This window comes from Monodon monoceros, unplaced genomic scaffold, assembly GCF_005190385.1.
Source record: "Monodon monoceros isolate NGI ecotype Baffin Bay Population unplaced genomic scaffold, NGI_Narwhal_1 Super_Scaffold_12, whole genome shotgun sequence".
NCBI lineage: Eukaryota > Metazoa > Chordata > Mammalia > Artiodactyla > Monodontidae > Monodon > Monodon monoceros.
Window position 1 is genome coordinate 161,969,886 of NW_021703768.1, and position 129,571 is coordinate 162,099,456.

General features: G+C 53.6%; 5 protein-coding genes and 1 long non-coding RNA gene across 23 annotated transcripts in view; 2 read left to right on the plus strand and 4 right to left on the minus strand.

Annotated features, from left to right (window-relative positions):
* The window catches only part of HNRNPM (heterogeneous nuclear ribonucleoprotein M), a 39,707-nt gene extending 29,607 nt beyond the window's left edge, over positions 1 to 10,100 (plus strand). For 5 of the 12 annotated variants that reach the window (XM_029216359.1, XM_029216360.1, XM_029216362.1 and 2 more), the window contains 5 exons: positions 961 to 1,059; positions 4,455 to 4,508; positions 6,566 to 7,368; positions 8,029 to 8,080; positions 9,673 to 10,095. In XM_029216359.1, coding sequence (XP_029072192.1) covers positions 961 to 1,059; positions 4,455 to 4,508; positions 6,566 to 7,368; positions 8,029 to 8,080; positions 9,673 to 9,836 — 1,172 coding nt within the window. In that variant the 3' untranslated portion in view covers positions 9,837 to 10,095. Of the gene's footprint in view, positions 1 to 960; positions 1,060 to 4,454; positions 4,509 to 6,565; positions 7,369 to 8,028; positions 8,081 to 9,672 lie in introns of all 12 variants that reach the window. The other 7 variants (XM_029216367.1, XM_029216361.1, XM_029216363.1 and 4 more) reach the window with 3 other exon arrangements.
* Positions 10,101 to 10,806: 706 nt separating this feature from the next.
* Positions 10,807 to 20,004, minus strand: PRAM1 (PML-RARA regulated adaptor molecule 1). Of its 2 annotated transcripts, XM_029218181.1 has the most exons (10): positions 18,760 to 19,999; positions 15,307 to 16,357; positions 15,160 to 15,217; positions 15,007 to 15,083; positions 12,437 to 12,494; positions 12,213 to 12,321; positions 11,901 to 12,063; positions 11,779 to 11,812; positions 11,660 to 11,694; positions 10,812 to 11,519 (listed from the first exon to the last, which is right to left on the minus strand). In XM_029218181.1, exons 1-10 carry the CDS (start codon positions 18,760 to 18,762, stop codon positions 11,482 to 11,484), a joined length of 1,626 nt encoding a protein of 541 aa, XP_029074014.1. In that variant the 5' UTR covers positions 18,763 to 19,999; the 3' UTR covers positions 10,812 to 11,481. The 2 variants fall into 2 exon arrangements, with proteins under 2 accessions (XP_029074013.1, XP_029074014.1); XM_029218180.1 differs by having other exon boundaries at positions 10,807 to 11,694; positions 18,760 to 20,004.
* A 3,011-nt stretch (positions 20,005 to 23,015) lies between these two features.
* Positions 23,016 to 26,650, minus strand: ZNF414 (zinc finger protein 414). 3 transcript variants are annotated; one of them, XM_029218948.1, is made up of 8 exons: positions 26,538 to 26,650; positions 25,521 to 25,830; positions 25,103 to 25,210; positions 24,896 to 25,001; positions 24,021 to 24,358; positions 23,890 to 23,940; positions 23,284 to 23,457; positions 23,016 to 23,190 (listed from the first exon to the last, which is right to left on the minus strand). In XM_029218948.1, the coding sequence occupies exons 1-8, from the start codon at positions 26,538 to 26,540 to the stop codon at positions 23,117 to 23,119; spliced, it is 1,164 nt and encodes a 387-aa protein (XP_029074781.1). In that variant the 5' UTR covers positions 26,541 to 26,650; the 3' UTR covers positions 23,016 to 23,116. The 3 variants fall into 3 exon arrangements, with proteins under 3 accessions (XP_029074781.1, XP_029074782.1, XP_029074780.1); XM_029218949.1 differs by having other exon boundaries at positions 26,272 to 26,650; XM_029218947.1 differs by having other exon boundaries at positions 25,521 to 26,650.
* A 3,874-nt stretch (positions 26,651 to 30,524) lies between these two features.
* Positions 30,525 to 62,750, minus strand: MYO1F (myosin IF). 2 transcript variants are annotated; one of them, XM_029219133.1, is made up of 29 exons: positions 62,475 to 62,615; positions 53,840 to 54,086; positions 53,617 to 53,754; positions 53,127 to 53,216; positions 52,949 to 53,043; positions 52,474 to 52,561; positions 52,258 to 52,347; positions 50,265 to 50,396; positions 49,965 to 50,099; positions 49,593 to 49,725; positions 49,191 to 49,387; positions 48,335 to 48,415; positions 48,140 to 48,226; positions 47,240 to 47,326; positions 46,567 to 46,734; positions 45,322 to 45,407; positions 41,905 to 41,986; positions 40,315 to 40,421; positions 39,759 to 39,857; positions 39,526 to 39,670; positions 35,236 to 35,350; positions 34,973 to 35,142; positions 34,174 to 34,319; positions 33,667 to 33,813; positions 33,361 to 33,509; positions 32,754 to 32,837; positions 31,964 to 32,159; positions 31,717 to 31,886; positions 30,525 to 30,989 (listed from the first exon to the last, which is right to left on the minus strand). In XM_029219133.1, exons 2-29 carry the CDS (start codon positions 53,897 to 53,899, stop codon positions 30,913 to 30,915), a joined length of 3,354 nt encoding a protein of 1,117 aa, XP_029074966.1. In that variant the 5' UTR covers positions 53,900 to 54,086; positions 62,475 to 62,615; the 3' UTR covers positions 30,525 to 30,912. The 2 variants fall into 2 exon arrangements, with proteins under 2 accessions (XP_029074966.1, XP_029074967.1); XM_029219134.1 differs by lacking the exon at positions 53,840 to 54,086 and having other exon boundaries at positions 62,475 to 62,750.
* A 595-nt stretch (positions 62,751 to 63,345) lies between these two features.
* Positions 63,346 to 81,610, plus strand: LOC114893378. 2 transcript variants are annotated; one of them, XR_003792869.1, is made up of 4 exons: positions 63,346 to 63,556; positions 75,192 to 75,401; positions 75,578 to 75,752; positions 80,616 to 81,610. It is a non-coding gene; the product is annotated as an uncharacterized LOC114893378 (long non-coding RNA). The 2 variants fall into 2 exon arrangements; XR_003792868.1 differs by lacking the exon at positions 80,616 to 81,610 and having other exon boundaries at positions 75,578 to 76,997.
* ADAMTS10 (ADAM metallopeptidase with thrombospondin type 1 motif 10) lies at positions 64,429 to 83,462 on the minus strand. Of its 2 annotated transcripts, XM_029219132.1 has the most exons (26): positions 83,172 to 83,459; positions 80,847 to 80,925; positions 79,381 to 79,567; positions 78,796 to 79,142; positions 78,289 to 78,445; positions 77,074 to 77,291; positions 75,521 to 75,604; positions 75,277 to 75,422; positions 74,816 to 74,859; positions 74,562 to 74,667; positions 74,330 to 74,476; positions 73,992 to 74,133; positions 71,024 to 71,131; positions 70,469 to 70,614; positions 70,308 to 70,371; positions 69,476 to 69,578; positions 69,111 to 69,244; positions 68,889 to 69,012; positions 67,801 to 67,881; positions 67,549 to 67,712; positions 67,327 to 67,453; positions 67,102 to 67,231; positions 66,552 to 66,756; positions 66,137 to 66,313; positions 65,884 to 66,043; positions 64,429 to 64,720 (listed from the first exon to the last, which is right to left on the minus strand). In XM_029219132.1, exons 3-26 carry the CDS (start codon positions 79,466 to 79,468, stop codon positions 64,611 to 64,613), a joined length of 3,312 nt encoding a protein of 1,103 aa, XP_029074965.1. In that variant the 5' UTR covers positions 79,469 to 79,567; positions 80,847 to 80,925; positions 83,172 to 83,459; the 3' UTR covers positions 64,429 to 64,610. The 2 variants fall into 2 exon arrangements, with proteins under 2 accessions (XP_029074965.1, XP_029074964.1); XM_029219131.1 differs by having other exon boundaries at positions 64,535 to 64,720; positions 65,884 to 66,313; positions 68,889 to 69,233; positions 83,172 to 83,462.
* Positions 83,463 to 129,571: the final 46,109 nt, after the last annotated feature.

Consider the following 129,571-nt stretch of genomic DNA (forward strand, 5'->3'; position numbering starts at 1 on the left):
CTGGGACTTCCCTGGTGGCGCAGCGGTTAAGAATCCGCCTGCCAGTGCAGGGGACACGGGTTCGAGCCCTGGTCCGGGAAGATCTCACATGCCGCGGAGCAACTAAGCCCGTGCGCCACAACTACTGAGCCCGCGCACCGCAACAGAGTAGCCCCCGCTCGCCGCAACTAGAGAAAGCCCATGCGCAGCAACGAAGACCCAACACAGCCAAAAATAAATAAGTAAATTAATAAATTTGTTTTAAAAAAAGACACTGAAAAACAACAAATACTGCTGCAATCAGCATAGAAAAAAATAATGAAGTTACCAAACCCCATTATGTAGATGAAACCACTCCAGTTGTCAGTAGAGAAGTCATGTTGTTTGCACACAGGTGTCTTTCTCTGTTCTCATGGTTGTGCTTGTGATTGGAACATGGGTTTTTGCATTGGAGTTAGGTTCCAGCCTTTGCCTCACTCCTTACCAGGCATGTGACCTTGGTCAAGATGCTGTCATTTGAGCCTCAGTTTCTTTGTAAAGGGGCAGTGGTGATGGAGGGTAATGTAGGTGTGCAGTCTGGTTGTGAGGATTCCATGAAATAATAGCACATATAAAGCCCTGGGCAGGGCAGGGCATGTGGGAAGTGCCCCAGAGGTGGTACCTGCTGCTGCTGTAACATAGGCAGGCTCTCCTGCAGCCTACCCACACCAGTTACTGCAGTACTGGGTGCTTGGTGTATCCATTGTGTGACTGTGTGTAAGCTGGAAATTAGTCCTAATGGACTAAAGGTGGGTTGTTTTCAGGGATTCATTTGAGGTGACTTCCTTTTTTAAGGAATAAAGGATGAACGATGGTTTCCTATAGAAAAACTAAAACATGCTGACTTGCTGGTAGCTGTTGTGTGTTTATAGTTTTTTGTTTTTAATGTCTAAAACATAATGGTATTCTTGGAAAGGCCTAGGGTAATATTTTTTTCCACAGAGATGGAGCGTGGCATGGGTGGAGGATTTGAGAGAGACTTTGCCAGAAATGAAATGGGAATGTCTCGAAGCTTTGGAGAGCCCCTTGGCAGAGGAATGGGTAAGAAGGCCCCATGGGCCCCTATGTGGGCGGGGTCAACCCCCCGGGGGTGCAGGCTCACCCTGATGTCGGGAGGTTCTTAGGCAAAGTCAGCTATTTTTCCTTAGGCTTTAAAAAAAATTGTATGTTTTCTAGGTCTAGATACGAACTTTTGGTCCTTGAATTTTTTTATTGGTATCAACAGCACCATTTTTCTTTAGTCTTTTCAGATGGCTGCTTTTTTCACACTGGTATAAGGTGTTTTCTTGCTGTGGAGTTAAAAACTGCTGTGTTTACATGACGTTGTGGCTCTGTAGTCACCGTAGAGATCTTCAAGGCCCTGCTCAGTGGGGGTGTGAGTCTCCTTAGTCCAGGGGCCTCTGGTGTTCCAGTTAACAAAGGATGACGGTGTGCTTGCTGATGCAGTTGAAAGAGATCTTGAAGTTTCCTAATGTTGGAAGGCCTGGAGTATTGGGTCTGTCTAAATGTAGTTTTGGTTAGTTTGCAAAGCAGTTTCTTCTTTACTTTTCCATGGATGTCTTCCCCTGTTTGGAGTTTAGACGTTTCTGAGAATCTGTCAGCCTGATTCTTAATTAGTTTGGAACAAGGAGATTGTCTATTCCTGGGCTCTGAAGTTTGTTTCTCTCAAAGGAGATTTAGAGCATGGATAACTCTCTCCCCAACACCCCCTCCCCCGTCTTCATCAGCTTCTCACCCTGTGCAGATAGGCGGCTACTAGGTGATAACCTCAAAGAGTGTTCAGCCTGTCTTTATGGGACACCTTGGGCTAGCTGTGAGGATTTTAAGCTTTTTTACGTCTAGTTTGTATGAGCTGAGCTGTATTTATCTCCAGGAATCCTATCTTCTTTGTTTCCTTCATGGAAACCAGGAATTATTAGGAACTGTTTCTCTCAGAGTAGACTGTTGGCTTTTGTTTCATTTGTCCCCCTGACCATGGTTAGGATAATTAAGTGATTTTTGTTGCATCAAAACTAGCTTTGCTTTCTTCTTTAAAAGGACAAAAAAAGAGGAAAAAAAAAAGTAGCTGGTACTGAAGATTTACTTTTTCTGTACTTACTTGATATGACTGTAGCTTTATTCTAGATTGTTCCAGAGCTTTAGAATTTGGGGGTGAGTTCATAATCTGTATGTGACTAGGTCAGTTAAAAGTTTCTTGTTGCCATGACTGGCTTTGTTTTTTGTGTCTTGAAATGGTAGGGTATTAAAAATTTATTGTCATTTGGCTGCAAATACTAATTTGTGGATGGATACCTGTGGTGAGAAGAACAAAATGGCACATGACTTTCCTCCCGCAGGCACTTTGTGCTGCTCTTGAGCCTTCAGTCCTTTGCTGCTCTGGGTCCTCTCACCTCACCCTCACCTCTGTGATGAGGCTTGTCAGCCTTGTCCCAGATCCTGTGGAGGCACAAGAGGTAGACTGGTGAGGTTATTTCATGTGGCAACAGGAAACACGTCCTGTCCTGACCTGAATATAGGAAGGTCATCTGCAGGCCTGTCTCCTGCTACTTTGGCACCTTCTTTCTGATTGAGACCATGGTCTGTTTGTCCTGAGGCTTCCCAGAGTGACCATGGGCAAGAGCAAGGAGCTTTTGTTCTCCTGCTACTTATGATCAGACTCAAGTTAGTGAAATGGTCTTTGTACCAAGTAAAATCTTTAAGTCAGGTTTTCAGAGTAGTTGCCTGGATTGTTTTTTTTTCAGATTCAGTTCTTGATCTGTTTTTTCTGTATTATTTACTTGACAGTTGGATCATTTTGGTGTGCTACTTTTGTAGTGCTCTCCCTATTCAGTATCCCTTCTTTCCTATCAAGGCAATAGTTCTTTGTGCAAACAACTGTACTTGGTGCTCCAGGGCTATAGATAGATATGTGATCCTTAACTTTGAAGGATGTGGTGTAGCTGAGGAGACGGTGCTCAGAGTGGCTTGGGGCAGCACCAGAGATCAGCACGTAGAAGTGGCCTAGTTGAGGGAGCCAGTGGAGATGTTGATTCCCGGGCTCTCGGCAGCTATGTGAGCACCACACAAAGGCGATCATTTTCTGTGTTAAGATTTGAAAAAGCACTGCTCTAGATGCTTGATAGAAGTGTTTTGCTCAGAGAACACAGGATCCAGGCAGGGGTGTAAGAAGACCATGCAGGAGATGCAGTTCACGCTGGAGGGGCTGGACTTCAGCATAGGTAGAAGTGGGGTACTGGCCCACAGAGAGGGCGGACAGCGTCAGGTGCAGAGGCTTGGAGATGTCAGTCTATTTGGGGTGGGAAGAACAGAACAGATTATAAAGTTTTAAGTCAGAGCAGGGGGCCCTGTGAACACCCATGAAAATAATTTGGCCTTTCTCTTCAAATCGGTGGTCGGCTGATTGTGAAGTCTCTTGCCAGGGAATGGTTTGATCCAAGTGCTGTTTTAGGAACTAGAACCTAGGCCTGGGCATGCTGAGTGGGCTCCCAGGCATCATGGAAGAATAAGCCCCGGTCTTGCTTCCTGGCTGGAGGTCTGTTTTCTTGGTGTACTTTCCCACCCCCTTCCTTTAGCGGGTAGTTGTAATACTTGAAACAGCTGCAGGGCTAGGGTTTAATCTCTCACGGTCATGGTCAAAATATGATATGTGCTCTGTGGCTGTTGTCCGTGTTGCTCAGCACACTTCAGGACCAGAGAGGGGGTGGGTACAAGTTTTATATAATGAAAGACCCAGAAGAAACTTAAAAGCTAACACTAATGATAGCATTAGACAAACTTAATAGAGGTTTGAATGAACGGCCAGCAAGCAAGCAGCAGTATTGCTGTTTTGGAAAGCTGAGTGTGTTGGGGTTTTGTTTACCTGAGGCTTTGTCTGTCACTTGGTTACCATCACATTTAGCTCCTTCCAGGCAGGGCTTGTAGGCTCAGTTTGCTGCAGTCTTCCCTTGCCTGGCTCGTTGATTAGGTCATATTTCCAGCACTGCATGCGGTTGCTGCTGGTTTTCTGGGGTTGGGCTCTAAGTGTAGCTACAGCGGTAGTTTGTTGAAGGGTAACTGTGAGGTGCTGATTGGATCTGGGTGGGTGAGTGCACGCTTCAGTCTGTGAGTACTGAGTGTCTGGACCAGCTTTAGAAAACTGTGCTACTGGCCCCATTCTTGCTCTAACCTTCCAAGTTCAGCTCGTGGGTGCAGTACCAGAGGCCCTGCCAACTGGGCCTCAGACTCTGGAGCTACATGGGACTCTAGCATCATGACCCAGCATCGAGGACCCTTACAGTTTTCCAGTAAAATGACCTTGTCTGTGTGTATATTTCTCAACCCCTTCCCCTTTCCTTTTTTATTTTTTAATTAGTAGTAGTCCTGCTCTGGAATCTGTAATAAATTTCTATTACCATAGAGGAATTTGGCTAATTTTTTTTTCTTCCTGATTTCCTTAGAAATCCTAAGTAATGCACTGAAGAGAGGAGAGATCATTGCAAAGCAGGGAGGAGGTAGGAAACGCTTAGTTTTGATGTTTTGATTTTTAGAATAGGCCTGTGTTACCGGGGATAGTAGTGTAGTGGTGAAAGCATGGGCTCTAAAATAGACTGCCTGGGGTGGGGAACCAGCTCTGGCTCCTCCTAGCTGTGTGACATTTGGCAAGTTACTGAACTTCTCTGTTTTTCGTACTGTAAAATGGGGATATAATGGTACCTACCTCATAGGGTTGTTCTGTAGAGTAAATGAGTTAATGCATAAAAGAGGACCTACGTATGTGCTACGTACACGTTAGCCATTGTCAAAATGTCCGTGTAATCTGGGGGCTTTCTTGTTTCTAGTACTGTAAAATTGTAAATTGCCAAAAGTAAATATTTCACCTGATTATAAAAGTGTACACCACCTAATCATAGCATATGTTTCCTATGTACATGTGTACTCACAAAAATTCAGAACATTATGAAGAAAGTAAATACCTGAAATCTCACTGCCCTGCGATGAATGCTGTAAATATTTTGGAATATATTCTCCCATTAATACACTTTTTTTTAAGGGGTACCTAAAACTAAATGTACTTTAATTCAGTCTGATTTTTTTTTTTTTTTTTTCTCATGGCTCTGAGCATCTTGGCATTTCCTTGGTAACTCCACTTGCTGGATTTATTTCTGTGGTGGGCTGATTCTAGAACTCCATGTGGGTACCGTTTCTTCCTAGTTCTCTGCTGCTATTGGCATCTGGAGTGTCACCCTCATTTTTGGTACTTTTGGGTATGCTACCCACCCTCTCTAGGTCTCTTAACATTTTTTATAGTTGCTGAGATATTTCTGCTGTGAAAGCTTAATATTCTTAAAATTGTGTTTATGTTTTGCCACTTGGTGCACTGTTATTCAGCCAAGGAAACAGTCACCGAGAAGTGGCATGACTCGTGCAAGGTCACAGCTTTGGTCAGTTAGAGAATCAAAGAAACGGCTGAATTTCCTCTTCTGGAATTTGCATCTTGGCCTGGGCTGCTTGATTCAGGAATGGGCTGGCTGAGGGCTCAGCTGCCCATTTTTCAGAGGCAGGTGGTGATGGTTGTGAAGCTTGAGTGAGGGGGACTCTCGGGCTCTGCATGTGGAAAAACTTGGTGGCCAGTGGCCTTGGTGGTGGAGCCAGACCCTCCTTCTCCAGAATTGTAAGCATCACAGGGTCGGCTGTGCACTGCTGACCTGCCAGCATGTGTCCAGCTGAACCATGACAGTGAGGGACTGATCCCAGGCCTGTTACTAAATCTACTCTGCAGTGCCATCAGATTTTTTTCCTCCAAAGCTAGCAAAGTTATACACGGCAAAGTCGGTTGGCGGTTTCCGTGACAGAGTAAGGTTCCCTAGAAGTGGCTGGCTGTGTTCATTTGTACATGAGGATCTGTATTGGTGTTGGTGTTTGTTTTCTTTATCTCTGCCTGATTACATGGCTGTGTAATAACTTACTTATGCCGTGGAGGTGCTAAGGAAATGCAGCCAGACTGGTTACCAGCAGGGCATTGTAGAGGGACAAGTTGGGAGAGGATAGAGGTTGTGAGCAATTTTAATTGTCCCCATTATAATCCATGTAATCCATTATGTCGGGTGACCATCTGAGTGTGGGGTTGCTGTCCCTCCCGGCCCCCCCCCCCCCGCCGCCCCCCAGAGCCTTTATCAATGTCTGGTGGTGGGGAAACTGCAGAGTTCTCAAGGAGTTGATGCCCGTTGCTCACAAAGCTTGTCACAAGTATTAGCACTTTCAAAGTAATGTGGAGAACATTGTTGATCAAAGTTCTCGGGGTGGGTTTTTTCCCTCTTTAAATTTTATTATGGAAATTAACTGTGGCACAGAAGTAGGAAGAATGATGTACTCACTACCCAGCTTTAACAGTTGTCAACATTTGCAGGATATCTAATGATAACTTATTGTGGGACTTAAAATTTCTGAACCGTGGTTGAGCTTGTGAAGTGCCCAGGCCTCTGCACCCAGGGAACCCTCCTGGCATGGTGTGCACACAGATCCTCAAGTACCTGACATATGTCTGACACATTTCATGTCTCTGTTTTAGGTGGAGGTGGAGGCAGTGTCCCTGGAATTGAGAGGATGGGCCCCGGCATTGACCGCATTGGGGGTGCCGGCATGGAGCGCATGGGTGCAGGCCTGGGCCACGGCATGGATCGTGTGGGCTCTGAGATTGAGCGCATGGGCCTGGTCATGGACCGCATGGGCTCAGTCGAGCGCATGGGCTCTGGCATCGAGCGCATGGGCCCACTGGGCCTCGACCACATGGCCTCCAGCATCGAGCGCATGGGCCAGACCATGGAGCGCATCGGCTCTGGTGTGGAGCGCATGGGTGCCGGCATGGGCTTTGGCCTGGAGCGTATGGCCGCACCCATTGACCGTGTGGGCCAGACCATCGAGCGCATGGGCTCTGGCGTGGAGCGAATGGGCCCTGCCATCGAGCGCATGGGCCTGAGCATGGAGCGCATGGTGCCCGCAGGCATGGGGGCAGGCCTGGAGCGCATGGGCCCTGTGATGGATCGCATGGCCACCGGCCTGGAGCGCATGGGCGCCAACAACCTGGAGCGCATGGGCCTGGAGCGTATGGGCGCCAACAGTCTCGAGCGCATGGGCCTGGAGCGCATGGGCGCCAACAGCCTGGAGCGCATGGGTCCCGCCATGGGCCCGGCCCTGGGCGCTGGCATTGAGCGCATGGGCCTGGCCATGGGTGGTGGTGGCGGTGCCAGCTTTGACCGTGCCATCGAGATGGAGCGTGGCAACTTTGGAGGAAGCTTCGCAGGTTCCTTTGGTGGAGCCGGAGGCCATGCTCCTGGGGTGGCCAGGAAGGCCTGCCAGATATTTGTGAGAAATGTAAGTGGCTCTTCAGGAACTTCTCAGGGGTTGTATGCACAAGGGAGGAGGGGGCAGGAAGCCAGCAGGACTGAGTGGTAACAGGTCGAAGTCAGAGGGAGAGCTGAGTAGCGTGCAAGGGCCCTTTGCCACTTTCCCCGAAGTTTGGTGTTGGGAGAATGAGGAGGGAATGTGAGAGCTCGTGAATACTCGTGCAGCAGAAATAGTGGGTTTTGTGAAATCCTAAGCTTCTCTGACTACTGGATGGAAAAGCCAGTGATCTGAAGAACTTGAGTTTCTTGAACTCTCAGCTTGATGAGCTGCTAAATGACATGGCACGACAGTTCGGGGGTTGGGGGGAAAGGCTGTATCTGAATTATCTTTACCAGATTGACCACCTTTAGCTACTATTCAGTGGTTCTGTGGGCTGCTCACCACAGGCAGCTGTGTGTTCTGCTCTGTGCATGGTGCTCCCACAGACAGATGCAGACAGGAGGGAATGAACTTGCTGTGCTAGTTTAGAACCTCACGCAGACAGACTCTTTGTTCTCTGCTGATCATCTCAGTGTGAAGGTCAGCCAGTTTCTCTGTGTGATAAGTTTTAAAGGCACTCTGAGACAATTGATGTTTGTGCATTAGGATTTGGTTGAATCACTCACCAGTCTCCTTTTTCTCCCTCAGCTCCCATTTGATTTTACATGGAAGATGCTAAAAGACAAGTTCAACGAATGTGGTAAGTATTTGAGAGGCTTTCTAGGTGCTTCCTTGTGTTGTGGCTTGTTGGTGCTGCATTGGAGTCATGCAGCGAGGCTTCCATCCTCGTCTTCACAGACACCTTCCGTGACTGGAGGATGGATGGGACTTGCCATTTTTCTGCCTGTGCAAATATTCAAGCAGGTTGTTGAGTTTCCTTTTATGTGTCAGATACTTTTTCACCTGTGTTCTCATTTCATCTTTGTTTTTCTCTTTTTTTCCCCCTTCCGGTTTTTGAAAGGAGGTAGTGTTGACCCCATTTTACAGAGTCAGGCCAAATCATGTTCCCAAGGTCACATGGCTTCTAAGTGACAAAGCTAAATAAAATAAATACATCTGAGACAAGGTTGTTTTCCACAATAGCACTATTGGTTTGCGCCTCAGAGAGCACTCGCCCAGCAGGTCCCTTGGGTGAGGTTTCACAGGCTCTGGGCACACAGTAGCTTGTGTGCGATGAAGCTAAGGGTCTCTGATAGAGGTTTCCTGGCACACCAGGCAGCCATTCTGGAAGGGTCACTTTGTGGCCAAAAAGAAGTTGTCTCTGGTTGAGGCCCTGCCCCTCACGCCTACCACCTCTTTTCTTTTAACTATGTCAAGTTGGGAGCCCCAGCCCTAAGCCAGAGGTCTGGGTAGCTCCCTGGATCAAGGCTTCCTCAGTGTTTTCTCATTTCCTTTTGCTGCAGTGACTCAGATTTCACCACTGTTGCTGCTTCTCCTGGTTCTTCTCTCGGGTCAACTGTTGAGCCATAGCCTGCCTTCTTGCCCTGTTCTTGTCCTCTTTCCACTCCTTAGTTCCCAAGTTGTAGTGGATATTCTGAAAAGTCAAATTGGATCACTTCCCCCTGCCACAGATGCCCAGAGGTGTCCCTCTGCTGTAAAGAGAAAGCCCAAACTACAATCCCCTGTACGACTTAATGTCACCCTAAGCTGTTTTAGACCTTTCCCGTGAGAAGCCCTCCAGGGTGTTGACCTCTTAAGCAGAGTTGATGGCCCTAGAATCGTGAGTGCCAGCACCGGTTACACTGTGTGTTCTTGGCCCTGTGTTTCTGTGGCTCTTCCCTTGTAGATTGTTTCCATGGTGCTTGACACATACCTGGATGCTTAACCGGAGCTTGAATGAATATTTGTAACCTGTTTGCCAGTTATTACAAAGCTTGTATTTGGACAATACAGAAGTGTCCATGGTATTGGCATTGGCCTTGTAAATGCGGTGGAGCAGTGTATTAAATAAGTGAAGCCTCTGTAAAATTTGCCTATAAAGCTGGCTTCACACAGCGTCTTTTTATAACTCTTGAGAGTAAAAGTGTGCATTTGAAGCCGCCAGGAATGCTCATGGTGGGTCAGATTGTTGTCCCGTTGGCAGAAGAATGGCAATGTGGCTGAGGGCCATAGTAGCTGGGTTCCAGCCGCTGGGTTCTGAGCATTCATGCGCCAGGTGCGAGGGCTACCCCTCCCTTTTGACTCTGTCAACCGAAATCCAACAGGTGATCTGGACTGAGTGGAGCCCAGACTGAGGCTGAGCTCTGGGTTTGCCTGATGAGTTGTGGTCTCTTCTTCCCTCCCTGTGCCCAGGCCACGTGCTGTATGCCGACATCAAGATGGAGAATGGGAAGTCCAAGGGGTGCGGTGTGGTTAAGTTTGAGTCGCCAGAGGTGGCTGAGAGAGCCTGCCGGATGATGAATGGGATGAAGCTGAGTGGCCGAGAGATTGATGTTCGAATCGATAGAAATGCTTAAGCAGTTGCCTTTTTTAAACATCGATACCAGACCTCTGAATTTGTATTTTTTCTTGTTAACCATTTTAATTTGTTGGCTGGATGTATAAAGATGTTTAAAAAATTCAGTTGCTTTTTGGGGTAATTTGAATTACTTTTTTAATGACTGGGATTCCATTTGACTGTTTGCATTGAGATTGCAATGTGCGCAATTTTTTTTGTAGTTGTGGCATCTTGTTGACATCGAATATGACTTTGATAATAAATACCAGTTCCTGAAAGCTGCTTGCTTTTGTGTGTGTGTTGTGGGGTAACTGCCCGAGTTTGGGGGAGCTAGAGCTGCTCAGTCTCCTTTCTACCCTTGGAGCTGTGGACCCTTGAGGTGGGAGGCCACTGGCCCCAGCCACTTCAGAAAAATTTTGTGGAAACGGAATCCTGAGTGGACCTCAATCCCCCAGGGCTGGTTAATGGTGCATTTGGCTGTCGGAGCCATCCTGTCTCCCCTGGTGCAGTTCTGTAGGGCACAGATGCTGCATCAGGCTCGTTTCCAGTTAGACTTTTGTCTCAGTCTGCTCTGGCTACTGTAACAAACATTTGTTTCTCACAGTTCTGGAGGCTGGGAAGTCCAAGATCAAAGCGCTGGGAGATTCAGTGCCTGGTGAGGGCCCGGTCCTAGTTCGTGGATGACACCTTCTAGCTGTAACCTCACATGGCAGAAGGGGCCAGGGAACTTTCTCAGACCTCTTTTATTTTTTTTTTAAAAAAGTAATTTTTTAGCTTTATTTGTTTGGCTGCGCCGCACGGCTTGTGGGACCTTAGTTCTTCCCCCACCAGGGATTGAACCTGGGCCCTCAGCAGTGAAAGTGCGTGCAGAGTCCTAACCACTGGCCTGCCAGGGAACACTCTCAGACCTCTTTTGTAGGGGCACAAATCCCATTCATGAGGGCTCTGCTGCCATGACCTAATCCCCTCCCCAAAGGCCCCACCTCCTAGTACCCTCACGTTGAGGGTTAGGTTTTCAACGCAGGAATTGTTTTTGGCAGCAAGGACACAAATGTTCAGTCCATAGCAGCTTTTCTTTGCTAAAACAGACCAAGTAGGGTGAGAGTTTCTGAGCATATTTTGTCCTGTCAGAGGTTTAGGCTGAACTTGATACCTGGACTCTTATCAGAACTGGGTCACATTCCCCCCAAGATGTGATCTCATACGTAAGTCCACTTGGGCTGTGTAGCCTGTGAGAAGCTGCCGCTGCTGCTTGTCACGTTGGATGTGGAGGGTCTTCACTCTGGCTGGTGGCTGACACGGGGTACCATCACGGGGACTCCCACCTCTAAGTCTAGCAACGTGCCAGCTCCCTTGCTACCTTCTCCTGCCCTACTTTTCTCCTTTCTGGCCTATATCCTTGAGGGGTGCGACCTTGGAGAAGGGGGGTGACCCCACAGATTCTCCCAGGTGTCTGATCATGGCTCCACTGTGTGGTGCCCATCAGGAGGGAAAGACAAGACAAGAAGCAGGAATTGCTTTAAAAGAGGGGCTTTATGTGGTCTGTGTCCGTGGTCAGACAGGAGCCTGGGCAGTTCTGTGACGGCCAAACTGGGATCCAGGGCTCCTTCGGTTAAGAGGTGGCTGGATTGGTGGGTTGTCCTGGGTCCCCACCCCTGTAGGCCTTATCGTCCCCCGGGGAATGGTTGGTTATCCAGAGGATCTGCCGAGGAGGGGTGACTTCCAGTGACCCTTGCCCCATAAGCAGGTAGCCAGCAGCCCCTGGTGGAGTGGGATGGGACCTTACCCCCTCCCAAGACACTGTAGTCCCTTCCAGTCCACCCGGAGCATCCACATACATACCCCAGGAACCGACGTCGTCATACACCTCTGTTTCCCTGGTTGAGAGCACAGTTAAGGTCAGTAAGGGTCACCCCACCCCTCCCCCCTAAATCCCCCACCCCATCAGGGCCAGCACTCACAGGGGCAGTAGAGCTGTTCTGGGTACGTAGCCATCTGCGAGGAGAGAGCGGGGGTGGGTGAGTTCTCCACCCTCCCTGGTGTTTGGCATCTTCCCAGGGCTGCCCCTGCTGGGCTCACTCACACTTGCCCTTGGTGTCCCGGCACAGCATCTCCTCCTTGCTGGTGAACTCGATCACCTCCAGGATCTCCCCACGCCGAACCGCCAGGTGCTTGCCACCCCCGCGACGGGTCTTGGCGTTGGGGTCAATCATCATCCTTGTCTGAATCACAATCTCCCCCTCAAACTGGGGAGGAAGACATCAGAGCTTTTGGTCATGCTGCCACCCCGAGGACCCCTGCCTGGCTTCTTTCTGAGGATGGAATTTGTGGGGCTTTGGTCAACTGGGGCTGAGCGCAGCCCTCCCAGGACTCTTGCTTTGCTTGGGGTTCACACCTTGAACTTCTTCCGGAACTCCCGCTCAGCTTTCTCTGCCTTCCGGATCTGCTTCAGAGACTTCAGGTCCGTGGGCGGCAACTGCTGTGGCTGGGGGCCCTTCTCCTTCCTGAGCCCCCGGGGAGTTGGGTGCTCATGAGCAAGACGTGCTTCCCAGGGACCCCCTTTTACCGTCCTCCCAGAGCTCAGCCCCACCCTGTCCCACTCCCTTTGCCCTCTGGTACCTGGGCTCTTGGTCTTGTGGTGGCCTCCTGGGGGGTTGCTGGGTAGACAGCACTTCATCTGGGACAGTCAGAATGCTGAGTTAGGGCAGGGACCATTGGTTCGGCCTCTGAATCTGGCGGCCTGCTCTTTCCCTTGTCAGTTCTCAGGACCTTGGTCCCCTCCGCACCCAGGCCTTTCTCATGAGTTGTGAGTTCTAGTGGATTGCCTTTCATTTTCTTAACTCCTGTCGCAGGACAGGCGTGGCAGAAACCGTTACCACTCATTTCAGCTGTCTTGACTGTCATCCCAAGTTGCTTGCCGAGGAGGACCTAAGGGTTCAGAGAGGTAACGCAGCCTGCCCCAGGTCACCCAGCTGTTAAATGGTAGAGGCAGGATTTCTCTGTAGGCTTTTGAGGCCATTTCACGCCTGCCTTGTAGAGCAGGTGGGGTTCTGGGAATTGTGATGAGGTTTGGGTCAAAAAGTAAGGCGAAGAAAAATATTTCCTGGAAGCAAAGAAGTCTGCCTCTGAGAAGGGGCTGTTGGGCTGGGGCTCTTGCCTGGTTGATGATGAGACTGGACTGTGAGGGGTCTCCCAGGTGAGGACTGACTACCCCGCAAATAACCAGCTTTCCAGGTATGAGCCCTGCTGGCCTAGGGTGTGGCTTACAGTGAGAGCCTTGTGAACACAAGGGGAGTGAAGGATTCAGAACCTGAAGCCCCTAGCTTTTTGCAGTCCTCTCTGAATGACTTGAAGTGCTGCTCTGGACATTTCTAGGCCAGCAGACCCTTCCATCAAGCTGCCCGAGGGGCATCTGCATGGTGCCCTTCCACCCCTTCAGACACTGAGTTTGCCTCCAGCCTCAGCTGGGTGGTGCTCGGGTAACGGTGCCACCCAGAGGCTGCCCAGGCCGGAGATGGTCACCCGGCTGGGAGCAGTCTTGACTTCACCCCAGGGCCCCTACAGACCTGCCGCAGCCAGAAAGTGCAGCCCTGGGCACGGCAGTGCGGGGCAGACCCTGGTGCCCTGTGTCCCCAGCTTTCTGGCAGTGTGATCCTGAGCACGCTACCCTCAGCTCCTGAGAAAGAGCTGGGCCCGGCCCCTCCAGAGGAGCCCCGGAGCCCCCAGCTGTGCAGGGAGCCTCTAGTGGAGCCGCCACTGCTCTGAGTGAGGCAGAGAGTGGGAGGGGGGAGCCCAGAGTCCTTCCAACTGGGGACAGACTTGAGAAGGGCAGAGCTGCCTTTGGGACAATCACTGAGCCCCACTCAGTGTCTCGAGAACGGGGGAGATCTGGGGAAGCATGTGGTATATCGGCTCAGAACCTTGAAGAATGACTGGCGGTTGTCCAGTGCCTGGGACGGTGAGCAGAGGGAGGGAAGTGCCTGGTCTACTTGGGGTTGGGGAAGGGGAAGCGGTGGGCCACGCCTGCGGAGCTGCTGGAAGTGGATGGCCAGAGGAGCTCCCTCCCCACGTCCACATCCCCAAGAGAGGCCCCCCCAGACCCAAGCCACAGAGCTTAACTGGAGCGGAAGCAGGAGGGGCCCTGTCAGGAAGCTCTGTGCTAACAGGGGTGTTGCAAGCAGCCCCTGGGGAAAGCCCAGGAGAAGCAGAAGGGGCTGGGGAAGGAGTAACAGCTGTATAGGCAGCAGACTTTGGAGGGTGGGCTGGTGAGGAGGGAGCGGTAGCTGGGGATCCCAAAGGCACCTCTGATGAAACGTTCCCCTGCAGGAGACCCTTCCAAAGACAGGACAGGGAAGCAGCCTGGGAGCCTAGGGTCTGGGCTCCTGTGTATCGGCTGTGCGGCCTGGGGCAGGTCACTTCTTGCCGCAAGCTTGTCCTCAAGCTTGCACTCCTGTAAGATGGGCAGGACACTGCCTCGGGGGTGGTGGGCTGCGCACATTCGGTGAAGTGCTGGCGCGGGAGCCTTGGTGTTTTCACGTGGGGTTGGTGAATGCATCATCCCCGAGCTGGGCCTGCTTGGCCCTCATCCTGCTCTCCAGGAGCAGAGGTGTGGAAGGGAGAGAAGCGTCCTTGGAAACCCAGAGCACAGAGAGAGAGTTGCCTGGGACTGCAGACCTGGAGGGTCGGCCACACCCTGTCTCCAGCCCCTGCCTCTGAGTTCAGGCCCAAGTCCTGCCTGGACATCCCTCAGGCACCTCCAACACCATGGGTCCCTTACTCAGGTGCAGGCTCAACATTTGGGCCTCAACCCTGTCATGAGCTCGCTCTCGTCCCTGGTGATGCACCACCAAGTCCTCTTGCTGCTTTGTACCTGATCCTTCCACTGCTCTCCATGTCTTCTGCCACCACCCTGGCCCACACCCCTGCCCTGGCCACACCCTGGTCAGGCTGCTGGCCTCTGGGCCGCCCTTACTCACATTGTTCCACCCACCAGGAGCTGGCGTGACCTTTCTGAAAGGCCCCTCCTCCTCTCTGCTTCCTCCCCTGGCGCTGCTTTCAATCCATCAGGGATATGGATTGCCACTTGGCGTCACGCTAGCAACATGGCAGAACACACCCTTGTGACAAATGTTCCCCAGGTGCCTTGGCAGACTGGTCTGGCTGAGGGCCTGGCCCCGTCACCAACAAACCTCTGCCCTTGGGGCTGGGTCTGGAGTCGTCTGTGGGCTCCATGTCCTCGTACAGCTCGTAGGCCTCATCTGGGTCCCTGTGGGGATACCTGAGGTGAGGGCCTCTTTCGGTCCCGTGACTCACGCCTGTACCCCCTGACTCCCTACACTCACTGTGGGGTGTCTTCAGGCTGTCGAGCCAGGAAGCCGGCAGAAGAGCTCCTCGGCAGAGCTGTGGAGAGATGAGAACAGGAGGGAGGGAGGCGGGCACTGCCAGGGAGCCTCCACACCCTCCTTTCTGCCTGGGCCGCCCTCACCCACCTGTGCTTGCTGCCAAGGTCCTTCGAAATCTCTGGACGTCCCTGGGGCCTGGGGGCAGTGGGGGCTTGGCTGGAGGGGCGCCCAGGCTGCTGACTGGGGGGAGAGGCCTCCGCCGGGGTGGGTGGCCAGGTTTGAGGCCCAGCCTCGAGCCTCCACCGCGAGCGAGGGCTCCAGATCTCTGCTGCCTGGCTCCAAACCCTGGGCTGAGTGGGAACCTAGGGCTGGAGCCTGCAACGGCAGTGGGCAGTGAGCTCTCTGAACGGGAGCCAGGGAGTGGAGGCTTTCTAGGGAGGTCACCGAGGAACTCAGCCTGCGGGCGCTTCCTGGGCAGAGATCTGGGCTTGGGCTGCGAGGACTTGCAGGGTGGCCCCCGCCACTCGGGCTGCAGAAACTCCTTGGGGAGCAGGCTGCACTCGGGCCCCGAGGACGTCCTGGGGAGGTCACCACACTCGGGCCGCGGGGGCTTCTCGGGGAGGTCACTCAGCGGAGGCTGTGGCATCTTTCCGGGGACTGTACTGAAGTTGGGCTGTGAGGAGTGAGGCTGGGGCTCACTGGACTCGGGCTTTGAAGGGGGCATTGGGGGGACCTCAGTGGACTCGGGCTGCGGCAGGGACTTCTCAGGGAGACCACTGACCCCAAGCTGCAGGGGCTTCTCGGGAACGGTACTGAACTTGGGCTGGGGGGGCTTCAGGGTGGCCTCATTGGACTCAGGCTGCTGGGACTTCCTGGGGAATGCACCGAACTTGGGCCCTGTGGGGGGCCTTGGGGCGTGGCTGAGCTCGGGCTGCAGGGGCTTCCTGGGGAATGGAGTGGCCTTGAGCTGTGGGACCTTCTTGGAGAGTTCACTGAACTCAAGTTTGCAGGGCTTCTTGGGCAGATCAGTGAACTCGGGCTGGGGGTGCTTCTTGGGATGTTCGCCTAGCTCAGGCTGTGGAAACTTTTTGAGGAGTTTGTTGAACTCGGGCTTTGGGGATATTTGGGGGAGTTTGCCGGTCTCGGGCTGAGAGGCCTGGAACTTTGCTTGAAGGCTCCGAAAGTCCTGATGACTCCCCTAGGGGACACGGAGTCAGGCAGGGACTCAGACACATGCGGGTGGTGGAGAGACGGACGTGGGACAAGCGGACATGGTCACGGACACGCACCCCCTTCCCCTGGCTCCTGTTCAGTTAGCTCCTCTCCCCCACCTTCTGCCCTTGGCTGCCATCTCTGTTGGCCATAGACTCCCACGTTTTTCTGTCTCCAGCCTCCCGGCGGGTTGCAGGCTCTCCTAAACTACCACACCCTCTGACCTCGCCACTCAGGACCAGGATGCACACCCAGCCTCACCCCACTCTGGACCCGAGCTCCTGGGGCCCCTGGGGCCTGCTGCTCCCATAGCCCGCCCCGCCCCCTCAGTCAGGGGAGCATCCTCGAGCCCCCCCCCCCCCCACGCCCCCAGGCCCTTCTTTTCTCATTTCAAAATACATCCGGAATCCAGCCACTTCTCACCGCGTGCACCACTGTCCTGGCCCGGAGGAGCCCAACCGGGGAAGGCAGTATCCCCTGTTGCCTGGATCATTTAATAGGCTCCTCCTTGGTCTCCTGCCCGCCCCCGACCCCCGACCCCGCGTCCCCATCCCTGGTCAATCCCCTCACAACAGCCGGAGGAGGCCAGTTAACCCAGAGTCGGTTTGTGCACCTCTGCTCAAAATCTGGCCGTGTTACTTCATTTCCCCACAGTAGAAGCTAAAGATCTCACGAGGGACTTCCCTGGCGGTCCAGTGGCCAAGACTCCGCACTCCCAACGCAGGGGGCCCGGGTTCGATCCCTGGTCAGGGAACTAGATCCCGCGTGCCACAACTAACGATTCCGCATGCTGCAACCAAGACCCAGTGCAGCCAAATAAATTAAAAAAAAAAAAAAATCTCACGAAGGCCCTGAACGGTAGATTCGACCTCTCCTACCCAGTCACCTCCTTGGCCTCCCCTTCTCCCATCTCCTGCCCTCTGCCTGGGACACTCTCCCCACTGCATGGCTCTCCTTCTCCTCTTCCAGGTGTCTGCTCCCATATTCCTTATTAGAGAGGACTTCCTCCCAGACCACCCTAATTAAAAAAAGAAGATTGGATTCCCCCTTCCCAGGATTCTCTATCCTCCCCAACCTGCCTGATGTTTCTCTTAGTTAGTACCTGACATCTTGTATCATTCTATTTATTTTACTTAATACTTTTTTTGTGGGGGGGGCGGCGGTGGCCATGCCTCGCGGCATGTGGGATATTAGTTCTCCGACCAGGGATTGAACCCACGCCCCCTGCATTGGAAGTGCAGAGTCTTAACCACTGGACCGCAGGGGAGGTTCCAATACTTGTTTTTTAAATGTGTTTTGACTATTTGTGGGATTTTTTTGTTTTGTTTTGGTCTCTCTCCTCCTCCTTTCCCCAGCCCCTGTGGACTGTCAGCGCCCCAAGGGCAGCAGCTTGTCTTGTGCATTGCTGTCCTCCCAGTGCCTGGCCTGTGCTAAGATGCTCAGTAATTCTTCGTTGAAATAAAGAACGTACAGGACACAGAGACAGGCATATGGGCGGCCTGACCATCAAGTTCTCACACAGACTCACGTGGAGAGACACTAAGAGACCTAGAGGCAAACCTGAGGGCAGGGCCCCACAGTCCCAGACACCCCGACTGATGGTCAGGGATGCCCACCAGGCCCGGCAGGCAGGCTCCCGAGCGTGGGCACGCGCACCAGCCCTGGCACAGGAAGTCCGTCCCAGGTATGGTCTTGACCAGCCCCACATCCTTGGCCACGGACACAGGAGATGCACAAGTAGGCCAGGCCTGCTCTGACCGACAAGTCACCCCAGAGGTGGCCCTGCCACACCTCCCAGACCTGGCTTCACCTGGGGTCGAGGAGACCGGGGAGGGGAAGGGTACGACCTCGGGGACTTTGCCCCCGCCTGTGCCTCACTCTGCCCTGATCCAGAGAACAAGGAAAGGTGCCGGGGCCTGAGACGCCTCTGTGGAAGCCCCCCTAACTGGTGGGTTGGGGCAAGGCTCCCACGTGACCCAGGGGGCCAGAGAAGCCGGGGTCAACAGGTCAGGCCTTGGGGCGCTGCTGGGGTGGGGGTGGGCAGCGTGTGCGTGACCCGCTTTGTCGCCCCCAGGAAGGCCCTGCCCCTCACCCTGGCTGCCTGTTACCGGGTTGCTATTCATGGCGGGGGGGTCGTCTGGGCAGTGCCACCCGTCCCCCTTCTAGTCGCAGCCTCAGCCTCTGCTACAGGCCCCTCGGGAGCCTGAGCTGTCCCAGAGGTGGGTCCTGGCTGCCTCCTACCTCTGGGCGTTTGTGTCGGTCACAACCCTGAAAACCTGCCTGCCCCTCTGCCGCCCCGCTCTTGGAATGTGCCTTCCAGTTTCCACCCGTGGCATCCCTTGCCTCCGGCCAGTGGGGGGCTCTCCCAGGGCTTGGGGGCTCACTCACCATGGCTGCAGGCGGGTGACGGGCCACAGGGCAAGTGGGACCTGAGCCAGGGCTGCTGCCTTCAGGAAGTGACTGTAGCTTCTGCTCCACGGGCCCCACGGGGTGGGGTCTACTGGCCAGGCGGGAGGGCAGAGGAGGAAGGGGAGGAGGGGGGACAGCCCCAGCCTGTCTTCAGGTCCTGCTGGGAGCTTCTTGAATTCCTGTCCTGCGCTGCGCTTTGTGCATTTCTCAGCAGACACCCAACGGTCACTCGTTTCTCGACTCTGCTGGCCTCCTCTCTCCCACCCCATGCCCTGCTGTGTGCTGACCTCCGCACTCCAGGAAGGACTCATGCCAGGCCCTGAGGACTTCCTGCCGACAGAGGCAGGCCAAGGCCAACTCCTCCCAGGGCCTCTGCGGGAGGGGAGTGGTAGTTCTCAGCGGGAAAGGGGCACGGCCAGTTCCAGGCCGTGAGACCCCAGGAGTCGAGCGAGCCTGACGGGTGAGGCCCTCCTGCTGGCTCTCGTTGCCTCAGTCCGCCTTCCTCATTTCAACACTTCCCTGTAGCCTGATTTCCAGCTCTGAGCAGGACTTAGGACTTCCCTGTTACAGGGGCAACTGTAACAAGGGCCGAGGGCCCAGGTGGGATGGCACGTTTGGTGGTGGTGGGTGGGTGGGGAATGTCCAAGGCTCCCAGAGGACAAGAGAAGGAGGAAAATGGGGACAGCTGGGAGGCCAGCAGAGAGGGGGTGAAGGTGGTAGGCAAGATTAGAGCTGTGAGGGTGCAGGGTGCGAGGCCAGACAAGGGAGACCCTGATGGCAGGGCTCGGTCCCCAGGAAGTCAGTGACCTCGGGCTCATAGAGAAAGGGAGAAAACACCCAGTGGGAGAGTGCAGAGCCCCGATTCTCAGTTCAGCTATGCCACCGGCATCCTTTGAGTTCACAGAAAGACAGAAGCTCCTGGAGATTTTGACTTAATTGGTCTGGGGTGTGGCCTGAGCCTGGGGATTTCTTACACACCCTCAGGGGGATTCTAGTGTGCAGCTGAGGAGTACTGGTGCCCACAAGTCACCCTGAGACCCCGAGAAAGTGTGGGTTGTGCCTCGGGTCTGAGGTGGGGCCTCAGATTCTGAAACATCCCAGGTGATGCCCATACTGCTGGTCCAAGGATCACAGCAAGAGTAACAGAGATGTACTGAAGTCTCCAGAAAGATCCACATGAGACAGGGACGGAGGCTGGGCATTGCATTCCCAGCAGGAGCCCTTCACTTGCCTCTGCCATGAAGGCCACAGACTGCAGTCGGCAATGACTCCGCCTGTGTCTGCTCTTAAGAGCACAGCTTGGGGATTCTGGAGCCTCTGTGCCCGTGCATCCCTGTCCTTGAACGGACAGACATGCACGCTGGGTCACATTTCCGGATGTTGGTCCGCCTCCGAGTAGGAGGCTGGGGATGATGAAGGGGTCTGGGTCCTCGAGCGGCTCAGCCTGTTCAACGTGAGCCTGCAGTCTCAGGCCAACCTGCCCCCTCTGGGGCGGCTGTGTAAGGTGGGTGCCTGCTTGGACGCGCCGGCCCCTCATTCATTCTCCCTTCAGACCGACACTCTGGGGCGCCCTCTGCTGGGCGGAGCCGGGGCCCTAAGAGGACTCAGCTTTCAGGCATCCTGGAGTTGGGGTGCGGTGGAGGGACCCTCTGTGGGGCTCCCAGCTTGGTTGGCCAGAGGGAGGTCAGGGGCTGCAGGAGCCCAGAAGGGACAGTGGGAACAGTAAGACTTCCCAGGCGAGCAGACAAAGGTTGGATGGGAGTTGGGAGGGGGTGAAGGTAGGGGTCAGTTTTCAGAGTGACCCAACTCCCTAGGCCTCAGGGCAATTTCAGCTTGCTCCAGAGGGCAGCGAGGGGCCCAGGGGGGACTCTGGACCCACTGTACCCATGGGAGGGGCTGTTGCATCTTTGTGGGTGACGCGGTTGGGGGGGGGCGGCACCTACCTGGACCAAGATACCTGGGTCTCTCTGGGAAGGTCCTGACAGACTGCGAAGTGGCACTGCCTAGATTCGGGGGTGCCTGAATGAGGAGCTTGATGGGGAAAACTCCAGGGGCTGGGGGACCCTGGTACGCTGGAGATGGGACACCAAGCCCTGAAGATGCAGGAAGGGATGGGCCTAGAGCCATATTCCCAAGGGTGTCTAGGGGCCTTGTGAGTGCAGGAAAAGGTGTGCCCTTTGGGCCTTGCTGCCTGGGTTTTCTCATCAGTGGTAACTGCCCCGCTTCTGGGGTGGTGCAGAATCGGTGACTTGGAACCGGGCCCGGCTAGAGTCAGGGCTCAGTCAGCTTACCCTCCTAGCCTCACCTCTATCTGTAAAGTGGGCCCCTGGACCCACCTCCTCCCCAGGTTCCTGAGAGGGTCCCAGGCAGCCGGCCACAGGCTTGGTGGTTGGAGTGATGTCAACCACCTGCGAACATTTCCCAAGCCCCCTCCCTCGCTCCCCATCCCTCTTTTGAATCCTCACAAGAACTCCAAAGGATGAGCATTCATGACACTCATTTTAAGGAGTAAGAAACTGAGATGCAGAGAGATTGTCTTTCCCAGGATCACCCAGCTGTGGTTCCAAGGCTTCTGGCTGAGAAGGGGGAGGGGAGCTCACAGGGGGCCTGAGCCCCAGGGTTCCCTGACGGCCCATCTGGCCCTACAGCAGGTGCTCAGTGACAGCCGCTTCTGTGGGGGCCTGGAGGTGCTAGCAGAGTGGGCGCCTGGCCTGAGCCACCTGCGACTCAGCTGCAACCCCATCAAGGACACTGGAGCCCTAAAGCTCCTTGTGAGGCTGAGGGCAATGGGGCAGGCAGGCGGGCAGGCCGGCTCCTGGGTCCAGGTGGAACAGGTCCAAAGGGTGCCCAGATCTCCCTGTTGCCCTTCCCAGGAGAAGCTGAAGGGCCTTCAGAACTTGGAGCTGTTCAGCTTCGAGGAGTCACAGCAGCTGCACTAACGGAGCAGGATTTTGAGTCGTTACCCGAGCTTGGCTACCTGGATGGCTTCGATGCTGGGGACCCTGCTCAACTCTGAGGCTGAGGCCAACATGCTGGGGGACGAAGATTCTGAGGAGGACTAGGGGGAGGATGGTAAGGGGGGCGAGGGGAAGATGGGAGGCTGGTGAGTGAGGGGTGTGAGGCCTGGGGACTCCACCCAGGGGGTGACTAATGTCTTGCTGGCCGCAGATAAAGGACAACTCTGATGACTTGGAAGATGGAGGAGATATGGAATGAAACAGGGTGGGGTGGGGCTGGGGACCTGGTCCTTGGGTTCTTGCTCACAGGATGTCTATGTTCCCCAGGAGGAAGAGGAGAGAGATGCTGAGTGTGGTCCTGAGAAGAGGAGGTGGAGAGGTTCAAGATGGGGCCTTGTGGGCTACTAGGAGAACAGGATCTTCATCCAGAGAGCTGAAGGGAGCTGTGGGGAGCGGTGGGGGTACTAGGCAGGGGAGGAGCACGATCGGAAGAGTTCCCTGTTTCCAGAGGTGTTCAGACTGGGGGGAAGGGCGGGGGGGTGGTTGCCTCCGGTGCTCCAGACGGGGGGGGGGGGGGGGGGGCAGGCGGGATTGAAGCTTGGGCTGGAAGGGAGCAAGATGCAGGAAGTAAAGCCAGCCCGAGGGGTGGCTGCCAGCAATGCGTGGGACTTCCATACCCTGGAGGCTTGACCCTCAGGGTTCTGGTGACAGCAGTGTGGGACCAGATTTTGAACTCTGCCCCCAGCCTGACTTCCCAGGAAAGAAAGGAAGAAGAGGACCTATATGGGGGAGAGGTGAGAAGGGAGGAAGCCCAGGCTCTCCAGGGCTGGCCTTGACCCACCCTCCTCCTCAGAGCTGGGGCAGGGGGAGGAGGGGAAGTGGGCAGCCGAAGACAGTGAGGAGGATGAGCATGAGGCCTGAGCTCCCGCCTGCCAGAGTGCCCAGCCCTGGGGGCCCTGGCACCTCCCTTCTACTGCTGGGACTGCCCCACCACCCTGTCACCTCCCTGAGAGTCAGTGCTGGCCTCAGGACCTGGGGGGCTCCAGCTGGGCGGGCGCTCCTGACTCCCGGAAGTTTTTAAATAAAACTGGAAAACTTCCGTCTCGTACGGTTTCTGGAAGTGGTGGGACAGGAAAGAGGACCACCTACAGCTGTCCCACTGCTGAGGTTGACAGGGGAGGTGGGACACAGGTGGGCTGTGAGGGGGAGGCCTGCCCCCTTCCGAGGTGGGAGCGCCCCAGGACTGCACTGGAGGGGCATGGGACCCAGACACAGCACAGGCTGGCTCATCTGCCTCCTTTATTGTCCCGCCACCCCGCCCATCGAGGCCCCCCTAAAATTACAAAACTACCCACAGCCCACCCGCAACGCGGCGTGGTTCAGAGCGGCGAGAAAACCGGACACTCCCCCTCTGACAGCAGCGGCGACACCTTGGGTGCCAGCGGGGCCGGGTCTGGGTGGAGCAGAGGAGGGGGCGCCTGAGCCTCAGCCCCGCCCCTCGCCTCAGGGCCCCCGCCCTCCCCACCCGCGCGCTCCCGGGCCTTACCCGCCGGCGCGTCGGGGCGCGGCTGCCCGGGCGCCGGGGCCGCAGGGGCGATGGGGCGGTGGTCCTCCAGGTGTAGGGTCATGGCGGGCCGCGAGGCCGTGGAGAAGGCGCACTGCATGCACGAGTAGCGGCCGCGCGTGTGCTCCCACACGATGCGGCTCGGGGCCGCGTGCCCTGCAGGCAGGCGGGACCCCGTCAGCCCCGGGCCCTGGGCAAGGGCGAGGACCGGGGCGAGGGCGGGTCGTACCTTTCTCCCCGCCTCCCCCTCAGCTCCCAGGCGCCGGGGCTCTGGAACGGCTGATCCGTTTCTCCCGGGCGTTTCCCCATGTATTTGGGGGGCACCAAACTTGACTTATCTGCGTTCCCCTCTCCCATCCTCTGAACCAACGTAGGGGGAAGGACTCGGGAACCGGGTGAGAGTTTTACACGGAAACGCCGGCGCAGATAAAGAGCAGGGGCCGTAATTTTTTAAGGCAAAATCCTGTATTTCGGGGATGACATTTCTGGCCACCTGGGAAGGGGGTGGGCACCGCTGCCTCCCAGTATCCCCTATGCCCCGCAGGGGAGAAATCCCCTCCACCCTCCCCGGTGATCACCTGCACGCACCTGAGGGCGTATCGGAGCCGCCCTGGGGTCTTCGCGGGCTGCCGCCGGCACCTGCGGTAAATGGGCGGGTCAAGGTCAGAAGTTAGAGGGAGCCCAGCCCACCCTTCAGGCGTCCCTGCCCCCACACTCACCTTGGCTCTTTTTCCACACTGCGGCGCTGGAAGCGGGCGGCCCGGGAGCGGCGGCCAGAAAGGGGCGCGGGCGTGGGGGGCTTAGGCCAAAAGGCGCGGGGTTCAAGTACGGCAGGAAGGGCCCGGTGGGGGCAGGGGTCGTAAACGGCTCGAGCAGCGGGAACTGTAGCCCAGGCGCCAACGCAGGGTCGGACTCCGGGGGGCGCTCGGGCGCTGGTGGCTCCTTGTCGAGGGCGGGGGGTGCCGGCGGGGCTGGGCTCTGCGCATGCTCGGCGCAAACATGCAGGTGCTTGAAGAGGGAGCGGTGCGTGCGGAAGCGCAGGAGGCAGTTCTCACACCTGGGGGCGGCACAGGGCTGGGCTGGGTCTCCTGCGGGACAAGGGAGGGGCCTATCCGTAGTAACCTGCGGAGCCGCCGCTCGAGGGTGGTAAGGGAGCCCGGGCCCAAACAACAGATCCCCCATCTGCGGGGGAGGAGTCTGCCCTAAGCGTCCCCCTACTGTGGTCGCGACCCTTCCGGACCCCTCCAGGTCGGAGCCCTGGGAAGATGAGGAAGGAAGTCTCAATTGTGACTTAGGTGATCCCTTTTCCTCTTGGGAGGTAGAGGGCTGGGCGGAGCCGCGCCAAGAATGCCGCCCCCAAAACCCCTTCCGAGCCCCGCCCTCGGGGTCCCTGGAACTTGCTCTAGCGACCAGTGTCTCTTCTGGGCAGGTTAAGGGCAAGGCTTGCCCTAGTTCATGCCCACTTCCCCGACCCAACCCCATGGACTAGGAAGGGAGAAAAGCCCGGACCCCCAGTAGTGGCTGTCAAATCAGTGGTGGGGGGTGCTGCCTGGTCACCGAGCGCCAGCAGACGTGGGGGTGGACGGGGTCTCACTTGAAGTAGCGATTGGGTTTGTAGTGCAGCTTGCCGTGTGCCACCAGTTCCTGCATGTTAGGGAAAGTCTCGGTGCAGCTCAGGGCGGAACAGCGGAAGAGCTTGCCTGGCAGGGCAGGGATGGACAGAGGAGTGGAGAGGGGTGGCCAGTCGGCTCTGCCTGCCTCCCGCCCTAACCTGCCTCCCCACCACCTACCCTGGCCCTACCTTCCAGGGACTGTGTGGGTGGGCAGTGGGTACGCAGATGCTGTGCCAGGTCTCGAACGCTGGGGAAACTGAGGCAGCAGCCAGGGCTGGAGCAGGGTATCTGCTTCCCTGCAGGACGCACAGAAGCGAGGGGAGGGGTGTGTCACCATCTCTTCTCCATCCACGCTGTCCAGGGCCCTACCCCCAGAGGCATGTATGGGGTTGCAATTACCCTATGGTCTCTTACTGGGGCCTTCACCCTCTGCCTCCCCCAACAGAGGGTTGGGGCTGAGTTGGCCTGGCTCACAGCCTGGCATACACCTGGGGCTCAGTAAGTGGTGATTCCCTCTAGACGGGCCCCAAGTCTGGAGATACTCTGTATTCTTCACTTCTATCGTTCCAGGCCTGTGATCCCCCAGAAGGCCCCATCATGGGTCACCTGGTGGTGGGCGTCGTCTGGGAGGCCGCAGGTCCTCACTGGTTCCGGAGACAGTGCTGGTCAGGCCAAGGCCGGGTCCAGGGCCAGCATGGCCACTGTCTGGGGCTGGGGAGGCACCCTGCTGGGTCCCTCCAAGCCCTCCACGTTCCCACACTGGGGGTGTGGCTGCCTGGTCAGAGCCTGGCTCCTCCCCCATGGAAGAGGAAGTGGCTACAGCAGCCACAACTGGGGACACCTCCTTGTCGGTCTCACTGGAGCTGGGCTCTGCAGTGCCCGGCATGTCCGGGCTGGGACCCGAGGTTTCCTCCTCCTGGTGGAAGGAAGAGGTGGGGAGAACCCCTCTGGGCCCAGGGTCTGCCTGGGCCAGCCAGGGGAACTCCACCCCGCCAAGACCACTGGGCATTCCTGAAGCAGCAAATGCCCCGGAGACGTCACCCAGTCAGCCCCCATCCTAAGGAGTGGCAGGGGGTGAGGGTGGATTGAGCTCCTGCCTCCTGTGTCCCCATCCTCTGGGAGGGAGCTTGGAGGTGTTCCAAATGTAGAAGGGGGTACCTTTTTAAGAATCATCTATATGAAAGAAGCATGCCTTTGACCCTAACTCGGAAAGGTGGGAGGCCCCCTACAAGGCAGGGGCGTGGCCCATAGGGAGTGGGCGGGGCAAAGGCGGGGATCTGAACCGGGCGCGGATAGGAAGATGCTGGAGGGGCCAAAAGTGGCCGAGGGGGTTGTTCGAGGACGGAGATATATCTACCAGCTGGGCTCGAGCTGTGCAGGCGAACTGGAAGTGCTGGGGCCCCGGCCGTATGAAGATCTGGGGCGGTGCCCGAGCCCTGTGGGCGTGGCCCAGTCGAAACCAGGCCCAGAAGTAGGGGGTAGGGTGCTCCCCGAGTGACAGCCAGCGGCGGGCGAGTGCCCGGATGTGGGGGCGGGGTCGGCCGGAGGCTATGTGCGCTACAGGGCCGCTCCCCGCCAGTCCCCGCTGGTTCGCCGCGTCCGCGTCCCCGGCGCCGCGCTCACCATCCTCGACCTGGTTCGGCTTCTTGTTCCCGCGGCTCCGGCGGCTCCAGCTAAGGCTGCGGTGACTCCTTGCGTGGCCGCAGGCTCGCGCTCACGCCGGCGCCATTTTTCGCCTCCCAGGTCTCGCGAGAACGGAGGAGGGAACCTGTGCACAGTGCTCCGCGAGGAGGCGGGGCCTGAGATCCGGGATTGTCCTGGACGGCGGAGCGTGCGCCGTGGTGGATTTGCAAGCCGAGGGCAGTCGTAGGGTGCAAAGAATCTGCAGGCAGAGATCTAGGATTAAAATCTCCCCGGGCCTCTGTGTTCTCCTCTGCAAAATGAGCATCTTCATCCTCTCCAGTCCCGTCACCATACCTCGAAAGGGGATAAACAGCGGTTCTCTTTTTTGAAGAGGTCGTGTTTAGACGGCCTCCTCTTTGGAGGGAAATCGGCAGTGGCCGTCAAAATTTTCAATGCACTTAGTTCTGACGTTGGAACAGGTCTGCTGAGATAGCCAAGGGCGGGAAGCAAGCCAACTGTCCGTCCTCGGGACACCCGGAACGGGTGTAGCCTAAGGATGGAGAGGTGCGTGTTTTCAGGAGGATGGATGGAGAGCCTTGGGTATACCGGCGTGGAATGAATCGCCTATCCAACCTACGTTTCTTTTCTTTTCTTTTTTTTTTTTTTTTTATAATACAGCCTCACTAAGTGTCACTACATCTCAGAAAGTCACTCTAGAATTTAACACTACTGTTTTTTGTTGTTTGTTTTTATTTATTTATTTATTTTTGGCTGTGTTGGGTCTTCATTGCTGCGCGTCAACCTACGTTTCTTGAGTGCCTACTCTGTGCTAGGCGCTGGGGACCCAGAGATGAACAGGACAGACCAACATCCCCACTCCCAGAGTCCGCTCACGGTTTAAAATGGGGAAACAGACAATGAATCAACACATGCAGCAAACGATCTTACGTTATATTAAGTGCTACAAAGGAAAAACAAAACAAAACCCCAGAAGGGTGTGATGGTGATGGGTCAGGAAAGTTGCTCTGTGAGGTGACTTCTTTTTTTTTTGCGATACGCGGGCCTCTCACCGTTGTGGCCTCTCCCGTTGCAGAGCACAGGCTCCGGACGCGCAGGCTCAGCAGCCATGGCTCACGGGCCCAACCGCTCCAAAGCATGTGGGATCCTCCCGGACCGGGGCACGAACCCGTGTCCCCTGCATCGGCAGGCGGACTCCCAACCACTGCGCCACCAGGGAAGCCCTGTGAGGTGACTTCTGAGCTGTCACCTGATGGTCAGGAAGGAGTGAGCCAATGGAAGGTCAGGAGGCCACAGCACTCTGGGAAGAATGGATAGCTGGTGCAAGTGGCCTGAGTTGGGGAGGGACAATCTTGTCTTTTTCAAGAAACAATGAGGTGATCAGCTCACTGCTGGAGCAGAGTGGAGGCAGGGAGTGGAGGTCAGAAAGTGGACATGGTGCAAGAAAGGTCATGCAGGGACCTTGTGAACCATGGAAAGAGAGGCATGTGATCTCTATTCTAACCTTGAATCTTTAGCAGGGGGAGGTACACCATCTGATCGCCAGTTGTCGTTTGGAGGATGGGTCATTGTGGGGACGGTAAAGTGGGTCTTTGATCTCAGATCTCTATAATACATTATTTAACCGTTCAGGAAGTATTTCTTGAGTTCTAGGCAAGTTTAAGCTTTACATACGGTGTATTTCCATCTATATATACATAAGATGTACCTATCTGCTTTTATACGCTAAGAATACCACTGGAAGGAGATGGACATTAACAAATTGGGGGGGACAGGAATTTTCGAGTGAGGGGAAGACAGATTTTTCACACTCTTGGGCTGTTTGAATTTTTTTTTTGGCCGCACCATGCAGCTTGTGCATTGCGGCCAAAAAAATCCCTTGTGTCTTCGTTCCCCGACCAGGGATCGAACCCGGGCCCACCACAGTGAAAGCGCGGAGTCCTAACCACTGGACAGCCAGGGAATTCCCATGGGCTGTTTGAATTTTAAAAAACTGTTTTCTTTTGATTATCATTAATACAGTTAAAACTCATTAACTGTATTAAAAACTCCTTAATTAAAAAAACATCATTTTGATACAGGGTGGAGTTGTGTGTGTGTGTGTGTGTGTGTGTGTGTGCAGGGGAGGTTGGTGCAATCTGGGGAAGGGTGGGGCGAGGTCCCAGAAAGGACAGGGAACCAAGAAAGAGAGAGGAGGGGCTCAACTTAAGAAATTTTGTAAAAGAGTCAACAGGATGTTGCTGAGTGGGGGGGACCAAGCTGACTGAGGTTTGCAGTCCGAAGATGCTATAACCTAGATGTGAGATGCTGTCTGTTAGAAGATGTCAAACCCACTCCCTTCTTCATCCCCAGTGCCTCACCCAAACCTCATCCATCAGTCTTGCCCGGAAGGCCCCACTTCCTGCAAACAGGGTGCCTGCTGTGGCAGTGGGGCCACAGGGCTGTACCCCAAAGTGCCAGGAAGGGGGGCAGCCTGCATGATGAATTCTAGGGCAGAGAAGGGAGACAGAGGCCCTCATTCCCCTTCAGCGCCAGGAAATGCCCAGCTGATGAGGTTGTGGCTCACACAGTCCTCCCCAACTCTGTCCCCCAATCTAAGTCTTGCAGAGAGACACTCACAGTGGTGACTGGGCAGTGGAGGGGCAAAAATCAGAGATGCAGAGAACCAGGGACATTCAAGGGACTGGTTAAATGCTTTTGTATAGTGATTGGCTAATAAAAGGCTGTTGAGACCCAGTTGCAAAATTGGGATTTTTTTTCCCCAGCCACGCTCAGCTTCCCAGGTAGGTGTAGATTCTACAGAAGGCTCTGCTGACCAGTCTTTCTTTGATACCTCATTTCCCATCCCCCAGGTGGGTAGGTGTCCTCTGCCTGGAGTCCTCCCATCACAGCATAGATCACTCTGTGTGGTATTTGCCATCAAGATCTGCTGACCCAGGGCTTCCCTGGTGGCGCAGTGGTTAAGAATCCGCCTGTCAATGCAGGGGACATGGGTTCCCAGCCCTGGTCGGGGAAGGTCCCACATGCCGCGGAGCAACTAAGCCCGTGCGCCACAAATACTGCAGCTCGCGTGCCTAGAGCCCGTGCTCTGCAACAAGAGAAGCCACCGCAACGAGAAGCCCGCGCACCGCAACAAATAGTAGCCCCTGCTCACCACAGCTAGAGAAAGCCCGCGCACGGCAACAAAGACCCAACGCAGCCAAAAAAATATATGTAAATAAATAAATTAAAAAAAAAAAAGGTCTGCTGACCCTTTCCATCCTTCTTGGCTCCTCCAGCAATGTCCACACTCTCTCTGCATCTCCCTCCCCTGCTCCAAGCCCTGTCCCTTCTCTGGCACAGTCCTGACCCCACCCATCTGGCTCCATCTCTCCCAGACTGACTGCTCTTTGTGGGGCTGAGCACAGAGCGGTTGTTCATTTGGAAAGGTCTGAAAGGCTCAGACTCCGGCACTGGTTTGGAGACAGCTGCGGGAACCAAGAGTCAGCTGGAGGGGACTGGTAGCTAGGCTGACCCCCTCTTCACCATGACAATAAGTGCAGAAGGCCAGGGCCCTCGCATGTCAGAACTGGTCCTGACGCCAGGTGAGTGAGGGCTAAGAAAACACAGACATGGGGTGGGGGTCAGGGTTCAGGGGTGATTCAGGGTGAATTATGGGGGGCCATGTGGGACCTGCCTCCCTTGTCAGGGTCCAGTAGGGTCCCAGTTTGTTTGGCAGGGGGTGCAGAGTCAAAGCTGACAGGACCCACTGGAACATTTGCTGCAGGAAAGCTAGCATGCAGCTTCTGGAAGCTAGCAGGTGAGACAAACTCAAGCTTTGTGAGGGGCAGAAGCATATCTGAGTTCACGACTTGGCTCTGTGCAATCTTGGGTGAGCCTCCATTTTTCCATCTGTAAAATGGGATATTCACTGCTACCACCCCACAGGGTTGTGAGAAGGTAGTCCTTGTTGGGGCTCAGTAAGTTAACTCATGTTTTCACTCGGCAAACATTTATTGCCTCAGTGGTGAGAAAAGGAGGGAAGTCAAGCTTGTCAAGGTCCCCCTGACTGTGCCCGGCACTTTGCCTGCAGGACACAACTCATTTCCTACTCACAAGGCAGCTGGGAGGTAGGTTCTGCTGTTAGCCCTGTTTGACACAGGAGGAAACAGGTGTGCCTTGGGGGAAGCCAGGGCCCGGGGGTGGCTTAAGTGGTGATCCCTAGACCCAGGACCTGTGCTAGGCTGGGCTGGAGGCCACAGGACTGGACCTTCTGGCCAATGCAGCCAAGGGAAATGAGACCCGCATTGCAGAGCCTGGCTCCTGGCAGGATCCAGGCAGGCAGGTGGGATGGCAGGATCCCAGGTCCCTGTCCTGCTCAGATCTTCTCCACGTAGTTTCCTGGGAAAAGGCCCTCCTGGCCATGCAGCCGGCCTTTCCACCAGCCTGAGGAATCTGTGGGAGAGAAGAGAGAGTGAGGCTGAGCCCAGCCCGCTCTGGAGAAAGCCTTTCATGCTGGCTCTGTGTCTGTCTTTCTGTCATTCGTCTGCACTGGCCTGGCATAAGGCAGAAGCTGAAAAGAGAAGACAGAAGGGCAATTCCCCAGCGGTCCAGTGGTTAGGACTCTGCGGTCTAACTGCCGAGGGCCCGGTTTTGATCCCTGGTCCGGGAACTGACATCCCATGAGCTGAGCGGTGCGGCAAAGAAAAGAAAAAACATGTCTTTTAGGGGACTTCCAAAAAAAAAGAGAAGACAGAAGGAAGGGAGGGAGCAACGCGTGGGTTTTCCTTGCCACTGGCTCACACTCTGACATTTTCTAGACCATTCACTTGTACTTGTCCCTCATCCATCTCCTCCTATAGGTCCCTCCCCATAATCCCCTTGGTGGAACCAGGAATGACCCCTAAGGGTTCCCCTACCCACCTGCAGAGGGTGCTGTTGAGTCCCAGGCTCCTCTAGGGGCAACCCGGGGGCAAGGTAGGAGGTCTGGAGGCCTGGGCCATCCAGACATGGCCCATTTCCTACTCACAAAGTAGGTTCTGCTATTAGTCCTAGTGCTTGACAGGTGAGAAGAATGAGGCTGGGGTACAGGGTGCGATACAAGTGAGGCCAGGCTCCCAGGGTGGCTTAGGAGGTGACCTCCAGGCCCTGGCTCCTCCCATTTCTGCCCTGGCACACACACCTTCCATGAGGATCTCGATGACCTCGTTCACGTTGAAGCTCAGCTCGTCCACATCTTGGCCCACGTACTGGTACAGTGCCCGGCACCTTGGGCCATGTGTCCGTGGCTGGGGCTTAGGTCGGCCCACACCGGGCACAGGTCTCTGCCCTATGCTGCGCTTCCTCTGCATGCTGTGGGCACATGGAGGCACTCGTCATAGCCCCAGACACTCCCCCACCTCCTGGGGCTGCCCTCCCACACCACCTACCCAGCCATGCCCTGGTCAGGAACATTGAGGAATTCTGTGTTGTGCTCCGAGGGGGGCCGTGCCCGTTGGCGTCTGCTGGCCCCCAAGGCTGAGGATGGAGGGCCCTGTGGTGGCTTCTGGGAGCCCCGTCTGGATGTGAACTCCAGGGGTAGGGGGCCCCCTCTGGCAGAGGGAGGCACCCCATTGCGATCCAGGCCTGCAATGAGATGGGGGCATTTGTCAGGGTGATGCTAGGAGGATTTGGGGGGGACTTGGCTCCAAGTTCCCTGTCTGAGGGAAGAGGCAGCTACTCTTAACCCAGTATGGTAAGGAATGGCCTGGAGAGAGAGACCCTGGGGCTAGGAGGCCCTAGAGGGAGACTCTGAAGGGGTAAGATTTTCCCCTACCCTCTTCTGTAGGAGGGCTTTTGTGGGTGGGTCTTGGAGGATGAATAAGAGCTCAAGTGGAGCAGGAATCTGGGAGACAGGCAGAGCAAACAGCCCAAGCAAAGGCCTGGAGGTAAGAACAAATTTGGTAAGTTGGCAAAATAAGATGTAGCTTGCATGACAGGAGTGTAAGGTGGGAGGAGAGAAGAGGTCAGTGGTTAGCTGGGTTAGGATTCTGAAGGGCTCTGAATACCAAACTAAGCTTTGGCTTTATTCTTTGGGAGATGGGGAGCTATGGAGAGTTCTGGACAGAAAAGAAGAGCATGGTCATCTCTGCTTGTTAGATCCTGTCGACAAGAGGTCTGGCTTAGGCCTTGGAGCCCACAAGAGGCAAGGAAGACACTTAGTGGGGGGTGTCTCTTCACCTCTAGGGGGCCCGGGAGCTGCCCGGGTAGGGGCCTGGGCCGACCTTCTGGGTTTTCCCTGGGCCATTCCCTTCCGTGTAGGCTCTGAAAGGGAAAGGGGAAAAGATGTAGGGATTTGAGTGATGACCAGACAAGGTTCTTGGCCCCGCCCACAAGTCCAATCCACTCTGTGGCTCCGCCCCGGTCCCCGCTCCCCCGGCTCACCGGCTCTCCCATCAGGAGGGAGCCCCTTAGTTACTGGAACACTGGTTCCGCCCAATAATTGGCTCCGCCCCTCCGGGAACCTATCCCTCATTGGCTCCTGGGTCCACCCACTCCAAGGCTCTCCCCATTCATAGCCGGCTCAAGGGTGGACTCCCTGGCCTCGCCCCTTCCATGTTTCTCGCCCACTCATTGGTCACCTCGCGAGCCCTGCCCTCTTCACGGCCGCGTTCTCTCTTTAGGTCTCTCAAGTCCCGCCCCTCCATGGCCTTCACCCACCCTTGGCCTGCGCCACTGGCTCCGCCCCCACAGCCTTGATTGGTCCCTATGGATGGTCCCGCCCCTAGGGGCCCGCCTCTTCCTGAGCGCCTCTTAGTCTCCGTCTCCCGGTTCGGCGTAGACTCACTGGAGCTTTTGGGCAGTCCATCACCCACGCTGACCGAGAGGGTCCGACTGCTAGCCTTGAGCATCGCCACGTCGCCGGAGCCACGGGAGAAAGTGACGCTGCGGGTGCCACCTCCGCCCCAGCCCTCCTTCTTCACCCGGAACTGTAGTCTGTGAGGAGAGGAGGAAGCTGTGGGGGTCCCCACCTCCCCCCGGACCCGGGGTGGGAGGGGGCGAGGCACGGGCGCATTTCGGCCGGTCCGCGAGGCGGAGGAGGAAGCACTGTGCCCAGCCCGAGGATGGTGCAGGAGGTGAGTGAGGGTCGTACGTGTCGCTGAAGGTGAGGGGCAGGGGCCTCCGCACCGCCTCCTCGAAGCGCTTGCACAGGAGGCTGACGAACTCGGTCTTGAAGACGCTCTCCAGAAAGCTGTCGGCCGCGTCTTCTTGGAGGATGAAGAAGTCGTCCTGCCTCGTGCTGGGGGAGGCGCGGGAGGAAGGGCAGGTGAGAGTGACAGGTGAGGCTGGCAGAAGGACTGACATTTGAGATGCGACAGGGTAGGGTCAGGGGTCAGGTAAGGGGCAAGTGAGGGGTTACACAGGTTGGGGGAAACGGGAGAGGTGGCAAGGAGCTGGAAAAGGTGGTAAGGGTCAGGTGAGGGGACAGGTGCTGTTGGCAAATAAGGATCATGAATGCGAGGGCAGGTGAAGGTGACAGGTAGGACCAAGTGAAGGTTGCAGGTACAGCAGCAGGTAAGACGTTCAGGGTGACAGATGGGGTAACAAGAGGGCAGCTGAGAATGAAGGGGGCTGGCAGGGGTGCCTGTGGGAGCCCCACCTGAGGGAAACTCCCCGTAAGGCCTGGATCTCCAGCTTCTTCTTCAGGACCTCACGCACCTGGCCCTTCTCAGGTCCCTTCTTCACCTTCTCCCGCCCGATCACATACACACACTTGGGCGTCAGGATCAAGTCCCTCTTGATGGCCTATGAGGATGCAAAACCAGAGAGACTGGTGGCAGGAGCCCCGGGCATCGGCAGCCTGGCCCCAGGGGATCAACCCCAGGCAGAGAGGTAGCGCTGGCAGGTCAGGTGAAGGACAGGTCAGGTGAGGGTCCCTCCATGTGAAGCTACATGAGTGGTTACTTTATATAAGAAACAGGAGGTTAAGTAAGGGTATATTGGCTAGAAAGGGGTTTCTGGGCAGTGAACAGGTACAGGGTAGGTGAAGGTATGCCTGCTGGACATGGGCGCCCAGGACCGATGAGAGTTTACCTGTGCACAGGTGTATTTGAGCCAAGTGAAGGTGTGTCTAACTGAGAGGTCTGTCTAGACTGGGTGAGAATGTACCACCTAATGGATAGGTATGTCCAGGATAAGTGAAGGTGAATCTGTGGTCAGGGCTTCTGAACAAGGTGAGTGTGTAATTATGGACAGATGTGTCTGGCCAGGTGAAGATGTATCTGATGGACAGGTGTGTCTGGGCTACACGAGGGCGTATTTGATGGACAGCTGTATCTACATTAGTTGAGCCTACATCTGTGGGCAGGTGTGTCTGGGCCAGGGGAGGGTGTACCTCTGGTGGGGGGTGGCCAGGCTGGGGTCAGGGTCCCAGATGTGGCCGCCTGCTAGTGCCTCACCTTGAAGCGGCGGTCGTACTTGTTGACCGAGTCAGCAAAGTCCACTCGCTCCCTCTTGCCCAGGAACTGACGCAGCTCCGGCCGCTCCTCCAGCCCCAGGTAGTCCCCAACGAAGTTCCTATTGATGCTGTTCCGTCTCCGCTCCTTCTTGTTCAGCAGGATGTTGGAAGCTGTGGCGACACAGGGTGAGGGGCAGAGATCACAGCCTGGCTCCTCCAGGCCCCTCTGTCCTCAGCCCCAGCCTCCCACCCGCAGCCTCTCACCTTCCTCCCGCATCTCCTCGTACTTCCGGACTGCCACGTGGCGCCGCCAGGCCTTCTGGATGGTGCGGGCAAAGCCATCGAACTTGCGCTCTCGCATCTCCTCCAGAAGGAAGAGCTGGGCAAGAAGGAGGGCCGGTGGGTCCTGGCATCTCCCCGGGGAACACAGTCTCCAGTTTCCCCTGAGCCCACCCCACCCACGTGCTCTTGCTGACAGGCACCCGCACACATGCTCTTACACTGTGGGCAAAAAATTTTGTCTTTCTCCAAATGACCGGCCCCAGGGTCCCAATATGGGGCACAATCTTCTGCATTAAATTATAACTGCAGGTTTGTCTTGCTGGGTTCACATCCCAGCTCTGCCACTTACTAGCTGTGTGGTCTTACCGGAAATGGTATAACATCATGGTTTCTCGTGCTAATTAAGCTATGGCATGTCATCCATGTGAGGTACACTTCAGTTTCAGAGATGTTAGAAATGCAAACCAGTGTGCATCTTGGAAAACCAACAAAGTACTGCAGATGTGAAAATCTGATGGATAGGACTGGGATGTGACCGGCTACCACATGGTTGTGCAGTATACAACCTGCACACCCATCCATGGCAGGCCTGGAAAGGAAGCTTTCATAGAAAGCAGAGAAAAGGCTTTTGAATTTTTTTTTCTTTTTTGCGGCACGCGGGCCTCTCACTGTTGTGGCCTCTCCCGTTGCGGAGCACAGGCTCCGGACGCGCAGGCTCAGCGGCCATGGCTCACGGGCCCAGCCACTCCGCGGCATGTAGGATCTTTCCGGACCGGGGCACGAACCCGTGTCCCCTGCATCGGCAGGCAGACTCTCAACCACTGCGCCACCAGGGAAGCCCAAGGCTTTTGAATTTTAAGAGTCTCCACCCACAGGGGACTTAGAGAATAAACTATATTAGAGTAAGTCATCTGGAATAATAACTGGTGACTATATCAGGGAAAGAAACCTACTGGATATGAAAATATTACAAATCTACAGTAATAAAAACAATGGGGTGCTGGTCAAAGAATAGAACAACTAGTTGGACCAGGATGGATGACGGGGAAATGTCATAATTCAAATGGAAATTTAGTGACAGAAGGGACAGCATTGTCAATCAGTGAAAGTGGGAAAAGTATTGAAAATGAAGTCGGGCTTTATTTAGAAAAATAATTGACATTTCACCCAGAGGGTTTTCTCAAATACACAAATATCACATCACTGCTGAAAGCATGGCTGCCACTTTGCTGACCGAGGTGGCTGATGTCTCCCAGAAACCCCAGGCTTCCCTGCCAGGACTAAAAGAATTCTCACTTTAAAAATATATACCTTGAAGGACTTTTAAAGCTGTGGGTGTTTAATAACTGTTCATAAAAAGTGGAGAAAAAAAAAAAGTGGAGAGTTCTCACCAGGAAAAAAAAAACAACATCTCAGATTCACAGGTTGCCGGGAGTTGACTAGCATTTACATCTTCTTTTGATTCTCAGACCAATACTCTGTGGGTCCATGGGTATGTGTGCAAAGCACGTTCAAGTAATGCCTTGTATAGGGTGTCTGGAGGGCAGGTAAATGCATTCTGGGGTTTGCCGAGGGAAGGGCAGTTACGAGTAAAGGGAGACCAGCCATGCAGAACTGGGGGTGGGCCAGTCAACCAGGACAAGTGTCCTCCAACCTTGGGATTTCTGCCCAGTGAAGAGGATGTGTTTTCAGTTTGGGAAATGAATCTTCCTGTCTCCAGAGTTTTAACGGCATCTCCTTTACACTGGGACAGGCAGGGATGGGCGTGCCCCAAATCTGAGCTTGGCCCTGGTGTACTGGGTTGAATAGCGTTCTCCCAAAACTCCTATCCACTCAGTGGGAACTTATGATTGTGACCTCATCTGGAAAGAGGGTCTTTGCAGATGTAATCAAGATAACATGAGGTTATACTGGAGTAGGGTGAGCCCTAAAACCAGTCTGATTGGTGTCCTTATAAGAAGAGGGAAATTTGGACCCAGACACACAGAGGAGAAGGCCATGTGATGCCAGAGGCAGAGACTATACACTAAGGATGTAGAGGTGATACGTCTACACACCAAGGAATGCCAAGGATTGCTGGCAATCACCAGACGTTAGGGAAAGGCGAAGAAGGATCCTTTCCTGGAAACTTCAGAGGGAGCATGGCCCTGCTCTTGGTTTTGGATTTCTAGCCTCCAGAAATGTGAGAAATTAAATTTCTGTTGGGTTAAGCCATCCAGGTCCTTTGTTATAGTAGCCCTGGGAAACTAATACACCTGGGATGATGGGCCATGAAGGCCGATAGGTGTGTAAAACATTCAAGGTATTTTGAGTCCACGTTTAGAAGAAACAAAACCCAAATCTAACATAAGTGCATTTTTAGTTGAGAAAGGCTCCAACTGCATTAAGTAATTTAATTCTTTGATCAATTTTTGATCTAGCACAGTTAAATTGTTTCTGTTTTACTAAAATTATTCTCATCAGGATCAGGTTTTTTTTCCTGTGCAAAATTTCAGTCTTTTTCCTTATAAAACTTGCCCAGCAAGCTTTTACCTTTGTGAATTTCATTATTTCCAGCTGGTTCACCTTCTCCACCTCAAAATGTGCAGACTGCAATTTTGGTCAAAATTTGATTTTACCTTCTATCGTCTTAGGCAGCGCTAGCTTTATTTTGTCTGGTTTTTTTCAGTGTCAATTTTTATCTTTTCCTTTCAGAGTCAGATATTGCAATCCGCCAGTAACCAGCAAGATGGATTCTCTTTCTCTCTCTTTCGCTCCCATTTTCCTTTTTTTTTTTTTTTTCCCTTCTGCTCCCTCTTTCCTTTCTTTCTTATCTATTACCACTTAAATTCTTCCAGGTGCAGTTTTAGCCTTGGACAATTTTGGTTTGTGCTGAGTTTCTACTGCTAACAATATCTACATTGTATGCTTTGATTCCAGACTTTTTATTTCTCGGAGCAAAGTGCCTCCATAGGGAAAAGCTCTAGGAGGTAGATGCAGACACGTTTGGGGGATGAAGAATCTGGACCTCCCAAGATAGATTATTTTTGTAGCTATGAAATCTCTAGAGGCTCCACCCCACTGTGTTATGTTTTTGCTTTGATGAGAGAATAGTTACTTGTAAGTTACAGTAACATCAAGGGAATCATGCAGACAATCTCCTGGTTGTCTTCATAAAGTCCCTGAGATGCTATAGAGCAGGTGCCATGATTATGCAGGTGATGGGCACCCAGCTGGGCCTGGCCCACGTCCCCAGCATACCTTTCCCTGGTGCTACAGCTTGTCCTGGGCTGGGGAACCTAAGATTCCCTTGGGAGTCTGGTGAACCAGTACAGCTCATTGAGATGACCATTTCCCTGTGTGCTTTCCAATCCGTGCACTAAAGCAGGGGGCCAGATGGGCCCTTAGGGGATTCCTAGCCTTGTTTTTTCGTTATTCTTGTCATTGTTGCTTTTTAAAAAACTTCCCCCACCAGCTTTATTGAGATATAACTGACATATAACACCGTGTAAGTTTAAAGTGTACATGAGTTAATTTGATGCACATATATGTTGCAAAATGATTACCACCTAGGTTAGCTAACCCCTCTGTTCTGCCACATAATTACCATGTCTTTCTTGTGGTGAGAACATTGAAGATCTACTCTCTTAGCAAATTTCAGGTATATAATACAGTACTGTCAACCGTAATCACTGCACTGTACATTAGCTCCCCAGAACTTCTTTGTCATTGCTGCTTTGTTTGTTTCCTTTTGCCCCTGGAAGCAGAGGTGGCATAATGTCAGTGGTGCTTCTAGCCTTTTCATAAAAGGCTAAGAGCTGGGAATTCCCTGACGGTCCAGTAGTTAGGACTCCATGCTTCCACTGCAGGGGGCACGGGTTCAATCCCTGGGGGGGGGGGAACTGAGATCCTGCAAGCTGTATGGAACGGCCAAAACATATATATAGAAAAAGACATATTCTGGATAAGCTGTGAGTTCTTATCTCCTCCAAGGGGATGTCAGCACAGGCGGCCATGTGTTTCTTCATCTGCTTCCTGGCCACCATGGACCGTTCAGCTAATTTAGTTCTTTTTGAGCACCTACTACATGCCAGGCACCATGCCTCGGACTTTCTGTTTTGTCTAATCCTCGTCCTGATCCTGCGGTGTGGCTATGACTCTTCCCACTTTCCAAATGGAGAAACTGAGGCTTGGAGGGGAGAGGAAGCATGCCCACAGTCGCACAGTGGCCTGAAGAGCAGGACCATGCAGGTGATGCTGGTGTCTGTCTGTCTGTCTCTCACACACACTTACGGACTCAGGGTTCTTGACGAAGACCTTGGTGCTCCCCATCTGGTACTGGTCTGGCTCCATGTTGACCGCCCGCAGCAAGTGCTGGACCCCCTGACGCTCGTCCCCACGCCAGTGCGGCCACGTCTCCGGGGTCAGAATAGCATATCTGGAGGGGGAGAGCAGGGGAGGGTTTGAGCAGCTAGCAGGGCGGCTGGGTGTTGGGGCCAGGGTGTGTGTGGTGGAGGGCGCCTCACCTCTGCAGGAACTTGGCAAACTGGCGGCGGTAGGCGAAGCCTGCCCGGCGCACCCTGATGTTCTCCTTTAGGCCCAGATACTCCACCTGGTGCTTGACCCTGGAGGGAGGGCAGCCTGAGTCCCCTGGTGGTCCTGGGAGTTGGGGGGGGGTGTCTGGATTCGTGCTGGAGGCAGTTTAGGGGGTGAGTTCTGAGGTCTAGGGAGGGAGGTTCACTGCTGGACACAGGGGCCTGCTTGAGAGTTAGTTTTGTGCATTGGGGGAGCCTCGGTTCTGGGGGATCTGTGTTCGGGGGTCACTTTCAGTTTCAGGGGGTGGCACCTGGGGTTTGGGGAATGAGGAGGACTGTGTTAGTCCCTGGGGCATCCTACAGACAGTCTGGGGTCCTCCCTTGGGGTCTTGATCAGTGTTAGGTATAACCCTGGGGCCCTGAGGGGTTTTGCACTGGTCCTAGGGGTCGGCTTGGGTGAGCCCTTTGATGGGTCCCACGACCCTGGGGGGGTTGTGGAGGGAGGGTCAGCTGGTGTGGACTGGCCCAGGTGGGGTGGGGGTGTCACCTGTTCTCCTCCCAATCACGGGGCCTCTTGGTCTCGTTGGGCTTGATGCAGCGGATGTAGTGGGGGGTGCACCTCTTCAGCGTGGATACCAGGTCGTTGGCTTGTTTCTAAGGGAGCGGGGAGAAAGTGGGGGTGGGGAGCACAGATGGGACCCTCTGGCCCCTCTCTCTTCCCACCCTGAATACAAGAGACAGGACACACTGGCTGGGTGTGTGGCACCTCACGGACCACGGGCTCAGGTGTCCCTGGTCCATTCCATATGTGACTCTGTTAGCACATATCACATGGGGTTGATATCGTGCGTCTACCTGGCCCTCAAACCGAAAACCAGGAGCTCACATGTCTGCCATATTCACCACTTAGCCTGGCACACAATAAGTGCTCAGTGAACTTTTTTTAAAAATTAATTAATTATTTTTGTCTGCGTTGGGTCTTCGTTGCTGCATGCGGGCTTGCTCTAGTTGTGGCGAGCGGGGGCTACTCTTCGTTGCGGTGCACGGGCTTCTCCTTGCGGTGGCTTCTCTTGTTGAATGTTTGTTGATGGAGTAACTGAGCACGCGGGAGCATGTTGCCCAGAAATTTCTGCTCGTCCTTTGGGGCACAGTACTTTGGAAGCAGAGAATCACGTGTGTGTGTCTGAGAGGCTAGGGTTGTGCATTTTAGTCCCTCAGGGGAGACTAGAAAGGAAATCATTCCAGGTGGGAGGATCGGGGGAGCGGCAGGAGAGACCCCGGTGTGTGATCACAGCTCTGGGCCAGTGACTGCGCCTCTCTGAGCCTTGGCCTGCCATCTGCCAGATGGGACGAAGTCCCACGTCTGTAAAATGTCTTGTGTTTGCTGCCAGCACTGATAAGTGCCCCATATATGGTTATTGAAATATTATTAGGATGGGACACCCATGTTCATAGCAGCACTATTCACAATAGCCAAAAGGTGAAAACAGCCCAAGTGTCCATCAGTGGAGGAATGGGTAAGAAAAAACAGTATATCCGTAAATGGAGTATTATTCAGCCTTAAACAGGAAGGAAATTCTGACACATGCTTGAACCTTGAAGATATGCTCAGTGAAATAAACCAGTCGCAAAAGGATCAATGCTGTCTGATTCTATTTATAGCAGGTCCCTAGAAGGGTCAAATCCACAGAGACAGGAACTAGATGGTGGGGGCCAGGGGCTGGGGGAGGGGATGGGGAGTGAGTGTTTCATGGGGACGGAGTTTCAGTTTGGGAAGATGAGAAAGTTCTGGAGATGGATGGTGAGGATGGTGGCACGAATGCAAACGTACTTAATGCTGCTGAGACGTATACTTAAAAATGGTTAAAATGGTAAATTTTATGTATATTTTACCACAATGAAGAAAAAAGTGACATGACCAAAATACCAAAAAAACAAAAAACATTAGGATGATGGTTCACTTCTGGATTTAGGGAGTTAGGAGGACATTAAGGAAGCTGGTCCAAGCTCCTTAACCCCAGAGCTGGAAGAAGGCCCTGGTGAACAGAGGGTGCCGGAGGGAGGGGCAGAGGCCCTGGGATGGGGGAGGGATTGACATCGGAATGAGGGAAATGGACCCATCCCTCCCCATGCCCACCTTGATCTTGGAGCCGGCTGTACTGGGGCGGCCCTTCTTTTCTACATCCAGCTTCTCGGGAAAGAGCATCCGGAGGAAGGCCCTGGGCAGGGATAGAGGGTAGGTCGGAGGTGCAGCTGGAATTTGGGTGCTCTCCCAGAGGTGGGCTGTCTAGGTGCCTGGGACCCAGAGGACATGCTGTACAGTATGGTTCTTCCTTAATGCTAGGGGGTGTGATGGTGAGAATCAGAAAGTTGGTTTTGTCCTTCTGGTTCCTTGATTTATTTGTACTGTTACTTTTTCCTCCATGACCATGTATGACTTGGGTAGCAAGTAAAATAGAACAAAGTTAAGCTAAGTGATGCAGCATCTCGGGCAACAGGGGCAGGTCCCCTGGGAGGAACCGTCTTACAGGCACAGGCTTGCACGTGTGTGCCAAGAAATATGGACAAGGATCTTGTTGCTGTAGCTGTTTGTGATAGCCATAGATGGGCACAACCTAAGTGTCCATCAACGGGATCAGTTAAATTCACTCTGGTGAAACCGAGCAGGACCCTGTGGGGCCTTCCTGGAGACAGAATCCCCCACCTTGTCCCCTGCCTCTTGTTTGTAGAAAAGCTTTAGCCTCCCAGGCCTTCTCTGAGTTCCAAAGAGCAAATTTAATCAGGAAAGTGAGAAAATGCAGAAACAAAGGAAAGCAGCCAAGCAAGACAAAACAATAATAGTTCAGCCATAAAACAAAATTAAGGACTTTTAGTTCCTCCTCGAGGGCCATAGATAATATCCTGAGCCATATCCTTCAGTTGTTTTGCAGATATTAAAACCCCCATCAGGTAGAAGAAGCTAACTGTATGCTGACCACCAGTGCATAGACCCCAGATTGGCTGGAACCAGAAGGTTGATGATGGAGATTCCAGAAACATCACTCTGTTACCTCACCATCAGCCAATCAGAAAATTGTGCACGACCTGATCACACACCCTGTGACCCTCTCCCTCATGCTGTCTTTAAAGACCCTTCCCTGAAAGCTATCAGGGAGTTTGGGTCTCTTGAGTATGAGCTGCCTATTCTCCTTGCTTGGCCCTGCAATAAACGCTGTACTTTCCTTCACCACCACGCAGTGTCAGGGGGTTGGCTTTGCTGCGCATTGAGCGAGGGGCCCGAGTTCAGTTTGGTAACATTGTTACATTCATAGCTTCTTCCTCCTTCTCAGTGAGATCTTCCCTAACCACCATAACCCAGAAGAAGTGGACTGCTTAATAAATGCAGAGTATGTGTTTAGGGTGATGAAATGTTTCTGAACCTAATAGTGGTGATTGTTATACAGCATTGTGAATGTACTTAATACTTAATGCCACTGAGCTGTATACTTTAAAACGGGTAGAAAGGTAAATTTTATATTTTGTGTATTTTATCACAATTAAAAGAAAGCAAAAAATAAAAAAAGAATGAAGGATGCCCTCCTCACTGTCTACCCCTTACCAACTTAGTTTTTCTTCACACTCGTCCCAGTGGTTCTCACACCTCAGTGGGCACCAGAATCACCAGGAAAGCTTGTTGAAACACAGATAGCTGGGCCTCGCCCCTGGGGGTTCTCATTCACAGGTCTGGGCTGGGGGCCAGTAATTTCTAACAATAATTTCTGGTGATGCTGAGGGTGCTGGTCCGGGGACCCCACTTTGTGAACCACAGCTCTAACTCTGTGCTTTACAATGTGGCAGCCATGGGTCACACGTGGTTCCTGAAGCCCTTACAACGTGGCCTGTCCAAATTGAGACATGCTGTGAGTGTTGAAACACACACTGGATTTCAAAGAGTATGCAGTATGGAAAAAGAGAATGTAAGTATTTCATCAATAATTTTTTAGTACTGATTGCATATTAAAATGCTACTTTGGGTATACTGAGCTAAAGAAAACATTAAAAAAATTTCATCTGTTTTACTTGTTCACCTTTTTACTTTCTTAAAAAAATTCTTTCACCGTTTAATATTCCACAATTAGCTCTATGGTAAATCTCTTACTACAATTCTGTTTTTTAAAAAGAACAAACCCTAGACGAAATCTGACCAGCAGATGTGTTTTGTTAGGTACACATAGCTTTCTTTTTTTCTTTCTTTTTTTTGTAAGATACACAAAACAACATACAATTTACTATTTAAATCATTTAAAAATGTACTATTCACTGGTATTAGGTACATTTACATTGTTGTGCAACACCTTTTTACTTTTTAAGTGTGCTTACCAGAAAGTTTAAAACTACACGGGTGGCAGGAATGGGGATTGACTGCAATTTGGCATGAAGGATCTTTTGGGGGTGATGCACGGTGTCCCAAACTGGATTGTGGTGATGGTTGTACAGCTCTGAACATTTATTAAAAACCATTTCTTAAAATGGATGCATTTAATGGTATGTAACTTATACCTGAATCAGGCCATTTAAAAATAACTACGTGTGTGGCTTCAGTTCTATTGGATGTGGAATAATATTGGACAGCATTGCTCTAAATCAATGGTTCCCAAACTCTAATGTACACGTGACTCCTGGGGTCTTGCCAAAATGCAGGCTTTGATTCAGTCCGTCTGAGGTGGAACCTGAGACTCTATGTTTGTAATCAGCTCAGAGGATGCTGACGTTATTGGTCTAGTAACCACACTTTCAGCACTATACGAACCACTGTCTTAGAACTTTCACTCATGCTATATTCTATTTGCCGTTTTTTTTTTTTTTTTTTTTGGTGGTACGCGGGCCTCTCACTGTTGTGGCCTCTCCCGTTGCGGAGCACAGGCTCCGGACGCGCAGGCTCAGCGGCCATGGCTCACGGGCCCAGCCGCTCCGCGGCATGTGGGATCTTCCCGGGCCGGGGCACGAACCCGTGTCCCCTGCATCGGCAGGCGGACTCTCAACCACTGCGCCACCAGGGAAGCCCTCTATTTGCCTTTCTTTTCCTCTAGTTCAATGTCTGTCTCGCCACTTGGCTGTCAGCTTGATGAGAGCAGCTGTGTTCTCTGACCTGTTCAGTCCTCTACCCCCAAAAGTTCAAATGATGCCTGGTACACAGCAGCACTTGAATAAAATTTTGAGGTATAAAAAGATGGAACCCGGTATGCTGCTGTGATCAGGGAGATGGATCCATACATATTAATACAGAAAAGTGCATAGTGAGATGTGTTTTCACTGCGTAAAAAGGGAAGCTGTCCACACCAGCACAGATGCTTGGGTTTGCAGAGGGCAGCGTTGGAAGGGCCATAAGGAACTGCTGCTAGGGCTCCCCCTGTGGACCTCGGGCTACTGTTTAATCAGAACCAGTCATTAGAAACACAGCCACCCCCTGCAAAGTTTATGGCGTGATGGGAGCTCTGGGGAAGACGGGGTGGTCTCTGGGCCTCCCTCATCCCCACAAGATGTTGCCCAGAGGCTCCCGCCTGGGACCACTCACTGCTCACTGGTCTGCATCAGCTCTATGAGGTCGGAGAAGAGGACATCACGGTTCCTCTCACAGAAGCCGTTGACATCATAGGATACCTGGAGGAAGGCGGCGTGGCGGGAGTGAGGGACTTAGGCAGAGGGTCGGGGGGGCGTCCTGTGGGGGCCTGCTCTGGGGTGAGAGGACTGGGTGGTGTCTACAGTTCAAAATAGGGGGTCGGGGGCAGCATGGACCTGGGGGCCCTGGAGGTCTGATGTTCAAGGTGGGGTTGGAGGGTTAGGGCTACAGTCTCGGTCAGAGGTGAGGGAAGATGGGGGTTACAGTCCAGATTAGGGGGCGGGGGCTGCAGGCTGGATCCGAGGGATGGGGAGGTGACAGTTAGAGCTCAGACTGGGGGGTGAGGGGCTGCAATCTTGGCAGGGGTGGGCCCCGGGGTTCCACGACTGAATTTGGTGTCAAAAGGTCAGATTGAGCATCTGTATTGGGGTTGGTTGGGGGGCAGGGGGCTGGGGGACTGTGTCAGGAGGGTTACAGCACTGGCTGGGGGTTGGTGGTGGTGGGGGCTTTGGCCAGGCTTGTGGGCTGGGTCTGCCATCCCCAAGGGTGGGGGGCCCTGCATAGTTCCTGTCTGGGCTACTTCCTGCTGAGGGAAAATGGGAGCTCCAGCCCATTTTAGGGATTGGTGGGCTGCAGTATGGCCAGGGGACCCCTGAGGTTCTTTGCTGCCCATGTTAAGGTCAATGGGAGAGTCTTCAGTCTTGTAAGCTGGGGAGGGGGACCATGGCCAGGGTCGGAGGCCAGTGGATTTCTAAAGCCTTGGCTAGGGGTCTGTGTGTAGGGGGCTCCAGCCTATCGTGCAGGCGGTGGTTGGCAACGTGGCCCTGGGGACTCCAAGTTGAGATCAGAAGGAGGGGGGCTGTGTCCTGGGTCAGGGGGATAATGGGGCTTACAGCTCAGATTGGGTCTGCTGCTTAATTTGGGGTCGATGTGGGGGGAGTTTGTGTCCTGTAAGGGGTGGGGGCTGTCCTGTTAGCTGCGAGAGCTGTGGGCTTGATCAGGGGCCAGTGGGTTCCACAGCCCCGGCTGAAGGGCCATGGGTTGGGGTGACAGGCCAGTTCTTGGGGGTCAGTGGGAGGGGGTCTGTGTTTCTGGCCAGTCGGGGGAGGGCTGGAGAAGGGGGTCGGTGGAGCTCTTCAGCCCTGGCTGGGGGTCTGGGCGGAATCCCCCTGGGGTCCATGGGGCGGAGGTGGGGCGCACCTTGCCCGCGTAGTGGTGGATGACGAAGCCGGCACTCCAGCTGTTGAAGTGCTCGTGGGTGCCCACGGCCGCCTGCAGCTTCTGGAGCAGCGTCTGGTCGGCGCCGCCGCCCGTGGCGTGCATGGTGGCGCACACGTCATCCAGGACGCTCATGATGCCCGGTGGGTTCTGCGGGAGCGGGGCGTCAGGTCGGGTGGGCGGGGTGGGCGGGGCAGGGATCAGCCTGGCCCGGCCCTGCCCCATCTCGCTCATTGCGGAGGGAGAGGAGAGGCTTCCAAATACAAGAGCAAAAAGGTGCTGGTGGGGGGCCCAGATGTATGGGGGCTGCTGTGGAAGCTCGCTGGTGCAGGATAGGGTGGGGGACCCCATAAGGGATCCATGCCTATATCCCTTCCCCAGACTGAGATGGTGGGGGGACCCGTCAGCTTTGACCCCTCTATCCCCAGCAGCCTGCCTGGGGGGATGTTTGTTGAGTGAATAAGTGAAAGGTGAGCAGGTAAGCAGAGTGAATGGGCAAGGTGGCCGACAGGTATCGTCAGTGGGGCTCCATCTGCCCAAGGGGGAGCATGGGTGAGAAGGGCCTACGGGGGCTGGAACTGCCCCGGCTCTCCCAGCTCTCCCAAGCCCAGCTCCGGGGCCCAGTGAGAACCCCCAGATCTGCCCTGGCCCTCACCAGCTTGTTTTCGATGAGGTCACAGACGATTTTGTTATTGAAGTACTGGATGGGGGTCCAGCGGATGCCCTCCTGTACGTACTCCTCCTGGTGGCGGCAAAGGGGGAAGGGATGGGACCAGGTGTCTGCGCAAAGGTGCTTGTGTTTCTAGAATTTGAGCTTCATGAGGATGGGTGAAGGAGGTGTGACAGATGTTCCCCCCACCCCCCATATAACTCCTCTTCCCATCTCATCACTTAGGACTGTCTCTGATAACAAAGCCCATTCCCCCGTGTGGGGCAGGTCGGAAGTTTCCCCAGGGGTCCAAGAATTGAGCCCCAGTTGCGTGAAGTGTGACCTTCTCATGAATACATCCTATTTAGCTCTTTAAAAAAAAGTCCCTTTCTGGGGACTTCCTTGGCGGTCCAGTGGTTAAGACTCTGCGCTTCCACTTCAGGGGGCATGGGTTTCATCCCTGGTCTGGGAACTAAAATCCCACATGGAGTGGCCAAAAAAAAAAAAAAAAAAAAATCCCTTTCTCACTTCCTCAGTCACGTCCTGGTATTTGCCCTGAAACCTAGTCTCAGGCTCTGCTTCTATGGGGCGTGTTGAAGGAAAACAGCAGGGATTTTTGTCTGTCCTGTTCATGGAGGTCTCCCTAGCACTGCACACAGTGCCTGGTACACAGCAGGTGCTCAATAAATAATTGAGGTGTGAAGGTGTGAACAAAGAAGCTATTCCCTAGCCCTTGTCAAACCTTCAGAGGCAGAAAACCTCTCCTGAAGGAAGGAGCTTGGACAGGTCAGCAGAGACAGATGCCAGTGTGGGGCTGGGGTGTCCCCTGGTTGCTTGGCAACCTTCATGGTCCTGCCCCCACCCCCAGTGTCCCCTGCTCCTGGCCACTTGGATGCCCTTGCCCACCTGTTCAGCCTTCAGGGTGAGTTCGATAAAGATCTGCTGTAGCTTCTCGTTGACGAAGTTGATGCAGAACTGCTCAAAGCCGTTTTTCTGCCAAGACAGGGAAAGAATGCTTCCCTAAGTGGGCTGATACTGGAGGCTCCGGGGCCACTGGGCCACCCTAGAGTGGCCGTGGGCCGGTGGCAGTGTCATACGTACCTGGAAGATCTCAAAGCCATAGATGTCAAGCACACCGATACTGTACTCCTCCTGGGGCTTCTGCATGGCACGGTTAATGGCCTGTGATGCGGTGGGGACACTAGGTGAGTGGCCTGCCACTCTCTTGAAATGCTCTTCGCCGTGTTCACAGGCTGGGTACCCTCCCACCAGTTTCTCTCCTGCCTTCCCCACCTCTGTGCATACCCATACCCCCATCGGTCATTCCTATGAGAAATCCAGGTGTTAGAACAACCGGGTTCCTGCCTTGGGAGCTGGCTCTGCCCCTTAACCACTCTGCACCTCTACTTTCTCATCTTTAAAATGGGTAATAGTAGCAACTCTCTTAGAGGTCTATTTTCTAAGAATTAAATAAACTGATGCATGGAAAACAGAACCATAGCGGACACGCATTAGGTGATATGGAATATTGGCTACTGCAGTCACTATTCTTGACCTTGACACGTCCCATTCTCATCCACCCCCGTCTAGTCCATCACTTTGTCCTCCTGACAGCCCCCCCCACCTCGTGGCTCTCAAATGCACCCACCCCTGTCCATCCCAACAGCCCCCATCTCGAGAGTCCAGGCCTGGACGTTTCCAATAGACCCCTCCTTCCTGGGCTCCATGCCACAGCCAGGAAGCCCCTAAATCTCCCATCAGATCACCTCCTGCCCTGTTTGATGCCTCCTACGGCTGGGCATTGGTGAGGTCATGCCCACCAACTGGTCATGACAGTCCAGACGCCACCCCCCCCCCCCCCCCCCCCCCCCCCCCCCGCCCCGCCGCCGCTGGGCTGGTCCAAGCCCAGGGCCTGGTGCTGTCCCCGAGCTCCTCTCCCACCCCCAGCCCCACGTGCCTCTACGAGGAAGTCGAAGAGACGGGAGTAGAGCCCCTTGGCCAGAGCGTCCCGAGTGTAGGCCGCCTGCTCCACGTTCAAGGTCACGTCAATGGACTCGCTGCGCCCGCCCCAGCGGCTGTCCATCTTGCGGCTGGTCAGCTTCTCCTGCAGCCGCCCGCTGTCAATGCCCAGGAGGTAGGCGGGGAAGGCCAAGACTGCCAGGTGATGGGGCGGGTGGGGGGAAGGGAGCAGTCAGTTGGGCTCTTGGGTTTCGTGTGAGCGCCCCCATCTCTCCCCATTTTGCCCAGGGACACCGATCTTGTCCTCATGGGATCTTACCCCCAGGGGGCCACCCAGGGAGGAAGCAGGTCACACATGCATACACGCCTCCACCCCGCCCTCCACAGCACCCACACTCACGGTCTGCGCTCTCCACCCGGGCATAATTCCCATCTTCGCAGAAGCTGATGTTTCCCAAGTGCAAGATTCCCGCCACAAGCTGCAGGACCAGCTGCTGGACGTTGGGCGGGATCCCGATGACCTGCATGGCGCTCTGGGGGCACAACAGGGGCAGAGCCTGTGCCACAAATCCCGACCTCCAGCCTGCCCCCTGGCTTAGGTTTTGGGGGCCATGGCACAGACTTGGGGAGTCAGGACACCTGGGCCTCTGTCCTGGCTCTTTCACTCATTGGCTCTGTAACCTTGGGCAAGTTCCTTCCCCTCTCTGGGCCTTGGTTTCCCAATTTGTAACACGGGAAGTTTCCCGGGGCTGGAGGGGCAGCTGGCGCTCACCAGAGTCTCACTGAAGTCGCTCCGGTCATCGGTGCCGTCGACCTTGTAGGTGTCTGCTTGGTTGAGGTAGTAATAGTAGTCGGGGGTCATGAGTCCCAGGTTCTGCCGCTGCTCCTGAGAAGCCCCTTCCAGCAGCTGGAGGGCAAACGATCCTCATGCATGTGGTGATGGACCGGCACAGCCCTTGTAATCCCCGAGGCTCACTGTCATGGGCTTCCAAATGCTGACCCTCCCACTGTCTCCCCCCGGGCTCCAGGTGGGGCTCCCTCTGCCCCAGCCCCACGGCCCCCTTCCGTGCACCTGGTAGTAGATGTGGAAGTTCCTCTCGTTTTCATTCTGCATGACCACTCGGGATTTCTCCAGCAAGAAGTTGGAGATCTTGCCCCCATCTGGCTCCCCACCGCGGCTGAACTGGATCTCAAAGTACTTGCCCTGAACCCGAGAGAGCCACATCAGCCCTCCCAGGGTCCCAAGGCTGCAGGTGAGGAAGGATTGGGGATCGGTCTTATGAGCCTGGCCTCTTTGTAGCTCTTCGCCACGTGACCTCAAGTTGCTTTCCTCTCCTCACCTCCCACTTATTGTTCTTTTCACCAGCTCTTCCCTCCAGCCTTTGCTTAAGCTGTGTCCTGGGCCAGGAATGCCTTTTCCTCCCTCTCTGATGATTCAAGCCCTCACTTGGGGCATTTAGCCCTGTGCCTGGCACAGAGAAGTATCACAGTTTATTGACAGCTCCCCAGTCCCTTCACCATAACACAGAGGCCTCCATGTCTCTGTGGAATGCTACTGGTTCCAGTGATCCTGGGTGTATCCCATATGTTGTCCCTGAGCCCAGAGCAAGGGACCCACACCATCTTTGGTCTCTGACACCATCTGGGCTCCACTCTGGCTGGAGGTTGGAAGGCAGACAAGCCCCTTATTTCTCCTTTCTGCCACCTACATCCAATTACAATACAAATGACATCATCATATTACACAAACACCTATAATGTATGACAAATACTTATTCTATTGTATAATAAAACTATATAAAATAAAATAGAATTACATATTTTTGAGATTCATTCATGTTTTGGTGTGCATTAGTAGTTTGAAAACACAGACTGTGTGATTCCATTTATACGGAGTTCTAGAACTGCTGAAACTAATCCACGGTGAAAAAAGAAAATATCAGAGTGGTTGCTTCTGGGGTAAAGTAGGAGTAGAGATCAACTAGAAAGAGACAAGAGGGAATTTTCTGGAGAGATGGTGATGTTCTGTATATCAGTAGGGGTGTGGGTTGCACAGGTGTATGCATTTGTCCAAACTCAGTGAATGGTCCCCTTTAGATTTATATATTTTGCTGTTACTTTAAAAGAAATAAAAGAGAACTGCAAAATTATATTGGACTATAATTAATGATCTACATGCTGAAGTGTTTGGGGGGAAAAGTATGATGTCTACAGCTTAGTTTGCAGTGCATCAAAAAAAAAAGGATGAATGGAGATACGATTAAGCAAGTATAGTAAACTATTAGTGGTAGAATCTAGGAGATGGGCATACAGGCGTCCACTGTAGTATTCATTCAACTTTTCCATGTATATGAAAAATTTTACAATAAAATGTTGGGGAAGATACTTCAAATATAATTATATTATAAAATATATTAGAAAATAAAAATAGAGCTAATAACTATAACTAATAATATTTAGGGAAATTAAAAAATATCATTAGTGTCGTAATTCATTAATCCAGTTCCGTGTTCAGGCATTTACTGAAATTACTGAGGTCTATGAGATGGATATTAACATCATCCCCATCCCAGCAGAGGAGTCCCACAAGGTTACATTGTTTTTCTTTGTCCAAGCCACTCTTCTAAGCCGTGACAGAAACTGATGACAAATCCAAATCCGTTTACCTACTCTGTCCTCCATTAGGCTCAGCATGGACCTGACACAAAGAAGGACTCCAAGAACCATATGATGAAAGAAAGAATGAATGAGGGAATAAATGGGACCTGAAATGTGAATAGGAACAGACGTAGCCTGGTTGCAGCCGGGGGAGGAGTGTTCTTGAACACTACACAGACATGTCATGGCCTCCACAGATATGCTGATGGGGGACTCTTTTTCAGATGAACCATGAACAGGAAATGAGTCTCCCAGTAAGGAGCAGTATTTCCTGTATTCTTGAGAGTACAGGTGGGAGAGAGAGAGAGAGAGAGAGAGAGAGAGAGAGAGAGAGAGAGAGAGAGAGAGAGAGGTCAGTGAGTCAGTGTGGAGGGAGCATCTGCTCCAAGCAGGCTGCAGAGACTCACAAAGCGACTGGAATTATTGTTGCGCACAGTCTTGGCATTGCCAAAGGCTTCCAGCAGTGGGTTTGATTGCAGGATGATGTCCTTCACATGCTGGGGAAAGAAGCAGGTGGGGTGGGAAGAGGTCAGACTGACAGGGGGTGTGGGAGCTCAGGGTGGGGGGGATGAAATACCGTGCAGAGTGGGGAAGACTCAGCCCTTCTTTCTGTTTCGCCTTACCTGGACCTTCTCGCCTCCGCCCGACACCTTGGAGATGTAGCCCATGATGTATTTAGCTGCCACCGTCTTCCCAGCTCCACTCTCTCCACTGGGGATGGGTGAGGGAAGGAGTTATGAGTGACCAGGGGTGGGGGAATCGCTCTTTCAACTGTCTGATCAATCATTCATCCATTCACTGAATGAATGGCACCTACTGTTACCAGGCAGTAGTCCAGGCACTGGGGATACAATAGTGAACAAGGCAGATCCAAGTGTCTGTCTTCCTGACATTTAGATGGGACACATGGGCGATAACAGAATGAATACATAAAATATATCATGGGTCAGATGGTGACAAGAAAAGTAAAGCAGGGCCAGAGGTGGAGAGGGGCAACAAGGCTCTGTTTGGATCAGGAGTTCCAAGTACCCCTCCCTGGGGTGATGATGCTGTTTTAGCGGGACCCGGGCATGAGGGTCTGGGACCCCCACTCCGTACCTGATGATGACACACTGGTTCTCACAGTCAATGAGCATGTTCCGGTACATGTTGTCTGTGAGGGCATAGATGTGCGGGGGATTCTCGTACTGGGCCTGGCGGGGGAGGTCTGGGCTCAGCCTAGGGCTAGGGCCCCGGGGGTCCTGGGGCTGTGCCTCCCACCCAGCCCCAGCCTCACCGCGCCCTGGTAGAGGTCGATCTCACGGTCAGTGAAGTAGGGCATCTGCTTGAAGGGGTTTACAGAGATGAGCACGGAGCCGATGTAGGTCTGGTTGGGGGAGGGTTAAGGGCCATGCAGTGTCCCGGCAGGCTTTGTCCTTCAAATGCACCCTGGGTCTCTTAGGAAAAAACTGATCTGGATCCAGAATGGGGAGAATAGAATATGCTGTGGCTGAGCTACCCCTGGGGCAGAGGGAGCAGTGAGGGCCAGGGCCACCCCCAACTGGGGCCCTGCTGTCACTCCGCTGTCCCCTGTCCTAACACCCAGCGCTCTTACTGCCCATCCCCCCACCCCATTCCTGTGCTCAGTTATGGGTGTCCCTTCCATGCTTCAGTCCCTCTGCCATCCTTCTCTGCTCTCATCCGCACACCATCTCTCCATCCACTGGTCAGTCATCCTCCTGTCCCTCTGTCTTTCGTCTGCCCACCCCGCCCGCGGCCCAGGGTACAAAGATGTAGTCGTCCATGAAGCGCTTGCGGAGGTTGCCCACGATGGCGTCCTCGGTGATCTGGGGCAGCAACACCATGTCGTCCACACCACTCTGCTTCACGTTGTGGCTCTGCCAGTGGAAACGCTCCTTGCTGCCCTGGGGGTGGGGGCCGCGGGGTGGCGGTGAGCCGCTGCAGGGGGCGTGGCGGGGGATGGTGCCTCAGCACCCGCTCCTGGCTCACCTCCATCAGCAGCTTCTGATGCTGTCCCCTTCCCCACCGCCTCCCTTCCTTCTTCTGCATCTCCGGGACACCAGGAGAGGGAGGCAAGGTCTAGTCCCAAAGGAGGAGGCCAGACAGAATGACAGCTCGGATACATCCCTCAACCCTCTCTTTTGGTCCCGCCATGCCTCCACTTAGTATCCCGTTGCCATAGAGGAGACAGTGATGCCTGGCCCAGCAGGGCAGAGTGTGCTTGGGACTCTGGTGGCTGTGGGAGGAGAGGAGGGTATCAGAGAAGGCTTGATGGCGGAGTCCCCACCCTGCTTCTCACGTCCCCAGCCCCGCTCTCCCTGCCTTGGCCCAGGCTGAGTCCCTGACTTCTCCGTGGCATTTGACCCGCTGCCACCCCTTCCACCTGGAGATGGACTCCTTCCTCCCATTCCCATCCTCCTCCCTCGGGGTCATCCTAGCCCATCCCTCTGAGATTCTCTCAGCCGCCATGTGTCTGTGATCTCTGCCTCTGTGCCTGGCTGGGACTCTGGTCCTCAGCTCGCACAGCCTTCCCACCACCCCTGCCGTGGGCTTCTCCATCCTCAGAGAGTCAGCTCCTGCACCTTCCCAGGCTCCCACTTTGCCTTCTCATTTCCTCCCTCAGCTTTTCATCAGATGACACCTTCCTTAGGCCCCAACGAGGAGACTCAGACACAGGCGCTCCTCAAAACCCTTCCTCCAGGAAGCCTGCCAGGAATGCTCTCTCCTTTCAGCCCAAATGAACTCATCCAGTGCCTAAAACACTCAAGCACACTGGCTCTCTCAGGCCCCCTCTGCCTCCGTTCAATATACCCCTGTCATGGAGGAGTCCAGCACACAGAGTGATGGTGGCTTGGAGCTCTCCTGTCTGGTGAACTCATGCTCAGACAAGATGTCCCTCCTCTGGGAAGCCCCTTACCCGCCCCAGACCTGGAGCTCCTGGAGGGCAGGGATTGGGACTGAGTCCTTGCTAGTCCCAGCAGGGAGGACCTATCGAACAAACAAGGGACAAGGGCAAAGAAAGAAACCCAGCTTCAGAGGAAAAACCCCCAAGAGCAAAGATGCTGGGAACCAAAGTCAACTCTTCAAAGATGACCAGGGTTTGCCAGGCAGATTCTGGGGAATGGAGATGGTGCGCTGGGCCCATCTGGGAAGGAATTCAGGCAGGGATCGAGCAGGAGGGTCAGCATGGGCAACTGTAGGGCAGAGGTGGATGAGAAGCCAGTCTCACCTGGGGGCACTGGGGAGCCACAGAAAGTTCCTGAGCAGGGGAGGTGCTTGCTCAAATTCTGGACATGCTGACAACCCTGGGGGCATTCGTGGAAGAATACCCACAGACACTAAATGAGCCCAGTCTTTGGTGTGGAGTAGATCTGGGTTCTAATCCTGGCTGTGTGACCTAACAGTGCACAGAGCTTCAGTAGCCTCATCTGGAAAATGTGAGCAGCAGCCTCACTTCCCAGGGTTAATGTGAGGGATTAACTGCTTTGGGGAAAAAAGTGGGGTAGGAGGATGATCCCCGGGCAGGGGGACACTTGACAGAATTAACATTCACCAAGCATCTACAACATGCCTGTTGCTGGAGGCAGATGTCACCAGTATTACTGGCAATCCTCACAGCAGTTCAGTGTGGTGTAGGCTAGGAGGGAGACTGGGACTTGAGAAGTATTTGACCCTTGACCAAGGATGAAGCTAAACTGTTTCCAAGGATGTGGGATTCGAATCTGGGTCCATCTGACAGCAAAGGCCAGGTTCTTGCACCCACGCTCATGAGTGGCTGCAACCCAAGGGGTGTTTGGGGTGGGATGTGAAAGCCGAGAAAGTTTTTTTTTTTTTTTTTTTTTTTTTGCGGTACACGGGCCTCTCACTGTTGTGGCCTCTCCCGTTGCGGAGCACAGGCTCCGGACGCGCAGGCTCAGCGGCCATGGCTCACGGGCCCAGCCGCTCTGCGGCATGTGGGATCTTCCCGGACCGGGGCACGAGCCCGTGTCCCCTGCATCGGCAGGTGGACTCTCAACCACTGCGCCACCAGGGAAGCCCCGAGAAAGGTTTTGATCAAGAGCAGGGAGAAAGGGTTCACCAGGCAGAGTGAACTGCCTGGGCAAATGTGCAGAGGTGTGACCGAAGCAGGAAGAGAATTCAGAGGAGGGGGGTGGGCAGGGCTCAAACCCCTGAGACTGCTTCCAGCCTGAATATTGACAGTGAGGTTTTCATATGACAAATACCATCTCATTTCTCTGTCTATGGCTTCCCATCATTGCCACCTCCATGCATCCACTCTACAAAGAATTCCTGAGCACCTACTTTGTGCCAGTAACTTAGGACTTTGGGAGGAACTCTTTCAGTTCCTCACCGTGTTGCCTCTAAGCCTTTGCACAGGCTGAGCCCTCTGCCCAGAACACCCTTCCTGCCTGGCTAATGCCAACCCATGCCTTAAGCCTTGGCTCAGGTGACGCCTCCTCCGAGAAGACCTCCCTGACTCCAGTACAGGTCAGGTGCTCCCTCGGAACCCCCCAGCCCCCAGGCATCCCTCACCATAGCCCCATCCACGTTCTGGACGTCATGCAGAGTAGCTGGGCTGTACTGATCCTGGGGGCACTTTAAGAATTGTAGGGGACTTCCCTGGTGGTCCAGCGGTTAGGACTCCACGCTCCCACTGCATGGGGCACGGGTTCAATCCCTGGTTGGGGAACTAAGATCCCTCATGCTGCAAGGCGCGGACGAAGCAAAAAGCAAAAAGAATCGTGGGAGCATATTTGGTTGTTCCAGGGATGGGGACATGGCTGGCATTTAAGGGGGCCATAGGTCCCCTTAAATTTGCACATGTACCTAATTACACTATTTTACAAATACATAATCGTCCTGCCCTCAGCTCCCCACCCCAACCCAGCAGAAGTTCATGTAAGTGACAAACCCGTTTATAATCATTGGAACCGAGAACCAAAACCTATTTTATGTATGAACAGAAAACCTATGTATTTTTTGCATGGTTGATACCCACTGCATTTTACAGGAAAGTGGCTGTTGCGTAGCAAGGGAGGATTTAGTTCTGTTCAGATTTCACTAAGAAATGTCCAGCGTTCGGAAGCTCATGCTGCTAGTGAGGTTAACGTGTCCTGCTTGTGGCGGGGGGGCTGTCTCGCTCACTGAGACACACCTGTGTCCAGGTGTGAGCACCTGGCCACTCCAGTGGACGTTCTTGGGCCACTGGCCTGAGCACTTTCATCTTTCCATGCACATTTTATTCTAAATAACTTTCTCCTCGCCTTGCAGGGGGCCACATTAAATGTTTTCGGAAGATGGAAGTCTGTGTGTTTCACTATTCCATTTCAGCATTTCAAGGGCAACTGCCAGGATGCTTGTTATAAGAAGGGGATGCTGGATGTGATGCTCTGAGAACCCCAGGATGCAGTGGGAAGGGTGGGGTGGTGGGAAGACAAGGTTGTGAGAGCAGGAGGACAGAGGTGTTGGCAAGTGTGCCCAGGGCAGAGGCTGAGGTTGGAGGAAGCCAGGACCTGGGGAGGCCTGGAGGTGACAGGGGCTGGTTGGGAGAAGCAGGGAACTGTTGACCGGACCCCCAGCTGCTGAAGAACTTCCACGCTCACTGGAGACTCAGAGGGACCCCATGGAGAGCGTTGTTGACCTCAGGGTCAGAAGTTGGATCTAGAGGTCAGGGAGAGGGGACTGCTTTTGGGGAAGAGGGAAAGAGACTTCGGGGAGAGGAGGGGTCAGGGGAGTTTATTTCCTGTTTTCAAGATGGGGAGGCTCTCCAGTGTGTTGGTGAGAAGAACCCATGGAATTCGAAATTCAGGGGTGAAGTGGTATCATTCACGGACCTGGTGGGGTTGCTCTTTCCCTGAGTTGGTGTGGGGAGGTTGGGTAGGGGTGTGTAGGGGGAACTGGAAGTGGATTCTCTCTCTGGACACCTCAAGGGGTGGGGCTTGGGTGGTAACCATGGTAACCGAGAACAATACATAACAATAGTTCACACCCCACTGGCACTTATTCTGTGCCAGACTCTGGTTTAAGCTTTTTTCAGTGAATTACCTCACTGCATCCTCTGGGCACATGCCAAGGTCAGTACTCTAATTAGGTCCATTTTGTGGAAGAGAAAACTATGGCCCAGAGAGGTTAGGTGTCCTCTGCAAGGTCACACAGCAGGAAGGGAAGCCGGGTCTATGTCGGGGCTGGGGGGTGGCCGGGGTTGGTTCTTCAGGTCATATGAGGACAAGGAGAAGACAAGATTGGTCCTGTCCACGGTTTCCCCTTTGGGGTCACCCCAGTCCCCATGCTCTTGGGACCCTCAGGCTCACCTGAGACTCAAGACCACTTCCTTTCTCTGAGGTCAGAAGCCCCGAGGCTGGCTGTGTCTGGCTGGCTCTCCTGACCCCGAGGACTTGGTTCCTCTTCCTGTCCCTTCCTCCTTCCCCCACCCAGCTGAGTGGGCCTCTGCCTCTAGTGGTCCCTGTTATCTCTCCCTCTGTGTCCCGCCCCAGGCACCCGGGACCCCCAGATCCATCCTAGCTCTATGTGATCACAAAAACCACGGGGTTGTTTGTGGCAGAGGGAGAGGTTTTCCTCAAGAGGGTACAGTGTGAGGGAGGAGAGTCAACAATTTTGGCAAGGGATGGATTGGGTGTGAGGCCTGGCTTAACAGTCGGCTCTGTTGACCCCAGGGAGGCCACTTCATTTCTCCAAGCCTCAGTTGCTCCATCTGTAAAATGGATTCCATAATAAATCTCCTCTGTGGGTTTGCTAGGGGAAGTAAATGAGCCAGTGCTGAGAAAAGATGCACTGGGGTGCCTCAGGAAATGGCAGCCGGTGGCCCCAAGAGCATTTAATAGAAGTGATCAGTGGCTTGACAGGATAGAGGAGCTGGTCGATGTAGACTCGTTGAATGAAGTATCATTGGGATGAGACTGCCCCCTGCCCTGTGTCATGGGTGTCCATCTCTCTGTGACCCCCAGGTCTCCAACCGTCAAGTTGAAGCTGTTTGTTCCTTCCTTGGAGGGTGAGGGTACCACAAAGAGGTTGTGGTCATAGTTGACCACAAGCCAAGGATGACTCAACTGGCTGGGGTTCTTGTGAAAGATAGTCAGGGGTCAGAGGTGGCTGGGATGGGACTGGGGATGTAGATTCTAACTTCAGCTCTTCAGAGAGGCTCCCCGCAACCCACGGCAGAGGGTAGGGAGGGGTGGAGCTTCCCTGGTGCCAAAGGAGGGAGGGCCAAGGTGATGGCTCCTGTAGGGCTGGGGCATTGGGGCCCTCTAGTGAACACACTTCCTGAGCCCCTACTGTGCATGGAAGTGGGTGGGGACCAGGCCTAGACTCTGCCCTTGAGTAGTTCAGAAGCGAGTTGCCCAGAGGAGACAGTGATCCTAATCAGACGGTGCTAAGGAGAGCTGAGGCAATCAGAGAAGGCTTCCTGCAGGAGGCGGGCTTTGCAACATGAATGTCCCAGACCATGTCAGTGGTGGCAGCAGGAGCCATGGGCCAGGAAGGCCTTGGGTGTGTGTGGGACACCAGGATCCTAGTTTCTTTGGAATAGAGAGTCCAGGTCCAAATGAGGCAGGGGTGGGCAGCCTGGAGAGTATGGGGGTCAGCCCACACCCCCAGGTGGCCTCTTACCTGGCAGGAGGAGGAGGAGGAGGAGGAGGAGGAGGTTGTAGTTCAAGGTGGCTGTTAAAAGTGTGACCCCTGGGGATCACTCAGTTGAAATCCTCTGCTATTTTGGGTTGTACGGCAGCTCGCCTAACCTCTCTGCCTCTGTTTTCTCATCGGGCAAATGGGAATATTGAGGGCCATGGACCTCACGGGGCAGTTGTGCAGATTCAACAAGGCCAAGCTTGTCAAGAAGAAACACTAGCTTCCCTCCATCGCTAGCAGCAGCAGCAGCGGTAGCCTTAAGCTGGCCGATCCCACAGGCACGGGGCACGGGGTCAGGAGGAAGGGCTGGATGAGGGTTTTGCAATTTGCCCTAACTGCTCTGGCCTCCCTGCTCCTGGGTGGTGATGAGCAAAGCCCCAGACTGGAGAAAACAACGAAACAGCCACTTCCTTCCTCGCCGGGGTCCTGTGCACTGTGGCTGCCAGCCAGCAGAGAGGCAGAGGCGAAGCTGCTCTCCACCCCTGGCCACGCCCTGGCCCCCCGGTGTGCCACTGGAGCCTCGGTCCTACTCAGTGGCGTTCTGGGGCTACACCCTGTGTCTCCATACCATGCAAACAACATTCTCATCTCTAAAGGTTCTCAGGTCTCCCCCTCCCTTGGGAGGGGTGTCTCAGTTTTCTTTTGGCCTAAACAGAGGCCGTTCTCCAACATGTGGGGACCCTTGTCCTTCTAGAGTCTTTCTTCCTAACTCTCTCTTGACCTCCCAGCCTTTTCCGTCCATCCCCATGGCCGCCGCCCCTCGGTCAAGCAGCGCATCACTGGTCTCCCTGCTTTATTTCTGTACTTTCAGAACAACCACGATTACCCTCAGGTCACCACCATTATCAACCGAGGGCAACAGATTGCTGCCTTTACCTGCCCCCCAACCAAAGCCAAACAGAAACTGCTGACAACCTCGATGCCAGCACCACCAGCTAACATCAGACAGAGAAACACTGACGGATTCCACCACCTGTTTCCCTGTCATCACTCACCACCATTACCACTTATTATCACCAGCACCAACAACCCACAATAACCAACCACCATTGACAATAACAACCGCGATCGCAATACTAGCCATCAACAACCACACATGACCCATTAAAGCAGCAGTCAACCATACCCCTTTCCAAAACCAGTGATGCACCACCACTAGTCCCAAGACCGTCACCCAAAATCAGCAATGAACAACCAACAGCAAACAAACATTATCGTGACCAGCTAACTTCAAATGATGACCAACTGCCATCGTTCCACAGATCAACCCTCCAGCTGAAAACAACCAACCACCAACCACCAACATTCAACACTCGCTGGCACCAAAAACAACCATTACTATCACCAGCCCACCCACAAGAACCGTGGTCACCGCCAACTTGGGACAACTGACAGCGATGACCACCATCACAACCAATGGCACCAACAACCCAACTCCTCTACAGTAACCAAGAATGAGGCACATCCATCCACCACCACCGCTAACCCCCACCATGAATGAGCGTCACCCACAGCGGCAGTTACCGTGTATTGAGCACATATTATGTGCTCTTTAAAGCACTTTACGAACATTGTTTCACTGAATCTTTCGACACTCTTCCTGGCACCCATTACACCTCCAGGAAGATGTCAGCACCCCTAGACAGAGATATTGGCCTCATGGATGGATTCCACTTTTTTTTTTTTTTCCTCTGTGGTCCTCTTGCATGAGTTTCTCCCTTCCCAGACACGGTTGGCCAAGCAAATCATTGACTAAGCATTTCACACAGCTTCCTCAAGAGGGGCTGCTTTTCTCTCAAGTAGCAAATCATTTCCTGTGTTCTTTTGATCAAGGAGTCTACCTGGGTTGGCTCTGTCTGGGAAGAGTTTCCACCCCAAGCCCAGAGCTCTAGCTGGTGGTTTGCTTGTGAATTAATCAAAGGGGTCCTTGGACAGTGACGCCCAATTTATCACTGACTTTCTGAAATAAGACGTTATCTCTCAGGCTAAGGCAATCCTTGCCTCCATCTTGTTTAGCTTCTGCCGCAACTGCCAGAAACACTACAGTTGTCACCACCAGCTCTGTGACTGTCCCAGCCACCCACCCTCATTAACAGAATGACAAAAAATGAAAGCTGAAGTGGTTTGCAGAGGCACGGAGTCATGGAGTGACATAGCCAGCCCAGGCTCCCTCTTGATGTGTGTGACATGATGCTACTGCATCTAGACCCAGGACCATGACAGTCTCCCCAACCCTGTCACCACAGTCATCATCAGACCTCAGTCTCCCCAGGTGGCAATGCTTCTGGCTGCAGTGTTTTTCCCTGCCACCCTCCCGGAGAAGGGTACCGGTGGTGGTACGGACATGCTGCATCTCACCAACTCCTGCTTCTGTGATTGCTACAGCCAGACCACCCCGTCGCCCACAGCAGCATGCTGTCACGCCACCATCACTGCAACCCACCGCCCATTTGACCCATCTGACACAGCTTCCCCTCCCAGCTGTGGACGCAGAGGGGCTGAACCCCAAACCCTCTGAACGTTCCAGTGGAGAGATTACCCCAGACACCTTCCACATCTTGACAAACTTCCAAATATGACATATGTGGGAACTGAGACTCACAGAGGGGAAGTGACTTGCCCAAGGCCACACAGGAAGGTGAGGCACCAAACCCGGCTGGGAACTGGGTTCCCTAAGCCCCAGGAAAGGGATCTGTCCCTGTCCCTGCAGGCACTGTGTGATCCCTTAGGACCACCTTCTGTCCTCCGGTTACTGCTCCGTCCTTTGGTGCCCCATCCTCATTCTGGCATCCTGTCCACCAGCCGATGGGAGTTTGGTCCCCTGTGAGGGATGCTGGCAGCACCTGAGCTGCACAGAGGGACCCCAAAGGGTCTGCTGTGCCCATTCTCATCATCCCACTTTCTGATGGTGGCCTCTAGGTGCCTCCACCTGGCTGGTGCCGCCACCCCTGCACTTGAGGGCCCACCCTGAAGGACTTACCATGGTGGGGGCTGGTGTCTGGGTCCCTGGGGGATGTCTGAATGGGTCGTGGCAGGGATGCAGGCTCAGGGGGCTCCAGGGGGCGGCTTGGGCATGGCCCTGTTCCTGCTGCTTCAGCGGACTCCCAGACCTAGTTCCTCTTATGACAGCCACCTTCTCACTTCCTTTGGCGGGAGGGGCCGCGACTAGAGGGGAGGGAAGCTGGGCCTGGGGGGCGGGGAGAGAGCCCAGGCAGGGCCGAGGGAGCTGGTTGTTTGGGGCTCTGAGCCTGAAGGGAGAGGTTAAGGATGGATGACAGCCGCTGTCAGACCCCAGAAAGCCGCTTCTCCAACTCCTCTGGGACGCGGCTGCAGCAAACTGCACTGCAGGTCAGCTGGCTGCAGGACTGACTGCTCCTTCCTGGGCTTCGAAACCACTTCAGATGTATGTCTCCTCTGGGCATCCCCGAGCAAACTCCCACCTCCAGAGCCGCTTCGGCTGGTCCTTCCTCCAGAAGGGACCTCGGGAGCCAGGTGTGTCTGTGTCAAGGGGAGGGCAGCGGGAGTGGGGGGTACCAAGAACTGAGAGCACCTGGAAGGTCCCAGACTTCGGATGTCACACCTGGAATTAATGACCCCCAGCTCTGTTACTTCCGGATCTCCCCATTTTGTCATCGTAGAACGGCGGCACCTGGCACACGTGGGATCCAAGTGTCGGCCCATCTCCGGATCTTTGGGAGACCAGCAGGAAATGGCAGTTCCTAGAGGCTGTCATCTGATACACATCGAGGAGATGGCGGGGGCAGAAGCCGACCCTGGGTGAGCCTGGCAGGGAGGGCTGTGACCAGGGGTATCCCTGGGCTCCCGGCAGCACACCACACCCTGCCTAGAGGCTGGCACGCCTCGGCGCCCCCCAGTGGCCACATCTGGGGAGAAGCCCGTTTCTCCCTGGACCTCCTGCGCAAGTTTGCTCAACCGACTGGCTTGGCTTCCGCAAACCTCAGCAATGCTTCCAGCCACTAGGAGTGAAGAGTCTGGAGGACCCCCACCTCGTTGAGGGCGTCAGGGGAGGCTTCTGGGAGGAGGCGATGTTTGTGCTGAGAGGTGAGTTGGAGTTAACTAGGTGAACAGGGAAGGGGAGGGTACACCTGGCAGAGGAAATAGCTCTAGCAAAGGTCCCAAGATGGGAAGATGGTAGGGAGATTGAGGGACTTCCGGGAGTCCAGCGTGACTGGAGCCTGCAGAGTGACAGGGAGTGCGGTGGCTGCAAAAGCAGGCGCCACGTTGTGTTGCTTTGAGCGCCTCCGTGAGAAGCTGTATTTTTGACCTAAAATCACTGGTTTCTAGTCTGTGTTGGAACAAGTCCCCTTTGGCCTGTTGGGGCCGACCTGCGGGGGGCTGTGGTCGTTTGCAGGGTGGGGGTAGGGGACAGCTGAATGTGACCCAGTCTCACTGACACACACCCCCACCCACGCACGGAAATCTGCACAAGACAGAACTTTATTGATGTAGGGCTTCCTGGCGAGGGGTGTGTGGGCCCCAGGGCAGGGCCTGTAGCACCATGATGGGGGTGGCCTGGATGACATGGTCCCCCTGGGGCAGGCAGGGCACAGGATAGGGTGGATCTTCCCAGCTCTGCCTCCCCCTGTAGCTGGTCTGGTTAGGTGGAGGGTGTCAGGGAGGTCGTGCTAATCCCCTCCCCCGTGGCGGACATAGATTCCCCCCCCCAGCTCAGAGTGGAGGGTTAGGGCAGTGCTGGGGCGGGGGGCAGGGCACCGGCTGACCCCCTCCCCACCCCCACTCTTCACAGTACATATTCCGATCAAAGGCGGGGGTTGTGCTGGGGGTCTCCCTAAGGGTGGGTGGCAAGAGCATTAGGGCGAACAGTTGTTCCCACCTCAAACCCACCCTGGAGGGGGTCTCATTCTGAACTGGGAGATGGGAAAAGGAGGGGCCGTGGGCGTGGCCAGCCCCTCTCCATCCCCCTCAGCCAGGAGCCCCGCAAGAGTTCCCAATAAATAACTTCCGGCTCCGTCTCACCCTTCACTCCCAGCTCCTGCCCCCCTCGGGCTCCTTCAGGCTGGCCAGCTGCAGGCCTGGTCGCCCCACCCCCATCCCCAGCCGGCCCCCAGCCTTGGCTCCGAGGACCGTGCGCCCTCTAGCGGCCTTGACAGGTTTTGCAGCACATTTGGCGGAAGTAGGCTCGGCTGCAGAACTGAAATTTCAGCACCAGGGGGCAGTAGGCGACCTTGTTCACATCCTTGCACTCTGGAGGGGGCGGGAGAAGAGTAGGTGAGGGGAATCAGGTCTCAGCACCCCTTCTGGCAGCGGCGCGACCGCAGGCTGCACAGCGCTTCCTAGCTCCTCTGTGCCTCGGTTTCCTCACCTCTCAAAGGGGGCTTATACCAGTAACTATGTCATTAGGTTGTTTTGAGGATGTTGGGAGGGAAGTGCAGGTCTGGGGCTTGGACACCGTGCTACACCACGAGAAAAGTGTTCCTTTTCCAATGATCTGTTTGGAGCTGTAATCCTTGCTCGTTTCCCTTTGTAACAGACTGAGGACCTTGAGCTCCAGAGCAGTCACTCCTCTCAGGGTATTTGTGTAGTTTGTGTTCAGGGTAATTGACAGTCTGTTCATGACAATGGACCAGGGTTCCCAGTTAGCAGTTAATGATGTATGACAGGGCCCGGTGCTAATAAAGGGCTTCACGTGGATTATTTTAGTCCCTCTCCCTAACACGGCACTCCCTCAAGTCGATATAGTAAACGCCTCTTGATAGATGAGAATACGAAGGCACAGAGGTGGAAGGTGAATCCAGGCAGTTTGGTTCCGGTGCCCTCAGTAAGTAACCTATTGCTCTCTATGAAACATAAATTTACTTAGGTAGAAAAAAATGGGTATATTTAAAGCAGTGGTTCTCAAGGAGATGCGATTTTGCCTCCCAGGGGACATTTGGTGATGTCTGGAGACATTTTTCAGTTTTCACCGCGGGGAGGAGGGATACTATTGGCATGCAGCAGGTAGCGGTCGGGGATGCTGAACCCCCGACAATGCATAGGGCAGCCCCTGTGACAAGGAATCATCTGGCCCCAAACATGAATAGTGCCTGAGGTTGAGAAACTGATTTAAAGAAAAATATCGGGCAGATAATGTTATACATGGAGATGATCAAGGTGAAGGTCATGCAGGTGGCTGGAGGAATGACCTGAGTTTGGGCCCCCAGAAAAATCAGGTGCCTACAACGCCTGGCACACAGTGGCACCTAAGACATGTTGGCAGGCAGGGAATGGTGAAAGATGGTCTGGAGAAGACAGAGAAAGGCATTTCCGTGGTTGCAGAAGCTCTAGGGCCAATGGTCTGGAGCCCCAGCTCTCCTATCTATGGCTTCCTCTGGACAGGACCCTCCTGGTTCCCTCCCCGCCTCACATACCTTCCAGGCCGTCGCCGGGGGGCGCGCTGTCACACTTGGCCTCGCACTGCTGCGTGGCGGGGGGCCGCAGGGCGTCCGCGCACTCGCGTGAGGGCTGCCCTGTGTGGCTGGAGCAGCGCACCGGGCGCTGTTGCTGCCCGAAGCCGCACTGCGCGGAGCACTGTGGGGAGTCGCGGATGAGCCGCAGCCCAGCGCGGCCACCCACCCTGCCACCCGTGCCCTGGTTCCCGCCCTGCAGGGCGCGCCCGCCTACCTCACCCCACTCTCCCGCCACCCAGCGGGCCGGCGGGCAGCGGCGCAGGTTGCAGCGCATGGTCGCCGGCGGCTTGGCCGCGGGCGGGCAGTGCGTGGGGGGCAGTGTGGCGCGGTGATCTGCGCTCTTACAAAGGACGACACGGTGGCGGAGGCCCGGCCCGCAGCTGGGGGTGCACTGCAGTTGGAGGGGGCGTTTCATGCTCAGTGGGCGCCTCCCTCCCCGCTCACACAAGGAGTAGGAAGGATGCTGGTCCGCTGGGAGGTGAGGACGGTACAGCTAACTTTGGACCAGTCACGGTGTGGGGGGGGGGCTCACTAGGGCTCGCGGGAGTGGGGAGGCGCCTCAGTGTGCACCCGACATGGGCAACCCAGGCCCCTCCCTGCTCTGCACAGGGCGGGAAGGGGCGGCTGACCTCCGACCAGTCGAGGGCGGCCCACTCTGGAGGGCAGGCCGGACCGTGGCAGGCCTCCAGCACCGGTGGGCGCGGCTGCGGGCAAGCGCTGTCGTCCAGCGCCTTTTCCTCTGCGGCCGAAACGCGGCGCTGGCACACGACGGAGCGGCTGCGCACGCCCGCATCACAGCTGCGGCTGCAGCGCGACCAGTTCCCTACGACCCAGCTGTGGGGGGAGGGTTAGTCTGAGACAGGACGCCGGGCAGGCCACCCTGAGCTTGGGGCACGAGCAGATCCTCCTCCTTGCCAACAATTAACATCGTTGTGGAAGGTGGCACCGGGATGCCTGTTGCTCCCGTGCCCCACACCTCGAACTCAGAACAACTTTATTCTGCACCCACATTGGGGGCTGGGAGGCACATCATCCCAAGGGGAGTTCACCTGGACCTGGCCAGGGAGCACCATTGCTCTGACTTTGACCTCACCTTAGGGAGCACCCACTCCTCTGATCCCAGTAGCACCGTCACTCCAGTGCTTGCCATCCCGACCCTGCACCATGGCAGGCACTCACTCGGGTGGGCAGGGCTCTGTGTTGCAGGCGCGCTGCCTCTTGGGTAGCTTGCTGTGGGCGCTGCAGTGGTGCGGAGCCACGGCTGAGCTGTCCAGCTGATTGCGGCACTCCACAGCCTGCACCTGGCTGCCTGGGGGCGGGCGAGAGGTCTGCTCAGCCCTGCCCGACCCAGAAGGTCAGTCTGGTGACCAGGACCTGCCCCACCCCGTCCCACCCCGGCCTCACCGCCTGCACACTGGGCCGAGCACTTGGTCCAGGGCGCGTAGTGCCAGGAGTACGGAGGCAGTGCATCTCGGGTGATGGGTGCATTGAAGCGGTAGCGGAGGACCGGCAGCTCAGTCCGGGCCAGCACCTGGGGTTGTAGGCGGGGATCAAATGGAAATCAAGTTCGAGGCCCCACAAGGACGCTAATGCCCTCCTGCACCTTGCTCCCAGCCCTGCTGTTACCATGATGATGAGAGATGCGTTAATGGGTCCCAGGGCTTCTAGGCTCTGGGTCTGATCCGGCCCTTGTCGCAGCTGAAAGGTGGTCCCGGCCAGGGGCAGGCGGTGGGGCTGGGGGGTCCCAGGCAGCCCCTCCAGCAGCAGGGACTCCTGGTCCCCCTTCAGGGCTGGGGGACAGCATAGGGGTCAGAACCCCAGCCACACTGACGCCGCCCCTGCTGACCCCCCGTCCTCATCCTCCCACCTCTGGCTCACCCAGGTGACTGAGGGAGAGGTTCAGGTCCTGGATGAAAATGTGGACGGAGCCTTTGGGGATCCAGACGACTTCCTCGTACCCTGGACAGTGGAGCTCAGATGTCACCCACTTGGCCCTTCCCTGCACCTGCCTGTCTCCCCCATTCCTGGTCCCTGATGATAACAACTAACCATTACCGTGCTAAGCACGCACAGAGACATGCCACCTCATCCGCAGCTCTGACCCTGTGAAGTTAGATGTGTCATCACACCCACTTTACAGATGACAAAACTGAGGCGCAGAGAGACAAAACAAATTGCTCAGGTTCCACAGCTAGGAAGTGGCTGGCCTGGGATTTGAACCCACACTTTCTCACCTCTCAAACCATCAAAGTGGTCCGACCCTCCCCCCACCCCCCAACAAGCAGCAGGGCTGGGCTTGGGCAGAGGGAAGGGGGCACCACGGGGCCCTGACCCACACAGGGTGACTTGGCGGTTTTAGCAGTCAGAGTCAGGTTTGCAGTGAGCTCCATCACTTACGACCTGGATGATCTTGGGCCCCTGTGAACCCTCTGTCCCTGCCCACCTGTGTCCCCCCTAGTTTATCTGTACCCCAAGACTGTCTCCTGAACTCCACACTTGGCCCTCAGTGTGTGTTTGGTCCCTTAAGCCCACCTCCCCTCTCCCACCTCACAGGGGTCTCTTCCCTTCAGCCCAAGGTTGGGAGGCATTCAAGTTCACCACACCCTGCAGCTATCCCCACCCCTAGTAAGCTCTGTGCTTTAGCACAGAGGGTCCCTCAGCCTCCTTGGAGGGTCAGGCGCCTGCCCCCTCAAGACCCGGTTTGAGGCCCTCAGGATGGGGCAGGGGAGATTTAGGCCTCCACCCCCTTGGACACTTTAATTGCCGAGCTTTAGGCACCAAGAACCCAAGCCAGTCCCTGACCCTGACCTGGGGCATCACGTCTGGGACCTTTTGGGGTCCCTTACACCCCAGTGGGCCCTCGGCTCTGAGGAGTTGCTGATCTTGGCTACTGTGGTGGGGCGAGCCCCGCCCCCAGCCACCAAGTGGGGAGTGTGAAAGGGAAGCTGGGGAGGGGGGTCTCTCACCGGCTCCAGGCCAGGCTGGGCTGAAGACCCCCTCGATGGTTTCGCAGGCGCTGCCATCACCCCCACACACTCTGCACTTGTCTTCCCGCAGGTCAGAGCCCAGGACCCGGTCACAGCCCACGTGCTGGGGAGGGCAGTGGTGTGCGTGGGGGAATTCAGGGAGCCGCCCCCCTCCACCTCCGGCCCCCTCTCCCCTCCCCTCTCGCAGGGAGTCCCCTCCACCTTGCACTCGCCGCTGACACAAATGTCCACTGTGTCTGGGCGGCAGGGCGTCCCGTCCACCACAGCCGCCGCCCTCTCCGTGTAGAAGTTGAAGCCTTCTGCTAGGCACGTGAGCGAGCAGGCCTTCACGCCCCCTGGGGGGCACGGCCCCATCAGACTGAGGGCCAGACCCCAGACCCAACAAGGACAGGCAGGTTGGGCAGAGGGAGCGGGGCCTCCCGGTGTTCAGTCTAGGCGCTGCTGAGCCACATCCCGGGCACTCTGGCTCCTTGGGTGAGGGGAGGGCTCAGGGCAGACCCCATGATATGGTCTCCACCTGCGGCTGTCCCGTTACTGCCCCAAGGCCTTCTGAGTCCCCTGCTCACCTCCTCGGTACGTTTTCCACGTGTAGAATTTTCCACGGAAGGGGACACTGTCAAATTCAGAGCACTGCATTTCCCTGAAGTCCTGGGAGCCTGGGGGACAGTCCTGGGGCACAAAAAGGGAAAAGTAGGGAGGCCAGGTGTTGGGGGGGGATGCAGTTAGGGCAGAGGCCTGGGGACGGAGAACTAATGCTCTGAGCAGGGGTGGGTTGGAGGAGTGAGGCTGGAGGCAAGGAGGCCAGGGAGGAGGCCGGGGAGGGGGGGCGGTGTCTGAGATGGGAGGAGGTGACTCATTAGAGTTTGGGGGCAAGCTGAGGCTAACACCTGGGTTTCTGCTCTCAGACTATGGGGCCTTGAGAGAGCTGGCTTAGAAAGGAGCAAAGCCCACTCTTCGCGAGTGTGGGGGATGTGTGGACGGAAGTGTTGGACAGGAGACTGTGGTCTTTGGTCAGAAGGCAGTGCAAAAAGGGGACGAAAACTTGGCCACTGGATTTTGGGGCAGGGAGCTCGGGTCAGCTTTGGGGTAGGAGCAGGGCTTTTGGGGGGAAATTGGGCAGTAAAGGGAGGAACGCGTGTAGTTGGAGAGGGTTGTCAGGGGCCAAGCAGTTATTTCCAGGTGGGAGACGCATCTACTGCAAAAGTGTGAAGAGTTGGAAGGAGACAGGGCCCAGCGCTGGTGTAGGGAGGTCCGGGAAAGGAGGGGGTGGCCGCTGCAGGTTTCCAGAGGAGACGGTGGCCAGCTGGCCCAGGCTCGTTGGAAGCTGATGCATGCCTTTCTTTTCCCGCGTGTAAGAGGGGCCAACGGTACCCGGCTTGGGATCCTGGGGGGACTCACATCGGTGTTGCAGGAACGGTGCCTCCGTCTCTCGCCCAGGCAGTACTTGCCCCCGATCGTCGGCCTGGAAATGGGGGTGGACGGCAAAGAAATGCGGCAGGGGGAGTAGGGGGCGAGGACCGCCCGCCCCGCTCCCCCGGCATTGGGGCCTGGGGGCTGACCTGGGGCTGTCGCAGTGACGGCTGGAGGAGGACACGCCGCCGCCGCACGTCCGGCTGCAGTCGCCCCACGGGGTCCACGGGCCCCAGGCGCCGTCCACGCCCTCCGGCCGCGACCCAAAGGGGACGCAGACCCGCTTGTAGCACCACTGCGGGTGGGATGATGGGGAGGGGTGAGTCGGGCTTTGCGGACTCTCTGCGGCTTGGCGCTCAATCCTATCCCCACCCCAGCCCCCCAGCCGGAAGTCTGAGCCCTCCTGAGGTGGAGCGAAAGCGGGAGCCGGTGGGGGACGGAGGTGGGGTCTGAAGACCGGGATTCTGTCCGGTAATATGGGGGCGCGGCTAGGGAGAGACACTGTTCAAAGAAGGGGCGTGGCCTAAACTTAGGGTCCGGAACGGGTGGTGAAGCTAGTGTTGGGACGAGCGCGCAGGGCACGGCTTGAAAGCGAGTGTGGCCTCAGGCCAGGGGTGGGGCTTACAAGCAGTAGGCGTGGCCAAAGCCGATGGAGGGGTCTGGGGGTGGTGGGGGGTGTGTGGAGGCTCTTGGCCTGCGCTCACCCCCTTGTCGATGGTGTGCGTCTGGCACAGCGTGCCCTCGGCGGCCGGGATGCTGTTGGTGATGCACCGGTTGCTCTTGCTCAGACACCACAACTCGCTGCAGACCTCCTGCGGGCCAAGGCGCCCGCTCAGCCTCGCCCCCCTCCCACCTGCCTTGGGAGGACCGAGGCGACCCGCTCACTGCCGGCGGACAGTGGGGCCCCAGCGTTCCTTTCCTGGGTCTCTTTTTGCAACCCCTTGTGGGGGCATGGGCTGGGACCTCTCCTCTCCCTGTAAGCAGCACTTATAAAGCATCTGGGAGTGCTGCAAACTCCCTTAGGCACCACAATCCCCATTTTACTATGAGAAAACCAAGGCTCAGCCAGGTAAGGTCACTCGCTAGAAGTCACACAGCTCCTAAGGGTTAGTCTGGATCCTAACCTAAAACTTAGATCGCAGCGTCTATGATCTAATCCCTCTACAGTTCAACCCGTGGCACCTCCCAAGTTTCTAGGAGAAACCTTGGGACCTGCTGAGAAATGAAGAGGAAGGATTTTTAGAATGGGCAAAGCAGCCCACCCAAGAGCAGTGGTTGAAAAATCAGGCCTGATGACGGCTCAGGTCAAGGGCCCTGTCTCTAATTCTTTTTCCAGCTGGTAGTTCTCATTGTTTCCCCCACCTAAACTGGGGAGGCTCCCAAAGCTTTTAATCTATGGAGGGTTGAGAGGGGATAAGGGCAGGCTGGGTTTATGTGGAAAGTTCCTCTAGTTCTCCCAGTGAAAAATCAGCCCATCTTCCTCCTGAGTCTTACATGGGCTGGCCCAGACCCTGGCATCAGGTCATGTCCCTGGCAGGAGGCTGGACCAGTCCCAGGGAGTCACTCAGAGCCTTTAGGTTCAGGTTAATTAATACCCCTGGACAAGCCCCACTGGGTTCAGGTGTGGCCAAATTTGACCCTCTAGCCTACATCCCGCTCCATATCCCAGGGTCTTTCCTCTGAGAAGTGAAGATCCTTCTGTCCCCTTTTTACAATCACATGTAATCTTCTCTTAGAACCTGATCCTTCCAAACTTTGAAGATTTGGGATTGGACTGAGCAATGGCTGTAAGAAGGAACTTTCCTGTGTTAGCCTCTGAGAGACACCTGCACACACATGAGAAGTTTGGAGGGTTGTTCTCAAACCTGCTCCCTCAGAAGATACTTCTCATCTAAAAACTCAGCCTGGTTTGCTGGCTTCACTTGGCTTATGTTCTCCTGCCCATGTGTAAAAATATCACAGGCCCTGATCCCACTTCTGACACCTCTTAAAGAGAACTGCCTAATCCAGTCCTGCTCTTGCTCCTCTCCACAAGGAGGTGCCATGGTATATATGAATGAGTCCTGGGCCACTCATGGAGACTTCAACTCCACCAGTGACTTGCAACACATTTCCCCTCTCTGGGCCTCATCTGTTAAGATGGGCCTTGTCTACATATGGCTGAGGGGCATGTAACAGAGTAGATATGAAAGGGCTTGCATAAACACCCTGTTATTGAGTAATAAGACCACAACTATCTCTGGACCAGGCACCAGGCCCAGCTCTTTACACATATTAACTGGTTTACATGTAGTCAATAATTTACCCCTTTGCCAGGAGGGCCAGGAAGATGTTCCTCGGAAAAATAAAAGGAAGAATCAATTCAACATACAGCCAGCAGTGGTCCATGCTTGATAATCTGGCACTTTCTCCACTTACCCACCCCTTTATAACATTTAGATTCACGGAGAAACCTAGATTCCAATCCCAGCTCTGTCATGTTCTCAAATGGTGACTTTGGGCAAGGCATCCTCCTTATGCCTCAGTCCCTTCTTCTGCAATGTGGGGGCAATAGGGTTGTCAGGAGTTTAACTGAGATGATACATATCACATGCTTGGCATACAGTGAGCATTCAATAAATGTCAGCCATCGTTGTCATCGTTAGGATACCTGGGACACAGCAGATGCTCAAGAGTACCTTCTGAATTCTTTAGGAATTCATTAGAGGGAGCTGTAGTTAGTTACCAGCCAAGTTGGGTGGGGTGGGGTGCTCAGAGTGGACTAAACATGAATTGATCCAGGGTTTGTCTCCTTGTCTTGCGCTGGAATAAAGTGAGGGCATTTTAACAGCTGCCTGCTCCCTGTTTTGAGTTAACATGGCCTTAGCTTGGACAAGTCATTCAAGCTGATCTTTTCGAGTCTTGAGGGTGTGGAGAACTGGGACTGCGTCTGGGCTACCAAGGCTGAGGCTGTGAGGAGTTAGGGGGTGTGTTCAGGGAATTGGCGGAGGTAGGCAACGGAGGGGCAGACCCCAGATGAGCCGGTGGTCCCCGGTGGCCGAAGAGGGTCACCAGCTTCCTCGGGGGAGCTGGGAGTGGCATCCCCAGCTCACTTCTCTACGGGTGGATGGGGCTTTGGGAGCTGAGTATAATCCTCAAGCAAGAGTGGGGAGTGATCAGGAGGCTCAGAGCTTGTCCAGCTAAGGATTGGGGCCAAGAGATCTTGTGAACCAGTCAGTGGGGGAAGGAGGGAATGGAGACAGGGTATCCCTAGAAGGATCTCTCCAGTTTTTTGCCAAGTGGGGAAGATGGTTCATCCCCAGGGAAGCTATTTCCACCAAATCTGGATGTTTCGTTAAAAATGGCCCAGTTAGGGACCTTGACTTCAGTCCTGCTGCAGCAGCAGGTGGACCCCCAGGCTCTCCCCAGCTCAGTCCCCAAAACAGGGGTCTGGAGAACCAGGAGAGCCCATTCTTGTTCCCGAGCATTGTGACTGTGTGTGACACTCGTATAACCCCATGCACCTCTGTCCTCCCGTCCCCCACTGAGGCCCACTTCCCTTCCCAGCTCTCCCACCCCCACTGCCTGTGTGTGGGGTGCCCACATGGAGTTTCCCACCCCCGGTGGCCCCCCCACCCTGGTGGTGGTGGCCGCCTCCCCTCCCAGGAAGGAAAGCAGGAAGGCTCTCTCTACCCCGTATTTACACTGACGCGATTTGACTCCATGCTGGAAGCGGCATTGCTCATCTGCATCATAGACCTGGCCGGGGGCCACTGTTGGGTACACGAAGTCCTGTCTAGGCGGCCGGTTGTTCAGGCAGAGCCCCAGGCCCAAGCTGTGGCGAGAAGAAAGCAGCTGTCACGCCGGAGGGCTGCAGGCCAAGAGCTCAGAGGCCCCAGCCAGGTGGGGGTCCCGGGGAGCAGCCCTGTGAGCACATGACCCTTCTCAGAAGCAGCCCTGATTTCCAGAGGTCCTCCCCTCCCCCAACGAGAGTGTGTGTCCCTGGGTGGGACAGGCAGGTAGGTCCTCACTCCAGAAAGCTGGTGATGTAGTCACGGCTGCAGGAGGACCACACAAACGGGTTGGTCTTCATGGTGATGTGTGCGGCCATGAGTTTGGCCGGGTCCTGGCCACGGGCCCCGCAGCTGTTCCCCACGCCGTCGTGGTTCATGCCAAACCTGGGGAGAGGAGCGGCGGCTCTGCCGGGTGTCGAGGGACCTGCCAGGCTCCTCCCGCCCGTCCCCTCCCGTGTCCCCGCCTCACGTGTGTCCGATCTCGTGGGCAATGGTGAATGCTGTGGCCAGGCCGATGTCTTCGTTGATGCTACAACTTCTCTCTCGCTCACACATCCCGCCCACGGGGGCCAGGCCTGGGAAATGGGCGTGTGGGGCTGCAGCTGGGGGCTCGGGGCTGCGTCTTCGACCCTGTCCACTCTGCCAGGTCCCCACCCCCACCAGGGCCAGTGTCACCCAGCCCACTGCCTTCGGATGTGCCTGAAACCTAGGGGACCCGGGTACCTAGTGTGCCGCAGGGTTTGTTCTTGTAGATGCAGATGTCATAGCTGTGAAAGGAGAGGGGGGCCGTGAGGGAGCTGGGCTGACTCCCTAAGCCCCGCTGCTACCATCCTGCCTGTCTCTGGTGGCTGAGTCCTGCCTGGGAAGCGTTCCCTGCCTTGGAACTGAAGCCTCATGCTCTTGCCCCAGCTGGCCTTGGAGATGCTGGGGTGCATGAATGACCGACTGAATGAATGACAGAGTGAGTGAAGGATGCGTCAGTGTCCGAACAGCCCCACACCCGCCTCCCCACATTCTCAGGCTCCCCAGCAGGCCCTCCCCGTCCCTGGCTCCCCAAGGGGGTGGCTGCACAGTCTCGGCCTCTTCCATCTCTCAGCAGAAGTGATCCCTGCTTAGACCTGGACAGTCCCCTGGGCAACTCGTCCCCCGGCTCAAGTCCTAGTGGAGCCGTCCCTGCCCCTCACCGCGTGATGAGCACCGCTGTGTCATGGTTGGCCACGCCGTTCTCTGGAATGGCATTGCCATGGCCGCTACGGTTCACGATGGATTTCTGCCACTTACAGAAGCTGTCCAGGGACTTCCCAGCATGGTGGGTGATCTCCAGGGTGGGCTGAGGGTGGACAGAGAGAGGTACATGGGTACTAGCCACCCAGGGGAAGGTGGGCAGCGCTGGCGTGCAGGGGAAGGTGGGCCCCCCCCACCCCGCACCTGGTCCTCCGTGAGCAGGATAAGGCGTGTTACCAGGATATTAACGATGTTTCCCAGACTCGAGTCCTGGAAAAGTTTGGCAACCTGACCTCCAAGAAACAAGAGAGACCGAGTCTTAAGAGGGGCCCAGAGTAGAAGACAAAAAGTGAGACGATGACAACAGCGTGCTTCAATCTAGTACCTCCTGTGTGCTGGGGCTCAGGCTAAGCCTGCTGCGTAGATCTTCACAGGAGTACGTATTATCATTCCCATTTTACAGATAAGCAAACTGATGCTCAGCTGGTTAGGATGCGCAGCTGGCAGGCGCTGGAAGTGGGATTCAAGTCTGGCTAAGCCTGCCTGCCAGTGCGTTTCTTTCCAACTCACCCCTACCCTGCTCAGCTTGTCTGTCTACTTGTCCTCCTTCCTCCCAGCCCACCTGCCGGCTGCCTCTGCCCAGAGATGGCCTAAAGGATGTGCACATCTGGCCTCATTCCATACTGTCTGAAGGTACCAATTTGAGCATCACCACCGGAAGGTGGAAGTGTGGGGGCAGGAAGCTCTGGAGACAGTGGTCAGAGGCGAGGAGGAAGTGCCCAGGGGTGAGTGGGCACAGATGATGGAGGCCACTCTGTGCAATGACCTTGGAGCCCTGAGCCATCACGGTCCCATGTGGAAACCCCCAGAAACCCTGGCAGGTTTTAGGGAACTTTGGAAGCCCAAGGGAGGAAGGCGGGTCCTGGGCAGAAAGCAGGGGTATCAGATATGAAGTTATGTCAACATAACGGGCCAACTGTCTGCGCTAAACTTCTTGTCTTCCCTTTTTGCTTTAGTGGAACAACATCATCACTCGTCAAGCCCCCACTATGTGCCAAGTGCTCTAGCTGGCTTCTCTCTCACTATCTCTTACCCTTTTGTGATAGATACTAGTATAGCCCCATTTTACAGAGGCAGAAACTGAGGCTCAGAGAGGTCCACCGTCTTGATCAAGATCTAGGATGGGTGCTGACTCTGAGCGTGGGTCAGCCAGGTCAGCCTGTATGAATTTATAGGTAGGCACTTGGGCGAGCCCTGCATGAAGACAGATGCGCACCAACGTGTGTACTGCTAACCTGGGCAAGTACCTGCAAGTCACCCATTTATTTTTTTATACAGCAAATAATTGCAGGGCACCTTACTGTGTGCTAGGTGCTGTGTTAAGCTTTAGCAATTCACTGCATCCACCTTAGCCTTATGAAGTCAGTACTATTATTATACCCATTTTACAGATGGATAAACCAAGGCAGAGAGGTAAAGTAACTTGCCCAAGGGCACACAGTTCAAAAGCGGCATAGCTGAGATTTCAGGCCAGGCTGGTTTGCTCCCGAGTCCATGCTTCTAGCCACCGTGCTAGGCTGCTTCTCCTCCTTCCTGGCCACAAAAAGCCCTCCTTTCTCACTTACCCTGTCCCCTCTCCATTCTCTTTCACTGGCCTCAGGCCAGGGATGGGGGGGATGGTGACACCCCTTTTCCTAACCTCTGGAGCGAGCTCTATGTTCTTGGGGCTCCATGCCCAGGGAGGGGGAGGCACTTACAATGTTCATGATGGCCAGCACATACTGTTCCACGTCTCGGCGCCCGTGGTAGGCCACCATCATCTTGTCAGCCACCACCAGGGTCTCCACATAGCGCTCTCGGCTGACCGAGCGCTTCAGGCCTGGCTGGCCGCGCTCTGTTTCATTCCCGAGGGGCCAGGCAGGTGGCGGTTTCAGGGTGCGCAGCCACCAAGGCCGCCCCTTCCACGGTTTCTCATCTGGATGGACAATTTCTGGTCATTCTGCTGCTTGCTCTGATGGTCCAACTCCCTGTCTCATGATTCATCTGGCTGTCAAATAGCTCATTCTTTTGCTGCTGGTTCTACAATGATGTGGCTGTCTCACTGCCAAACTGGTTGGTTGAACAGCCGCCCAGCATCCCATGACAATCAACATGACCGTGCAACTTCCCGACAATTCCACTGCTCAAATGGATGTGTGTAGCAGCCTGCCTCACTGCCAGAACTGTGTGCTTGTACGGCTCCCTGGCCTTCTGACTGTGCAACTTTTTACTCACCCTGCTGCCAACTGACTGGCTGTAAAACAATCCACCTGCCTGACGGTCTTATTGCTTGGCTGTCCCAGTGACTGTCCAATTGTGACACCATCCACTTTTCTGTTTCGACAACCCACTGCGGTTGTGTGTCTGCCACGGTGTGCTACTCTGGGACTCTCGGATTATGCAACTAATTCAATGTTCCAGTGGCTCTGCCTTTCCACTGGACAGAGATCATTTTTTTTAGCTGTACGATTGTCCTGGGGAATCTTCTGTTGTCTAGCTAGTTTCCTTACTTTCCCATTCCCTAAATGTCTGATGTTACAACTGTCCTCCTGCAAGTCGGGTTGCAAATCTGATACTCCGAATGGTGGCTAAGGTCTCCTGGTGTTTTCCTTGTGCAACTGCCCCAATATTGGTTACCACCGTCCCGCTGCTTAACTGTCTGATCAGACAATAATCCTAGAGGTGGATGGTTTTACACCTGAGCACCTGCCTGGCTGTCCAGCTGCCCGTCTCACTCACTGTTGGGCCATCGGACTACGGCAGTGATGGATGCGCTGTTCCATTGTCTACTGCCCTGCTGACTGTCTGCACTGCTCCCTGAGGTAGCTGCCTGCTGACCTTCTGGATGGAGGGACACTGCCATCTACCTCTGCCTCAAGGCAAAGATGTTGTGCACCCCCTTTGCCCAGCCCCAGAGAGAAAGATGTATGTACCTCTCACTCCACAGGCTGTGTCCAGGTGGGGGTGACGCAGGGAGGAACGCTTGTACACCACGTGGGGACCACTCTCCTCTGGGCCCCGGTGCCCCTTGGGCCCTCCTTGCAGGGGCTCGATTAAGTATTCTTCTTCATCTGCCACAATCAGGCCATGCTGGGGGTTGGGAAGTGGGACAGAGGGCTCGGGTCAGGTTCTGGTTCCCAGGACCCCTGGGACCCTATCTCTGTCTTTATGATTTAATGCCTTCCATTTTACTGGGTTTATGTTACTGTTCCTTTTCCAGTTTCTTCGACGTTCAGCTCATTAATTTTTAGCCTGACCTAAGGCTACACATTTTCTTCTACGTACTGCTTTAGCTGCATCTTAAAATAGCTAATCCTTTCGATTAGCTCGAAATGTTTAAAAAACTTCCACTGTGATTCCTTCTCTGACCTATATAAGTGTTTTTCTTAACTCCCAAACTCGTGGGCATTTCCCCCTACTGCCCAGAACCCTCCACTCACCAGGCCCCCACAGGTGCTGATGGCCACATGGGAGCTGCTGGCCTGGCCCTGCAGGTGGCCGGCGTAGAGGCAGTGGGGCCGGGCGGCCCTCTGCCAGGCCAGGCCCTCTCGAGTCCAGTACTCCACGGAGACATGCCCCGCCAGGAGGCGAGGGCTGCGGGTCAGGTTCAGCAGGAAGTGGGTGCTCGGTGCAGCCACCTTGTAGAAAAGGCGGGACTCTGCTTGGGGCCCTGTGCCCCGACGCTGCCTCCTGGGGGTTGGGGGTGAGAAGGCCAGCAGTGCCCCGTTGTGGTCCACTCGGGTGGGGAAGGCGATCTCATAGCTCTCCAGACTGGACAGGAACTCATCTGTGGGTGAGGGTCAAAGGCTTGGGGATGGGCCCTGGGAAGGACCCCTGTGTCCTGCCTGCTTGGCTGCAGGGTAAACGATGCTGGCTTCAGTGAATCCTGAATCCAGGTCACCTGCTCCAAGACTCTGGTCTCATTGACCCCAGGGCCTACCCCACCACGACCACCGTCCCAGCTGCACTGACCCCTCCTCAGTTCCTTGCTCGGTCCCCCACCACTACCCCCGAGTCACCCCTACCTTGAGACCGGAAGGCGTGCGTGACCTCGAACGTGAGGCCCAGCCCCAGGGCGAGGGCCCAGCGGAGGATCTGGCAGGCAGGAGCCATAGAGGCCACGTGTCCACATGTCTCTCCCCAGCCCCGGCTGCCAGCAGCCCCCACAGCGCTGCCTTCCCTGTTCACAGCCTGGGCAGCATCACCGGGATCCTGGGATGGGAGAGCTGGGTCAGTGGGGTCTGGTCCTGCTGCCGGGCAGAGCCAGTGCCAAGGTCCCCCACCAGGCAGACAAAGACACCTGCAGCCAGCCCTTCACTCCCAGCCTCAGGGATGCCCATGGCATTCCCCCCTCCACGCTCCTGGTTTGAAGACTCTGAATGCATTTCCTTACTCAGTAGCCTCTCTGTCCCCCCCTCCCCCTGCTTCCCCACTATCCTCCGTATGCTCTTAGGACAGGCAGGGACCTTGACTCCATGAGCACTTACTATGTGCCAGCTACTGGCCAAGCATGTTCATGCCATCTCATTTCATTTCTGCAATAACCCAGGGGATTCGTTCATCGGGTGGCGACTGTGTGTAATATGGATACAGTCCCTCTCCTCCCACTCCCCCCCCCCACCCCGTGGGGCTCAGTCTCACAGGAATGACAGATGACAGACAAGTAAACGAAAAGACATGTAATTCAGATCAGGACACGTTCTTCATGAGAAATAAACAGGAGGCTTGGAAGCAGAGGTGGGAAGGATGAGAAGTGAAGAGGCAGGAGACAGTGCAGTGGTCCAGGCAGAGGAACAGCAGGGGCAAAGGCCCAGGGGCAGGCAGGAGCTTGGTGTGGACCCAGGACCACACTTGAAGGCTGGTCAGCGTGAATTTTCAACCCATATTAAACCCGAGGCCAGTGCTTGGAGCACCCCTTCCCCCGGGGGCCCTGCCTTCAGATTCTGTGTCACGGGTAGCACCACTCACCCCACCAGCGGAGCTGCAACCCCCTGCATCGTGGTCTCTGTTCCTGTGACCTCTCCTCCACCCAACATTTCCAGCCCGGCCCCTAGTCCTGCTTCCTCTCATTTCTCCTCGAAGCTCCAGGCCTGCCGGGCAGGTCTGTTTCTCCAGCATCTGCCCCAGGCCAGCCTGCCACAGACACCACTCTGGGCCACCACCCTGTGCCAAACCCTCCACCCCCCTCCTGTCTCCGCCCTCCTTCTCCTACTCTGTGCAATTTCCCCCTTAATCACATACTGTCTTGTTTTCTTTGCAGCCTGGCCAAGTCTGAGAGTCGATCCCCAAACAGGGCAGTTCAGCTCCTGAGAGATGGAGCCAGGTTTCCTCCAAGATGCTGACTTAGAAGCTGACACCCCGCCCCCCTCCCCGGCCACTTCTGATTGGACCCCTCCAGCTATGGGGAGCTCATTCCCACTCTATGACTGTGGTGCTCATTTCAGATGGGCTGATGCTTGGGTTTCTCTCTTTTTTTTTTTTTTTTTTTTACCTTTTGGGGTCTTCAGTTGGTGGCGCGGTGTCGAACCTGTGTGTGAGTCTCTCTGGGCCTCAGTGCCTCTTCTGGGAGCCTGGACAGGGTGGGAGGGGGCAGTGAGGAGAGCAGAGCTGGGTCTGGAGTTCAGGGGTCACTGAGGACACCCTGCCCTTCTCCCCAGCCCTGGTGATCCTCCTTTTCGCTTTCATCCTCCCTCTGTTCCTAGTTCCCCACCCCCACCTCCCTCCTCCCAACTTCTGTCCCCTCCCATCCCCATCCCCTCCCCTATTCCATCCTTGACTAGCTCTGGGATCAAAGCCCCTTCTGTGTGCGTGGGGGGGGGTCCCTCGAGCCCCCTCCTGCCGTAACACCCCTCCCCATGCCGAGGCGGCAGCATTCTCATTGCAAGTGAGGCTGGAGCCCCCCAGCCCCCCAATCCTGCCCCTTTCCTCCTTCCCATGCTGCCAGGCCTGGTGCAGAAGCTCAGTGGCTCTGTGGCTCTCTGAGTCCTCACCTCGGTCCTCTGAAGCTGGGCCCCTCCCCCCTACAACCTCTCCCATGCCTCTGGTGCTTCTAGCTCAAGTGGGGTGTGGAGAGGGCAGAAGGACCCAGCACAGGTGGTGGGTGAGGTGCAGGATAGGAGGAGTCTGGGGGGGGACGTACAGGTACAGGTGTCTGCCAGGGTGAGGCCAGGGGGAGAGAATCTGGAACAGTGGTACAGCCCACAGTGGTGCTGGGAGGTATGACCTGCTCTGGGCATTGGGGGGACCACGAACAGATTGGTGGCTCTGGCGGGGGGGGAAGAGAAGGCTTGGGGGTGGGTAGAGGATTACTGGGCCTGAGCCTGGGGGTGGGGGGCCACAGGATGTCAGCTGGGGGTCTCCCCTGGGATGTGTGCGGGTGACTACACATCCATGACTGTGCATGGCTGTAACTGTGTATATGTGACTTTGTGTGTGGTGTGTGCCCACGTGACTGTGTGTGTCTGCCCATGTGACCCTGTGTGTGACCGTAAGAGTGTGTTTGTGTGTGTGTACCCAGGCCTGGCCATCCCCTCCAGCCCCTCCCTCCTACAAGGCAGGAGGGAGATGGCCAACGTGGGGGAGGGTGCCAGCCCGCTGGAGGTGGGGGAGGAAATACCGGCGGAAACAGCCTCTGGAAACAGAGGCTCCATCCCATCTCCGGGATCCTGCAGGGATCTGCCACTCTACACCCAGATGTCCAGGGCCGGGCTGGGGGACAGGGCCGCGGAGCCTCCCTGCGGAGGCCAAGGCCGAGACTGCCCAGGCAGAGGCCCGGCCAGTCCAGGCTCTGCACATCTGGCTGGGCAGGCAGGAGAGGCGGCAGCCCCTGCCCGGAGAGCAGACAAAGGCCCGGCCTGCAGGAGGAGGGGGCCCGGCACCCGGCGGGTCTGCAACCAGCCGCTAATTAAAGGCCCTGAGCTGATGGCTGGAGACACTCGGAGACAGACGGTTGTGGCCCCGATGACCAACTCAGGGGAAATGGGCGGCGCCACTCCCACACCCAGACACACAAACACACATTGGCAACGACGTGCACGCACACACACTTGAGGGTGACCACACCTGTGAGGCTGGGGACCAACTACCAGACACCGCAGACCCACAAAGGACCCCCCAACACTCAGTACACACTCACACCCTGAGACAACATCCGAGACACACAACTACACATTCCCCAGACCTATGTGCATACATACACACACAACCCAGAGTTACACACCCAGGCTTACGTGCACAGACACGTACACACTCATTTCCACACTCACAGCAGACCAGGAACAAATTCACGAAGTCCTCCAAACCTTGAGACCCACCAGATGCACGTTCACACAGGCATTTACACACTCATGAAACTCAGACACACACGGAGACACACCGGCAGATGTTTGGAGAGACACACTCATCCAGACATTTACACCCAGGAGATGCTGACCTACGTGCACACACTGGCTTACACTCACACTTCCGCAGACACATAACACCCAAATCACACATCACACACAAATTCAAACATAGCCAGGCACTTATATTTTCATACAGCCACACACGCGCAGACACACGGCATTTATACAGACGTGGATGTCCACACACACACACACACACACACACACACACACGGAGCAAACAAACGCAGACAGGCGCTCCCAGGAACTCAGGGGCGCGTTGTGTGTCGCACACGCTTAGGGACATCGCACACCGCCACAACCCCCATGGCCCGACGTTCATCGTCCGGCGGCCCACGGCCATCCCCGGGCGACGACGCGGACACACAAAGTCCCCCTTAGTCCCGCACCCCCGCCCCGCCCCGCGCCGTTACCCGCGGCCGGCCGCCCGCCCGGGCCTCCGCCTGCAGTCCCCGCCGCCGTCTCGCCGGCCCACGCGCAGGAAGGGAGGGAGCGAGCGCGGCGGCGTGGCCGGGGGAGGGGGCGCGGGGACGGCACTTCCTGAGCAGCCTGCCAGGGTTATAAAAAACCCCCAAACCGCGCGCCGCCAAGACCCCGCCCGCCGCCGCCGCCGCCGGTGCAGGGCCGCGGGCTGGACCCGAGCCAGGGACCCGGGAGCTCGGGCGGCCCCGCCCGGACAGGCGCCCAGTCGTGGGGGCGGGGGAGGGATGGAAGATGGGGGTGAAATACGGTGGGGGCGGGGATAATGGGCGGGGGCGGGGGGGGGGCGGGGAGAAAGAGGGGGAGGGGTGGGGGGAGGGGAGAAAGACTAGGGTAGGGGGCTAGAGAGGGAGGGAGAATTGGGTAAGGGTAAGGGAAATGGAGGAAGAGGAGAAGGGGGTGGTTGGGGGAGGGGGAAGTTGGAAGGGAAAGAGGCGGGGCAAGGAGGAGGAGGCAAAGTGAGGGGGGCGGTAAGGGGCAGGAATGGGGCCAGAGGGGGATGGGGGAAGAGGGTGGGGGAGGGGAGGGCCCACTCCCTCGCCGGCATCCACAGCGTCCACAACAGCTGTTATTTATTGAAGGCGAGTCCTCGCTCAAACAAGCATTTATTGGGCGCCTCCCGTGTGCCAGGCACAGTGCCAGGGGAGGCTGAATACATCTCAACTCGCCCCCGCCCTCCCAGCGCTCCCCTCTGGGAGTTTGACCAGGACGGAGCCAGGGCTTGGCCTGGCTGGTCCCATTTCACAGAATAGGAAACTGAGGCCAGAGAGGGGGCGAGTGAACGCTCCGTGAGAGGGGGTGGCCCTGTGGGTTTTGGTTACCCCTGGAGCAATGCTCATTAGATGTGGAGCTAAGGCATGAGTAGGGGTGACCTGCACAGTCAGGGCCGGGATGGGATTTGAACCCCACGTGGCCGGCTGCCCCCCAGGCCTCTGGGTGCCTGTCTAGGGCCTGGTGCTCCGGGAGGGGCAGGGCGGTGACCCGCAGACCGCAGGATTCCAGGCATTTTCCAGGCCTGGCCCCCAGGGAGCTAGGCAGAGGCTGGCCTGGCCTTGCCCTTGGCCTTCTCATCTTCCTCATCCCTTGGTGGGGTGGGGGGGGGGGGGGCGTAGTAGCCTTTACAGGGCCAAGCGGGGAGGGGTTCAGCCAACAGCAAACATTTGTTTTCTTTGCCTTGAACTTGGAATGACATGTCAGGGCTCCTGCATACAGAGTCCTCCTGGAGCTCCCACCAGGTTACAGCTCCACCTCCACCCCATCCTCTCCCCAGGCCAGGCCAGAGGGGCAGCCCATTCTCATTTGCTACCCACTTTCCACCCCCCCAGGGCGAAGCAAGTCTAAGTAAGCCCTCTGCCTCTGCCAGCCTGTCCCTCTGTTCCTGGCATGGGCCTGTTGGGAGCCCACCCTGAGCTGCCTTCTGTTTACTTCTTTCTCCATCGGAGGGGTGGCTGCCTTTGCATTCTCAGTTTGCCCTGATGCTAAAACCTCCTCCTTTCAGCCCAGTGTCTGCTCCAGCCACAGGTCCTTAGTCTGGTGATGGGTGGCCACCAGACGGCACTGAGAATTTCAGGGCTGCTTTGAACAAGGAGCTCCCAGCTTCTGCCACTTACTAGCTGTAAAACCTCCTATAATCGTCTGGGAAACTGGCTCTTTGCATCCATTCCCCCTCCCTGACGTGCCACAACCCCAGATGTCCCTTGGGTGCTCCCTTTCCCCGCTAGGTGTGGTCTGGGTGTAGGGCATGTAACTTGGCCCTAAGCCACACCCACATCCCATCTCCTGGCCTCCTGGACTGATTGGAGGATGGGCACATAACCAACCCGCAATGAGCTGTGTCAGGGCTTTTGCAAGGAATCCTGGGAAACAGACTTTTGCATCTTGAGTAGCATTTGAAGCTGAGTCCCCATCTTAGACAACAGGGAGAGACCTCTAATAAGACTGAAGCCAACAGACTTGTGGTTGCCAATGGGGAGGGAAGGATTGGGAGTTTGGGATTAGCAGAGGCAAACTATTATATATAGGATGGATAAACAACAAGGTCCTACTGTATAGCACAGGGAACTATATTCAATATCCTGTGATAAACCATAATGGGAAAGAATATGAGAAAGTATATATATATGTATAACTGAATCACTTTGCTGTACAGCAGAAATTAACACAACATCGTAAATCAAGTATACTTCAATTAAAAAAAAAAAAGATGAAGCCACCCAGGTGGAGGAGGGCAATGACCCCAAGGCCATCATTTCAGCCCTGAGCCAGCTGTTCCTGAAGCCCATAGCTGGGCTTTCATTCATGCAATCTTTATTAAACACTGTTTTGTGCCAGGTGCTGGTGCAGGTACTGGAGACACAGCCAGGAACAATGACAATCTCCATTCCCCAGAGGTAATTGACCTGCCTCAGGGCCTTTGCACTTGCTGTTTGCTGTGCCTGGAATGCCAACTGCATCTCATTCTTCAAGTCTAGTCTCAAACATAGCCCCCTCAGTGAGTCCTGCCCAGCCACCCCCCCCCCCCCAGTTCAAGATTACCCCCCCCCCAACACACATACCTCCTCTCCCATTTCCTGACTTATTTTACTCTCAGCGTGAGTCACCACCTGACTTACTCTGTGGAATACTTGTGTTTGTTGATTCTGTCTTTCTGACGGGAACGTCAGCTTTGAGGATGGAGTCTTCATCTGTGAGGTCCACAGCAGTATCCTTAGTGCCTAGAACAGGGTCTGGCACAGAGCTGGTGTCAGTATTGAATAAACAGGGAGCTGTCAAGAGGCTCCCTGTGGAGGTGGCATCGACATCCTGGTTTGAATGTTAAAGAAGGAGGAAGTGGGGGGGGGGGCGTAGTGAGGGCATTCTAGGAGAAGGGCACAGCAAGTGCAAAGGCTGTTATGGCCAATACATTATCTTTTGACTTAAACCAGCTTGGACTGATTTAAAAGTTTTTTTTTTTTTTTTGTAATTTGCTACCTTTAGAACCCAGAGTGATGTAATGAGTTGTGCCTGGAGGGATGCAGTACTCCAGGGCTGCCACAGGAGGGTGCAGCAGAATCTCATTCTTGCCCTTGGACTGTAGGAACTGGGAAAAGAAGAGAGACATAATAATAATAATAATGACCACGATGCTGAAGCACTTGCTTTCAGGCCCGTTTTAACTTCACATCAGTCCTATGAAGTGGGCACCATTATCATAGCCATTTCCCAAATGGGAAAACTGAGGCACAGAGAGGCTCAGTAACTTGATCAAGATTGCCCAGCAAGGAGTAGCAGAACCAGAATAGAACAACCAAGATAAAAGTCACAGGTTATCTGACCACCTAGGGGGGAGGCAGCTGAGCTTCGAGGTGGAAGATCTCCCAGAGTGGGAGAGAATCCCTGAGGTGCCCTGGGATCATTGTGTTGCGTGGTGATCCCTTTCTCAGGTCCTGGAGCCCCCATCTGTAGCCCACCTGCCAGGTATTTTTCCCAGCCAGGGAGTTGGTATCCTCTTAAATGCTGAGACAAATCGCACCTGCTCAAGGTCAGGTGAAACTGACAGAAAGGCCATCCTCTTCTAGTTGGGGGTCAGGAAAAGCTTTCTGTAGGAAGGTTAGGAGAAGCAAGGAAGAGAGTTTCAGGCTGAGGACACATCACGGGCAGAGACCTGGAGTGGGAGAGGGAAGGGCGTGTGGTCAGCTTCCTTTCAGAGAAAGACAAATACTCTATGACCTCACTTTTTTTTTTTTTTTTTGTGGTACGCGGGCCTCTCACTGCTGTGGCCTCTCCCATTGCGGAGCACAGGCTCCGGACGCACAGGCTCAGCGGCCATGGCTCACGGTCCAGCCGCGCGGCATGTGGGATCCTCCCGGACTGGGGCACGAACCCGTGTCCCCCGCATCGGCAGGCGGACTCTCAACCACTGCGCCACCATGGAAGCCCCATCTATGACCTCACTTTAACGTGGATTCGAAGTGGAATGGTGGTTGCCAGGGCCTGGGGGGTAGGGGAAAGGGGGGATGTTGGTCAAAGGGGGCAAACTTCCAGTTAGAAGATGAATGAGTCCTGGGGATGTAATGGACAGCATCGTGATTACAGTACTGTATTGTATAGTTGAAAGTTGCTAAGATTGTCAATGTTCTCACCACAGGAAAGAAACGGTAATTATGTGTCATGATGGAGGTGTTAGCTGATGATATGTAATTGTGTCACGTTATCACAGTTGTACACCTTAAACTTACACAATGTTATACGTCAGTTATATATCTCAACAAAGCAGGGGAACAAAAAGCAACTCAAAACCCCCAAAGTCTGCCTAGCAAAGGTGACATAAACCTCCTGCCTTCCCCCTCGTTTCCAATGAGACCTGGAGGTTCCCCGCTCCCACTGCCTCCCCAACTGCCCCTCCCCCTCATCACAGCACACACAGATCCCCTGCCCCTCCTCCCCGGTTTGGGGCCAGCTGTTGCAGACATCACCCCTGATCTCAGAGTGATGATCTGAGCGCTGGCCTCAGTTTCCCCTCTGCTGCTGGGACAGACAAGGCTCAGCTGTCCCCCTCTGCCACCCCGAGAACCCGTGGCAGGCGATTTTCTTCAAGCCCAGCACTTTGTGACTTTGACGTAAACTTCGAATGCGGTTGCCTTTCTTGTCCTGCCCTGCCTGGGTCTCGGTGCTGCTCCTGGCTTATCCACATGAGTGGGCGTCGTGGGGCTACTTAGAACAGGACCTGGCACCCGGTAAGCACATAATAAACAGGATGGTGATGATGTTGGTGATGCCTCTGATTGCCCACATCATTTTCAGCCTGATGGGTGATTGGTCCAGGGATTCTCACCCTTAGCACTACTGACATTTTGGGCTGGAGAGTTCTTGCTGGTGGGGGATAGGGGGATATCCTATGCATTATAGGATGTTTGGCAGCATCTCTGGCCTCCACCCGGCAGGTACCAGTAACACCCTCCAATTCTGAGGACCAAAGTCATCTCCAGACCCTGGCCAGTGTCCCCTGGGTTGGGAGGCAGAATCGGTTGGGTGAGAACCACTGATCTGAGCCTAGGTTTTTTTCTGTCTATACCAGATCCACTAGGATGAGCCGTGTCCCTCCCAGCCCCGGGTTGTTAATTCTTTTCAGTATCCTGACTTTAGACACATGAAAGCCTTTTTCTTTTTCTTTTTCTTTTTTATGCTGAGACAGCCTCTCTCTAAGAGACAGTGGAAGCTGACGCACTGGCTGTTACTTAAATGAAGGAAGATCCTTGGTAACTGGAAAACCCCCATCATCAGACAAGCATCAGTGAGCACTTAAAATCCTGCCCCACTGGCTTTCCCAGTGACAGCCATTAGCAGACAGGGACCCGGAGTCTCAGAAAGGCTAGTACATAGTGCGTGACAGTGTGAGTGTCTGAGTGGCTGCGCTGGCCTTCCTGCTCGAGCTGGACAGACACCCCCAGAACCATGTGTTTGACCATCCCCTGGCCTGTGTGTCCACCATCCAGCCAGGCTGGACACCTACAGCCTCTGTCTCGCGGTGAAACCCCCTGGCTTGGCCATCGGTGGGAGTCTGGCCTCTTCCAGGCCTGAGTTGGAGGCCACACATTTTCATCCACCGATTGGTACATAACCTTGTGTGGTGTGTGTTGCTGTTGAAAGATCCCTTACTTAATATACACTGTTGATTCGTTTCCACTGAATTCATGGCCAGCAGCTTTATAACTCCTGTCTGAATCGACCCCATCTGGGACTGTGCACCCCGGGCGCCCTGCGTGGCCACGAGAGTCCCACCAGCATTGATTCCGCGGTTACCCATACACGTCAGTGAGGGAGCAAATTTGCGGTTGTGGGATCTGCGAATCCTGAGGACAGACTGTGTACTGTTTCAGGTGGTAACGAGTGCTGAGAAGAGACTCCTGGATTGGGGGGATGAAGAGGGAAGATAGGGGTATGTTAGTTTCCTAGGGCTGCCCTAACTAAACGGAAGTTTATTCTCTCACAGCTCGGGAGGCTGGACGTCCAAAGTCAAGGTGTCAGCAGGGCTGTGCTCTTCCTGAAGCGTCCAGGGAAAAATCCTTCCTTGCGCCTCCCTAGCTTCTGCTGGTTGCCTGTGACCCTGCGAGTTCCTTGGTTTGCAGATGCATCTGCCTCCCTTGTCACATGGCTTTCTTCCCTGTGTACATGTACCCAATTCCCCCCCCCGCCCTTTATGATGGATTTAGGGCCCAGTATGGCCTCATGTTAACTTGATGACATCAAGACCCTGTTTCCAAAGAAGATCACATTCACAGGTTCTGGGTGGATGTGAATTTGGTGGGGGGAACCCTATCCAACCTAGTCCATGGGGCTGTTTTAGCGTGGAGACATCACGGGTGACCTCCTGGAGGAGGTGACATTTGAACGCGACCCGATGGAAGTGCGGGAGATCTGGGGGGAAGAGGCAGAGGGAAGAGCCGGTACAAAGGCCCCGAGGTTGGGCTGTGCTTGACTTGTTCTGGTATCATTCAGAGGCCCACGTGGCTGGAGCAGAGTGAGCGAGGGGGACAGAGGAACAGGGGTGAGGGCAGGGAGGGGATGGGGGCAGGTCGTGCAGGGCCTTGTGGGCCTTGGGGAGGACTTGGGCTTTTACCCCAAGGGAGATGGGAGCCCTGGAGGGCTGTGGGCAGAGGAGGGGCAGGAGACTCCAGAAAAGGACAAAATAGCACAAGAGCAGGCCAGGTCTTGGGTTCCATATCTTACAGAATCCCCGCCATCATCCAGTGATGGACTCATTTGCTGGCCCCATTTTCCAGATGAGATCTGGTGAGTTTGATTCACTGCCCCAGGATCGCGCAGCTGCTAACTGTTCCCTGATCGATCATGTTTGATCCATGGTTCGAATTCTCACCCGTCTGTCCTCCTGGTGTCAGGAATAATAGATGAAGGTGTTCATTAAAGTCTAACTCCTGTCACGAAATTGGGTCATTTGTAGACACGTGGATGGACCTAGAGACTGTCATACAGAGCGAAGTAAGTCAGAAAGAGAAAAACAAATACTGTATATTAACGCATATATGTAGAATCTAGAAAAATGGCACACATGAACCGGTTTACAAGGCAGAAATAGAGACACAGATGTAGAGAACAAACGTATGGACACCAATGGGGGAAGGGGGGTGGTGGATGAATTGGGAGATGGGGATTGACACGTATACACTAATATGTATAAAGTAGATAACCTATGAGAACCTGCGGTATAGCACAGGGAACTCCACTTCGCTACACAGTAGAAACTAACAACATTGAAGAAAAACTATACCCCAATTTAAAAAAAAGTCACTGCTAATCTGATAAACAAACAACAAACAAACAAAGTCTAACTCCCGTCATTGGTCTTTATAATGTGGCCGCGTGGCATTCAGTTGGCTGACAATACCTGTGATGCCTCTGTTAGAGCCTTGTGGATGGGTACAGTGGCCCGCGCCATGGCCACATGGTGGTAGCAAGAGCGGGAGACATGGCTCTGGGGGAATCTGAGGTCTTGGGTGCAGGAATGGGGGTTTGATCAGAGAGCCAGGAGCTTGAGCAAGGAGCAAGGTGGTGGCAGTGAGGGCTGAGCCCCCTTCCCGTGCTTTGGGGATGTTTCTGGTCTCTAACCGAGGGTGGCATGCAGGGCTTTTGTCCTCCACATCCCTTCCGTCCAGGTTCAGTCGAAATGACTTACTCCCTCTGTAGCTTGATGGCCCCCCTTACCCCTCTGGGCTGTCACAGTGGGCATTTAATTGGGGCCTTGGATGCCCAGAGCATGTTCCGTGGAACCAGAGCCAAGTGTGGGGATTAAGTAGAGCTAAATGGGGCCGTTCCGTGCGGGTCTTCTCAGAGCCTTTCATGTGCTCAGAGCTTTCCAGAACTTATGTGCCCCCCTTGACATTTTTTCCCCTCCGAAGCATTTTTTAGGGGTCTAGGGGGGTCCTGGAATACATAAAGGAAACAGTGCCTTAAACCAAAGGGGAAACTTGGATGGTGGAATTTCAGGCAGAGACTTCTGGCCGAGCATCAAAGATTTCCTGCTTTTCCCCTTCCTCTTCTTCCCAGAACCTGGGCACTGAGAACAAGGCTGGCGTCCCATGGCCCTCTCTGGGGTGGCCCAGTGGGGTTGCAAACTCTGGGCAACCCAGCCAAATTAGGGAGCTCAGGATGAGGCTGGATGGGGTCAGTCCAGGCGGGACTGAGGGGCTGGGCTTGTGGGGCTGACCGGGCTCCTGGGGGCGTGGAGACACAGGATTCCTGAACCCGGATAATGTCTCTTGATGTCTGAGGGTTCTCGAGGTGGGCGTGTCTTCTGGGAAGGCCAGAGAATCCCCTGGGATGAAGCCCAGAGATTAGCTCAGGAGAGAAACATCTGATTCCCCGCGGACCCCTGAGTCCAGGGTCACAGTGGGAGGCCGCAGATTGGCCCCTCTCTTCCTAAAGTAAACACGTACTGCTGGCCAGGCCCCCTCGGTCCAGCTGCCAGACCTCTGCCCAGCCTCCTTCGGCGGCCCCTCCAGCATGTCAGCCCCTGGCCTTTCACCCTCTACCTCCTTCTGCCCACCCGCTCTGGCCTCTCCCAGCATCTCTGGCTGTGGGGACCCCAGGGACTCGGTCACTCCAGGCCTTGCCCCTGTGTGTCCCTGATGGGCACGGTCTAGAATGGCACAGGGAAGTGGAGGCAGATGCAAAGCTGGCTGCCCCCGGGCTGTTATTATTACTGTTGTTGTTGTTACTGCCAATGAGACAGGGATGCGGGGACATAGTTGAGAACGCAGAGAGAATGCATCATCTCTGGGACATCTTGACCTTGGGGCCCTTGACAGGGGTCCGAGGGTCCGCCCCCTACCTCTGTCTCTGCCTCCCCTACCTCTGGCTTCTCAAGCTGTGCCTGCAGTTGCTGTGGGGAGGAGCTTCTCTAGCTCTACTAAGGATGGTTTCCTGCCTCAGCTTCCTGAACCGAGACTAGCTTAGCTATTCCCACCTGGTCTCGGGTCCCAGGACAAGCCCCCTACCTTGCTACCTTGCACTGATTCTCCACGGGGGAGCGTGTCTGCGAGTCTGCAAGGCAGGGCTGGTGGATTAGGGGAGACAGAGAGGGGTGGAGACAGTGCCCCCAGTGGAGGGCATCCCATGTATAAAAGTGTGTGAGGGTGGGTTAGAGGGAAGGCCAGGGACCCAGGCCGGCTGGAGCAGAGGGCTGAGATGTTTAGGTTCAATGAAGTAGTAAGAGGGAGCTATGCAGGCTCTTTTAAAATGTTTAAACTTATGGTAAAATAACATAACATAAAATTTACCACTATTTTTAAGTGTGCAATTCAGTGGTGTTAATGTACATTCTCAGTGTTGAGCAACCATCACCTCCATCCATCTCTGGAACTTTCTCATCTTCCCAAACTGAAACTCTGTCCCCATGAAACACTCACTCCCCATCCCCTCCCCCAGCCCCTGGCGCCCAACATCCCACTTTCTATCTTTGTGAATTGGACTCCTCTAGGGATCTCATGTAAATGGGGCCATACGATATTTGTCCTTTCATGTCTGGGTTCTTCCACTTTACATGTTTTTCAAGGTTCATCCATGATGGAGTATGTGTCAGAATTTCATTCTCTTTGGAGGCTGAATAATATTCCATTATATGGATGGACCACATTTTATTTATTGGGTCATCTGTTGATGGACACTTGGGTTGTTTCCAACTTGTGGCTACTGTGAATAAAGCTGCTATGAACACTCATGTACAGATACTTGTTTGAGTTCCTGCCTTACATTCCTTTGGGTATATACCTGGGAGTAGAATTGCTGGGTCCTATGGTAACTCTCAGTTTAATTTTTTGAAGAAACGCCAAACTGTTTTCCACTTTACATTCCCACCAGTAACACAAGAGGGTTTCAATTTCTCCACATTCTCACCAATACTTGTTATTTTCTGTTTTGTTTTGTTTTTGTTTTTAATTGCCATCCTAGGGCTTCCCTGGTGGCGCAGTGGTTAAGAATCCGCCTGCCAATGCAGGGGACGCGGGTTTATGCCCTGGTCAGGGAAGATCCCACATGCCACGGAGCAACTAAGTCCGTGCGCCACAACTACTGAGCCCGTGCTCTAGAGCCCGCGAGCCACAACTACTGAGCCCGCGAGCTGCAACTACTGAAGCCTGCACGCCTAGAGCCCATGCTCCGCAGCAAGAGAAGCCACTGCAACAAGAAGCCTGCGCACCACAACGAAGAGTAGCCCCTGCTCGCCGCAGCTAGAGAAAGCCTGCACAGCAACGAAGACCCAATGCAGCCAAAAATAAAAATAAATAAAATAAATAAATTTATAAAAAAAATAAATTGCCGTCCTAGTAGATGTGAAGTAGTATCCCACTGTGGTTTTGATTTGCATTTCCCTAATGACTAATGCTATTACACATCTTTTCATGCACTTATTGGCCATTTGTATACCTTCTTTGGAGAAATGTTTGTTCAAGTTCTTTGACCAGTTTTGAACTTTTATTGTTCTTGCCAAGTTGTAAGAGTTCATTATATATTCTGGATATTAATCCCTTTTCAGGTATATGATTTGCAAATATTTTCTCACATTCTGTAGGTTGTCTTTTTGCTTTATTAATAGTGTTTTTAAAAAATTTATTTATTTTATTTTTGGCTGCGTTGGGTCTTCGTTGCTGTGCGCGGGCTTTCTCTAGTTGTGGCACGCGGGGGCTACTCTTCGTTGAGGTGCGAGGACTCCTCGTTGCGGTGGCTTCTCTTGTTGCAGAGCACAGGCTTCAGTAGTTGTGGCTCGCGGGCTCTAGAGCGCAGGCTCAGTAGTTGTGGCACACGGGCTTAGTTGCTCTGTGGCATGTTGGATCTTCCCGGACCAGGGCTCGAACCCGTATCCCCTGCATTGGCAGGCGGATTCTTAACCACTGCGCCACCAGGGAAGCCCTAATAGTGTTTTTTGATGCAAAAAAGTTCTCAGTTTTGATGAAGTTCAATGAATCTATTTTGCCTTTTGTTGCCTGCGCTTTTAATGTCATATACATGAAATTGTTGCCAAATTCAACATCATGAAGATTTCTCAAACTTTTATGAAGATTTCCCCTAATGTTTTCTTCTAAAAGTTTTATAGTTTTAACTCTTTTTTTTTTTTTTTGCGGTACACGGGCCTCACACTGTTGTGGCCTCTCCCGTTGCGGAGCACAGGCTCCGGACGCGCAGGCTCAGCGGCCATGGCTCACAGGCCCAGCCGCTCCGCGGCATGTGGGATCCTCCCGGGCCGGGGCACGAACCCGTGTCCCCTTCATCGGCAGGCGGACTCTCAACCACTGCGCCAGCAGGGAAGCCCCTAACTCTTAAATTTAGGTCTTTAAATCCCACGGAAGCTTCTTGAACGGGGAAAGTTCAGGGAAGTCCTGCCAAACAGTATCTTGAGACTTCAGAGCACAGGTCACGTGGGAACCAGACTGGGGGTTCGGCCAACCACAAGGCACAGTGTGAGTCAGATATGGATCCCAGGTCGTATTAATAGAAATATGTCATGGAGAACTTAGGAGGTGATGTTACTGCAGATCAAAGTCAAGAGATGCCTGGGTGGGTGGGGGGAACTGGGTGTGGTTGACATGTTGGCAGCCTGTGAAACCACAAGCAGGATGGCCCAGCTAGCGGGGGGTGAGGAGTTAAGGGCGGAGACAGAGCAGGAGCCATCAGAGCTGGAGATAGGGGAGGCAGGCTGGAGAGGTTGCGTAAGAGAGAGCTGTGATTCTCAAGCAGGAGAGAGTGCTCCCCAGCATCCAAGGGACTCAGCAACAAGAAGCGCAAGGAGAATGAACAGGGCGTCGTTGGGGAGCTAGCCATTTGCCTGATACTCAACCAGCCAAAGGAGCAGTGTCCCATCAGGGAGAGAGTTCGAGGCTGGATGAGAGGATGGGAAGGAGGAAGTGGATCTGCAGAGTATAGACAGCCTTTCCTTTTCTATTCAGCTATTATTTTTACCGCATAGTGTGTCTTTTCTACTGGCTCCTTCCCCGCTCTCATGAAAAAAATAAGGTATAATTTACATACGGTAAAATCCAATTTTAGCATACAATTCAGATTCTTGGCAAATGCATACAGCTATGCACCCGCCACGCCAATCAAGATACGGAATATGCCCCCATCCCCAGCCTCTGGCAAGCACTGATCTGTTCTCCGTTGCTACAGTTTGCCTTTTCCAGAATATTGTACACGTGGCATCATATAATATGTAGCCTTTTGTGACTGGCTTCTTTCACTAAGCATAATGTTTTCGATGTTCATGTGTAGTATGTATCAGTATTTTAATTATTTGTACGGTTGAATAATATTCCATTGTATGTATATATGTATATATATATGTATGTATTTTTTTTAAAATCTATTCATCCACTGATGGGGATTGCGATGTTTCTGCCTTCGGCTATTGTGAATAATGCTGCAATGGACATTCCTGGGCAAATATTTGCTTTAATACCTGTGTTCAATTCTTTTTGGTATAATTTCCGGGTCATATGGAAACTCTATGTTTAACATTTTGAGGAACCGCCAAACTGTTTTCCAAGCGGCTGAACCATTTTACATTCCCCATGGCATTGTATGAGGGTTACGATGTCTCCACAGTCTTGCCAACGCTTGTATTTATTCGACTTTTTGATTCTAGCCATCCTGCTGGGTGTGAAGTGATACATCACTGTGGTTTTGATTTGCAATTCCTTAATGACTAGCGACATTGAGCATCTATTCATGTTGGCTGTTTGTTTATTTTCTTTGGAGAAATGTCTGTTCAGGTCATTTGCCCATTTTCAAGCTGAGGGACGTGCTTAAAACAAATATGCTGGCTCTTCCTTTGGCCACTCCGAACCAGCCCTCACCAAATTCCCACTCCTGTGTCTTCCCCATGGCCCCATCTCCATCCCTGACTCTCCTCCAGCACCCAGGGGACCAACAGCCCATCTCGACCTATGAAAGCTTCCTCATATTCCCCTTACACTTGCAGGACTAAGAAAGACCCTCAGGGACCCTTCCTCAGCACAGGTCTGCACCAGGGGTGCCTTGCTGGGCCCACTTTAATAGAAAAATGACCTGTAGCTTCTGTGGGAAGACAAATTTTCTCAACATTATAAAAATTTTCATACATACAGAAAAACGGAAAGAATTGTACACTGGCCTGCCCACCCTTAGATTTGACAATTAACATCATGCTATATTTGCTTTATCAGATATGCCTCCCTCCCTTCCCCTCTCTCTCCATCCATCAATCCACATTAGTTTTAGGATGCGGCCATCAGCACCCGTTACCCCGAAACACTTCAGCATGGACATCACTACCTAAGAGTTCAATATCTTATGTTTCTTTGCTATTGGGGAAGTGGGTGAAACAGGCAAGAAACAGACAAGTCTTTTGTGTACATCCCCTGACTTTGGAGCGGTGCAGACACCCGTGTAATCCAACCTTGATCAAGATATAGAACATTAACGTCATCCCCAGAAAGTGGAAGGTAGGCAGTTTTAAGTTATCTGCCTTGCTAGATATTAAAATACCCTTCATCACCAGCCCCCCAAACAGGGTCATACAAACTTCCTATTTCCCTCCTACAGATAGATGTTTCGATCCCAACCCTGAATCATATATCTCATTCCAATCCCCTGTTGATAGACATTCAGGTTAGCTCATGCTTTCTAGAAACTTGTCCATGATGGGGGGATGGGGCGGGAAGAGGCACAGCAAGAAAGGGATTCTCAGGACGATGGAGAATCTCTGAGGCTAAGGGGGAAGAGTCAGTGGAGAGGAAGAAGGGAAGGCTGAGGAGCAAGGTCCTTGATGGCAAAACTTGTTCCAGCCTCAGGGCCTTTGCACCTGCAGGATCCCTTGCCTGGTGTGCTCTCCCCTGGCTTTTTGAACTGTGAACTCCACCGTCCTTCAGATCTGAGCTCAAATGCCACCTCCTCAGAGAAGACGACATCCCAGCTACAATCACTTGTCTTTTCTCGCGCTGTTCCCTGTTTATTTCTTTGGTGGCCCTTACCTCAATCTGTCATTATGATTTTTGTCTCTTCCTTGCCCATCGAGCTCCCCTCTCTCCCCTAGAGTATTAGCTTCAATAGGGCAGAGACTATGGTTGCTTCTTCGTCCCCGTATCCCCAACACTGGGTCTAAACACAATAAGAATTCAACACGTGTTCATTCAAGGAATGAATGGCTCCAGGGGTTGGGGCGTGGGGACCAGTGGAGGCATCTAGGCGCTCCGTACAAGGTCTCTAAAAAGTCAGAGGTAGGTTTAGGGGTCCCTGATCTGAGCCCAGCAGGCTGGCGCTCCTCTGGTTTAGACCAGGTTCTCTAGATGGATCTGCAAGCTCAGCTCTGCACCACGCCCGCTACTTCTGCCCAGATGGATGGTCAGGAAGGGCAGTCGAGGGCTTGACTTGCTTCAAAGCCCCCTCTGACCCCGCAGGATCCAGTGAGGCTCAGGGGTGCGTATTGTGCGTGGGGAGGCGGCGGCGACTCGGGGTCCACACCTCCCCTTCTTCCTGGGCAGCATCTTGCAGGCCGAGGCCCAAGGGAACCTGAGCTGGTGGGCAAGGCCCGCGCGCCCTTCCGGCTGCGCCAGGTCCTGCACTCGGGGTGGCTAGGTGCTCTCAGACTGCACCGGAACGCGGACGGATGCCTGCACTCTGCGCAGGCCGTGGGGCGCGATGCGTGCAGGGCAGGACGCGGGGCAGGTGCGGGCGTGGCCTGGGAGGGTCCGGGAGCGGCTGAAGGGACCATGATAGCTAGGTCGAGCCGGGCATCTTCGCCAGCCGGTGCGTGGCCAAGAGCATCGCACCCTGAAGCTGTAGGTGACTGGGCGGGGCCAGAGGGCGGGGCCTAGGCTGGAGTGGGGAGGGGCCATTGGGGGTGAGGGGGCCACAGTTCGCTCCTCTTGGAGGCTGGAGGGGTGGGGGTGGGACTGGCTGGGGTGGGGACCTGGAAGGAGCCCTAGGAGGCGAGGTCTTCAAGGTGGAAGGTCTTCTTGCAAAGCCTCAGTGATGCCTTGGTGCTGACTGTGCACCTGTCCTGGAAGGCGACGCTGTACTTGAGGCCGGGAGGGGGCAGGGCTTGGGCTGAGGGAGGAGCCTGAGGGGACCCCGGGGTCCAAGGAGGATGGGAGGCAAAGAGGGGGCGGGCGATAGGGAAGGCTGTGCTCTTCTGCAGCCTGCCCTGTGCCACGGTGGGCGGCTACCTGCCTCAGACCTGGAAGCTGGAGAAGCACGGGGAGCCGGGCTCAGATGAGGGCCTGGGTTGATGGGAGAAGGGACCTAAAGACAGTGGGGTCTCAGCAGCCTGCACTACGTGCCCTAGGGGCGCCAGGGTGAGGGTGCTATGGGGACACGGCTATTGAGAAGGCACAGAAGATGGGAAGGGGGGTTGTGTGGCCGCGCCCTTGGCCACACCAGCAGCTCTCCTGGGTCTTCCCTCCCCAGGGCGAGGCGCTGGACCTGGCCACCATCAGCCCGGATCCCAGGTGGGTGGCCCGGAGCCGCTCACGCACGGTTGCCCTGGTAAACAGCAGCCTGATGCCCTAGGAGGCTGAGCTCAAGTTCTCCAGGGTGCAGACCGAGGGCTCTTCCCTGCCTGGGGTGTTGGGGCGAGGGGCTTGAGGAGGTGAGCGCTGGGGGCCAGGAGTCTGGGGGCTGAGGGTGGGCCTGAGTGAGGGGGTGTGCTTGTGGGAAAGCCAGCTGTGGGTGCACCTGGCGGTAAGCAGCATGCATTTACGAATGTGTTAGCCATTGTGTGCGTTTGCGGCTGTGCACAGGAATGTGTTTAGGGAAAAGAAGCGCAGTGACTAGGAAGCCTGGGAATTCAACTGTCTGGGTTCGAGTCCAGCTTCTAAGGACTGTGGGCCTTGGGTACGTGGCCCAATTTCTCCCTGTCTCCATGTCCTCTTTCATCGGGGATTATTCACTCTGCAAATACTTGCCGAACACCCACTGTGCGCTGGGCACTATTCTAGGCACTTCAGGCACAGCAGTGAACAACACAGACACAAATCCCTGCTCTGGTGGGTCGTGCTGACAATAGAGATGAGGAAATAAAAGTATGCAATATGCTCGATGGTGTTAAGTGCTGTGTATGTGCATGTGGGGAGGGGGGTGACATTTGTGGGTAAAGAATGGAAGGAGGCGAGGCGAGAGCTGTGCAGTGCTTCAGTGGGGAGAGCCTCTTTGGCAAAGGGAGGAGCACATGCAAAGGCCCTGGGGCAGGAATTTACTTGGGGAGTTCACGTGACCGGAACAGAATGAGCGAGGGGAAGAGAGAGAAGAGGTCAGGGCAGGGAGGGGATGGGCCAGGTCTTGCAAGGCTCTATGGGCAAGGATGGGGGTGGCTTGCATTTTCACCCTGGGAGGGTGTTGAAGCAATTCCCCTGCCTCCTATGGGAATGGGGATAGCATCGACCCCAAGGAGTTGTTATAAGAATTACATGAATTACTATGTGTAAAGTGATAGTACCCTGTCTGATGCATACTGCCCATGCGTGAAATATTGGGCTATTATTATATGTGGCGGACATGTGTGTCTCGGGATGTGTCCATGCTGCAGCTGAGCAGTGGCTCTTAGTGAGTTTGTTGTTGTGAAAGAATCTCTCTAAAGCTATTAAAAAAACCCTGCTGGGTGTTTGAAAGCCCTGCTGGGGTTACTGCTCCCTGGCTGGGACAGGCTCTTTTGTATAACAGCTGTTTTCCAGATGTCAGCTGGGGTTACTCAGGCCTCGGAGCTTTGGCGCCTGCCTCACTCCCACGACCTGCGGGAAGCCCAGCGCCCTCCCCGAGATGTCTGTAAATTCCCAGGGCCTGTGTTCTCATGCTTGCTTCTTGGCCTGAGTTCCTGCCCGCTGAACCCTCGCTCTTACCCACCTTCCCGGGGCCAACGCTTTGGGGAAACCAGTTCTGTCTCCTCGATTTCCCCCAGGCCACCCACGCATGAACTCTTGCATACTTACCTGATTGCCTGCGGGTGCCCCCTCCCTCTGCCCCCCCAAGATGCGGTGCTCTCTCTAAGGTCCTGCCATCCCAAAGGCTTTCGCGTTGTTTGAGTTTCCGTAAGATGTTGCTTGACAAAAATTCCACCACCCAAAGGAAAAGTTTGCATACTTGCACCACATAGCAAACTTTATGACCAGCTTAGAGTGAACTGGGCTGTCATGGGAAGGGAGATCTCGCTCGGGACACCTGAGGCCAGCGGCTGTGAACAGCTGTAGGTGCTTCTGACGTCAGGCTGGCGTGCAGATTTGGAGGCAAGTAGGAGGACCTGTTGGCTGTGGGAACTCAAGACAGGGGCAGATAGGAGCTGGTACAGAATGGAGAGGAGGCTGTGGGGTGAGCAGTTGTGAGAGACAGCAGCTCGTTCTGGGGAAACATCAAGCCACCAGAAACAGTTACAATGAGTCAGACTCCCGGAAAATTAGGCAAGGGCTGCTTCAGACAGAATTCGTTGTCGCCTATCTTGGTAGTTCCTGTAATCATCACTAAGTGCTTTCTCAGGGTGTGGATAGGTAGGGCTCAGAGGTTAAAGCTATAGCAACAGAACCTTGCCCGGGGCAGGGTGAAAGCACGCCCCCCACCCCGGGCAGGTCGTGACTCAGTGGGACAAGCCCATAACTGGTCTAGTTCCAAGATAAGGGCACAGGGTGTGTTAGAAAGAGGCATTCCATTCAAGCTTGGAATTAAGACCAGGGTCATGCTTCACCCTGACCACAGTTCAGTACCGCTGCATTATGGGCCACATTGTCCCCGAGACTGTTCTCTGTAAGGCTTGCACGGTTTCTGCACAATTGTGATTATAGCATTTGGTATCAACTTGAATGGGAACTTGATTCCTGGAATAGGTCTTCTGGAGGATATTATACAATGTTTCTTAACCTTTTCTGGATCATAGACTTATTTGGGAATTAACTGAATTTAAAGACCACCTCCAATCCATCGCCCTCAACTAACCCCCCCCAAATATATTTACGCCCAAGATTTTTTTGGACAGTTATATGGTATCATAGCTGTTCAGTCCAGGTTAGGAACCTTTGGTTTTAGTTCAGCTCTCTCATTTTACATGAGATGAAACTGAGGTATAAGAGTGTAGCGCCTTGCTCAGGGTTACACAGATAATCCGTGATAGAGCAGGGTGTCAGTCCAATGTAGTAATTAATTGTAGAGTCAGCCTAGATGCAAACCCTGGCTTCATCCCTCACAAGCAAGAGATGTAAATCTCCTCATGCCTAGGTTTCCTCATCTGTAAAATCAAGATAATGATTGCAAGGTAAAAGTATTTTTTTTTTAAGTGGAAACACAAATTGATTCCTTAGCCTGTACTTCTAGCTTAAGTGGAAGTTTGAGCCAGATGAAGAATTCCTGCCACCTAGTGGATGGCAGGATGAATAAATTAGAATTTCTGGCACTGAAACTTACACGTTGACCACACCAATGTCTTTGTGTGGTTATTGTTAAGAGAGTTAGTGGCTGCACGTTAGAGAGCTTGTGTGTCTCCTTTCAAAGAGACTGTGTTTCAACATTGTAGCAGTTAGCCTTTGCTGTGTAACAAACTACGCTAACATGTAATGGCTTAAAAGATGGTCATTTATTAACACTTGATTCTGTGGGTTGGAGATTTGGGCTGAGTTAAGCTGAGTGATACATCTGTTGGTCTTTCTTGGGGTCACTCATGGGACTGCAATTAGCTGGTGGGTGGGCTGGGGCCAAATGCCAGATGATCATGGAGGGCTCCCTGCGTGTGTCTGGTAGTCACAGGCTGTTGGCTAGGGTGCCTTGGTTCTCCTCCATGTGGTCTCTCCAGCAGGTTAGCTTGAACTCATTTCCACCATAGCTGCAGATTTACCAGAAAAAGCAGAGAGCCTGCTAGCATTTTTGCTCCCCATTGTGTCATGTTTGCTAAAGTTTCATGGGCCAAACAAATCACATGGTCAAATACAGATTCAGGAGGAAGAGAAACAGAATCCATATCTTCTTGATGGGGGAGATACCAAATATTGTGGCAATTTTCCCCCTTCAATACCCCACACACGTTTGCTGGTGAGTGACTGGGCATTGAGTTGTCAGTTTAAAACTTAAAGGGTTTGATGCTAAGAAATGTTTTCACTTCTCAAAAGAAGCGAACTTATGGTTAGAGACCATAACCTCCAGGCTAGCCCATCAGTCTAGTTATGGAAATTGACCTCTTCCTTATGGGACATTTCTCTTCCTTACCTGTCTGTACTCCCCCCGTCACTTCCTATCTATCCCATCACTTTCACCTGCCTTATGGGCTAAGTCGACTACTGTGGGCTAGCTTGGGAACTATATAGCTTTTCCCTGCATTGTTTTCAGTAGAATGTGCTGTTCAGGAACGGAGGGATGGTCATGGCCACCCTCTTGTCCCCTGCCATGGTGATCTAGGGACTGTTTCTCTCTTCCTTGGCTTAAGAAAGGGCCCACTGGCAAGGTGGGCTCACATCTGTCTTATCCACCACTTGACTTAAAACAGTGCCCGGCACATGGCTGACACTTGATAAATGAATGTCTGCAGGCAGGACCCAAGCCTCATCTGAGAGTTTTCACTTCTGAGGGTGTCCACTCTCGCATCATCCCAGTGGCTATTTCCTGTTGCCCGCCATCCTCCAGCCCTTCTATAACTCTCTGTGTGACCCCTTAGCAACTGTTGGTCAGCTGTCCACGATGTCCACAGGCTCCCACAGGACAAGCTGTCCACCCCCCTCCATTGGACATCTTCACTTAATGCTAGACTCCACACTTGCACCAATGGCTCAAAACCAAACTATTTAAAAAGATATATATTTATTCATCTGGCTGTGCCGGGTCTTAGTTACAGCATGCGGGATTTTTTTTTTTTTTTTTTAGTTGTGGCATGCAGGATCTAGTTCCCTGATCAGGGATGGAATTTGGGCCCCCTGCATTGGGAGAGCGGAGTTTTAACCACTGGACCACCAGGGAAGTCCCCATACCAAACTCTTTTGTGAGCTATGTCAACTAGTTTCACTGTGGGCTGTAAGTATGCAAGTGTTTGACTAAGTTGGTTCGTATGTGTTTTCTCCGCACTAGGGTGCCACCTTTGAGGGGTTTCATTCACAGCAGAAACACGGTCGATTTGTCTATTTATTTTGACTCCTTTCCAGCAGAGGGCAGTCAAGGGTCTCATTCTGTCAAAGTCAGTCCATTGTGATGACTTTGAAGTCTACTGTGATGACAAGGTGACTTGTTCTAATTTGCATACAGGTACAATTTGCTAGCCACAGACCTGTACTTACCTGTGTGGTGTCCATGTGCATATAATGCCTGCCTAACGCAAAGTTGTGCACGTCCTAATCCCCAGAACCTTGAGTATGTTCCCTACATATTCATGGCAAAAGAGATTCTGCAGATGTGATGAAGGTTACTGATTTTGAGAAACGGAGGTGGTCCTGGATTATCCGGGTGGGCTCAGGCTAATCACATGGACCCTTAAAATCAGAGAACCCTTTCTAGCTGGGTCAGAAGTGAGATGGGAGAAGAGGAGGGGAGATATGAAGGGTGCGAGGGACTTGATCTGCTGCTTCAGGCTTTGAAGACGGGAGGGGGGCACGAGCCAAGGAATGCAGGTGCCTCTAGAAGCTGGGAGTGGCTCTCAGCTCACAGTCAGCAAGGAAATGGAGAACTCAGTCCTACAACCGCAAGGAAGTAAAATCTGCCAATAACCCAAATAAACAAGGAAACAGATCCTCCCCAGGAACCTCCAGAAAGGAATACAGCCTGTGCACACCTTTTTATCCTGGTGAGCCCTGGGTGGGGTTTCTTACCTCTGGAACTGTAAGATAATAAATCTGTGTTGTTTAAGCTGCAAAGTTTGTAGTAATTTGTTATGGCAGTTAGAGGAAAAGAATACAGTGTGGAAATGACTCTCTCCCTTTCCCCAACAGAATGGTTTCAAGCCCACCTGTTGAAGGCAGTGTGTCCCTCTGTGAGTGGCTGAGGGTCCACCATGGATGGCCGGGCATCTGGCTGTGGATGGTGAGTGACCACCATGGACAACTGAGTGTTTGCCTGTGAACACTGTCATTCCCCTGTCCCCTGCTTCCTCCCACCTGTTACCTGGGGTTGTGGAGGCTAGGTGGGATCTGCCTTGCCTCCCCCATCCCTGCTGCTTCTCCATGAAGCTTTGGTGTGTGGATCCCAAGTATGTTTGGGAAACTGAGGCCCAGAAGGGGGGGGACACGACGGGAGGGGGTACGGGTGGCTGCAGTGGTGACACCCGTCCCTTGCTCCTCCACTCCTAGACTCAGGCCCCAGAAAGAGCAGGGCATATATAAGTGGTCCCTGATCTGTGGGAAAACCTCATCAGCCAGGTGGGTTCATACTGCTTTTCTGAGGGGCTGAGCTTGATGCTCTCCCATCAGCCCTGTGCTTGGAGGGTCGGGCAGATGCTGTGCTGCAGGACTCAGCGTCCTGGGGAGGAAGGGTGACCCTGCTCTGATTCCACTGCCCCCAGAATGGTAGAAGCTTGCCCAGTGTTGGTGCCTTGGCAACTTGAGGTGAGTTGGGGGGGGTGTAGAGGGCAGGGGGTAGGAGAACTTGTCCCTCACAACTCTCCCTGTCCCTCTTGCTTGCCCTGGGTCTGCTCCTCTCACACCCCCAGGCCATCTGTCCGCATGGGTCAGGTGGACACCTCAGAGGTGGGGGAGCTTGGGGATGGAGCCACATGGGTGGGGGAAGAATCCTGACCCCAGGGGGGACTGGGATGGAGGGGAGGAGTCTTCTGTGGAGCTGAAGAAGGTCCCTTCCCAGTACCGTTCCTGTGGAATCCTCAAAAGAATGTGGGTCTCCTTCTCTATATATGTATAATGGAATCACTTCGCTGTACACCTGAAACTAACACAACATTGTATATCAGCTATATTTCAATAAAAATTTTTAAAAAAAGAACGTGGGTCTCATGGGAACAGCAGGGGACCCCAAGCTGAGACCCTGCTGACCTCATCACCTTTAACCTCAGAGATGGATGGATGCCCTCAGCTCAGATAGAGACCCCGTTCCTGAGCCAGGTGAACTGGTGGGGAGGGGTGGAGCTTGTCCCAGGCTGGGAGCAGGGTCTCTGGGCATCAGGCCTGAAGGGAGGAGATTGGGGCCAGGCCAGGCCCAGAGTGGTTGACATGTTTTGCCTCTGTGTGTGTGCCATGCCTGCAGATGGACACACAGGTGGGTGGACACACAGGTGCACGCCTGCCTGTGTACACACACATCTGGATAAATGGCACCTGGCCGAGGACCCCTGGCCATCCATGGTGGACCCTCAGCCATGCACTTATTGAGCATCTACTGTGTGCCAGTCACTTTCCAAGCCCACCATGTGGGTAAGCTCATTGATTGCGATGATTATCTCCACTTTCCAGATGGAAAAGGTGAGGCCCCAGGAGGACAAGAAACTTGCTTTAGATCCCAGCTGCTGGGCAGAGGTGGAGTTGGGATTTGATCCCAGGCACCTGGGTCTGCTCTAGACATTGGGGACACAGAGGGGACCCACCTTTGCCCTCCAGGGGATGTCATTGTAATGTCATTGTAATGGCAAAGACAGACACTACACAAGTCAATCAGTCAGTAACAAGATGGGAGGTAGTGATAAGTGCCCTGAAAGCAAGAAACAGAGAGTGAATTGAGGAGGGGGTGTGGTCATTCAGCCTTGGGGTCAGAGGAGGCCTTTCTGAGGAGGTGACTTTGAGGAGAGAACTGAGGAGGTGATGGAGGGAAGTGTGTGACATCTGGGGGAAGAGTGTTCTAGGCAGAGGGAACAGCCTGTGCAAAGGCCCTGGGGCAGGACTGTGCCTGGTGTGTTGGAGGAACAGTGAGGAGGCCCGTGTGGCTGGATCATAGAGAGTGAGGTGGAGAGAGGGAGGAGGGGAGGGCAGGGAGGGGATGGGGCAGGTGGTACAGGGCCTCCTGGGCCTTGGGGGAGACTTGGGCTTTTAATCTTGAGGGAGGTGGGAGGTAGGGGAGGGGGCGGGGCCTGACTCAGGTGCTCACAGTCACCCTCTGGTGGCTGCTGCAGGGAGGACAGACTGTGGGGGCGAGGGCCGGAGCCGAGGGTTGGACCTGCCTCAGGTGCTCACAGGTGCCCTCTGGTGGTTCTTTTGGGGAGGACAGACTGGGGAACGAGGGAGGACTAGGGTGGAGGTGACTGTGCCCGTCTAGGTGAGCGATGATGGGACTGGACCAGGTGGAGGCAGCACGGGTGGGAACAAGTGGGTTGATTCTGGCTAGATTTTGAAGCAGAGCTGCCAGGACTGGGTGTGGGGTGTAGAAAGAGGAGCTGAGGGCCACTCCAGAGCTTCTGGTGAGTAAATGTAAGAACAGATTTGTCTTGGACTGAGCTGGCTAAGACAACCGGGGTCATATTACCTTTGAGATGTTCGTGAAACCTGCACAGAGGCCAGCGAGGATGCAACCAGAGGTATCGACGTGGGAATTGTGGCACAAGGGTGATTTTTTTTTTTTAAGTTTCAGCTTGGCTTGAATAATTCCTTGGCCAAATTTCTCTCATTCCTTTAAATGTGCAAATGTTTCAAACCTGTGAAAAGTGTCTAGATAGCCAATGCATTTAGCTTTTTTTAAGCACTGAAGATAACTTCTGCCAATAATTGTTAACAGTGAAATAGTCATAACAGTTAAGTGTTTCTTGAGCAGTCCAATTTTAGTTGGTGACAAAACAAAAGGGAAGGACTTCCCTGGTGGCGCAGTGGTTAAGAATCCACCTGCCAAGACAGGGGACACCGGTTCGAGCCCTGGTCCGGGAAGATTCCACATGCCCTGGAGCAACTAAGCCCGTGTGCCACAACTACTGAAGCCCACGCGCCTAGAGCCCGTGCTCCGCAACAAGGGAAGCCACAGCAATGAGAAGCCCGCGCACCACAATGAAGAGCAGCCCCCGCTCGCCGCAACTAGAAAACGCCCGTGCGCAGCAACGAAGACCGAACGCAGACAAAAATAAATAAATAAAAAAAATTTATTAAAAAAAAGGGGAAGAGAGTGTATACCAAATATTTAGTGATAGCGGAAAAGATCCTCACCCCAGACACGAAATAGTTTAGATATCAGAATGTGGTCCCTCTCTTATTGTCATTGGTAATGAAAGAAGTTCCTGAAATTGCATATTTATTTTGTAAAGTCTAGGGCTAAAACACAATGAATTTTTAAGTTGCATCCATAGCAATTGATCCTAAGATAGCATCTTGTCAATCAGAGTAAGGGCTAACACAGAGTATATGCTATTCAGAAATCTTATCTTTTTCTCCAAAAGAGACGTGGCATTGTGTTGTGTTTCCAAGTATTTTAGTTGGGTTTCTTCACACTAAGCAAGTAGGTGATTCTGGGAGTAAGATATTATTTTTATTTAAATGTTTTGTTTGTTTGTTTTTGGATGGATGGTTCAGTGTTTATTTAACCAATCAGCTGTTGTTACACATTTACATTTGCTTTTCCCTGAGGTTAATCCTTCCCCTGCCCCCCATAGCTTTATTGAGATATAATTGATATATAACATTGGGTAGGTTTAAGGTGTACAACGTGTTGATTTGATACACTTACATATTGCAAAATGATGACCACCATGGTGTTAGCTAACCCCGCCGTCCTGTCACACAGTTACCATTTCTTTTTTGTGGTGAGAACATTGAAGATTTACTCTCTGAGCAAATTCCAAGTATATAATACCGTATTGTTAACTATAGTCCCCATGCTGTCCAATCGACCTCCAGAACGTGTTCATCTTCTAACTGGAAGTTTGTACCCTCTGACCAACGACACACAAATGATATTTAAAACCATGGGGTGGGTGAAGTCAACGGTAATTTTCCCGTTTTGTTTTTCTCCTTAGCACTCATCACCGGCTCATGTAAGACATATAATTTCCATATTTATCTTGTTTATTTCCCATCCCATCTTCAAGGGCAGAGATTTTTGCCTTTTTTTTTTTTTATTGTTTGTGTTCCCAGCTTTCAAGACAGTGCCTGCACCCATTCTGTCCTCCCTGGCTGGGGGGTGATAGAGGAAGACCCGGGGAAGATAGATCTTCTCAGACTTTCACAGGCTGTGTAGACCTGGTCCCATGCTGGTATCTTGGGGTCCCTACGGAGCTGGAGCGAGGGTGTTGCATATGTTGAGGAAGCCCCTTCCTCTGGCCACTGAAGGAAGAAGGCTCCAGGAGTTCCCAGGCAGCAAGTCCTAAATAGCCAAAGTAAACTCAGCCTCTCTTTTTTCTGCACTGCTTCATCTGTCCCTGGGGCAGGGGGCTGAGGGTGGGAGCTGGGAAAGGGTGTGTGGGTCACTCGGGGGCGGGGGGTGTCGATGGAAGAAATGTCCAAAAATGATCCCTGGGAGGGTGAGGCTGGTTTCCCCACGTCTTTGCTCTGCAATCAACTTGATGTAGCACTTGGGGGCTAGGGGCAGTGTGGGGAAGCTGAGGCAAGGTGGTGATTCTCTGCATCCAGCACAGAACCCAGCAGTCCAGGCGAAGTGGAGTTAGGACCCTGCATTTCTTTTCTGACCATGCTCCCGCATCATCATCTGTGACTGGCTCTAGCCCCAGCTCCCAACCACTACCTCATCTTTTTGGGTACAGCGATTGTCTCAGGTGTGGGCATGTAGCCCACTTAGAGCCAATGACAGGCAGGGGGACTTGGTGGGGGTTCTGGGGAGGCATATCTTCCTTCCATTGGGGCAACCGGAAGAGACCCCCAATCTGGCCCTAGGTGGTGTGGTTTGAGGATGGGAGAAACTGCAGTAGCAGTTTTGTGCACCACCGGGTTGGGACTGGGGCTTTAGCTGCTATGTGGAGCCATCATATAAAGCCTAGGCAGCCTGTGATGGTAGAAGGAAGACTTGGTGGAATACATATATGTATGTAAGTATAACTGGATTACTTTGCTGTACACCTGAAACAAACACAACTTTGTAAATCAACTATACTTCAATAAAAATAAATAAATAAATAAAAACCCAAATCATCAGGTATGTATATGGATTATAAAATTATAACAATATTCATAACTTTGAAAAAAAATATTTTAATACACCGGGAAGGCCGCTGGGCTTGCAATAAATGTCTGTTGAAGGAACCCATGAAGGAGGGTGCAGTTCCACACGGCGACCACCAGGGGCCGCTGTTTCCGAATCAAGGCCCGCTCAATCCCGCCTCGGAGTGATTCTTCGTCAAAGCAGGCCAGGTTTTGGGCACTGACAGAGGATGCGCAGCGTGCCTCAGGCTCTTCCCCACCTCCAGGTCCCCGTCCCGCCCCTGCAGTCTGTTCATCCGCCTCCCGGGGTTATGTGTGGGATTTTTCCTGCAAGGAGCTCTGCCCACGTCCCTCCTCCTTCCAGAGTTCCCTGAATGTATAAATGCTGATCCTTACCTTTGAGCCTTTGCATTGCTGTTTCCTCTGCCTGGAATGCCTTCCTTTCCCGTTTACCGATGTCCACTCAAAAAACCCGTACTGTAAAGATTTAGACCCACTTTCTCCTGATGTTCTGTGCCTCAGTTTCCTCTTATGGGAAGGCTGTGCAGAGAAGGTATGTTCAGAGTGAGGGGTCAGAAGATCTGCAAGGCAGTGGGGAACCACAGAAGGTGTTTGAGCGGGAGAGAAAAGGCCCTCTTCCTTTTGCCCCTGGATCTATCTAGAAGAGTCTTGAGGGGCTGGAATGAGACGCTGTAGCTTTGGCCAGCCCTGACCCTCTCCTCCTTGGGTCCCCAGTGGCTAGATCAGTGGGTCCCCCTCCCCGTGTGCCCTCCTGGTGGGGCTGTTTGCTCTCCCGTGACCCCCTGAGCCTGAGCCAGCCCACAGCACCTACTCCCTGGGTAGACACAAGGTGGGAGGTGGGAGATGCAGCCCTGCAGGGAAAGCCACGAACTACAGGCGGGGGCCAGGGTGTCACCTCTACAGAAGTGCTGGTGACTCCACCACGGAGGAGTTTGAGGCCTCACGTGGCTGATGTGAATCACGCAGGACTCGCTGGGGGTACAGCCACCCGGAGGTGAGCCTTGCAGGCAGGTAGAGGTCCAGCCAGGCTGGTCAACATCCAGGGGGCAGGGGGCCTCGGGAACCCCACACCCAGTCCACCTCCCCCAGCCCATCTCAGCCCCTCTCCTGACAATGTCCCTTCCCTCTCGCACTGTCTCTGAGTCTTTTCTGCCTCTTACAGTTCTCCCACCCTGGTGCTAGCACTTTCTGTGTCTCTCTCCCTGTCTTAGATCTCTGTCTCTGGGACTCTGGCTATGAGGGTCCGCGGCTCTTGGGGTTTCTCTCTGTGTGACCCCGACCTGCGTGTCTCTCTGTTTGCCACCGTCCCTGCTGCCCCATCCGATCCCCACGCACTGGCCGGTGGGGGAGGGGAAGAACAGGCTTCTCCACCTTCCAAGGGTCCCCTTCCTCTCCCTTCTTAGTTTCTGCCTCCTTTGACAATGTTGCCCTGAGGGGGAGCAAAGGGGAGGGTATTGCCCTAGGGAAGGGGCCAGGAGGGCTGCCTGGTGGAGGTGGCATCCAGGGCCAGGCCCCATGCAGTCGGGTGTGGGAGCATCAGCCTTCAGATCCCGATACTGACATTCATTTCGGGGGCCCTCCTGCGGCTGCCTTCTCCCCAAGCCCACTCTTCTCCTCACTTCTTGCCCTTTCTGCCATCACGGGGCTCCCGACCTCCTGCCGTGTGTCTCTGCTCCTTCCGTGGGTGTTGCCCCATGCGGGGGACAGGGACCCGGCCCCTGTCCCCCACGTGGAGCAGCTGCTGGTGGCTGACGTCTGGCTAGTTGTCACCTGGTTGGCACTAATGGGATGAAAAAGCACAGGCTCCGTGCACATCCGGAAAGGATGCAAGAGCACCGGTCCTTAAGGGAGATGGCAGCCCCTGTGGATGTTGGGGGGACTGGGAACTGGATGGGAGGTTGAGGCCTCAGAAGAGGCTGTTTCAGGGACCAGGGAGGGCCTGCTGTTGGGTGGTCTTCTAGGGGTCTGGTGTAGGGGAGGGTCAGGTTTGTTCCTCAGGAGTCCAACTGTGTTCTGGAATCTGGTGGTGAAGCAGTTCCAGCGGCTGTGTAGACCTGTCTGTGTTTGTGCAGGGTCGGTATCTTGTGGGGTCTGACTAGATAATTACTGTGGGGAGCCAGTTATTGTAAGGGTTTGGGGGTCGCTGGGGTCTGGCATGTTGGTGGTGAAGTTCCAGCGGCCATGGAGGATGAGCAGGACTTGTAGATCTGGGATGCCGTTTGCTGGAGTCTGTTGAGTGCGGGGTTGTAGTTTGTGGGGTGGTGGCCATCAGCTCTCTCTCTCTCTCTCTCTCTCTCTCTGCCTGCCTCTATCCTTCCCTCTCTGCCCTTCATGCTTCCTCTGTCCATCTCTTTCTCTCCCTCTCCTCCTCTTTCTTTGTCCCACTAGAGTCCATGCCCATCCACACGTTTATTGAGCAATTACTTTGTGGCTGCCATCCGGCTGCAGCAGGTGCCTGGGGGCTTATGGTGGGTGCTGAGGGTGCCACCTCAGGTGAGCAAGCCTCAGTTTCCTCACCTGTAGAATGGGAGTCTGGGGGAGAGGCCAGGATGCAGTACACTCATTCATTCAACGAGTATTTATCAAGTACCTACTGTGTGCTAGGCCCCGGGATGGGGGAAACACTGGGGAGAAGAAACACAGGCCCTGGCCTCATGGGAGAAAGAGAGATATGAGTCAGTTAATTACACGAGTGAATGTAAAATGACTTCCATAATAAACGTTAAGAGGCAGAAACACCCTGTGCTCAGTAGAGATGCAGAGTAGGGGCACTTGATCTATCTTGGGAGGTCAGGAAGGGCTTCTCGGAGAAGCTGCAATCAAAGGATGAGAAAAAGGAATCTAGGGGAACGGAGGAAGAGCATTGCAGGCAGCAGGACTGCACCTGCAGAGGCCCTGTGGTGAGTCTGAGTGGTCGGAAGGCCAGAGTGGTTGGGGCTTGGGGGGGACCAGCTCCACCTGGACTGTGCTGGGTCCTATGGGTGGGGCAAGGGAGTGTGGTGTTGATCTGTTGAGGATTTTAAGCTGGAACGCGGCATAATCTGGTTTGTGTGGCGAGCAAGATCTCTCCAGCAGTTAATGGCTATAAAGTGCTTAGCACAGGCAGGGCTGGGCTCCCAGATAGGGCCCGGATGATGCCAGTGGGGGTTTTGGGGACCCAGAGAAGTCACAAGGTCCAGTCCCTACCCTTTGGAGGTCCCCAGAGACAGCTCTGGCCTGTCTCCAGGAACCATCGTGTCTCTGGGCTCTGGGAGTTGCAGGGGCTGGGAAAGTGGGATGTTCCTGCTTTAAGTGTAGCTGTAGAGACAGGGGAGGGATAGCACCCTTGGGGGTGGCGGGCAGGGCTCCCAGAGTCGGAAGCTGCTACTCCCAGTAAGCTCCTGGGCCCGGCTCAGAAGGGAGACTGAGGCCCTGGGGCTCCATAGACACTGAGCCCTGAGCCAGGAGCTGCGTCCTGGCCTCAGAGTGTCTTTGGGACCTGCCGCACCTCCGGCTGTATCTCAGGACTCCAGAGAGTGGGCTCTGGGGTCCAGCTGCCCAGGTTCCAAACTCACCCGTGACCGGCTGTGTGACTCTGGGCAAGACACTGTACCTCTCTGAGCCTCTGTAGCAAAAATGGGACAACCTGACTTCTAGGGAAATTGTGAGAATTCAACAAGATTGTTCATGCTGGTTCATTCACTCAACAAATAGTTAGTTATATGAATAGTTATTAAGCAATGGGACTTCCCTGGTGGTGCAGTGGTTAAGAATCTGCCTGCCAGTGCAGGGGACACGGGTTTGAACCCTGGTCCGAGAAGATCCCACATGCCACGGAGCAACTAAGCCCGTGTGCCACAACTACTGAGCCCGCATGCTACAACTACTGAAACCCGTGTGCCTAGAGCCCGTGCTCCACAACAGGAGATGCCACTGCAACGAGAAGCCCGCGCACCGCAGTGAAGAGTAGCCCCTGCTCACCACAACTAGAGAAAGCCCATTGTGCAGCAACGAAGACCCAACACAGCCAAAAAAATAAATAAATAAGCACCTACTGTGTGCCAGGTGCTATTGTAGGCACTGGGGACACAGAGGGGTGATGTGCCTGCCCTCAGGGGCTGGTGTTCTAGTGGCAGAGACAGACACTAAGCAAATCAGTCAGTAATTAAAAAGTAAGGGAGTGTTAAGTTCACTGAATAAACACAAAACAGGATAAGGAGAGGAAATGAATGGGGTTGTGGGTGACAATTTAGCCTAGGGGTCAGGGCAGGTCTTGCTGAGGAAGTGAGACCTGAAGGAGGTGAGGGAGGGGCCGTGTGAGTGTCTGGCAGGAACAGCATTCCAGGCAGTGGGAACAGCCTGTGCAAAGGGCCTGAGGCAGGACCGTACCTGGTGTGTTAGGGGAACAGTGAGGAGGCCCATGTGTCTGGAGCAGAGTGAGCCAGTGGAGTCATAGCTGTTAGGCTGTTTGTAGGGCCCAGGGGAACTGGATGGGGTCCAGCCACCTGCAGGGCATTTGGGGACTCAGGTGCCTGGAAGAGAGATCTTCCTGGCAGGGGCCTGAGTGGGAGCAGAGGCTGGCTGGGTCCTGGCGTTGGTTGGACATGGGTCACCTCTGAGCTTCCTTCTCTAGAGTCTGAGTGATGACTGGGGCCAGATGCCCTCAAGCCCTTCCTGGTGACACCACCTCGGGGCTGGGTAGGGGGCCTGCGCTTCTGCCAGGCAACTGGACCCCAGCCTGCCAGGAGGATCAGAGCCTCCTCTCGTTTTCAGGGTTGTTCTGGTTTGGGCTGGAGAGAAGGCAAGGTAGAGCCTGAGCGACTCGTCTTGCCAGGGGTGGAGAGCTTAAGGTCCTGGAGATGAATTTTTTCCATGGGAGTTGCAGGAGGTGAATTTCCATTGAGCTGACACTCATGGGCAGGCGACATGAGCCTGCCATTGTATCAGACCCCGTGAGCCCTGGAGGCCTCCCTGAAGTTCTTGGAGTTGATGAACAACACCCATAACCTTTTGTGACTAAGCATGTACCTGGGTTACTTACCAATCCAGGCACCAACCTTGTACCCATTTGACAGGTGAAAAGACTGAGGCTTGGAGAAGACCAGGCATTTGTCTAAGGTCACGTAATATGTCCTTGGCACAGCAGGGATTGAACCCCTGGCCTGGCTCCTGACACCCCTCGCCTGCCCACCCTGTCCCTTTCCTGCCCATCAAGCCTGTTCCTGGCTCTGGGAACTCCAACTGGGCTTGCGGGCTGGGCACAGAGGTACCAATGGCTTCCAGCCACTCTCTGTGCTCCGGGTTGGGGGGAAGGGAAGGGCCGGCGGCAGACCCAGAGCGCCTTGCATTTTTCCCCTCGAAATCTGAGTTCCCGAACAGGGTTCTCAGTTTTAGAGGTCGGTTTCACTGGGGTTTTATGAAGTAGGGGTTCGCTCAGAGTGAGAATGCAGGGCCCTGAGGCTCACTTGGGCGCCTTGAACCGGATGAGAGTGTAGCCTCTTGTGCCTCTGAGGCTCTTCGGTGGAATGGGCTGGGCTGCGCTAGACAGCCTCTGTGGGTCCCCTGTTTTCCCTGGGCTTGGGTTGCCTTCTGAGTCAGAGGAGAACCACGTGGAACAGCTCGGGGAGGAAGGCACCTCCTTCACCCCGGGCCCCCTGAGTCTGGGCAGGGAAGGATGGAGAAGTCAGAGAGAGAGACTGGAAGAAGTGGTTTTTTACCGCCCACCACCACTTGCATACCTCCTGTGATGGGTAGCTCACTAACTATCAAGGTAGCCTCTGCTGGGTTAGTGAACTGGAATTTTTATAAAATTCTTTCAGATGCTGGCCCCCAGCTGCACCTCCATCCCCCTCTCTGTGGTCCTTGCTCCGCCTTCTGGGACCACACAGAGCACACCCCTTCTCCAAATATTTCACTCCTCCTGTATTTATTGAGCACTTATTCTGGAGACCTGTGGACATGGGGAGGCAGACCCAGAGTGATCACTGTGGTGGTGATGGTGAAAACCCCTGGGCACAGGGAGCCCAGAAGAGGCCTCTGGCCTAGCTAAGAGGGGTCAGTCTGGTGGGCTTCCTGTAGGAGGTAACATTTATGCTAAGTTCTGAAGGATGAATAAGATTTGGCTGGGTAATTGGTGTGGGAAGAGGAAGAATGTTTCAGGCAGAAGGAACAGTATATGGAGGTGAGAGAATATCTTTTCAGTAAATGAAAGAGGTTCTAAGTGGCTGGAACTGTGTGTCTGAGGAAGGATATCGGGGCTGCTGAGGACAGGTGCTTGAAGCAGTGATCTAGATGGGAAGGACGGGACACCTTTACTCCTCAAACAGGTATGAGTCCAACTTTGTTTCATATTGTCTAATTGTTTTGCCAGGAAGCAATTTACGCCTCCACCTTCTAGATATAAAAGTGCCCATCTCACCACATCCTTTTTAGTACTGGGTTTTATAATTTTTTAAATCTTTGCCAATTTCAGCTAGAAAAAACCAGTATCTCACTGTGTAAATGAAAACAAGTGAGTATTTCTCTTATAACGGATGGGGGCAAACAATTTTTCCACATGTCCATGGCCCATATGAATGCCACCTCTTGTCTGTGACTGTTAAGAAGTCTCACACCCACTGAAGAGTCTGTGTTCATTTTTAGCTCCCCACTCAGCACGGAGCAAAGGGAAAGCTTGTGGGCTCACACATGGGTGGGGAATTCGTGAGGCAGCCTACCCTCTCTTCTTTGGTTCATCTTTTTGTTTTCCTCACCTTTTTTTTTCCTTTCAAAGTTTTAAATTTCTTTCTCCTTTGTTGGTGGCTGAGACTCCATTGACTGTAGTTTGTCCTCATCTGGGGTATCTTTGGGCTCAAAGAAGGGGCTTGCTAAACCCCAGGAAGGTGTTCTGTGTGAGACCACCTGGACATGCCAGGTGTCTTGTACACACAACTTACTATTTAATTCTCAAAACATCTGCATTTGATGGGGACCCTTGAACCCATTTTATAGATGAGGAATCTGAGGCTCAGAGACCACCGTCAGCATCCCATGGCCAATATTGGCTAGTCCTCTTAGTTTCACTCAGTCATTTCCTCTCCTGACATTAAGATTCTGTTTAATTAAATTCTAATTTCGGAGGAGAGGGCTGTCCATTTCTCCATACCTCTTGTCCAAGACTGCCCAGTCAGGGGACAGTCTTCTCATTAGGGAGGAGCTTTGGAGTCCAGCTCAGCAGCAACCTTATTATACAGGGAAAGGAAAGAAAAACAGAAAAGAGAGAGGGGGAAGCCACAGAACACCCTTGGAGAGCCACAGATGGCTTCAACGCTCAGGTCCTAAGCTAGATTTTACTTCTGGGCTTTTAAAAACTGAGCTTGGCATACTAGTTCCATCTCAGCCACTAAAATTGCATGTGAACTTGGTAAGTCTGTCCCCAGACCTGGATCTCAGTTTCTGCTTCTACTAGTCAACCCATCTCTTGAGCTTTCTCTTAGTAACTATCTTTTTCATATCTGAGCAATCAGTTCTTTTTTTAATATCTATGTGTTTTTGTTTCATAACCTCCTGTTCTTGTCTTATGGCTGCTATCCCTTCCTTTATCTTTTTGAATCACTTAATCTATTCATTGTAAACCTCTTTGAAGATTGTACTAATTATCTCTATTTCCACAGATGTAAATTCTTCCATTTGGGAAGTTTGTGGCAACTTCATGAAGTGATTGTAAATTCCTCATCTCTTTAGGTTATTTTCCCCTGTCTTCTGAGTCTTCTGAGAATGTGTCCTTGATGATATATATTAAGGGGCCCTACATTTCCATGGGTGGGGGCATCCTTGTCACTGGGCACCTCTGCTTTGGTCTCTGGTTCAAGTTGGCACTTCCCTGTCATTTCCAAGTGTTTGGGGGTGGAACGGGGGAGGTCTCAGCATGTCCTTCATTTGCCATCTTGAACGGAAGTCCAATCTCATCACCTGTAAACTGATACCATTGTGTTGGGTGGTCTCTGAGGGTTCTATGGGTATTTTAAACACAGTTAACCACTGGGTTCTGGCAGCAGAAACCTAGTGGGAGAGCGTTCTAGCACCACCACCAGATAAAAAGTAGCCATGTGGCTCATTTTATACTATTATTGTGTACTGGGTCTTTCTATTTATTTATTTATTTAGGTTGCGTTGGGTCTTTGTTGCTGAGCCCAGGTTTTCTCTAGTTGCAGCGAGTGGGGGCTACTCTTCGTTGTGGTGCACGGGCTTCTCATTGCGGCGGCTTCTCTTGTTGTGGATCACGGGCTCTAGGCGCGAGGGCTTCAGTAGTTGCAGTACGTGGGCCCTAGAGTGCACAGGCTTCAGTAGTTGCGGCTCATGGGCTCTAGAGAGCAGGCTCAGTAGTCGTGGCGCAGGGACTTAGTTGCTCTGCGGCATGTGGGATCTTCCTGGACCAGTGATCCAACCCGTGTCCCCTGCATTGGCAGGCAGATTCTTAACCACTGCACCACCAGGGAAGTCCTGTACTGGCTCTTAACACATATGATCTCATTCTTTACAGAACCAGTGAAGTAGGTACTGCTATTACCCTCATTTTAGATGAGGGATTGGAGGCTCAGAGGAGTGATGGGACTCGTCCCCACACACTCATTTGGGAAGGAGAATCTGAGCCCAGTTAGAGGTGGCTTACCTCTTCACTCTGTCCATCCTGTACATCATCCTGACAGCCAAGGTGTTCATCTCAGCCCTGCCCCATTGTTAGCTATTCGGCTTCTGTACCCCCTTTCCCTCTGTGGACACTGACGTCTATTCTTCAGAGGTGCTAAATGAACTCAAAACTGTGTTCTCAGTGGAAGAAGTGGAGAAAAGCCAGGAAGGTTTAGCTGGTGTGTTAAAGTGTGGGCTCTAGGGTCTGTTGCACTTGGATTCTGGCTGTGTTGGCTTAGGCAGGTCACTTGACCTTTCATCTGTTTTTTTCATCTGTCAAATGAGGATAATGACTGAACATTTCTCTTTGAGTGGTGGTGAGTACAGAGTGAGACTTTGCATGTGCCTGGAACATAGCAGGTGCTCAGTAAACATTACCGCTGTCCTTAGAGACTGGAATAGGAATGGAGGGATATGATCATTGAGCTGTCAAATCCTCAAAGCGTCTTAGGGGCCAGAGAGAGGAGAAGTTTTTCATGGACTCACAGAGAGAATGCATTCTAACAGGGAAAAGTCTAGTGAAGGTGGATTTTGCTCCATTCCAGGAAGACCTTCTTCTCCTTCTCCTTCTCCTTCTCCTTCTCCTTCTCCTTCTCCTTCTCCTTCTCCTTCTCCTTCTCCTTCTTCTTCTTCTTCTCCTCCTCCTCCTCCTCCTCCTTCTTCTTCTCCTTTTCCTTCAACATTTTACTGAAGTATAGTTGATTTATAATGTTGTGTTTAATTTCTGCTGTACAGCAAAATGACTTACATATATATATATATACATATATATAATTCTTTTTCATATTTCTTTTCCATTATGGTTTTTCACAGGATATTGAATATAGTTCCCTGTGCTATAGAGTAGGATCTTGTTGTTTATCCATCCTATATATATAATAGTTTGCATCTGTTCATCCCGAACTCCCAAATCTTCCCTCCCCCACCCCCCTTGGCAACTACAAGTCTGTTCTCTATGTCTGTGAGTATGTTTCTTTTTCATAGATAGGTTCATTTGTGTCATATCTTAGATTCCACATATAAGTGATAGCATATGGTATTTTTCAGGAAGACCTTCTTGACCATGAGAGGTCACCCAGCCTCATAGCTGCTGGCTTTAGTGAATGAGTTTCACATCACTCAGGGGAACCAAGAAGAGCTTTGATTAGCACCAGTCAGTGAGGCAGCAGAGGCTGATGGGGTGGAGTTGTGCTGGGCCATCTCTGAGGGAGACCCTTTTCCGGTTTCCTCATACCCCACCAGCCGCTTCACAAGGAGAGTCCCCTGTCTTGCCCACCCTCCACTGGTGCCACGACCACAGGAAGGCCCAGCCCAGCACTTGCTGCATCTTCTCTAAATAAACTCGGGCAGCTGAGCTATCTACCTCCCCATCTCCCTCTGGGTTTCTGTGGAGGTGTTGGGATGGTGGTTACGGGTGGCTCAGGCTGAGCCACAGAGAGGAGGGACTTGGGCAGGGAGCTGCACAGTGAGGCTGAGCCCTTGTCTGCTTCATGGGCTTGGCATGAAAGCCTACTGTTCCTGCTCTAGCTGACCTCTAGCCCATGCACTGCCTTCCTCCCTGGGCATCTGCTGGCTTTGACTCAGCCTTAGAGGACCCCTGGGCTGTGTCCTCCTCCCTTTCCAGTCCAGCTGGTCCTTGGGATGTGCCTTTGACACCCATCAACTCTTGGCTTTGTGAGGGCAGGGATGTTGTTTAATTTTCCTCTGCTGTCCCAGTAACCACCTTAGAACCTGACACAGTGTTGTGTGCGTGAATGAATAAATATGCATCCCAAGGTGTTTTGTGAAGTCGATATTTTGTGGCCAAATACATTTGAGAACTTCCAAGTCAAACACAAGTTAAACTTTTTTTGCAGGACTTCTCAGAGCCTTTAATGATTCTCACATCTTTGTGATTTTCATATAAGGAACAAGGAATGCAATATTTCTCAAATGTATTTGTATCTTTTTTTGGGGGGCGGGGCAGAACACTGTTGCTACCAGGGTTCTTGAGAATATACTTTGGGAAATGTGGACCTAGAATCACGGTCAGAATTCCTAGGAGTGTTGTTATTTGACCGTCTATGCCTCTACCCTTTTTCAAACATGACCTGCATTAGCTTATGCAGACACAGACACTAAAGCCAAGAGCTGTTAGCACAAAATAAGACTAAATTCAAACAATAATATTGGAGAAGAAAAACTGCACTCCCAATTCAAGAAAGCTACCAGAGTTCATCTCAAAACAGAGTGCCGAGTTTCCTGGTGGCCAAAGCAAACAGGGTGATGAGGTGGGTTTCATAGTTTTAGGAGGAGAAGGGCCAAACATTCTCTACGTACGAACAAGGTTCGGTTTTCATTCGTCTATGTGTCTACTCACTCATTCAACAAATGTTTATTTACCAACTACTATCTATGAGCCCAATGCCAGGCACAGGGATACAATGGTAGACAAAAAAAGACACATACCTGTCCTCATGGAGGTTAGTCAATGGTTTTTCAGAACAAAGATGCCAGCCCTCAATGTCCACTTTTCTCTGGATCCCATTCTGAGTTCTCAGGCAGAAGCCTCCCACCTTACTCTAGGTTTTCTTTTTTCTTTATTTAAAAAAATATTTATTTACTTATTTGGTTGCACTGGATCTTAGTTGCGGCAGGCGGGCTCTTTAGTTGTGGCATTCGAACTCTTAGTTGCGGTATGCATGTGGGATCTAGTTCCCTGACCAGGGATCGAACCCAGGCCCCCTGCATTGGGAGCGCAGAGTCTTATCCACTGTGCCACCAGGGAAGTCCTGCTCTGGTGTTTCTCTCCACCTGTTTTGCATCAGAATCACAGAAGGTGATGACATCCTAGGTGCAGGGAACCCAGGTTGTCAGTAGAATCAGACCATTGTGTGAGGATTTTCAGGAAAACCAATGTGGGAAAATGGGCCATGGCAAAGGAGGTGGTCCCCCATCCTTGGGGGATGGGTATCCCTGGGTCCCTGGGCATCTTTTCTGAGCTCCAGCCTAGGAGTTGAGAATCTAATGACTCTGCTTCTTTTATCTGCTCCTATTCTTAATATTCTGGTTCTTCAACACTTTGCATGTGGGAAGTTCTTGTCAATTGCTTTTTGTTGGTTGAATGGATGGATGGACTCATGGAGGGATATATGAATGGATTTGTGGAAGGTTGATTGGCACATAGGAAGGAACTGTTGGTTGAATGGAAGAATAGAAGGTGGATGAGTGAAGGGACCAATGAATGAATATGTGGATGGAAAGATGCCTGGCACTTAGTAAAGGTACAGTATTATTATCATTAAAATATTCTTAGTGTGGTAAAATACACATAATGTAAAATTTACCATCTTAACCATTTTTAAGTATACAGTTCAGTGGTATTAAATACATTCACATGACATGTATTGTGCAACCATCACCACCATCCATCTTCAGAACTCTTCTCATCTTCTAAAACTGAAATTCTGTATCCATTAAATGCTAACTCCCCATTCCCCTCCCCAGTCCCTGGCAACCACCATTATACTTTCTGTCTTTATGGCTTTGACTACTCTAAGTACCTCCTATAAATGAAATCATACAGTATTTGTCCTTTTGTCACTGGCTTATTTCATTGCTCAATGAAATAATGTCCTTAAGTTTCATCCACATTGTAACATGTGTCAGAATTTCCTTCCTTTTTAAGGCTGAGTAATATTCTACTCTATGGATGGACCACATTTTGCCTATCCATTCATCTGTTGATGGACACTTGGGTTGCTTCCACCTTTTGGCTACTGTGAATGATGCTGCTACGAACATGGGTGTACAAATATATCTTTGAGACCATGCTTTCAATTCTGTTGGGTATATATACAGAAGTGGAATTGCTGGATCATATGCTAATCCTATTTTTAATTTTTTTTGAGGAACCATCATACTGTTTTCCACAATGGCTACACCATTCTTTACATTCCCACAAACAGTTCATAAAGGTTCCAGTTTCTCCACATCTTGGCCAACCCTTGCTATTTTCTGTTGTTTTGATAGTAGCCATCCAAAGAGGTGTGAGGAGGTATCTCATTGTGGTTTTGATTTATATTTCCCTAATTATTAGTGACACTGAACATCTTTTCATGTGCTTTTTGGCCATTTATATAGCTTCTTTGGAGAAATGTCTACTCAGGTCTTTTGCTCATTCTTGAATTGGGTTGTTTGGTTTTTGTTGTTGTTGAGTTTTAAGAGATTTCTATGTATTCTGGATATTAATCCCTATGTAATCTGGGTATTATATCAGATATGTAATTTGCAAATATTTTCTCCCATTCTGTGGGTTGCCTTTTTACTCTGTAGATAGTTTCTTTTGATGCACAAAATTAAAAAATTTTCATAAGGTTCAATTTGTCTATTTTTTCTTTCTTTTCTTCTTTTAGGCCACGCTGCGCGGCTTGCGGGATCTTAGTTCCCTGACCAGGGATTGAACCCAGGTCCACAGCAGTGAAAGCGCCAAGTCCTAACCACTGGACCGCCAGGGAATAATTCCCTGTCTATTTTTTCTTTTACCTGTAGGCACAATATTATTTTTAAAATGAAGCTATCAGTGAATGAATGGACAGTTAGATGGATGAGTGAGTGGGTGGGAGATGGACAGAGGATTGTACAATCGGGTGGGGGATGGATGGGTGTTTGAAGGAGTGGATGGATGGATAAATAGATGGTGGATGGGTGGATCAATGGATAAATGGATGGAATGTGAGTTGGTTAGGTAGGTGGGTAGAGGGAGGGAGAGATGAGTGAGTGGGTGGGCGAATAGAAGACCTTATGAATATATAGGTAGGGTGGCTGGGCAGGTGCAAAATTCTGGCCACAGATGGAGGACATCTTGGTGTACAACCTTGGCTCTTTTCAGATGAGTAGTAGCTTATCTTCTGACCCCACCTTGGCTCAGTTTAACTCCATGGGCACACATTCTCTTTTTCTAGGTTCAGCTTTCCTCCTATGTCTCTCTGGTTCTCCAAGAATCTTACCCTGGAGCTCAGATTGAACTGAGCCCTTGGCTTGTCTGCTGACCTTCTCAGTGGTAAGGACTCCTGGAAAAGAGCCTGCATCCTCCTGAGGATATGGTACCCAAGCAGCTCTCCATGACGACTGTGGTCTGCTTTTAAGCCTTATCCCAGTCAACCAACCTCTCTCTGCAGCCTCACCCACTTCTCCATCAGGCACTAAAGCATCCCACCAGGTCCTCCCTCTCCCTGCTACACCTCTTTCTGCTTCCACCCTGGTCTCCAGCCCAATTCCCACTCCACCCGCGCCCCTCCCCCTGGGGATGGCAGAGACACAGGATAAATTAGAGGAAGGAGTCACCCAGGTCAGCCTCCTACCTCCAGTCCAAGAACTTTTTTCTCCTCCCCAGGGTCCCCAGGCAGCCATGGATATGGGTCTCTTGGTCCCGCCAGATGTACCCCAGGGTTGCGGCAAAACCCTGAGGCGACCGTGGGGCCGGCGTACGGCCGTGCGTCGGCAGCGGGAGTTCATGCCAGAAGAGAAGAAGGATACGGTTTACTGGGAGAAGCGGAGGAAGAACAACGAAGCGGCCAAGAGATCCCGGGAGAAGCGACGTCTCAATGACGCGGCCCTAGAGGGCAGGCTGGACGCATTGCTTGAGGAGAACGCTCTGCTCAGGGCTGAGCTACGGGCTCTCAAACATCGCTTTGGTCTCCTGCCCCCCACTGGTGGTACCTGGACCCTGCCCACTCTGCTATGGGAGTCGCCCTGGGCTGGAGACCCCCACCCTAGGGCTGAACAGCTTCCCTCTCTTCCCGCTTCCCATGGCTGCCTCTTGAGACCGTGTTCCTTGGACGCTGGTGTTCCAGGATGCTGGGGCTGCCTGGTGGCTCCCAGCTGGACTGGCCTGGCCACTTCCCCCAGGTCCCTCCAGGACCCTGCACCCCCTACCCCCAAGAGAATGGACATGGCCTTGCAGAGTTCTCTTCCAGCCACCTTCTTCAGCTGTCACCCCCTGGATAGACATGAGGGGCCCAGACCAGAGCTCAGGCCCTGCTGGGGGCTGTGGTCACTCATACCCACTGGTTGCCGGGCCTCAGGGTGCTCAGATGTGTTGCTGACGCCCAGTGTTGATCCCGTGGGGTTGCCTCCTGGGGTGGCCTTCCCGGTCCCTGGGAATGATCCAGAGGATCTGGCTCAGCCCTCCCTGCCCCACAAATTGCGCATCAAGTCCCAAGCCTCAGGCAGAGTACCTTGGGACTGGGGGGGTGGCTGAGCCCCCATCTGAAAGCTTCTCCTGGGCAAGGCCAGGCCTGCCAGGGTGCAGTGGGGATTGATCGTGGGTTTGTCTGGGGGTATGAGTGGCTTGGCCTTGACCCAGCTCCCAAGACTGGGAAAGGCCTGTGGGAGGCGGTGGGTGCCCTGGCTGGGGGGAGGGTCCACTTCTTAGTGTCCAGACCAGACCTTTAAGAGGAGAGGCTGGGGTACCTTGGATCGTACCATGGCTCCTATTCTGCCTAAAATATTTGTTTTGGGTAGTCACTTTTTTTTCCTTCTTCCATTCATCCATTCATCTACCCACTCATCCATCCATCCACCCACCCATCTACTCATTTGTCCATCCATCCATCCATCCACCCATCCATCCTTCCATCAGTCCATCCATCCATCCATCCATCCATCATCCATCCTTCCTTCCATCCATCCATCCATCCATCCTCCATCCGTCCTTCCATCCATCCACCCATCCATCCTTCCATCAGTCCATTTATCCATCTATCCATCCACCCACCCATCCATCCTCCATCCTTCCTTCCATCCGTCCATCTATCCATCCATCCATCCTTCCTTCCATCTATCTATTCATCCATCTAACCACTCAGCCATCTAACCACATCAACTCACCCAACCATTCTCCCTTCCTTCCTCCCTCCCTTCCTTCGTTCCTTCATTCATTTGTTCGTTTGTTCATTCATTCGTTCCTTCCTTCCCTCAATCTATCGATCCATCCTCCCAACCACTTTGCTATGAATCTACACACCTATCCATTCATCCATTTATCTATCTACCCATATGTCTATCCATTTGTCGATTCTTTTATTCATTTAATCACTCATTCATGTGCTCATTTGGTTATTCATTCATTCATTCTCTCACTCATTTATTTACAATTCATAGTGCCCAAATTAGTAACAAGCATGAGGACACCTTCCTGGTTTTGGGGTTCCTGTTCTAGGGGGGATGATGGGGGGCTGGGAACAGACATACTGAGGGCCATACTTGAAGGAGGATGTACTGTCTCAAGATGTCTGACCCCTCATTTCTTAGGGTCCCCTTGGGGTGCTTGCTTACCACCCAGTTTGGGGATCAGACTTATCCAGTTCAGATGGCTTTCTCTGTGTGTTGGGTCAGGGCCTTGAGCCACTGGAACAGGCCAGCAATATCTGAAGGGGGGTCAGTTTTCTCTCTGTCCCCAGCTGCTTGTGCCCCTGAAGACCTCTCAGCCCCAGCATACACAGTCCCAGCTGGATGGGAGAAAAGACCACTCTCCAGGTACCCTGGAGCCCCCAGAGCTCACCAAAATCCCTTCCCGCATCAGTCCTCACTCAGAACCCTCCTTTTTTTTTTTTTTTTTTTTTTTAAAAAAAAATCATTTCAGAGCATTTGTTAGATTCTGGTTAAAAAAAGATCCCAGCTCCAATTGTGGGGAGAGCTGGGGTGGGGTGGGGTATGCCTCTGGGCTGGTGCAGCCGCTGAGCACTGGATGCCCCTGGTCAGCCAAGTCATTGGGCCACGGGTGCACCCTCCCCGCTCCGCCCTTACCAGGTTTGGAGGCTGGGCTAGTTCTCAACCAGCCCAGGTTTATCATGGTCCCAGCACAGGGCACCCTGCATATCACGGCCTGGCCCTCCTCTGCCTGTTCACTCCTTGTTCTGGTCCCTCACCCATTCTCGGCCCTCCAGTGGGAGAAAACAAGTACCCAGCCAGGTCTCCCATCCTGCTTGTCACAGCTGCAGCAATCAGCCATGGGGGCCTTGGTGGGCACCTGCCCTTCTGAGGACCTGCACTGCCAGTTCAGCTGCGCCCCTGAGCGAGGGTGGGGGGGCGCCCAATGTCCTGCCTTCTCCCCCACCTTTGGGCTGGGATTGGAGACTTACATCTCCCAAGAATGTCCTGGGGAGGCAGGAAGGAGGGCTGCCTGGAGGAGGCAACTCTGGCCTGTCCCTCCTCAGCCAGCACGCACAGCTGGGAGGGGGTAGACTGGGGGTGCAGAGGAGCCAGTTCTCAACACAAAGATGCCACACAGGGACTTCTCTGGTGGTCCAGTGGTAAAGAATGCACCTTCTAATGCAGGGGACGCAGGTTCGATCCTTGGTCGGGGAACTAAGATCCCACATGCTGCGGGGTAACCAAGCCCAGGCGCCACAACTACTGAGCCTGCCCGCCTCAACTAGAGATCCTGCGTGCCACAAAACTACAGAGCACATGTGCTCTGGAGCCTGCGTGCCACAACTACAGAGAGAAAAACCTGCACACCACAACTAGAGAGAAGAATGTGCGTCGCAATGAAAGATCCCGCGTGCCGCAACTAAGACCCCCCCCGCAAAAAAAAAGATGCCACACAGTTGTGGCTGATCCTGCATAGAGGATTTTAATGCAGCCCTGGCCCTGGAAATATTAAAAAATGCTAACAAGGAGAGGGAAGGACAAAGTGGGGGCATAGCATCCTGCTGCTGGGAGATGTGGGTAGCTTAGTGCTTGCTCTTGGTGATTCCACCCACCAGGTGTGTCTAAAGTGTCTGGGCCCAGCTTACTCACACCCCGTGGACTCGGGGGTGGGGATTGGCTTCCTTGGGTGACTCAGGCCCCTTTTAACCTTCCTGCTCCAGTTGGAAAAGGCTGGAGAAGGATCTGCCTAAAACAGATCATAGAATTTTGACATCAGGAGGGGCTCCAAGAATCTAGTGATGAGTGGTCATCCAGTCTCTACTTGAATTCCTCTAAGGATGGAGAATTCACTTCCTCCAAAACCCCATCACCATTCCTTCTCTAGAGCCAGAACCCACTTCTTGCAAACTTCTACCTCTGATCCTATTCTTACCAAGGGGGAGCCACTCAGACCCCCTACTCTCTACCTGGAGGTGGCTGGTGGAGCCTCCTGCTCCTCTTCTCCAAAGTAGAGACCATCACACCTACCTCAGATGGTTTGAGAAGTTTAAAGCTCATTTACTGTGTGCATAGCATTTCATACACAAGTGCCTGACAAATATTAACTCCTCCCTCCTTTTCCTTTTTAGAAAGCACTCATGCTCCCAGCCCCAGAGTAGTGCTGTCTTCAGGGGAAATGAAACAATCAAAATTGTTTCCCTTCACTCTGGCCTGGCTCTTATTATTTTTTTGTCAATGCTGTTTATATATGATTGCTCTTGGAACTGAGTGTGAATCATTTCTGCATTCATCACATACATATATTTTTTCAACAAATATTTTTGGAGCTCCTACTGTGTGTAAAACAGGAACTGGATAAGGGAAAAAGTACTCCACACTGAGGAATTTGCAAGTGGAAACTTGCACAAATGTCTAGAATGTTCACCCAAGACATGTTGATTACTGTCCTCCTGTGCTGGGCTCTGGGACCACAGGTGTGTCTTCTGCCCTCTGAGAGCCAGTGGGCATCTGGCAAGCTTGTGTGTGGCTGCCTGGGAGCTGCTGCTATAAGAACTATCCGGTGCCACGTTCCACCCTGGGGCATCCATGGGTCCCTTGGGTCATGTCTGTCACACCAGGATTGACTCGGGGACTGGATTTTAGGACCCTGTGCAACTACATGTTATGTTTCCTCTTCCACCCATCCTTGAAGGCTGGGGAGACTTCTTTGGCTATCAGTGCACGAAATTCCCTTCCTGCTCCAGGTGTGTCTGGCTCAGGTTGAGATTGTAACAGACGTTGAATGAATGAAAGTTTCTGCCCACCGAGTTGGTGATTGCTGGGGGCAGAGATAAAATGAGTTGAAGATGCTGATCAGGCCATGTTTATCTGTCTTGTCCGCAAAGATTCACAGACACATCCTGGCTGAACCCTGTGCTACCTGGATCTTTGACACTCAAGTCATGATCCACGGACTAGCAGCATCAGCATCATCTGGGAGCTTGTTAAAATGCAGACTCTTAGGCCCCTCCCAGAATAGGTAAATCAGAACCTGCATTTTAATAAGATGCCCAGAAGATCCACATGCACATTGAAATTTGAAAAGCATGGATCCAGAGTAGGGGGTTGGCAAACTCTTCCTGTACAGAGGGGCCACAGAGTTAATATTTTTGACCTTGTGGGATGGCCACTGTTGCAGCTACTCCATCTTTTCATTGTAGCATGAAAGCAGCCGTAGACAATATGTAAATAAGTGGGCATAGCTGTGTTCCGATAAAACTTTATTTCTCAAAACAGGTATAGCCAGATTTGGCCCATGGGCCATAGTTGGCTGTTGGTGTACAACTAGGAGGGAAACTGCAGATCCTCAGAGTGTTTGTCTTCAACCTGGATATTGCCAAAGTGTTCCACCGAGTGGTATTACCAACCTACAATTTCTTGCATGTAAAGGAAGTTCGTGTTCTGCCAAAACATGGTTTTTATGGACTGTTTGATTTTTGCCAATCTGGTGAGTGTAAAATGAACTTAACCTGCATTTCTCTGTTGAACATTTTTGCCAAAATCTGTTGGCCACTTGGGTTTCCTCTTCTATGAATTGCCTGTTCTGCTGGGATATTTACTTTTTTCTTGTTGATTTCCCAGAGCTCTTTATATATTCCAGATATGCATCCTTTGTCACATATGAACATCTCAGCATTCTCACCTAGCTTGTCTTTTCACTTTGTTTCTGCTGTGTTTTGTTGAACAACAGTTTTTAAATCAGATGTTGCCAAATGTATCCATCTTTTGTATTATGGTTTGTACATTTTTTTCTTAAGAATCCTTCCATGCCTCAAGGTCATAAAGATAATCTCCTAAATGTTCTCATAACTGTTTTAGAGTTTTGCTTAGTCCATGTCTTTGTGTGTATCTCTCTCTCTCACCTTGTAGCATGAAGTGCCATTACTCAAACTTCTTTGATCAAAAGAATCACCCACAGGTGCTTGTTTAATTACAGACCTTTTGAATTCAAACTTTCCAGGAGACAGGCCTTGGAATCCTTTTTACTAGCACCTAGGTGACTCTTATAATCAGACCAGTTTGGGAAAAGCTGGCTTAGTGGTTAACAGATGGGTTTGGGAGATGGGCAGGACCAGCTGTAATCTGTAAATGGGTATTCTGAACAGCTCATCCTGCAGGGATGTCTTGTGAAGATTAATTGAGAAGTACATAAATGGCTGGGCATGCACCTTTCCCTGGGAACCGGATTGTTTCATCCTCATAGAGAATATAACTAATCCTGTTTCCATTTTTGTTTTGGCCACCGTGGGGCTTGGGGCTAAACTTATGGCTCAGTCGTAATAACTGTTCATTCACTCATTTAAAAAATTCCTTTACTCATTTAGAAAATGTTTATTGATCACATACCATGTTCCAGGCACTGGAGAAAGAGCAATGAACAGAACAGATATGGTTCCTGCCTCTGTGGTTGCTGGCAGCCTAGTGAGGGAGGCAGATAAAAAAATAAACAAGAAAAACGTATAGTAGGATCACTGGTGATAAGTGTCATGGAGAACAAA

Coding starts and splice junctions, on each gene's coding strand:
- PRAM1 (XM_029218180.1), bottom strand. Junction 15,084..15,159: donor CAGCCTGAAGACACCCCACA/GTGAGTGTAGGG, acceptor GTATCCCCACAG/GGACCCAGATGAGGCCTACG. Junction 12,495..15,006: donor ACCCAGCCCCAAGGGCAGAG/GTTTGTTGGTGA, acceptor TGACTGTCCCAG/ATGAAGTGCTGTCTACCCAG.
- ZNF414 (XM_029218947.1), bottom strand. CDS start 25,923: ATGCCCAGTGGTCTTGGCGGGGTGGAGTTCCCCTGGCTGGCCCAGGCA. Junction 25,002..25,102: donor ACCCACACAGTCCCTGGAAG/GTAGGGCCAGGG, acceptor CTGCCCTGCCAG/GCAAGCTCTTCCGCTGTTCC. Junction 23,941..24,020: donor AGTGTGGAAAAAGAGCCAAG/GTGAGTGTGGGG, acceptor CATTTACCGCAG/GTGCCGGCGGCAGCCCGCGA.
- MYO1F (XM_029219133.1), bottom strand. CDS start 53,899: ATGCAGAAGAAGGAAGGGAGGCGGTGGGGAAGGGGACAGCATCAGAAG. Junction 52,348..52,473: donor GCGGAGGCGAGAAGGTCCAG/GTAAGGCGAAAC, acceptor TTCTTTCCCCAG/CATGTGAAGGACATCATCCT. Junction 41,987..45,321: donor CTGATGCAGACCAGTGAGCA/GTGAGTGGTCCC, acceptor ATCCCTGCCCAG/GGCCTTCCTCCGGATGCTCT.
- ADAMTS10 (XM_029219131.1), bottom strand. CDS start 79,468: ATGGCTCCTGCCTGCCAGATCCTCCGCTGGGCCCTCGCCCTGGGGCTG. Junction 71,132..73,991: donor CGCGTCAGTGTAAATACGGG/GTAGAGAGAGCC, acceptor CTTGGCCCGCAG/GAGGTCTGCAGCGAGTTGTG. Junction 67,713..67,800: donor CCTCTCCCTCAGTCACCTGG/GTGAGCCAGAGG, acceptor GCTGTCCCCCAG/CCCTGAAGGGGGACCAGGAG.